Genomic DNA, 122,810 nt, shown 5'->3' with positions numbered 1-122,810 from the left:
AGGAGACCAACGAATTGGGCACGCAACTGAAAAAGCTAGAAAAATAACAAATTGAAAATCCTAATTAAATACCAAATGCAAATACTGAAAACTAAAGGAGAAATTAATAAAATTGAAATCGAGAAAACCATTGAACTAATAAATAAATCTAAGAGCTGGTTTTATGAAAAAACAATAAAATCGATAAACCTTTAATCAATTCGATTAAAAGAAAGAACAAAACCAAATTACCATTATAAAAAATGAAAAGGAGGAATTCACCTCCAAGGAAGAAGAAATTAAAACAATAATAAGGAATTATTTTGCCCAATTCACTAATCTTAGGGAACTGGATGAATATTTACAAAAAGATAAATTGCCCAGATTAACAGATGAGGAAGTAAAATACCTAAATAACCCCATTTCAGAAAAAGAAATTGAGCAAGTCATCAATGAACTCCCTAGGAAAAAATCTCCAGGGCCAGATGGATTCACATGTGAATTCTATCACACATTTAAAGAACAATTAATTCCCATACTTTATAGACTATTTGGGAAAATAGGTGAAGACGGAGTCCTACCAAATTCTTTTTTTATGATGCAAATATGGTATTGATACCTAAAACAGTAAGAGTCAAAACAGAGAAATAAAATTATAGGCCAATTTCCCTAATCAATATTGATGCAAAAATTTTAAATAAAATATTAGCAAAAAGAGTATAACAACTGATCATGAGAATAATACACTATGACCAGGTAGGATTTATTCCAGGAATGCAAGGCTGATTCAATATTAGGAAAACTATCAGCATAATTGATCATATCAACAACAAAGCTAGCAGAAACCATATGATTATCTCAATAGATTCAGAAAAAGCTTTTGACAAAATACAACACCCATTCTGATTAAAAATGCTAAGGAGCATAGGAATAAATGGAGTCCCCCTTAAAATCATAAGTAGCATCTACCTAAAACCATCAGCAAGAATTATATGTAATGGGGATAAACCAGATGCATTCCCAATAAGATCAGGGGTGAAACAAGGATGTCCATTATCACTCCTACTATTCAATTTGGTTCTAGAAACATTAGCTGTAGCAATAAGAGAAGAAAAAGAAATTGAAGGAATTAGAACAGGCAAAGAAGAAACTAAATTATCATTCCTTGCAGATGATATGATGATTTACTTACAGAATCAAGTAAAAAAACTACTTGAAATAATGCATAACTTTAGCAAAGTTGCAGGATATAAAATAAACCCACAAAATCCTAGGCATTCCTATATATTACTAACAAAGCCCAACAGCAAGAAATAGAAAGGGAAATTCCATTTAAAGTTATTGTAGACACTATAAAATATTTGGGAGTCTACCTGCCAAGACAAACCCAGGGCCTATATGAATACAATTACACAATACTTCTCACACAAATAAAGTCAGATCTAAATAAATGGAAAAACATCAGTTGCTCATGATAGGCTAAGCTAATATAACAAAAATGACAATTTTACCTAAATTACTTTACTTATTCAGTGCCATACCAATCAAACTACCGAAATTATTTTACAGAGCTGGATAAAATAATAACAAAATTAATCTGGAAGAACAAAAGGTCCAGAATATCAAAGGAATTAATTAAAAGAAATGCTAGGGAAGGTGGTCTAGCCATACCAGATATTAAGTTGTATTACAAAGCAACAGTCATCAAAACTACTTGTTACTGGCTAAGAAATAGAGTGGTGGATCAGTGGTACAGGTTAGGTATACAAGACACAGTAGTCAATGACTATAGCAATTTACTCTTTGATAAACCCAAAGAGTCCAGCTTCTGGCATAAGAACTCACTATTTCACAAAAACTGCTGGGAAAACTGGAAAATAGTATGGCAGAAACTGGACATAGGCCAATATCTTATACCATGTACCAAAATAAAGTCAAAATGGGTTCATGATTTATATATAAAAGCTGATACTATAAGCAATTTGGGAGAGCAAGGAATAATTTATCTGTCAGATTTATAGAGAAGGGAAGAATTTATGACCAAACAAGAGATAGAGAGCATTGCAAAATGCAAAATCGATAATTTTGATTATGTCAAATTGAAAAGTTTGCGTACAAACAAAGTGAATGCAACTAAGATTAGGAGGCAAACAGAAAATTGGGGAAGAATTTTTACAACCAGTGTCTCTGATAAAGTCCTCATCTCTAAAATATACAGGGAGCTGAGTCAAATTTATAGGAATACAAGTCATGCCCCAATTGAGAAATGGTCAAAGGATATGAACAGGCAGTTTTCAAAGGAAGAAATTAAAGTTATCTATAGTCATATGAAAAAATGCTCTAAATCACTATTGATTAGAGAAATGCAAATCCAAACAACTCCTAGGTACCACATCTTTCCTCTCAGATTGGCCAACATGACAAAACAAGAAAATCATAAATGCTGGAGAGGATTTGGGAAAATTGGAACACTGTTACGTTGTTGGTGGAGTTGTGAACTGATCCAGCCATTCTGGAGAGCAATTTGGAACTATGCCCAAAGGGCTATAAAGATGTGCATACCCTTTGACCCAGCAGTATTACTTCTAGGCTATATCCCAAAGAGATCAAAGAAGTTCGAGATGGACCCGTATGTACAAAAATATTTATAGCAGCTCTTTTTGTGGTGGCAAAGTATTGGAAATCAAGATTATGCCCATCAATTGGGGAATGGCTAAACAAGTTGTGATATATGAATGTAATGGAATACTATTGTGCTTCAAGAAATGAGGAGCAAATGAACTTCATAAAAACCCAGAAAGACCTACGTGATCTGATGCTAAGTGAGGGGAGCAGAACCAGGAGAACATTATACATGATTACAGACACATGGTATCTGTGATGACTAACTTCGATAGACTTTGCTCTTCTCAGCAGTACAAGGTTCAAAGACAGCTCCAAAAGATTCATGATGGAAGGCTATCCACGTCTAGAAAAAGAATTACAGAGTCTGAATGCAGATTGAGGCAAACTATTTGCTCTCTCTTTTTTCTCCTCTTTTTTCTTCTTTTTTGGTTTTGTTTCTTCTTTCTCATGATTAATTTCATTGGTTATAATTCTTCTTCACAACTTGACTATTGTGTAAATAAGTTTAACATGAAGGTATATATAAAACCTATATCAGGTTACATGCTGTCTGGGGGGTAGGTGGGAGGAGAGAGAGGGGAAGAAAATTTGGAATTCAAAACCTTGTGGAATTGAGTGTTGTAAACTGAAAATAAAAAATAAAATAATTAGCCATTCTAAAATAAGAAAAATATGATAACCAGTAGCTGTAGGCCATATTCAGAATATGTGCTAAATTGAAAATAAATGCAGTTATCTGCAAATTCTCAGATCAGTGTATCTGACATTATTAAATATTACTGCTGGCTCTGGCTTAGTGAATACAGAATAATTTCCTTACCAGTTTGCACTACTAGTTGACAAGATATAGAGCTGAAAGGGAGCTCAGAGATCAGAACATCTGGTCCAGCCTCTTCCCAGTGGAGCAGAGGCCGAGAGAGAGGAAATGACTTTTCTAAGACCAAAAAGGCAGTAAGTAGCAAAGCTGGGATTCAAACCTACGTTTTTTGACAGATCCACTTTAAGCTCTTTCCACTCTGCTATGTTGTTTTTCAGCATCATACTTTTAGGCTTTAGGAAGATGGAAGAGCTAATCTAGAGCTACAGGAATATTTGCAGATTTGGCTCCTCTGTGTCTCAAAATCATCACAAGGACAAGTACCTCCTAATAAATTTTGTTGTTTCATTTTCTTTTAAAGCCATATTGAAATTTGTTTGCATTAAATAGCTCTCAGTGGCTGTATTGTTGGGGCCCATAAGTCCATTTGCTGATAGACACCATTTCCCTTGCATGAGCATGATATAGTTATGTCTACACTCATTTCCAGATTTGAACTATTTGAGTTATTAGAATTAGGAAAGGCATTGTGTCTAATAGTGTTAAGTTAAAAAAATAAATCACTCCATTCTTATCTGATTTTCTGTATGGAACACATGATGATTAAGGAAAGATATGGAAAGTTATAAATAGCTGTAAATTACCATTAGCTCCTAGACCAGCTTCTTACTGAAAGTTGATCTTGTACCCAAGAAAGTAAGTGGGCAAATGTGCTAATTCCCACACAAGTATGTTTTCAGCAGTGTAAACCACCTGTCAGTAGGATTATTCCTTGAGCCAAAAGAGGTCGGTGGCTCTCTGAGCTCCTTTTAAAACTTAGAACATTGCACTGGTTTTGAAAGAAAACCATGAAGATTTCATGATCCTCATACCTTCCTCTGGTTTATAGCATAAAGTTGGGGGAGGGCAAGATTATTCTCATATCTTTTGTCCTTTATTTTGGAATGGGATCTTCTGTGGTATGTAATTTTCTAAATTCCTGAAACTGTAATACATACTGTATATGTATGTATGTATACACACACATACACACATAAATATAATGTTCTTTTTATAATAACAACCCAGGATATAAACGAAAATTTAGAGGCACCCAGAAAACAACGGCAAGAATACTTTATTAAAAGTTTCCTAGACCCTGGTATCTTCTACCTGCAGAATTCTGCACCTTTTTTTAGTGTTATTATCTGTCATCTCTTTGTTTGTGGAGCTCATGTCAATTCCTGATCACTCTGTGCTGGACTAGCTCACCCTTTTCTTTCTTAGGAAGGGAAGAAAAAAACATTTATTAAGTACCAGTCACTGTGATTAGTGCTTTGCAAATATCATCTCATTTGATTTTCATAACAACCCTGGGAGGTAGGTACTATTATTATTCTCATTTTGCGGCTGAGGAAACTGAGGCAGACAGAGATTAAGTGAATTTCCCAGAGTCAGGCAAACTAGGAAGTTTCTGAGTCTGGATTTGAACTCAGATCTTCCTGACTCCAGGTGCAGTGTTGTATCTACTGTAAGACCTAGCTGCCTATAGGTGTTTTTAGGAGCTCAATATGCACTAGCAATATAATAAGTAATACAGAAATAACACAGTAAGTGTGGTGAATTTTGCTAGAGAGGAGGTGGATGGAGGACTTTTTGACATTTCTCTGCCTCAAGCACTTATACTGTTTTAAAGTTTAGAAACAAATTGTTAAGCTAGAAACTATTGATCACAATCTGAAATGCTGCTACTGTTTCATTTTTCTTTTCGTATGCCTGGAATACAGTAGGTGCTTACTAAATGCTTGTTGATTGATAGAATTTTAAGGAAAATTTATACATATATATATGCATATATATATAAACATAAGTATACATCTATTTATCTCTCTATTTCCAACTTCTGTCTAGTGTTTTCTGTGAGACTGAATCTTTGAAGATGATCACTCTCTAAATATTCCTTTGTGCTTCTGCTCTTTGTGGTTTCTCTCTACAAAGATCAAAATGTGTGTGTGTGTGTGTGTGTGTGTATAGATAGATACAGATATTCATCTGCAAATCTTATGATTTTGAATTATCTAAATTGTTAGTTCACTTAGATTTGACTGGCCAGATAATAATAGCTTAAACTTTCACTTTTTTTGTGGGGTTAAAAGGGTATTATTGTTAAAACACATCTCCCCAATTGGTCCAGCAGTTAAGCCTTAGTAAATTTTAATATGATTCATATGAGATAGCAGTAATATATCAGAAAATCCAGTGGGACTGTAGCCAGCTCCACCAATTTGTAGCTGTACGAATCACTAAACATCTCCAAACTTCAGTTTCCTTATCTATAAAATGAGCAACTTGGGTGACTAAGATTAGGAACTCTTAACTTGGGTTCTGTGAATTTGGTTTTGATAAGCATGTATATACATAGAAGTTTATATGTACAAATCAGGTAAATGTTATAAACCTAACACAATTCTGTGCATAAATAACTCAAATATATACATATACACATATACATGCTATACACACATATAAATATACATACATACATATATATGGGGAGAAAATTTTGTTTGTAATTCCATATCTTTTTTTAAATGCATTTCAAAACATTATTCTGAGAAGGGGTCCTTGGACTTTACAGACTGCCAACTAAAGGGGTCTATGATAAATAAAGGGTTAAGAATGCCTGCACTAGATCATCTTTAAGGTTCCTGCCAAGGCTAAAACATTTGTGTCATTGTATAATTAGTCTCCACCAGTGAGGAGAGAGTTTCATACAATTAGCCTTTTAAGCCAAGGGTTAAGTATTCTATAGGGTACAAGATCTCAGGCTGGACCTAAGCCTGAGCATTTATTGAAAAATCAGAATAAGATAGTGAAGTCCATAAATTGATCTTTGCATAGTGATCAGTTGTACATTTTTTTTCAGAGTGAGATTTGGTTAATTACAAACCTGAATGCTAAATTACTGGAATTAAAAAAAAATACCTAAGTGAGAAGAGTAGGTGAGGCTGTTCTTACTGAAGTTCTAAGTCAAATATCAAGACACTGAAACTATTTTATGGAAGGGAGGAGAAGCAGTTTCATCAATCAATCAATCAGCGCATCTTTATTATGTATCAATAAGTATTTATTAATCCAGGCAGTCTGGTGATGTAACTGTAGTGGAGCTTATTACATTCTCATGGTGGAAACAACAAGGATGTATGTGTGTGTACGTATAAACACACATATATACACACAGATACAATGTATACGTATACATTGTATCTGTATGTATATACATATATTGTATCTCTATGTATATACACATATTGCGTGGGACAGCAACTTCACCTAAAATTAAACTCAGAGGTTTCTCAAGTAGAAAGTAGAAATGAATTTTATTATGATCCTGCAGGAATGGGCGGTCTCTGAATGATAGACAATCTAGACAATTGATAGGGAGAGGCGGCACCCAGAGGGCAGAACTCAGCTTTATACCCTAACCAAACAACCTCCGCCTCACCCCCTCATTGGTGGAGCTCAGGCTCACAATCTAAATGGGGAAATCTACTACCCCAGGTACAATTTAGCCAATGCCAACTCTTAAAAACACTTTTATCTTTATTTGACAAGGCTTGTGCTGGGGGTGGGTTCAGGCTGCTCTAAGTTTTGGATTCCTACAGGTGGTAGCTCAAAATTTAGGTCTAGCTGACAATCAGAAGCCCTGAGCCACGCTGAAAAGTCCTCACCCCCATTCATCCCACTCAACTCACAGAAAGGCAGAGATCCAGATTCCATGAGAGGGCTTCACCATCCCACTCAATATGTACATACAAACATATATACATAAATATAAAGAGAACAAAGTCAAATAAATACAAAGTTGTTAAATGCAAGGTAATTTGAAAGGGAGAACACTGGCAGTTGAAGGAATCAGGGAAAGCTTTGTGGAAAAGGTGGTTCTTGAGTGACTTTTTGAAGAAAGAGAGGGATTTAATGAGGCAAAGGTGAGAAAGGAGAACCTCCCAGGTATGGGGGACTGCCAGTGTGAAGGAAGGGAGAAGGGGAGTGGAGAAGGCCAAGTTACCTGGATGGCAAATGTGGGAGAAGAAAGTAACATGTAATGAGATAGAAAGATGGGTTGAGGCCAGGATGTAAAGGGCTTTAAAAACTAGACAGAGAAGTTTTGTATTTGACTCTAAGAACAATAGGCATCCACTAGAATTGGTTGAGTAAGGGAGTGACATGGTGAGATCTGCACTTAAGGAAAAATCACTTTGGTACCTGCATGGAGGATGAACTAAAAACTAAAGTCGGAAAAGACTTGAGATAGAGAGTCCAATTAGGAGGCTGTTGTCATAGTCTACTGGGGTGGGGAACCTGTGGCCTCAAAGCCACATATGGCCCTCTAGATCCTCAAGTGTGACCCTTTGACAGAATCCAAACTTCACAGCTTCAAGTGCAGCTTAATAAAAGGATTTGTTCTATGAAGTTTGGATTCTGTCAAAGCATCGAACTTGAGGATCTAGAGGGACTCATGTCTTCTCGAGGCTGAAGATCCTCCACCCCTGGCTAGACAGTAGGTCATGAGGACATAGGCTACCACTTAGGCGGTGGTTGGGTGAGTGGAGAAAAATCAAATGTGAGAGATACTGTGGAGATCGAAAAGGCATGTTTTGCAACTGGTTAGATGAAGGGGAGGGACAGTGTGAAATTAAGAGTAATGCCAAGGTTACAAACCTGGAAGACTGGAAGAATGGCAGTATCTTTGACAGTAATTGGAAATTCAGAAAGGGAGAGAGCTTTGGGGAAAAGATAATGAGCTGTCCTGAACCTGTTGCATTTGAGATGTCTTTAATACATCTGGTTTGAAATGTCCGACAGGGAACTAGTGATGTGGAATTGAAACAAAAGGGAGAGCCTAGGGTTTGGTATATAGCTCTGGGGGTCATATGCATAAGGATGATTATTAAACCCAGGGGAACTGCTCAGGTAAGGAAGAAAGAGTAGAGAGAACTAAGAAAGAGTAGAGGACAGTAGCTCTGGGGAATACCCATAATTAGGTGTCTTGATCTGGATGATGAATTTGCAAACGAGATTAAGAAGGAATAGCCAGACGGAGGAAAATGAGGAAAGAGTGGTGTCATGAAAACCCGGAAAAGAGAGAGTATCCAGGAGGAGAGGGTAGTCAACAATATCAAATACAGCAGGTAGTTTGAGAACAATGAAGACTGAAAAAAAGATCTTCGCATTTGGAAATTGAGATCATTCTTTGGTTTCTTTGAAGAGAGCTTTTTAGCTGAGTGATGAGATAAGGGTTGAGAGGTGACAGAAGTGGAAATAGAGGTAAGAAGAGTAGAAAGCTTTCTCTAGAGTCTGAGAAAAGGAGGAGTGGTATGGGATGATAGTGTGAGAGGATGGTGGAGTATAGTGAAGGTTTTTTAAGTTTGGAGGAAACTTGGAATGTTTGAAGGCAGAAGGGAAGGAACCAGTGGAAAGGCAGGAATTGAAGATTGGGAGGTGGAGGTGAATAAGTCTACAATCTGTCAGATGACATGGGAAAGGGTGGCCTTGGCAAAGACAGTGAAGGGTACCTCATTGTCAAAGACTGGGTGAAAGACAATAAAGGCAAGGATGAAGTCAAGGGATTTTGAGATGAGGAAAAGAGAAGAGGGATTACATGTCAAATGGTCTTAGTTTTCTCAGTCAAGTAAGAAGTGAGGTCTTCAGTGGAGGTGGGGGTGGGGAATGAATTATGGGAGACTTGAGGAGAGGAGAAAGTTTGGAAAAACTTTTGTGGGGGGTGAGATATAAGGAGGGATGCAATTTGGCAAGAATCAAAAAATAGTCTTGCCACCTTGCAGTTGAATTTGTATATAATATGAATTTATAATGGACCCGGTCCATACAGTTGGGTATCTTTCTTTAGCTCCTTTCTTTAGCAGCACATGAATTGAATAGGAGTGGAACCGGGGGGAGGGGGCAGTAATTGATTAGAATGTAAGTTTCTTGAGGGCAGGGACTATTTTTTTTTGTTTGTATCTCCAGTGTCCACATAGCACAATGACTAGCACATACTGTCTTTCCCCTTGTATAAGACACACCTGTTTCTGAAAAATCTGGGGTCTAAAAACTGGGTGGGTTTTATACAGTGGTTGTAGATTTTTTTTACTTGCATTTCCTGTTTTTTTTACTCTTGTTGTCTTTGCATTCATTGTTTTGCATTTGTTTCTGGTATATTAGGTTATGTTTTGTCATGTTCTGCCTAGAAATGGCTCAGGAATGATTTTCGTACAGTGCTGAATTCAAGTTAAAAGTGATCTAGTTTGCAAAAGTGAATGGAAATTGTGCTGCTAAATGTAATTTTGGTCCTCCTCCAACTGAGAAAACAATCCGAGATTGGCTACAGAAAGAAGAAACCCTACTGAAAATGCCATGGCAGAAGAAGGCCATGAGAGGCAAGTCAGCAAAATGGCCTGATTTAGAGAGGGAATTGAAGATATGGATTGAAGAGCAAAGGGCAATTGGAATTCCTGTGTCCACCAAGATGGTTCAGAATGAGGCAAAGAAGAATTGCTGATGAAAAAGAAATTACAGATTTCAAAGGAGGACACAACTGGTGCTTCAGGTTCATGAAACGGAATGGACTAAGCATGCGTACATGTGCCAGACTTGCCCAAAAGATGTCTGAAAGCTATGAGCAGATGAATAAAACTTGAGTTCAATAACTTTATGTAATACCTTTTTTTCAAATTTTGGGTCCCAAAATTAAGGTGCGTCTTATACATGGGGAATGATAGTATGCATTCAATACATGATTGTTGAACAAATGAAAACTTGCCTGAATGATGACTGTGCACTTTACAGGCTGATTGATGACTATGAACTTTCTGTCTTTTTTTTTTTAAGCTGCCTCAGCAGCTTATTTGCCCTTTTTCTTTACCTCAATCCCACCAAATCATTGTTTTAAGGCCCAGGGCAACCATCCTGTTTTTTATACTCCAGGGGCTGTTCTGTGGATAGAAGAGTGCTTTTTTTCATTTAAAAGAAAGAGCAGCATCCTGTGCTGCTAAAGTATACAGCTGTACCTTCCACATTAGTTCCCTTTATCTGCAAGACTGAAATTCTTAGATGGAGTCTGAGGCTAGATTGGAAAGAAAGAAAATCCCCAAGGAAGTTGAGAAGTTAAAGATGATGGAAGAAATTTGAGAGATTTGGAAGAGATCAGGCAACACCCTCTCAAACCCTCTCATTTCCTTCTATTCCATGGGCCAGGAATGAGGAGCTCCCCTTTGGGGACCTACAAAGCAACACTTCCTAATAGCATTGTGGGAGGTGGGAGTAATTTTGAGATTCCAGGCCATGCTCTCTCAACTTCAGATTCTTCACCTTCAGCGTGCCCCTTTATTTTTACCATCCTGTGTTTTTAGCAACAGCACATGGCATCTAGTCTCAAATGAAGCTCATGTCTTAGTGTCTAGAATAGTCTGTCCTGAAAGGACCTAAGGACACGGAAACTTTGCAATTTGTAAATGAGATGGAACAGGGCCAATCTTTAACAAAATTATGGCCTAGGCGAGATGCCCTTAAATTGCCTTAAATGCCTGTCTATTCTTATTTTTGAATGCCTCCTTTTAAAAAGTTTAATAATACAATCTCATAGCTATTATTATTTTTTAAATCTTAATTTTTTAAAATAAAATTTTATTGGCATCTTGTTTTTATATGACCTAAATTTCATCTATATTTCTCTTCCTCCCCCTCCCAGATAGTCATCCCTTAGAAAAAAAGGATCTTTTTAAGAAGAAAAAAGAGGAAAGAGAGAAATAAATCAACAAAACTGATGAAAAAAATTGAAAAAAATGTGAAATAGTGTTCCACAACCGTGGACTCCTTGCCTCTACAAAGGAAGAGGAGGAAGGTGCTTTCTCATATTCCTTTTTTGGGGCCAAGTTTGTTCTTTGTAATTTTGCAACATTCCCTTTTTTACTATTTTTGGCAGTCGTTCTTTCCACTCTCATTGTTGCAGTCGTTGCTTACATTGTTTTCTTGCCTCTATTCCCCTCGCACCACTCTTCTGATTTTCTTTCTTGGGTCTCTGGCCAGATCGTCACCCATCTGCCACCCAAGCCTCTCATCTTGGTCTTTACTTTTCTCCTTACATTCTCTTTCAGAGATCTCACGAGCTCCCACGGGCTCAATGATAAGCTCTGTGTGTTGTTGCTCAGGCATTTTCAGTCCTGTCTGACTCTTTGTGACTCCATTTGGGGTTTTCTTGGCAGAGATACTGGGGTGGTTTGCCATTTCCTTCTCCAGCTCATTTTATGGATGAAGAAACTGAAGCAAACAGGGTTAAGTGATTTGCCTAGGGTCACACAGCTAGTAAGTGTCCGAGGCTATATTTGAACTCAAATCTTCCTGACTCCAGGTCCAGTGCTCCATCTTCTACACTACCTAGTAGATGGCTCTCAGATCTATATATCCGGCACTAATCCCTACATTGAACTACAGTCCCACATTGCTATCTGTCATGGGCCTCTCCCCTGGATCAGCATCTCAACTGTAACATGTCCAAGAAGGAACTCATTATCTTCCTCTCCCGGCCCCTCCCCCATCTACCTTCTTTGACACTTCCTTATTTCTGTTGTGGGGCACTGCCATCCTTCTAATCATCCAGGTTTGTAAACCTTAAGGATCACCCTTGACCTTGTCCTCTTACTCTCCGTATCCAAATGTTGTAGATCCTACCTCCATAACCTCTTTCTTATCCATCCCTTTCTCTCCTTTATTCTCTCATCCTCCTGGCCCGGGCCCTCCTGACTTCTTCCTTTGACTCTTGTAATAGCCACCTTGACCTCATTGTTAAGTTTTTTCCACCTCCGACTCACCACACAAACTTTGAAGAATAATTACCCTGAGGCATAAGTCTGAAGGTTTGGTGCACAGTTCTTCATTGCTTCCTAGATAAAACTACAAACTCCTTATTTAAGAATGTATAATTTGGCATGATCTGACACCATCCCATTTTTCTAGACTTGCTCCATAGTATTGCCTTTGACTCATCCTACCTTACAGCCAAACTGGGCTCCTAGCTCTTCTCCAAACTCAACATTCTACTTGTGTCTCTGGGATATACCCTGCCATGGAGTGTAGTCTCTTCTTGTCTTAGCCTCTTGAAGTCTGTAATTTCTTTTACAGCTCCCCACAGGAGACATCTCCCACATGAAGGCTTTCTTCAGCTCCCCAATTTGGTGCCCACTCAGATTGCTTTATGTTTATATGTGGATGTGGTATATGTGAAATGTAAGCACCTTGAGGGCAGGTATCGTTTAACATTTGTCTTTGCATCTATAGTGCCTAGCACCTATGCCTTGATGTATCTTCTGATAACCGATCCGCCCCCCCCACCCCAAGCTGCTAGTTCCTCCTCCTCATCACCTTATATTTACTTTGCATATATTCTGTATATATTTATATGTGTACATGTTGTTCCACCTATTCAACCTAACATCCAGTGAGACAGAGATTATTTCAAGATGGGTTTATTTTTTCAGCATTGTATTTCTAGGGCCAACTGCAGTGTCTAACATGTAATAGGAATTTAACACACGAAGGAAGAGTTGGCTCAGTGAATAGAGCAATGGGCCTGGAGACAGGAAGACCTCAGTTCAAACTGGCTTCAGACACTTACTATCTGTGTGACCCTGGGCAGGTCCCTTAACCTCCGTTTGCCTTGATCCACTGGAGAAAGAAATGGCAAACCACTCCAATATCTTTGCCAAGAAAACCCCATGAACAGTATGATTGGGAGTCACATAGAGTCATACAAGACCGAACAACAGCAATATATGAAGGACTGACCTCACAAGGTTTATTACCTGAAATTTTCTCTTTGTTGCAGTAATACTTTCTTTTTTGGCGGGGGTGGGGGACAGGGCAATTGGGGTTAAGTGACTTACCCAAGGTCACACAGCTAGTACGTGTCAAGTGTCTGAGGCTGTATTTGAACTCAGGTCCTCCTGACTCGAGGGCCGGTGCTCTATTCACTGCGCCACCTAGCTGCCCCTTGCAGTAATACTTTCAAGGAACTTAGAAAATAGGAGAGATAAGAAATATAAATATATGTGTGTATATATGTAAATAAATGTAGTATAAATTAGAATATGATATATGTAAAAGAGAAATGCAAAGTATCATGAGCTTAGATGAAGGAGAGTTCAATTTGAGCTGAACCTTCTAGAAATGATTCCTGGATAAGGTGTCATTTCAGTTGGACCTTAAAAGATGGGCAGGATGTTAGTAGACATGAATGAAACAGAGGCTAGCTAGGTATAAAAAATAGTACAAGTAAAGATATAGAAGGTCCCATTAGGGACATGTTTAGATGTAGGAATCTGCTTTGTTTGTCTGGAACATGGTTCATGAGGAGGTGGAATGGGGAGCAGAGATGAAAAGGTAGATGTCTCCTTGATCATTTAGGACCTGAATGGTGGACTAAAGAGATTGAACTTTCTTGGTCAGGGGAAACATTAAAATAGGATTCTACTATATTATATAAACTGTTCCCTTCCTCCATGGAGGAGGGAATATGAGCTCCCTGTGGGCAGGGACTGTTTAACTTTTGTATTTTCATCTCCCAGCACCCATCATGGTGGTTGACCCACTTAATAATTGCTCATTGATTGCTCATTTGATGTATGGAACATGAAGCTATAACACTGCACATTGGTTCTTTAGGCAGAGCTCTAGGGCAGACCGTGGTGGTGGCTGAGTTTGGTTTTGCCTTGTAAAACCGGACAGAACAAATTCCCCAGCATCAGCCTAGTTTGTCACCAGCAAGCCTGAACAAGTAGGGTCCTGAGTATGTCAGATATCTATGCATTTTGACTTTTCAATCTTGGTCACCAGCCAAATTTAAATTGAACACTTGGAACTCCTCAGTCATTCATCATGCTTTAGCCACGCGCAGGGTTAGTGCCCAGTCTTTAAAAAGCACACAAAGAGCACTTTGAGTAGGAAAGCCCCACTAAGCTGAGCTGAAATCCACAACCCACATTGGTTTCATCTTACTGAACAGCTCCTTGGTTTGGAAGACACAGCTGTTGTTGGCATCTCTGAATACAGTCTGCTATTCTTCACCAGGGCTGGAACAGATGAGAAGAGTTAACTTGGGATGAATTAAAACAGTCCACTTCCCCCAATAATGAAACTGCTGTGAGCAAGATGCTAATTTCCTCTGAAGGATGTATGTCTTCCTGCACTGTGCAGAATTCCAACGCACAAATCCAGATGGAAGCTGTCCTGGCTCAGGCCAACAATAGGTTTTCTGCTTCAATCTTGGAAAGTCCCTGTGAAATCATTCTCCAGAGAATATTTTTAGTTGGTGGGAGTGTGAAAGTTTGGTCACTTAAATGGTCCCACTCTTATGTTTTAGAATAATAATAGCAAAGATAAAAGGTCTCTTTACTATGATGCTTTGCAATTTATAAAGCACTTTCCTCTCACCTATTCTGTGATGTAGGTAGTGAAATTATCATTGTGTCCATTTTCCACATTAGGGAACTGAGGCTAGGGAAGGAACGTGACTTGCTCAAGGTTATATGGCTAGTAAGTAGGGAGAAACAAGACTTAAACCTTTCCAGCTCCAAACCTTGTCTGCTTTCTAGTACACCGCACTATCTTTATCATAATGACAATATAGTTTATCTGTCTAGTGCTTTACAACTTAGGAAAAGCATTATATGTGTTGTATCCTTTGATTCTGTGGCATAGTAGAAAGAATACTGAAATGGATTTAGGGGAACTGAGTTCAAATGCTAGCTTTTCTACATATTAGTAGTGTAAATGAGTTGGGCGAGCCACTTAGTCTCTCACAGCCTTAGATTTTTTCATCTCTAAAATAGGAATAATAATGCCCACACTGCCTCCTCCACAGGGTGACTTTGAGGATCAAATGAGATTGTGCATCTAAAATACTTTTTAAACCATAAAGTGCTATGTAAGTTCCAGCAATTATTATTGTCCTACTAGTAACTCTGTGACCATGGTAATGAAGAGTTATCGTCATCATTTCACTGATGAGGCTATAGGGTAGGAGAGATGGAGGGACTTGCCATGCTCACATAGCAAGTAAGTGGCAGAGATGGAGCTGAAATCCATGCCGTCTAGAAGCCCGGAAGTTCTTTGAATCTTCCCAGGAGCTTTTCTTTTAGAGATTTACATTGACAAAAAGAGAGATATATATCAGGAACAAATCCAGAAACAGGTTTTCTATCCAAACAACCAAGGTCCGTGCCAATATTTCCGAACAGTTTTAGGTTTCATATTTGAAACAACAATGATGTATTCTTTCTTTTCTGCACCTTGCCACCTGGGTCAGTGGGATGCGAAACAGTGAAGACAAAGTCACTCTGATCTTTTTCTCTTTCTACAAATTGAGAGGATCATAGGATTTAGAACAGTAAGGAACTTTTATGGTCATTTAGTCCAATCCTCTCATTTTACAGTTGAGGAAACTGAAAAGTTTCTAAGAAGAAACTAAAGAAGTTGACTGACTTCTGCAAATTTACACAAGTAATAAATGTCCAAGCCAGAATTTGAACTTGGGTACTTTGAATTCTAAATTTAGCATTCTTTCCACTTTACTATATGGTGAGTCTACTGAGATCCCACAGTTTCACGAGTGGCTATTGAAAAGTCACCAAGCCTGGTGACAATTAATTGCCTAGATCACAGTCTTATTATCTGTGACTTCTCAGCATCTGATAATTTGGTATCTTTGACCTCAAGAAGCTGAATAAAGAAGTCATGACTAAGACCCTTCACTAAGCCCCTCCAGATGGATTCAGTCTGGGCAGCTCTGCCAGCGCCAGGTCAGCTGTGGTGGGTCTGACCCAGCTAGAAAGGCTTTGTGTAGGGACCCAGTGATGTGCAGGGACTAACTTTTGCCTGGCAGCTAGATCAAATCAAGAGGCTTGTCACCAGAATATTGGCCACCAGATAGGATCAATTATTTTGGCTATTGAAACTCAAGAAGGCAGTTTGCTAAGTCATGAAGGAGTTCCACATGATCTTTATTGGTGGAAGGAATACTCACAACGTTGAAAGTACAGATCTTTGGAAGCACTGAAATGTCTCTTAGCAATGTAGAGCAAAATAAAGTCAGGACTTAGCATACGAGTATTATTCTGAAATCCAGAGTTGTAACTAGGGCTAGGAAATCTAGGATTTTCCCCAGTGTGCCAAATTTAGAGGGTACCTTTGGAATCCTTCAGAAGCCTAGAAACAACAAGACTTATAATCTAATTAGCAAGAATAATAAGTTGAAACAAGAACTACTACAAGACATGTAAGAGTGAACTCCTCCTCCCAGTTCCTCGAATTGTACCAGTGTCCTAGAGTCTCCTGTCTTTCTCCCATGGCTTGGTGCCTGCCACCCTTCTTATGGAGTCTGCCCTAAGCAGGGTGCAGAGTCCTAGCTCTAGCACAAAAATTCTCATTTGTGCCTTTGCTCTAATCTTTTCAGGGACACTCTTGTCCTCCCCAAAGTAGTGAGATTCTTTTGAGGCAGATAGTGAATCATATTCATTTGCACCCCTCAACCCCAAAGACTGGAAAAGTGCTGAGCATATGACATATCCCCAGTGAGTATTTATTGATTTCCTGAACTGGCTTAGTGAAATCCCAAACAAAATGAATAAAATACATGTTTTTTTTCAAGAATGAATAAACATGTTAAAGCTGTTGGGGGACTAGAAATAAGCTAAGAAATCTGTTCTTTCAGCCCACTCTAATTTGAAGAATCCTAAAAGATGTCAACAATGTTCAACTGGGCTTGAGGGTATGACCTCAGGGAGTATTTTTATTAAGGATTTCTTGTGGCTGTGAACTCTAAGAGGAGCTTGAATTACCCCTAGTATAAAAATATAATTGTCTAAGATAAGATTATCAGCTGGATTTCCTTCTTTTTAAAAGCTGCCTTCAGCACTAACAATAGCCCTAAGCTATCCATCATAACTCTCTTACTCTTTCAAGGACATTGCTGTGTGACTGACCCAGCCATCATAATGAATGAATGAAGTATGAAGCCATGAAAAGAGGACTGGACTTGAGTCAGAGGGCTGGTGCTTAAGTCCCAGTCCTACTAATTACTACCATTGTGACCTTAAGCGAGTCACTTAGCCTCTTTGGTTTTCTTCTGGTTTATTCGGCTTATGAACCTCTTCTGGGCTTTTTGTTTTTGTTTTGTTTTTTGGGTTATTTTGGCTTATTTGGTTCATTTGCCTTTTTTGCAAATAGTATTTTTTTCCAATTACATGTAAAGATAGTTTTCAACATTTATTTTTTACAAATGTTCCAATTTTTTCTCCCTCCTCTCCCCTCTCCCCCAAGACAGCAAGCCATCCAATATAGGTTATTCAGGTGCAATCATCTTGAACATATTTCCACATTAGTCATGTTGTAAAAGACGAAACAGAACAAAAGGGAAAAAAAACCATGAAAATCCAAAATAAAAAAGTGAAAATAGTATGCTTTGACCTGCATTCAGACTCCATACTCTATATGTGGAGAGCATTTTCCAGCATGAATCTTTTGGAATTGTCTTGAATCATTGTAATACTGAGATGAGCTAAGTCTATCGTAGTTGGTTGTTGCACAATGTTGCTGTTACTGTATTCAGTGTTCTCCTGGTTCTGCTCACTTCACTCAGCATCAGTTCATGTAAGTCTTTCCAGGTTTTTCTGAGAGTATTTGGCTTGTTTCTCTGTAAAATGAGCAGATTAGAACTCATCTTTGAAGTCCCTTTTTGCTCTAAACATTATGATCCTATGAACTAGTGTGTTAGATTCTATTGTATCTTTGCTACCTAGTAATTAAAAGAAATAATCAATTCAGCAACAAACTTTGATTAAACAGGGTGCTGGGTGGTGGTGGTGGTATGGAGGAGAGATACAAGTCTTAGTTAAGACATGCTTCATGCCTTGATGGAACTAACATTCTGGTAGGGCAGAAAGACCTGTACCCTGATGAGAAGAGCGCACAGTATTACATGATAAGTTCATTAAATACATGCAAAAAAATGTAGCTCCTGAGCAAACCCCTTAATTTTAATGTAAGTTTCCTTATCAGAGCTACCCCGATTTCCTTTTTTTTAAAGCTACCCCAATTTCAAGACATTTGATAGGCTCACAGCTACTTAAAAGCTGTAGCTCAAGAGATGCCACTAATATGATTACATTTACTTATCAACTATAGGAGACAATTTATTCAAAGCAAAGAGATTTTACGAAATAGCATATTAATGGAAATAGCAATAAAACATTTCCCCCTCCTAACCTGGGAGACTCTTCTATAACCATAGACATCATCAGTGGGAAATTGACTCCTATAAGACCATGTGTGGGCAGCTAAGTGGTGCAGTGGATAGAGTGCTGGGTCTGGAGTTGAAAAGACCTGAGTTCAAATCTGACCTCAGACACTCTCAGGCTGTGTGATCCTGATCAAGTCACCTAACCCTGTTTGCCCCAGTTTCCTCATCTGTCCAATGAGCTGGAGAAGGAAATGGCAAACCACTTCAGTATCTTTGCTAAGAAAACTCCCAATGGTCTCATGAAATGAAATGACTGAACAACAAGACCATGCATAGTCAGAGAAGGAGCTTCTGTTGATGTAAGGCCACTGATTTCTTCTGGTGATGTTATCATATTACTGCCTGCCACCCTCACATGCCATACAGTCTCTGCTGGGTTTGTGGTTGTAGCATGTAGTCTCGGCCAAGCATTGTTCCCTGCTAGTCTCAGGTTGCCACTACTTTCTTCATTGGTCTAGTGGTTGCTACTTATTATTGTCAGATGCAACTCCTCTTGACATGCAGTTGTGAAGCTTCTCTTTGCTTCTAACTTCTGGCTCTAGTGAAAGTCTTCAGCTGAGATGCTACCTCCTTTCTAGGAAGAACCAGATATTCCATCTCACTTTTATCTTAAAATCCAGACATGGTCTGTTTGTTTGGGCTATAGCTATTTTAGAATGGCAGGGCCTGGGCAGGGGGTGGAGCCAAGATGGCAGCTGGAAAGCAGGGACTAGTGTGAGCTCCCCGCCGAGTCCCTCCAAAAACCTATAAAAATGGCTCTGAACTAATTCTAGAACTGCAGAACCCACAAAACAGCAGAGGGAAGCAGGGCTCCAGCCCAGGACAGCCTGGATGGTTTCTGGGTGAGGTCTATCCCACATGGAGCTGGGAGCTGGGAGTGGAGCGGAGCAGAGTCCAGCGTGAGCAGCTCGGACCAACCAGACCAGGAGTCGGGTGGAGTGGGCCCTAGCGCACTGAATCAGTGAGCTGCGGCAGTTACCAGACTTCTCAACCCACAAACACCAAAGACAACAGAGAAGGTTAGTGGGAAAAGCTGCAGGAGTGGAAGGAGTTCATGGTTCAGCCACCGCCCCCAGGGCAGCAGAGGTGGGGCAGCTACAGCTGCAGTTGCTTCCGGCCCCAGGTCCACCTGGTAGGAGGAATTAAGTGGCGGATCAGAGCAGGAGTGCACAGCTTGCTGAAGATATAAGCCCAGTCCGGGTTGGGGATTCTTGGGGAAGAAGGAGTGCTGGTGTGGCAGAGCAGGTGCATTCCCCCCAAACGTGGAACACACAACTCTTTAGTCTACAAGCAGTCATACCCCGCTGAAAAACTCAATGGTCAAGTTAGTTGGTTGGGAATATGGCCAGGAAGCGAAAATGCACCCAGATTCAGTCTCAGACTTTGGATTCTTTCTTTGGTGACAAAGAAGACCAAAAAATACAGCCTAAAGAAGTCAACAAAGTGCAAGAGCCTACACCAAAAGCCTCCAAGAAAAACATGAACTGGTCCCAGGCCATGGAAGAGCTCAAAAAGGATTTGGAAAAGCAATTTAGAGAAGTAGAGGAAAAATTGGGAAGAGAAATGAGAAGGATGCGAGAAAACTATGAAAAACAAGTCAATGACTTGCTAAAGGAGACCCAAAAAAATACTGAAAAGTACACTGAAGAAAACAACACCTTAAAAAATAGACTAACTCAAATGGCAAAAGAGCTCCAAAAAGCCAATGAGGAGAAGAGTACCTTGAAAGGCAGAATTAGCCAAATGGAAAAGGAGGTCCAACAGACCACTGAAGAAAATACTACCTTAAAAATGAGATTGGAGCAAGTGGAAGCTAGTGACTTTATGAGAAATCAAGATGTTATAAAACAGAACCAAAGGAATGAAAAAATGGAAAACAATGTGAAATATCTCATTGGAAAAACCACTGACCTGGAAAATAGATCCAGGAGAGATAATTTAAAAATTATTGGACTACCTGAAAGCCATGATCAAAAAAAGAGCCTAGAGATCATCTCTCAAGAAATTATCAAGGAGAACTGCCCTGATATTCTAGAGCCACAGGGCAAAATAGAAATTGAAAGAATCCATCGATCACCCCCTCAAATAGATCCCAAAAAGAAATCTCCTAGGAATATTGTCACCAAATTCCAGAGCTCCCATATCAAGGAGAAAATACTGCAAGCAACCAGAAAGAAACAGTTTGAGTATTGTGGAAACCCAATCAGAATAACCCAAGATCTGGCAACTTCTACATTAAGAGATCGAAGGGCTTAGAATACAATATTCCGGAGGTCAATGGAGCTAGGATTACCCACCCGGCAAAACTCAGTATCATGATCCAAGGCAAAATATGGATTTTCAATAAAGCAGAGGACTTTCAAGCTTTCTCGGTGAAAAGACCAGAGCTGAATAGAAAATTTGACTTTCAAACACAAGAATCAAGAGAAGCATGAAAAGGTAATCAAGAAAAAGAACAAGAAAAAGAAATTGCAAGGGACTTACTAAAGTTGAACTGTTTTGTTTACATTCCTACATGGAAAGATGACGTGTATGATTCATGAGACCTCAGTATTAGGGTAGCTGAAGGGAATATGCATATATATGTTTATGTATATATATATATATATACATAAGTGAATGTGTATGTATATATATATATATATATATATATATATATATATAGAGAGAGAGAGAGAGAGAGAGAGAGAGAGAGTGAGAGAGAGTGGACAGTGGACACAGGGTAAGTTAAAGATGAAGGGAAGATATCTAAAAGAAATAAAATCAAATTAAGGGATGAGAGAGGAATATATTGAGAGAGGGAGATAGAGATAAAATGGGGTGGATTATCTTGCATAAAGGTGGCAAAAGGAAGCAGTTCTGTGGGAGGAGGGGAGAGGGCAGGTGAGGGGGGAATGAGTGAATCTTGCTCTCATCAGATTTGGCCTGAGGAGGGAATACCGTACATACTCAATTGGGTATCTTACCCCACAGGAAAGAAGAGGGAAGAAGATAAAAAAAGGGGGGGATGATGGAGGGGAAGGCAGATGGGGGTGGAGGTAATCAAAAACAAACACTTTGGAAAGCAGTCAGGGTCAAGGGAGAAAACTCAATAACGGGGGATGGGTTGGGAAGGAGCAAAATATAGTTAGTCTTACACAACATGAGTATTGTAGAAGGGTTATGCATAATGATACACATGTGGCCTATGTTGAATTGCTTGACTTCTTAGGGAGGGTGGGTGGGAAGGGAAGAGGGGAGAGAATTTGGAACTCAAAGTTTTAAAAACAGATGTTCAAAAACAAAAAAAATGTTTTTGCATGCAACTAGAAAATAAGATACACAGGCAATGGGGTGTAGAAATTTATCTTGCCCTACAAGAAAGGAAGGGAAAAGGGAATGGGAGGGGAGTGGGATGACAGAAGGGAGGGCTGACTGGGGAACAGGGCAACCAGAATATATGCCATCTTGGAGTGGGGGGGAGGGTAGAAATGGGGAGAAAATTTGTAATTCAAACTCTTGTGAAAATCAATGCTGAAAACTAAATATGTTAAATAAATAAATTTAAAATAAAAAAAATTACACATCATAATGCTACTTCAAAAAAAAAAAAAGAATGGCAGGGCCTTCATACACTCAGTCATTGGAATAGAAGGGGAAATAAAATGTAACAGTTAGCATTGTTAGCTACTAACATGATTCTCTTTCCCCAAAAAACTTTCCTTGGAAAGTTCTATTATCACTCTCGTGGTCATGTATTCTACTCACTGAGAGAAGGAATGTTGGCAAAATACCCAATTTTCTTTGATTTTTATAGAATATAAAACTTTTTTTTTCCTCTTTGACTTCATCTCTGCCATTGCCTGGGTCTTTATTCTCATCTTGTTAGTCTGATGGATGTGGAAAATGTAAATTTAGCCTATTAGAATAGCTCAGAGCCCCCACCTACCAGAAATCCTTCTTGTCTTCACTTCTCCGTATTTCACTGAGACTTAGTCAAATAATCTTGGCATGTATAACAACAATGCTCCTTGCAGCTACTGTAGAGATGTAAGGCTAATAACACCAGCACACAGGGGGGCTGCTAGCACAGGTTCTTTGATCTGCTTTTCTAAGTAAAGAAACTTTAAGGGGTTTACAATCTCACTTTAATTAAACATACATTTATCATTCACTTAGTTCAGGGGAAAAAATCAGCACCCTGAACTTCAGAGAAAACACAAACAGAAATTACAAGCAGAAATTATATAAACAGAGCAAATAACACAAATCAGCAGACAGGGCTTCTAACTGTCTGCCCGTAGCAATACATACATAGTTATCAGAGAGAGAAGGACCAATATCTGGGTTTTCAAAGCTGGGGGCTTCTTAACAGCTACCCAGAGCCTTGTCTGGCCAAATCACACAAACACTCTTCCAATGAGTGAGCCCCAAAGCAAAATGCTAGCCTCAGAGTATATATACATTTCTTCAGGGTCAGAGGGTATCACAACCCTGTGACTCAAACCCATGAGACTTGGGCTTTCTTATGATTTAAACAGGTCATCAAAGACTCTTGATTCAGTCAGACACTCTTGATTGAAACAAAGGCAAGGCTCAATCAAAGATGCCTGATTGCCTTAGTGCTGAGAAGCATTCCAAAAGCAAAAACAAGTTGTACTTTGCTTGTCATGACAGTGTAATGGCCTGCCATGTAGCCAGACAGATAGACTCATCCACATATACTGTTTTATGCTTTTTGTATAGAATTAATAGAAAGGATAAGTAATAAATGACAGAACATTCATTATAGAGATACGTATATAGATACATATGTGTATAGTTATCTATGTAATGATATGAACTTGTAGCTTCTCTTATATCCAAGTTGCCTTCTAAATAGTACATCAGTGCTCTCCAAACTCAGAAGTTCCAGGAAAGATATAGTTCCAGTCTTTAATCCCCTCATAGTCATTGTCCCTGTGAGCAGGAAAAGGAGTGTAGGAAAGACAACACATGGCATCCATTGTGGCTAGTCATTAGATAAAAGACTGGGGAATTCTAGATCTAGGTCTTGGATTATCTTTACAATACAAGGCAAGACCTTGGGAAATACCCCTCATTGCAAACAGAAACTCCTATGGCTGATGCTTTTCTTTTTGTTCTGTTTGGGAGTTTTTCTGTGGTCCTGTGGTTGGTGGGGACTTATGATTGCTTCTTGCTGTGGCTGACTCATATCTCAGGTAACTAGGAAGATGGAATTCAAGGGCATACTCCAGGAAGGAGAGTCTGCCGCTGCCTTTCTGCCTTCTTATCTTTCTGACCTGGTGGGCAATGAGTTCAACACAGGTTCAACCCAGGCCTGAAATTGATTTAATCTGCTCAGGTTTCAGTGGAGACAGATTCTTCTGCTTAGATAGCCCAAGACTGGGAGTGGTCTGGTATGGTGGCTGGGTGGTCTGATAGAACAGGTATTGCCTCTGAAGATAGAATGATGGCAGGTGATATCAGCCCCTGTTGAAAAGGTATTATACCAAGATTAAGTGACCTAAGTCACGTACTCAAGACTTCATTTTAATATAACCCACCTCCCAGTGTGTGGACCAATCAGAGTTGATTGGCCCCCCCTTGGGAGCACCTACTCTTCGAAGGCCTATAAGCCTATACCCCCAACTGACCCCCTTAAGCGGACTTAGTTCTGGACTATAACTCCCATGCAATGCCTATTGCCAGCTTGTGAAAGAAATAAAAACGTGGACCCCACCTAATTGTTGGTCTCTTTCTTAGAACAACCCTGGTTTTGGGTTTTGGGTCAACAGTTGCTTCTTAGCTCCCCATTACCTAGTATAGAAAATTCATACTGGTTAGTGTGTAATTGAAAGTATCTACAATCTGTCCCTAGTTTGCTTTGTGGGCTTATTTCTTACCACCATACTTCATGAACATGATGTCCTGGCTGAATTGTATTCACCTTGCTTCCATCCTGTAGCTTAAATTCTTCCCTTCTTCTGAATCCCTGGGTCCCGCTTTCCCAATCCCACATACTGACATCCTATTCATCTTTCAAGTTGAAATCAAATTGTAATTCTTCCATGAAGCCTTCCATGAGCACTCTAACTAGATACAATCTCTATTTTGACTAAACTGCTGTAGTATTTATTTTATGTACCACTTATAATTCTGTGCTACTTTGTATTGTTGTTAATCATTTGCGTCTCTCATTTTGCCAAAGCATTGTAAGCTCCATGACAGCAGAGGCACTGTTACTCATCTTTGGATCACTCATATCATCCAGGACGTAGAGGAGAGGCTCAAATACTTGTTGAATGAATGAATGAGCAATCAAACATATGTTCATATGGTTGTTGCTGGAAATTTTCCTATAATCATCTGTAACTATTCAAATATTGGTGGGTTTCATTGCAAAAGACTTTTAATGATCATCTCAGTCCACCTTGAGAGCTTCTATCCTTTTGTGAGACAGAAAATCATTACTTCTACTCTGATAAAGGTTTTCTCCAAATAGGATGTTAATTCTGCATTGTGCTGATGTATGAACATTCAAAAGCAGGCACTTGCTCAAACCCAGTTTGCATTTCTAATCTTTTGGCAAACCATTGCTTTTTAAGTATTTTCCCCCTTGGCTTTTCTCTCTGGAGAACTTTGGTTTACAGGGAAAGGACAGAGCAGATAGAAATCGATAAGCTTTTGAAGACTTTGGAGAGGAAATGATGAATTTAATTGGTCTCCTGAGACCCTTCAATTCACTTTCAAGGTATCTACAGTAGCTGCTTTTTATCTCTCAGTGTCTATGCCCTTTGCTGTTTCTGGTGTGAAACCCAGATCACTTAAAAAAAAGGGGGGGCAGATAATCCTTTGCAAATATTACATTCTTTGTGCTGAAAGACACTTTTGAGTCTTCAAAGAAAACACTTTGATGCCTAATCTCCGTACAATGGAGATGATACCTGTTAAAATTGCCCATTATCCTATGAGCAAACAAAACCAAACAAAGCCAGGTAGGTAGGGACTGAACTTTGGGACAAGATGTTGATTGAGTGTTCCATTCAGGGGGTACAATCCCACCCTTCTTTTCTGGCTCTACTCACCCTGTCAAGCCTAATATTCCTGCCCTCTGCCCCCACGCTTCTCCCACTTTCTCTTCTAAATCTCTCTAAAATTGTGTTATTTTAGGCAAGACTCTACATTTCCTAAGAAGAACCTGGTGTTACATTGGAAAATATCATGATCTTAGAAGTAGACCTATTCCGTGCATGGTGTATATTGTTTATAGGTGAAGAGTTGAAGGAGGAGGAGGAGAATGAAAGAAAGGAGGGAGGAGAGAGGGATAGGAAGTGGAGGAGGCATCCTTCTAACAATCATAGTGATTTCTATTAATTCATTATATCTGATAATGCATTACAATATATCCCATGAAGTATTACAGGACAACTCTGTGAGGGAGTTAATACAAATATTAGCTTCCCTCATTCCCTTGGGCTAATATAGGTATAATGAGCTAATAGTCCAAGGAGACATGTCTGGGAAGTACCAGAGATTAGCAACTAGGTCCGCTGCTTTTTCTACCACACTAGACTATCATTAGCACATTAACCAGTATCAGAAATTAGTATTAGCTTTTCAAATGAACTAATTGTCATCTTGAGTCTCAGCACAGGTTGATTTAAGGAATGGTGGTGGTGGTAGAGACCATGTGATCATGTGTGTATGAGCTCATGCTCAGTTCTGTGGCAGAGAGATGGGGGGAGGGGAGAGCAACGATTACTGCAGCATGAAGGTAGTGGGCCAGAGAGGACAAGCTTAGAATGATGGGGAGGCTATAATAGTGTGAAAAATAAGGAAGGAAAAGGAAGCTATCTTTCAGACAAAGTAGAATGGTTAAACACTAGCTGTTCTTCACTTCACTCTCTCATACCTCTTTGTGCATTTGTACAGGTCGTCCCCTCTTCTCTTGCTGCTGAAATCCTTTCTGCTTTCAAGGCCCATCTAATGTGCTACTTCATTCATGAAGCCTTGAAGATCCCCTGTGTAAAAGTGATTTCTTCCTCCTTGAATTTCCTTTAGCCATTTGAATTGCTTTGCCCTTATATCCTACTACTTAGAATCAGGCCTCTTTGTGTTTATTTCTGTTGCAGCTATTGAAAGCCTTCTAATAAATGTCTGTTGAATTGATTAGAATTCAGTTGATGAGCTCAGTCTTTGTAGTTTTTCTTAAGACACTTCCTGAAACTAGTGATAGCAATGAAGAAGTTGCTTAGGAGTTCTGAAAGAAAAATGGTTCTACTTGGGGGGCCCAACAGCATATAAAAAAGCCCCTGATATTAGAGGGTGCAGCTTTCAATCTTCCCCTTGCTTCTCTCCTCTTTCCCAGTCCATCTCATCCCTAAGCTTAAATGACAATAGCTTGACAAGGGCAGGAAAAATGCTTGGGGGAGGAAGGAGTGAAGAAAGGTTGGTAGTTTGAAGGGGAAGCAGCTGCAGGATGCTCAGCCTGGCCTCAGATCCTTCTAGACACTTTGACATCACTATCCTTTTCAACATTGTTAAAAATACTTTTCTGGGTCAAATGGGAGAAAACACGGATTGATTCTCCTTCCTGGCTTGTGATGTCAGCTAAAGGGCCATGCCAGGATTTGAGTTCTTTTTAGGAGAAAGTACAGCCCAAATTCAGAGGTAGCCACGCACCAGAGGGCATATGAAAATATAATTGCTCACAACTTTTGGATGGAGAGGATGAATAAGCAGAGAAGTTTTATGAAGAATCTTCCCCATCAAATCAATATATACTTTGGTACTTGGTGGATTCAGTGGATAGGTTGGCACAGAGGAATATGTACAAACTATGTTGGACAGTTTAGGATCAAGAAATAAAAAATAATTGCAGACTACTTAGAAATCTTATATCTATATTTCACAAATACTTTGCTTAAGGGTTGGAGGGTATTGGAAGTGACAAACCAACAAACAACATAAAAAATGAAACTTGCAATATCTTTTAAAACCATTTTCTTTTTTTATTAAAAACTCAAACATGAACATCTCAATGTACAAAGACCCGAAAAGAGGATTAAATATACAGCTGTGAACTTCTGCTATATAGGTTTTATGTATTGTATCTAATGGTATGGTGGTTGTTGTTCATTGTTCTAGAAGAGGACCAAAATGACATCACTAAGCTTGAGTCAAGATTCAGTGTGTCCAGCTGTGGCTGACCAGGCCAATATGAGCTTGGAATGCTCTACCACAGGTCAGGCACAAACAGTCCATGTGAACATTTGGGGTGGATTCTCCAAATTTGCACATCCTGTGCTTCCTTTGAGCTCTTTCAATTCTGCTTTGCTCATAGAGCACATCACCTCCTCTGATGTGGGCATGCCATGCTGAGTGGTTCTGTGCCGGTGTCTCCCATGTCACACAATCAATTCCAAAGTTCTTGAGAGAGACCTTGAGAGTGTCCTTGTACCGCTTCTGGGGACTACCGTGTGAACGCTTGCTCTGTGTGATTTCTCACTCAAAAAAAAAAAAGACTATTGTATCTAATACAATAGTAACTAAATCGCCCTCCAGTGTTTTTATGTTTCATTGACTTCCTTTCATTTCCCTTTTTTTTTTGGCATCATTATCACTACTTACCAACTCCTTCCTCACCCCTACTAGAAGCTCTCCTTTATAATCAAGAAGTATAGTAAAACAAAACAAAACGCCACATTGGTCATGTCTGTAAATCTATGTCTATTTCTGTATCTTGACTCCATCACCTTCATTGTCAGTATTTCGAAGTTGTGATGAACTGCTGAATTGATTGGTGTTTTAAAAACTTTCAGGATTGTTTTCCTTGACATTATTGTAGTCACTGTAATTTCTTCTGGTCTGGAGCACCTCACTTCACATCAGTTCACAAAAGTCTCAGGTTTTTCAGAATCTGTTTTTATCTCTCAGTGTCTAAATAATAATAATTTCTTATGGTGCAATAACATTCCATTGTATTCATATTCATATATATCAAGGCTGTCTAAAATGCACAGCCCGCCTACAAGCATAGAAATTTACATAAATGCTTTAGTAAAGGAAGCCCAGCTACTGCAGAGCTCTCACTAAAATGCAAATCAAAATATATTGTCTATTGTTTCTATAAAAACCCAAGGTTGGACAGCCCTGATATATATCATAATGGGGTCAGCCATTCTCCAACCAGTGGCCCTTTCTTTGTTTTTAGTTCTGGGCTACAACAAAAAGCTATTATATTTTTGTATACATATGAGTCCTTTCCTTCTACTTTTGACCTCCTTAGGGTATATATCTAGCAGTAGTCTTGCTAAGACATTGCTAGAGTATACACAGTTTTAGTGACCTTTGGGGTACTGTTCCAAATTGCTTTCCACAACTCATATTTCCATCAATTATTCAGCAATGAAACTGTTCTCCCTTCCAATAATTGCTATTTTCTTCTTTTGTTTTTCCAATCTGATGGATCTGAGGTGAAACCTGAGAGTTGTTTTAATTTGCAATTCTCTCGTTAATGATTTTGAACATTTTTTCATATACTTGCTGATAGCTTACATTTCCTCCTTTGAAAACTGCCTATTCATATCTTTTAATCATTTGTCCTTTGGGTGATGGCTTTTGATCTTATATATTTGTATCAATTCACTAAACATTTTAAGTATCAGATCTTTATCAGAGAATTTTGCTATAAAGACTTTTTTTATGGGTTAACTATTTTTCTTCTAAAGTTAACTGCATTGATTTTTCTTGTGCAAAATCTTTTCAATTTTATGTAATTGAAATTGACCATTTATCTTTTATGATAATCTCTGTTTTTGGTTTTATAGTTAAGAATTTATCTCCTACACATAGTTGTGAAAGACATCTCCTTCCCTTTTCATTTGTTTATGATAGAACCTTTTGAAATTTAGGTTACGTAATCATTTGGAGCTTATTATATTTTATGGTGTGAGATATTAGTCTAAATCTGATTTCTTCCAGAATGTTTTCCAGTAACAGGTTTTGTCAGAGAATGAATTGTAACCTCAGAATTTGGCATACTCCTGGGCTTATTGAACACTATGCTATGTTTGATTGCATCTGGGTCTTGATTACTTAATTTGTTCCACCAATCAATTTTTCTGTTTTTTAACTAATATCATATAATTTTGATGATTACTGTCTTTTGTATAGTTTGAGAACTAGTACATTAGGCTCTCTTCATTCTACCTCTTTTATTGAATTTCTTCAAATGAATTTTATTATTATTTTTCTAAAATAATTTTTCAGTAGTTTGATTGGAATGGCACTAAATCTATAAATTAATTTACACAGCATTATATGTTAACAGATAGGAAAAGACTGATTACTAGCCTAGGAATAATTTAAGAATAAATTGGGTCATTGACTGAATAGAACAAGTCTATACTAAATTAGAAAAAAGATAAAGATTTGAAGAAGACATTGTATATGTGTACCTTGAGGTCCAAGGGGCCCAAGCAATAAGCTGTGGGCTTACAGAGGCAGGGGTTCAATTCTGGAGAAGGCTAACCCCAAATAGAGATTTTTCAGGGAAAACCCAAAACAAAGCTTAGTATGGCTCATATTTGGATTTCCTGAAGATACGGGTTACAGGATCCCTTTCAGAAAAGGTACTCAATGTACAATATGGCTCTCATATTGTTCACGATAATTTGATTATTTCCTCCACTACAGAAACTACACAAGATATATGAGATTCACAGATGTCCAAACTTTTTGTTTTGCTCAATTTTGTTTATATTTGTTGCAAGGATTTTGTTTTTCTTTTTTCCTTTCAATGGGGGAGAGGTGGGGAGATAGGATAGATTTTTATTCATTGAAAAAATTGACAAAACACAAAATTCACAGATGTGCATTAAAAATTTATATAAAACATTTTGAATAGTCACATATTCATTATGATTCTTCCAGAAAGTAGAGACAACATTGTGGGACATTGAACAGATATTTCTCATTTACCTCAGATCTGTATGAGTAACACATAAGGTAAAGATTTCCTGACCAGCTAAGGTATGTCTTTATTTAGGGCTTCAACTACAAGATCATCTTGACAGTGGTCATCTTCTCCTCTAGGAAGTGTGTTGTTAAGGAAATCTTCTGGGCAGCCAGCACCCAACATGGGAACTCTTGAACTCATGAGGTAACCACCAAAGCTAGAGATTTTCGTTTTTCAGGATTGCTGGTGGCTGACCTGTGCTCAAGGAATGAAACAGAAAGGCAGAAGATGGCACCTAGGGGCTGATTCTAGACCCACCAAGTCAAAGAGCATGTTCCTGCTTTTGTGTGTTTGTGCAGCAAGCTGCTGTTGCCAAATATCGCTGAAATCCAGGAGTGAAAAAGCATTGTACCAAATGCTTAGGAGTGAGGGGGAAGCATTTTCACAACTTTGATAGACCACAGAGAAAGGAGATTCCTCTAACAGAAGTAAGTCCCCTCTGACACTGTCACCAATAATTTTTTAAAAGTTTTTTTTTCATTTTCAATTCCAAATTCTCTTCCTCCCTTCTACCCCTCCCCTACTCATTGAAAAGGGAGGAAGTACAATACCCATTACACAATGAGGTCATGCAAAACATAGCCAATCATTTTCAATGCAACCCTAGCCACTGGGGACGAATCAGGACTTTAGCTGTTATCCCAGCAAGATGCACGTCCCTAATTAAGAAGCCACTTCATATTTCCAGATCCATGAGATCTGCCTAACAAATAAGTGGTTCTCCTCCTCACCCCTGTTGTGCATGATTATAGTTGTTCCAATACAATTGCTTAAACTAATGATCAACTTAGAAGAATGGGAAAAGATAAAAGTAAAAATATTGACTCCATCACCATCTCTTAAAGAAGTTAAATAATGCAACACACTTGTCTCAAAAAGGTTGAAGGACTACAGAAACTATCTTATCCCGCTAACACTTCTGTTCTTGCCAAGCAGAGACATGGCAACCAAGAACAATATTGGTTAAATGTATAAATTCATTTCAAAAATATTTGGGGGGAAGGATAATGGCACTTTATGAAAAGTATCATTTCACAAAATAGTGAAAAGCAGACAAGTGGAAAACCAGATTACTGAGAGGTTGGAGTGGAACTTAGTTGGTTCAGATCATCCCAGAACTTTTACTGTTGAAGCTTGAAGGAGGACAACAAATGTTCATGAAATAGAACTAATATCTGCAGATGTTACTAAAGTGGTCTTTTCTCATTGGTGACAATGGTGGCACATACTATTTTTCTTTCACTACGTTGGTACCCCAAGTACTCTTTGAGAAAGTGACAATTTCACTTAAGAAGATGATGTTGGGAAGTACAACCAAATTTAATCAATTTCATATGGAAGAAATCTATGCTGGTTGTGACATGGTTTTAAAGGCTCTTAAGAATCAATTTGCAATGTGTTTTAAGGAAGGGGAGATTTTAAAAGAAGGGAAGGTAAAAAGAATGCATCATTGTCCAGAAAAGAGTGAATGAGGGGATGTTAGCAACTACCTAGTCACATGTCTGATCTCCTATGTCTACAAAACCTTTATGGGAATGGCTTATGTAAGCATTGAGGATATCTGTAATGAAAACATGAAAAAGGAATAAGCAGACATTTGCAGACAATTTTCTGTAGCAGACGACATTCACAATCTTACCCCTTCCTTAAAAGGTATAGTGAATAAAAGATATTACTGTGGCTATAGCTTGTTGAATTTAAAAACATCATTTGACTTGGTATAATAAAGTGTAGGCTTTTGGTTCTTTTCCAAAAAAAGGTTTCTCCTATACACATGTCAAAATCATGTAAAACTATAACAGATATGGCCACAATGGGATATATTTGTTCAAACATCTGCTGAGTTTCAATATCAAGTGAGTTATAAAACAAGGAGACATATGTACTGATCCAAGATCATGCATCATGGAAAGTGCCCAGCATTGAGAATAAGTAGGCTCACTTTCAGTGACTGCAAACATTTTGCTGATGCCAGAGCCCATCTTTATAAAACTATTATTATTCTGGTGATGCTATCTGGTTTTAAATCATGGAATGTCCTGATTTTAGAAGAATCAAAGTTGTAGCCAATTTGAAGGGATATATAGTCGATAGTGGAAAAATAGTCGATAGTCAATAAACATTTATTAAGGGCCTCCTACATGCCAGTCACTGCTAAGCACTAGGGATTCAAATAAAGTCCTTGCCCTCAAGGAGCTTATAATCTAATGGGGAAAGACAGTACACAAAAGAAGCTTAAAAGGTGTGTGGGGGGAGAGAAAAGACACAACAGTGGGTATAATTAGATTACAGTACATGACCAGAAAAGAGGGGAGTGGCGCACACTGTAAATGTAGGGATCAGGGAAAGCTTTGTGGATGAAGTGGTCCCTGACCTGAGCCTTGAAGGATGAGTTACAGTGAAAGGCAGAAGGGAAAAAAGAGTGTATTACAGGTGGAGGGGAGGTGGGGTGAAGGGGGGAAGATGTCTGGATGAATGCATAGAGGTGGGAGATAGCATGTTAATTTTGGGTAACAACTAGTAGTAGACCAGAACCTAGGGTGTGTGAAGGAGAATAAGAGAAATGAGATAAATCCAGAAAGGTAATGAATCAAAAAGAGGGGACGTTGTAGAGTATCAAATCCAACTTATTGGTTTGGAGTTTACTCTTGAAGATAAAGCCAAATGAGGAGTCAGGTGACCTGAGATCTAATCCCAGCTCTGCTGTGACCCTGATGGATCTGCCATTCCACTCCTGGACCTCCGAGTCATTTGTAAAATGAAGATGTTGGATTAGATTCTCTCCAGGTCCTAAAATTCTATATTCTGTGTTCTAATGTCTCTTAAAGCTTGGGCATTCTGTGATTCCGTAGGAAAGACCCATCTTTTATCCCCTTTGATCATTCCCACAGTACTCAGTGGTCTGCATTCAATTGGTACTCACACTGTAGTGAGACATGACTTTGCAGAGTCACTTGCCCTCTGCAGGTGGCCATTACACTGGCTGAAGTGAGAGCATCCTATAGCTATGTTCATGGTGCTATGTGGGGGGTGGGGGGGAGTGGTAAAGGAGGAGGCAAATCCCCTCTTCCTTACATATTGATGAAGAAACTGAGGTGCAGAGAGATTGTGAGTTGGTCAAGGCAAGTAGCAGAGCTGGGGATCCAGGTATAAATAGTGTATTCTGGTTGTCTGTGTTTGTTTTAATCCCCTACTAGACTGGGAGCTCCGGGGGGCAGGAGGCAGGTTGATCTAAGCTTTTTATGCCCCACACTCTGAGCTCAGATAACAGTAAGTGCTTTATAAATCACAGAATCTCCAAATTGAAAGGTGTTATTGTTGTTGTTCAGTCTTTTTTAGTCATGCTGGACTTTTTGTGATGCCATTTGAGGTTTTCTTGGCAAGGATACTGGAGTAGTTCGCCATTTCCTTCTCTAGCTCATTTCATAGATGAGGAAACTGAGGCAAACGGGGTTAAGTGACTTGCCCAGGGTCACATAGCTGGTAAATGTCTCCAGTCAGATTTGAACTCAGGAAGATGATTCTTCCTAATTTCAAGCTCTATCCACTGCACCACCTGGTTGCCCTCTGAGAAGAGTTTTTGAAACCATTTACTTCAAACCATACCTAGCAAAGAATTCTTCCAACAATATCCCCAACAGAGGCCATCCACATCTACTTTAAAACCACCATTGACCTGGGGCACATTTTTAGATCTTTCTGGTCAGCTAGGTGGTGCAGCGGAAGGAGTGTCAGGAAGATTTTTCTAATTTGGCCTTGGACACTTACTAGCTGTGTGACTCTGGTCATGCCACTTAACTGCTTTATGCCTTAGTTTCCCCATTTGTAGAATGGGGATATTAATAGCACCTACCTCACAGGGCTGTTTTGAGGATCAAATGAAATAATATTTGCAAAGTGCTTTGCGAACTTTGAAGCACTATGGAAATGCTAGCTATGTAGCGCTAACTCCTCAGCAGTTTTTCCTTACCTAAAAGTCTTACTTTAGGAGACCTTTGCAACTTTCCCTGTTTGTGCTTTGTCCTTAGAGGCCAAGAAGAAAATGTCTAATAGTTTTCTGCCCGTATTAGAAGGTTTAATAAAATCTCCCTTGTGTCTCCTCATCTGGCTAACCATTTGAAGTTCCTTCCATAAAGCATGAACTCCAGTCCCCACACCATCCTGGTTACCTACCTCTGGACTTTCTCTGCTTGTCAATGTCTTTCCACAACGGGGCACTTACTCTAGCCATGGTCATTTGGACGTGGTCTGACAAGGGCTGGGTGCAGAACAACACTCATACAGGACTCTTGGGAAACAGTTAGCTTTTGTTAGGCTGCCACACCACACTGTTGTTGACTGACTTATTTTAAGCCTGCATTCCACTAAAAACCCCTAGTTCTTTTTCACATGAAGGGCGAAGCTTCTCTAATCCTGTAGTTTTGAAATAGGGTTGGAAAAAAAAATCCAAACACGAATGGAGAACTATATTTATCTTTATTAAATTTTATCTTATTCCATTTGATCCATCTTGGAGCATGTTGATTCTATCCTCCATTGTTAGGAGATTTTTCCCATCTTCGATCTGACAAACGTGCTTTCTATGCTCTCATTAGTTGGACTCTGGCACTTCACTAGAGACTTCCCCAAAAGTCGTCATCAAATACTCTTTGCATCTGGTCACTTAACTAGTTCTGGCTTCATCTAATTGCCCCATCTTTTACCTTTTGGTGTCTGTCCTTCCCTCCCCTCCTATCACACCTACCTGGACTCCGTCCATTGCAGCTCCTCCCTTCCAGGGCTCAATTTCCCCTACAGGAGGTCCGATACTGCTAAATTGAATCGGGGGTGGAGCATCACAGCTCTGGAAGGAAAGCAGCAGCAGGATTGGAAAAGCGGAGAGCAGGGGAGGAGGGGAAAAGCAGCCGCCTCAGTCAGAATGGATGTGGCTTTGTAAAGGCTTGGGAGAAGCCATGCTGGGGGTCTCGGGGAGAGACTGGCTTTGCTTTCTCTTCTTTTCACTGCCTGTCCTAGGGCTGCTGGCGGCTCAGGATTCGAGATGGAGAAGTAAGTGTGTGTGTGTGTGTGTGTGTGTGTGTGTGTGCGCGCGCGCGCCCACTGGGGCTGGGGCTTTGGAAGAAGAGGCTGGAGCGCTGACTGGGGGGAACTTGGAGAGATCTCTTTATTCCCCGAAATACGGGCAGAAGTGTGGGGGACTGGGTGGTGGCTTGGAGCAAGAACGGAAAATAACATCCTTCATTCTGCTCTCTGAATTGGGAACTTTTCTCTGGATGCCGGGGCTCGTCCTGTACGGGTGGCTCCTCCGTTAGATCCCCCGCTACGGGCTGGGCACAGCTCCGCTTTGTTCAGTTGGATACCTCTCCTGCAGAGGGACTGTACTGAGCTCAGGATACCGCCAGCCCAGAGCATCCATATCCTCACTTACCTTGGATTCTGTGCTGGAGGCTGATCCCTGGCTTTCCCAGCTTAGCCCCGGGGGCATCCTCAGCGCCCGGCACAGTGTTAGACTCACAGCAGGCACTGAGGCAGTCCTGGCAGACTGTACTTCCCTCGAGATCTCTTCGGAGACGAGCTATCTCCACTTTCAACCACTAACATCCCTCCTGGATACGCCCAATCTTCATTCGGCTCCTGAAATAATCATGCTCTAACGTTCCTCTCAGCTCTCTCATTTTATGATCTAGGGTTCCTTATAGTTCTAACATTTTCTGTTCCAGGGTTCTTTTAAACTCTGTCATTGTACGTTCTAAGATCTCTTCTAGCACCAAAAGACATTTTGTGCTTTAAGATTCTTTTTGTCCAGTATTCTGTGGTCTAAGGTCCTCTGTCATTCTGTGTTCTGGGTGAGTAACTCACTGCATTCATTCATTACAACCTTAAGAAATTATAGCCCCTCCCCGAGATTCCAAGGCTTGGCTGGCTTCCCCGACTTAAGATAATTGATAAGCTCCAAACCTTTCGCTGGAGAAGGGGTTGGGTGCAGGAACCTCGCTTTTTAAGGGAGGGTTGAGTTGATCTGAGCCGAGTCAAGCTGATACTGTCCTGGGAAGTCCACCCGAGAAGCTTTCGAAGGGAGCAGTCGAATCCGGTCTCGTGTTTACGGAGTGATTACAGTCCTGGAAACTGAACAGAGCATTCCAGGCAGGAGTTATGCCCTGGAGTAGCTGATAAATATAGAGTTGACAGACATAGGTCCTCTGCATTTTGAATTTTGTCTCTGTACTCCCTCCCCTTATCTGTCATCCTTCCCCACAACACATACACTTTTCCGTCCTGGAATGTCTGAGATAACAGGGTTATTATTATTATTTGGTGAGGGATACCTTGGGGAATGGAATCATGTTCCCCATCCTACAGAGGTTGGGTGGGCTTCTTGGAAATCATGGGGTGGGGTTGGGGGGATATTTGACTGACTGAATAGAAAACTACCCCTGCCTTGCTGAGCATTTATAATACAGAGAAGGAAAAACCCTTTACCTCCTTTAATAACCACTAAGTGAGGTTGTCTGGGACCCATAACCCTTTAAGACGATGTCTTTATAGTGAGCAATCCCATTCAATTCACTAAGTATTTCCTGCCTGGATAAAGTATAGGAATTGCATGAAGTAAAGTCAAGTGGAAAGCAAGGCACAATCCCTACTCTTTTGGAACATTCACTTTTATTGGTGAGTCAGCAAGACTCAGGTTCATAGAACAATAAAAGGTAGTTTTTGTGTGTGAGAAGGTAGCACCTCCAGTAAAAGAATGTAAGCTCCTTGAGGGCACAGACTGCTCCATTTTTGTCTTAACACTTAGCTCAGTCCCTTTAGATGCTTAATAGATGCTTACTTCATGGATTTATAGCCCAAAGAAGCCTCGGAAGTCATCTGTTTCAATCCCCCTCATTTTAAAGATGAGCAGACTAAGGCAGAGAGGGTTAAGTGACTTGTCTAAGGTCATACGCAGGTAAGTAAAAAAACCAACAGGTACTTGAATGGGCATTTTGTGTGGGCCCCTCTCCCTCCCCTGCCCGCCATAGTCTTCTGCACTGATGCTTCATCTTGGCCTAGATCCTATGGCAACAGAGCACTGGACCTGGAGGGATTTAACTGAGCTGAAAGAATGCCAAAACTGGCCCAAGGATTCGTTTGAATTTAATTGAAGAGATGGGCCTGGAAAGGACTGAAAGTACTTGTCCAGTTCAGAAAGACAATACCCTAAGACAGGGCTTCTTAAACTTTTTCCACTCCCTGGAAAAGCAGTCCCGAGTATATAGGAATATAACATAGGTATATCAAACATTTACGGATAATAAATCATAACGAAATTTATTTTAAAACAGTTCTTTGGCATACATATAATTTTACCATTTATTAAAGATGAAAGCTAATTTGCATACTAATGAGATGGATGTGCTTTTTTATTTTTACATAAAAAATTAAATCTTGATGGGATATTTGGTACTGCAGGACATAGAGCATCTTCAGCATTTTTCAGAGTGGATCAATATTTTGATTTTATAGTTGTTGATACTGAGAACACTGCTCTGCATAAGTATCTAGTACAAAACGGCAGAAATATGTTTAGGGCCATTTCATAAATTGTTGGAAATTCTGTCCTAATCCCAAGCCAAAATTCATTTAATGATTTTGTAGGTACAGCAAAAACATTGCAATTCATAACATACAATAGTCTCGAGTCTGAGCTGAGGTGTTTCCATCAGTGTTCATTGGTGTTTCATGGCTGATGGCATGTGCAAAGTGCGCATGTTGTGTGTTCAGAACCACAGTTGCGTCCAAGTTATGAAATGTAACACAGGCAAGCACTGCCAGAAACACCTTGGATTCATTATACATTTGATTTTGAATGAGTTTTTGGTCATTGTGCTTTCGGAAACCTTTTATTGTTGCCAAATTTTTTGTGACCCCCAGTTATTCAACCCCATATGAGGTGAAAGTGCTGCTCTAAGGGACTTGGAAGGGCAGCTGATGGCTAAAACACCATCTCCTTCATCTTGGGCTTACAGAGGTATATGCTGCTACACAAGATACTTTGAATCTATGCTGTCCACACAGGTGGAAGCATTGCCCTAATCATGTCACTGTCTTTATTGACTATGACTGTTACGAGGCCTGCCTGTGATTTTAAACCTAGTTCATGCTAAACTAGGTTTGAAATCTCCTTTAGCTTCTGCTCCTCAATAGTTTATGTTCTTTTAGGAAGGATAATTTGCTGCAAAAGTCATCAATAAATGAAAGCATTAGCCATGGTTGTCACAGAATCACAGATTTAGACCTAGAAGGGAACTTGGCAGTCATCTTGGCATCTCACAAGTAGTAAATGACAGAGCTGGGATTCAAACCCAGGTCCTACCATTGTGGCATGCTGCCTAGACCTACTGTGGAGGCCTAGACTTTCATTGGAGTTTATACCTTTTGTTCTGCAGGAGGAGAAAGTGAAGCAAATCCCTTGCCACAGCATGAATTGATAATACCTCAGTGGAGAACAGAGAGCCCAGATAGAGAGAAGGTAAGACTCAGAATTTTCTTTTTAATGGAATGGCCTCTGTTAACTGGATAATGAAGGCAGGCTGAGGAAGGCATGGTTTTACTTATCAAATCAGAAGAAATTAGCACACAACCACAAAGTTCTTCTCTGAGCAGTCCTAATTCCTCTTTCCTGGGTTGATCCCACCTCTCAGCTCACATAGGAATGCTAGTGCCCTCTGTTGTCAGATCTTGCCTACTAACATCTAGGAACTGGCAGCTGTTCAAGCATTGCTTTCTTTTTATGGTTAAGGGGCTTAATATGATCCCGGTACCCAATCTCTTTATTTTATAGATAAGAAAAATGAGGCTGGGGAAAATTTAAGTGACTTGTCCAGAGCTGGGATTTGAACCCAAGTTCTCTAACACCAAATATAGAACTCTTTCCGTTACGTACCATAGTACGAAGCCAAATTTGGAAAGAGGCACAACAGCTGTTTAATAATGTCCAGCAAGACTCTGAGCAGTGGTGGATTTGGGGGGGATTTTAGCTGCATGGCAGTCACGGGTGTGAAAATAAGGAGAGAGGGGCATTAAGGACTTGCTGTGCCTACACTCTTCCTAAAGGGTCCTCAGGTCCTTTTGGTCAGAATGTGAAACTGGAATAATCTTTGAGATCATCTGCAGCCTTGGGCGTGAAGGTAGAAGGCTTCAAAGCGGGCTCAGACCCTAGCTCCGAGTGACTCAGGGCAAGTCACTTAACTTTGTTGGCTTCAGTTTTCTCCCCTGTAAAAGGAAAAGCTTGGACCGGGAAATAATAATCGCTAGCGCTTGTCTATTTTGTGATACCAAGTGACATGGGTTACTGATCTTCTGTGCACAGCAATACATGGGGATTGCCCAGGGTACACAAATACCTTCTTTGGGCTTTGCTCTATTGGTATAATTTTCTCTCTTTGGAGAGTTCTGGATTGTTACTCTTGCCCTTAGTCAGGCATTTGCCTTACTTCCCTTTCTGAGGCAGGGTGGTGTTGGGGATGGAGAGCTGGACTTAAATGAAGTCCTAGTTTTGATTGTTTTTTTACTTTTATTTTTAGTTAACAAGCATTTATTTTCTCTCCCTCCCATCCTCCACTCTTAGGCACATTGTAAATGCTTAACAACTCTTTCCTTCCTTCCTTCCTTCCTTCCTTTCTTCCTTCCTTCCTTCCTTCCTTCCTTCCTTCCTTCCTTCCTTCCTTCCTTCCTTCCTTCCTCCTTTCCTTCCTTCTTTCCTTATCTCATAGGAAAATGAAAAAAAAAGAAACTTTTGTAACAAATATGCATAATAAAGCCAAGCAAATTCTCACATGGCCATGTCCAAAAATATATGTCTCATTCTGTATTTTGAGTCTATCACCTCTTTGTCAGGAGGTGTCAGTATGTCAGATACATCACCACTGGTCCCATGCTATAGTGGTTGGTCATTGTGTTGATCAGAGTTTTCAAGTCTTTTTAAAGTCGGTTGCCTTCATAGCGTTATTGCCATTGTATAAATTGTTCTTCTGGTGCTGTTCACTTCACTTTGCATCAGTTAATACAAGTCCCCCAAAGACCTGGGTTAGAATCTTTTTTCAGATATGTACTGAATGACTGTGGGACGGAGCTGGACTGGATGATGCCGTGTAAAGCCGTACATGGGATCCTTTGATCTGATTCTTACCTGGTTTGATGACCAGGCCTCTGTTGGCTGACATCTTGTCACTGCCATCCTTTCATCCTCCCTCTCCCTCCCCACTCCCAACTTTGGGATCAAAGTTTACTGCCTCATTCCTTTGAAGCTGCCATATACTACTCACTTCCATCCCCTACCCCACATTGAGTCTAAATCCTGGCCCTGTTTCTTCCTACCTTGAACATGAGCCTAGGTAAGACACTCCTCCTTCTCTGGGCTTTAGTCTCATGTGTTCAATGGACAGCTTAGACATGACATCTAACATCCCATCCAGCTCTAAATCCCTTGATCCCATCTGTATTTTTCCATTGGGGTTTTCTGGATACAACAGCTCCTGCGGGGTGTGTCTCTGTGTGTGTGTGTGTGTGTGTGTGTGTGTGTGTGTGTGTGTGTGTGTGGTTATCTAGACCTGTGATCTCCTTGACATATGGAACTTCCTGAATAGAAACTGGACCTAACAATGCAGATCAGCCTAGGGCACTCAGAGGTTAGGAGACCATGGTCACACAGCTATCATGTGTCAGAAGAACCCTTTGACACCAAGGACATTGCTTTATTTACTATACTACTGTCATCTCCCTGTAGGTATTGCCTATGTTTTACAGATAAGTAGGTTGACACTCACGGAGGTTCAGTGACTTAGCTGTGGTCATATAACTAGTGTCAGAGGTAAGATTCAAATCCAGATCCTGAGTTCTCAACAATGATACGAGGTGCAAGATCAGTTAATCTCTATCAAGCCAGAAGGCTTTGAATAAACATCCTAGTAATAAACCATCTCTGCTGCCCAGGATCAGCCTACGTATAGAGAGGCCCATTACCAGTAGGCTAATGTCGATGCAAAGGTAGCCTAAGGGGTAGATGGTGAAAATTATATTAGAACATATGTCCCAGGAATCAGAAACCAGAGACACCAAAGGCTTGTGATTATACTGAACAACACACGTTGTTGTTCAATCGTGTCTGACTCTTTGGGGCTTTCTTACAAAGATGCTGGAGTGGTTTGCTATTTCCTTCTCCAGCTCATTTTACAGATGAGGAAACTGAGGTAAACAGGGTTATGTGACTTGCCCAGGGTCACACAGCTAGTAAGTGTCTGAGGCCAGATTTGAAATCAGAAAGATGAGTCTTCCTGACTCCAGGCCTGGAACTCTATCCACTGAACCACCTAGCTGTCTTCCTGAAGCCTCATACCTACATACAATAACTTCCTCTGAGAGGTGCTGTATATAATGAACACCAAATTATGTAATAAAAGTGAAATTGATTGCCTTTTAATAGACAGGAAATGACTATTGTGTTGATATGGAAGGCATTTCTGAATCAGCTGCTTGCTATACAGTCAGATCAACAACATGCTGGAGCAAAGATCAAAATCAACACCGAAGTGGGAGAAAGATTAAAAACAAAGTCTCCTAGCAGTGGTGACTTCAGTTTGACTCGTTTAAATGAGCGAATGGTGCCCCCAAAGAGGAAACGGATAAAGCAACAACCATCGACACAAATGATCACAGTTTCTTAAGGAAAGTTAACTGATGTCAATCAGCTGTCAGGATAAGAAGAACAAAAGAAGTCAGACCCTGCTCCAGCCAGCAAACACGCAATCACCTCAACAAACTGAAAGGGAAGGCAGTGTAGTACAGTGGAAAGAGCCTCTGTCAAATAAGGGGGTTGACTTCTGAGGTCCCCTTTACCTCTAAGCCTGGGAGCCATAAAAATCTATGGGCAGCCGACAGAAATACTGGTTTAGAACACAAACTTGTTTGTAAAATATTATGGAGGGCAAGAATATGAATAGGCTTACTACATAAAGTGGTGGGGAGGAAAATGAGTCGACAGAAAGCTTGGTTAGAGAACCAACTAAGCAAAATTATCCCAAGGGTGTGAAGGATGAAATTGTAAGAAGGACGACAAAACAGACAGAAAATGGAAAAAAAGTCTATAAAGATTTGTATACCAAACTCTTTTCACAATAAATAAAGCACTTACTGAACTTTATTATGTGTCAGGTGCCATGCTAGGTACTACATATACAAACACCAAATGTTCACAGATAAGTAAATGTAGAAGATGTTAAAAATGGGCATTAAAAACAGGGGCAGTCAGTTGAAGGAGGTGGCACCTGGCCTGGACCCTGAAGGAAGCTAGAGTTCCAAGAAGTGGAGGTGAGGAGGGAGAGCATCCTGTATATCAGGGACAGCCTGCGCAGAAGCACTGAGTTAGGAGAGGGAATTTTGTATACAGCAAGTAGCTGATTTGGCTGGAGCATAAGAGTGTGTGAAGTAGAGTGATGTATAATCATTCCGGAGAGAGAGGCTGGAACCAAAAAGAGAAGGGCCTTAAATGTCCAACAGAGGTGTTTGAAAGTTATTGTAGAGGTAAGAGGGAGCCATTGGAGCTTCTTGAGGAGGAGAGTGGCAGGGTCCAACTATGCTTCAGAAATAACATTTTATGTCAGCTGTGAGGAGAATGAATTTGAGATGGTAGAGGCATTTACTAGGAAACTATTGCAGGTAGTTCAGGCAAGAGGCAGAGAGGTCCTGGACTAAGGTGGTTGTGAGTAGCAAGAAGGGGACAGATGGGAGAGGCTTTGAGGAGGTGGAACCAAGGAGACTTGGCAAGCCTTTGGCTACAAGGGGTGAAAGAGAATAATCAGGGATGACTCCTAAGTTGCAAACTTGGGTGACTGGAAGAGTTCTGGGGCCCTCAATGGAAATAGGGAAATCAAAAAGCAGGAGTGGGCTTGGTGAGAAAGAGAACTAGTTCTGCTTTGGATATGTTGAGCTTGAGATGCTTGTAGGAAATACAAGTGGATGTGTCTGGCAGACTGCTGAAGATGTGGGGACTGGAGTCCAGGAGAGAGATGAACATATATTTGGAAATCCATTACATAGAGCTGATATTTAAAGATATGGTTCTAACGAGGTCACCGATAAAGAGACAACATAAATAGAGGGAGGAGAGGGTCCAGGACAAAGCCCTGGGGTACACCCACACAAAGGGCATGGAACATGGATGAGGATCCTGCAAAGGGGACTGAGGAGTAAGAGGTAGGATGAGTCACAAAAACTCAGGGAGGAGAGAGTACCCAGAGGAAAGGGGTAGACATCAGTGTCAAACACTTCAGGAAGGTAAAGAAGGATGGGGACTAAGAAGAAGACCATTGGATTTAGAAATAAGGGATCATTGGTGACCTTACGGAGAGTGGTTTCTATAGAGTAGTGGAGATGGGAAACTAGGTTGTATCAGTAAAAGTACAGCTACTACATTTGAATTTTAACATTAGAATCCCAGAGGCACTACGTGAGGAGGTGGAAATAGCACTGAGGAAAGTATAAATAGCACAAAATTGGGAGTAGATGGACTAGACAAAGCATTCACAGAGGAGGTCCATGTTGGAGGTGACACCTTTGAGGGAATTGATGGATTGATTCTCAAGGTATCTGAGAGAATGATGACCAAGTCTTGGAAAAAATCTTGGCCTTTTTTTGACCATGAGAGTATCAGTAATTACTGACCCATATACTTAACTTCCAAACTGCAAAACTTTTATGAGAATCTATCTATCTACCTACCTACCTTTGTCTGTCTGTCTGTCTGTCTGTCTGTCTGTCTGTCTGTCTGTCTGTCTGTCTCTCTGTCTATGTATCTATCTATCTATCCTCCAAGGTCATCCATAGATTAATATGATAGCCTCCTAATTAGTCTCTTTGCCTCAAGTCTCTCCCCGTTCCATTCCATTCTCCTCAACTGTCAAAGTGATTTTCCTTAAGTCATGTTCCAACCATATCACTCTTCTGCTCAAAAAAGTCTAGTGGCTCCCTGTTGTCCCCGGTGTAAAATATAAACCCCTCTGTTTAGCTTTTGAAGTGCTTCAAAAATAAGCATAGCCCAGAAAACATTATACACAGTGATTACAACAATGTAAATGGAAAAAAGAACAATTTCATAATAATAAAATGAATGTTGCAAAGTTATAAAGAACAAGTTTGGTCCCAAAGAAGAGACACAAGGAGACACTTCTCTATTCTTCTTTGCAAAGGTGGAGGGAGTGGTTCATGGATATGGAACATTGCATATTATTGGCAGATTTTTTTTATATATTGATCGGTTTTACTGATTTTTTTCCTTTGCCTTTTATTCCTTCAAAAGTAAATTCTTTGATGTATGAGATGGCTCTCTGGAAGGGGGAATCAATATTATATCAATCAATTTATATCAATAAAATTTATTTAAAAGAATAAAGTGAGTCACAACGTATCTTTCCAGACTTGTTATACACTACTCCTCATCCCACACTCTATGATCTAACCAGACTGGCCTTTCTCTGTTCCTCACACACAGAATGTCTTCTCTTATTCTCTGTACTTTGGTCGTCTTCCCTTATTCTTGGAATGCACTCTCTTATCTCTGCCTCTGAGAATCCTCTTCCTTCAAGATTCAGATCAAGCCCCAGCTTCTATGTGAAGCCTTTCCTGATGTCCCCAACTTCTAGTGCCCTTCCTGCAAAAACTTTGTGTTTTATTGATATTTATTCTGTATATAGTTATAAGTCCACTTGTATTCTCCCCCAATAGAATGTAGACTCCTTGAGAGAAGCAGTTGTTTCACGCCTCTTATTTGTATCCTAGGGCTTAGCATAGTGCCTGGTACACTGCAGGCACTTAATTCTTTTTGATGAATTGATTTATCCTTGAAAAAGATATGATAAGGGAACAGTCCGACTTTTGCAAGTGATATTACATAGCAGATCTCATCTTTGCAGTAACACAACTGACTGAAAGGTGCAGAGAATATTTGATCCTCCCGTACTACTTGTTTTTGATTATAAAAAAGCCTTTGATTTAGGAGGACAAAATGCAACCAACACATTGATTTTGTTCTGGGCCCTCTTTTCTTCTCTTTTCATATTCTCTTGGTGACCTCATCAGCTGCCATGTCTAGAATTATTCCCTTTATGCAGATGATTCCAGCCCTAGTTTCTCTCTCAAGCACCACTTCCAAATTACCCGTCATTTATTAGGAATTTACTTCTAGCACTCCCATAGGCATCTCAAACACAATATATCCAAAGCAGTCCCTCTTCCTATCTTTCCTATTTTTTGGAAGACACCACCATCATTCCAGTCACTCAGGTGCTCAACTTCAAAGTCATTCTTGACTCTTCACCTTTGCTTACCACCTGCCCCCCCATCTAAATCTTGTTGATTCTACCTCTAGCGTATTTCTCGACTCTATCCCCTTCTCTCCACTTGTGCAGCAACCACTGTAGTTCGGACCCTCTCCTGGTCTCCTCCACCTAGACTGTTGTAACAGCCTCCAAACTGGTTTCCCTTGCCTTTATTCATCCACTCCATTCTCTAATCCTTGATCTGTACACCTGCCAGCAGGATATTCTTAAAGCACAGATCTGACCATATACTTACATTTATGTAGTGTTTTAAGGTTTGCAAAGCACTTTACATATATGGGATCCCCGACAACAACTCTGCAAGGTGGATACTACAAGTTTTATTATCTCCACTTTACAGACAAGATTCTCAGAGAGGGTAAATACCCTGCCCCTGGTCATGAACTAGTAATTTAGGTAGGTCTTCTGGAGGTGAAGTCCTACACTCTACATACTATACCTAATTTTTGTAATACACTGCCTGCTTTTCTTCCATGTACACACAGGTACAGTAGCCTATTCTGTCTTTCCTATTTTTAAAAATAACTTGCATTAATACCTTTTACTTTTATCCAAGTCACTCCCTGATATAAATCTGCCTCAATCAAAAAAGCCCTCTTTGTAACAAAGACAAAGAGTTCATCAAAGCCAACCCACACAGTGACTGTGTTTAACAGTATGTGCTACATCCTATAATTATAAGCCCCCTCCGGTTTTCTTCTGCAAAGAGGGGGCCACTTTTATACATTTTTTTCTCTGTTCAAGATTAGTCTGTACAATTGCTCAGCATTTGATTTCACTGTAAAGTTCTTTTGATTTCCATTGCAATAGTGATTGTACCTTCCCTGCCCCACCCCCCTAACCTGGTTTAAGCAGCTTATTCTTCTCCACCTTGTAACTCTCAATAACTCTGTGTGTGTGTGTGTGTGTGTGTGTGTGTGTCCACTTTGTGAATCATATGAGACAAATCGAAAAGTCCAGGATTGGCTTTCTTCTATCACATTGCAGACTTTTCAGCTATTTCTCAACACTGGCTCTTCAGCTGGCCAGCTAACTGTGTGATCATGGAGAGAATGACTTTGCTTTCCTGGGCCTCAGCTTCCTCCCCTGTAAATAAGGGATTAAGTTATCTTGTTGTGCTTCTATGTTGTGCTTCTGCACATACCTTCTAATATTAGCACAAGTCACATAAGATTAGGGAAGAATCTTAGGCTGTCCAAGTGTAAGTGGGCAATCTTTTAAGCACCTGCTGTGCACAAATTGTGGACTATGCTAAGAGCTAGAACCGCAAAGACAAACAATAAAGTAATTCCTGCCCTCAAGGAGCCTGCATTCTAGGGGGGAGGAGGGTAATGGCATGTGCACAATTTGTCTAATTCAGTGTAAAGGGAGATGGGTGCAAAGGAGAGACTCAGGCAAAGTGTTATAGGAAAACATGAGACAGGAGAAATGCTTTTAGTTGGGGGGGAAGGGCGGGTGTCAGGAAAAGTTTAATGAGAGAAATGGCACCTGAGCAGATCTTGAAGGAGGAGACAGATTTTAACAGGCAGAGATGGGGAAGGCACTTAGTCCCTGTCCCCAAGAACCTTGCTAGTCAGTAAATAGATGAAATTCATTATATATGAGATGGAGAAACTGAAAATAGTTTTAGAAAATATTATTATATTTATGGATGAGTACCAGATAGTCATCTTTTATTGAAGGAAGTTAGGAGTGCCCATTGAATGTCATAGGGAGGTCTTATTGCTATAGAATCTTCCTGAAGACCCACTGTGTGTTTCTGTGGTCAAATGGCTAGCAGAGTTACTAAGGATCATCAGAAAAGGAATTATAAACAAAACAGAAAGCGTCATTCCATCTTTCTACCAAATTGCAATGTGTCCAAATGAGGGACATTGTGTTCTGCAAGGGACAAAGAGTACAACTCGATAATGACTCTTCTTGGAGTCTTATGCTGTAAATAAGATCTTGTTACATCTAGTTCAACATGAGCTGAAAAAAGGCTTTTAAAGAAAAATACCTGAAGTCTTGGGACATACGTTCTTTGAAGACAGAGTATAAGTCTTTTCTATTTTTTTATATCCTCCACCGTACTTAGCAAAGGGTCTTGCACATACAGATATCAGTAAGTAATAATAATAGCTAACATTTAGATAGTACTTACAATGTGTGAAGCACTCCACATGGCCATTTACAATTATTTTCTTATTTGATACTCTCAACAGTCCTAGGAGGTAGGTGCTATCATTATCCCCCTTTTACAGATTGTGAAACTGAGGCAAATAAAGGTTAAAGCGACTTATGTGGGGTCATACCCCTAGTAAGTGTCTGAGTTCGGATTTGAACTCAAGTCTTCTTGACTCCAGGACTGACTGTTCTATCCACTGCACCACTTAAATGTTTGTTAACTGAATGAACCATCAGGTTTGCAGAGGGAGCCCAGCTCTTCTCTAGATCCTTCTTAATGCATCAATATGAGAAATAATGCTGGCTCGTCCCAATTTAGGGTAGGGTACAGTGGAAGGGGGGTTTAACCAGTGAAGACAGATGAAAAAGATGAAGAGAACATCGGAAAGTTGCTGAGTTGTTTTGTTTGAGGTATTCCCAGTATATTGGGAATGTCATATCTGAATTTAAGTATAAGGACATTTTTGAAAATCAGAGAGAATTGATTTTTAAATGAGATGCTTTCCTTTGGAAATTATCCACACCATCCCTCCAGGAGTGAGGATGCTCCCTTAACTGTTTATAACATTTCTTAACAGGTTAAGGCTAGGGCAGTTATCACTGCCCCGTTGCCACTCATCCATCAGCCCCATCCAACCTACTTTGTTGGCCCGAGACACCTTTAAGCGTCTTTAGAAAGTTCATACTGTGTGGATAGCTTAGAATTTGCCTGAGAGGTGATGGCAGAGGCAGCTTGGACTGGTAAATGCCTCTTCGCTTGGGGAGAGTTAAGCAATCACTTTTAGTAGCTTTCTTGTTTTCTAAGTGCGAAATTCTCCTCTTTGTGATTAGGTAACAGAAGAGTTTAAGCAATGTACCCTGTTGTCATTTCTCAAGAGTTGTAGGTTAGAACATTCAGATCTCAGGGGATGCCTGTCCTGGGGCTCTTAGGGAAGTGGAATTTGGGGGAAGTGGGATGGGGGTGGGAGTGGGTAGGGGGAAAAGTGAATGCCAGCTACACTGACAGCACAGTTGGAAATGAGAGCCAAATCAAGGGCAGCAAGGAGCTTCACTTGACTTCTTATCTGGCAGGAATCTCCTGGGGCTGCAAGGAACCTGGCAGATCACCTATTGGATGGTCCTGACTAAGCAAGATCATGCTATAAACATCCTGGACTCTCTTTGTTTTGTAGACTTTGAGAGATTTGGTGGTTCTATAATCCTCTGAGATGGGTATCTCTCTCACCTTTGTCCCCCTCACACGCTGTGTTATATTTATTTACATTTCACGTGTAGCCTTCTGGGCAGACTGTGAACTCCTGGAGGGCTGTTCATTTTTAGACCTTTGTTTTGGCAAAGCTTGCCACTGTGAGCTTCATATAGTAGGCGTGTAATGTTTATTGAATTGGAGATGACTTGTTCCAGTGTCTAACAATACTCTTGGTTAGGAAGTCTTGCCTTTTATCTAATTTAGGTCCCTCAAGCTCAGACCTGGTTCCTCTTGGGCAGAGATCGATAACAAGAAGACATCACTTAGTAAATTGTTCTTTGTTTGGTCATAATAGAAACAAAAATACCTTGCAATTATATGCTTTGTGGTTCACATTGCATTTGGTCATTGCCACAGGAAAAGTCCTTTGAATAATAGTCATAAAATGTCAGTCCTGGAGGGCCCCTTTTCCAATCCAAATCATTCATTTAACAAAGTAGAAAACTGGAGTTAAAAGAGGAAAAGCGACTTTCCTTGCTATACTGTAAGTTCCCCAAGTTCAGAGGGCCGTGCATTATTCAAATATTTTTGAGAGGTAGCTTGGATAGAACACTGTATTTGGTCAAGAGGATCAAATCCCACCTCAGCTGTGTGATCCTCAGCGAGTCATTTAACTTCTCTGGATTGAGAAGGCAAGAAAGAAGGGCAGTAAATACAAAAGTCTGACTGTAGAGGGAAAAGTGGTACAGAATAATAGCTTGAAGAAATCTCAAAGTCAAAGGAAGGTTGTTAAGGGTAGAAAATATAAGTACTGGACCAGGAACCAATAGATAGGATGAGGTGGAAGATTAGAGACAGGTAATAATGTAGAAAAGGGGCAAGCTTCTGGTAGGTAATGGGGGGTTATCGAGTCATGGATACAGGCAGAGGGATTGGTCTTGGCAAGGTGGAGGACTAATTCTTCAGAGGGTAATGCAAAATGATATAAAAGGATTTTGAAGTGCAAAATAAGGGAGGAATATAGTTTAGAATTCATGCCCTGGGTCTTCTCAGCAAAGTAGGAGTCAAAATTGTTGGCTGAAAAGGAAAAGGGTGTGGAGATGGAGAAATGGAGTGGCAGGGGAAGTCTGAGGAACAAGGAGAAGATTTAGAAGGGCCTCTGCAGGGAGTGTTAATAGAGAATTAATGTCTATGCAGCAATGAGGCCCTTGTTGAGATCAGGTAACATGAATTTGGAACAAAAATCTCTTTGGCATAGTTGTGTGACTTTTCCCAATGTGTTCAGCAACGTGGGAGCAGGAATACAGAGAATTAGTGGTAGGGGAAGTAGAGGTTTGTCAAGATATCTATTCAATGGTGGAGGAGAATGATTAGTTAAACCAATCACTTGTGTAGGGTCAAGACTGAATAGAGGAAAGGGAACTAGAGATGGAATAATGAATGAATGAACAAGAATGTCCTGGAAGTTTCAGTGAGGATGAAGAATAGATTTAAGAGGAATGAGTCATAGAAAGAGATAGAAGGACAGAAATTTGTGGTCTTTCAGGCATCACAACTACAGGTTATAGTGACAGCTAAGGTCTACTTCTTCCTGAGCCATCCTACTCCCTGAAGTAGGGTGAAGATTTAGGTCTTGGGAAGTGATGAACTTGGAGGCCAGGGTGTTTATGGGAACACCAGCATGTTCTGAAATATTAAGTGTTTTAGGGTGGAGTGGAAGACTGTGAACAAGGTACTGAACTCCTTTGGAAAGGAGGGAGAGTGAGCCAGGGGCCAGTAAGTTGGAGCAAAAGGTTTCTGGATAGGATGATATAGCTGAATGGAGGTGGCTGAAGGATAGGGCAGAGAGAAGGCCTGGAGGGTGGTAGTCAGGAGAATGAGTGGACCTTCCAGTTCACCTGGCCCAGTGGGCCAAGAGGTATGAGAGGAGCATCCTGTGATGGAGACAGTAACTGGGGTGAACTGTCTTCAGAAGGGAGCCAGGTTTCTGTGAGGATAAGAAGATGAATGGAGCTAGTCTAAGATGAAGTGGGAGTTTCAGAGGGCACAAATGAAATGAAAAGGTAGAATAGAATGGGTGTGTGTGTGCGTGTGTGTGTGTGTGCGTGCGTGTGTGCGTGTGTGTGTGTGTGTGTGAGAAAGAGAGAGAGAGAGAGAGAGAGAGAGAGAGAGAGAGAGAGAGAGAGGAAGAGAGAGAGGGAGAGAGGTGAGAGAGTAAAGTGTGCTAAAAGGGTTAGGTTTTCAGAATTATTATTATTAATATTAGAGAAGGAGGTGAGAGTTTTTTTGCCACTTGCAGGATAGAGGAAGTACGTTAGTTGATTGGGATCCAGAATTTCCAGGGTCCTGTGATGATGGATGTCTATTCCAGGGCAGTATCATTAGCCTGTTTTCTCTCCGAACACTGGGAAATTGAGGTGAAAGACAACAGGAGAATCATTGGTTTTCTAGGGCTGTGACTGAACTCACACTCAGCATTTGTTTCTTTTCTTCATCCTGAGATGGGTGGCCTCTGACACACCCAGGAGATACCCCACATATGTAAGGCCTCCTGGGTGAAGGGCCTCTAAACCCGGTCCTTGAGATGGGCTAGGCCTTGGGCTTCATGCTCCTTGGTCCAGTGATGTCTTAGGGTAGAATAAGTACTGGAGCAGTAGGTGCCTCCACCTACCCGGGCACCCAGTGGTTGTAGAGAGCTAAAGTGTTGCTAACAAATATGGTTTTAGGTCACACAGCCAGTGATTCGCAGAGCCTAGTTTTGACTCAGGGTTTCTGATTCCTAGTCCATTGCTCATGGATACCATACTGCCTGCCAGTATGAATTCATTTAATTTGACAAGCATTTATTAGGTACCTACTATCTATAAAGCATTTCCATCTGCTAGGCACTGGGAATACAAAGATGAGGAATGGTTGAATACTTGTCTTCAAGAAGCTTACAATATATTTGGGGAAGGGGGAGGTGTGCATGTATACAGATACAAATAAAATGTGTATAAAAAACTATCACTGCCAGGTAATAGGAAGAGACCCATGACTAGAATATGGTTCTACAAGGGTATTCCTTATTCCAGAGTGTCTTCCAAAGTGGCCTGCCAGGCGGTATGTTGTGCAAGCCTGCCTTATTCAAAACAAATAGAACAGAGAGGGTGTGGGTAAGGTTGTTTAAAGAGACAATGTGGATACATGGAGAATCTCAGGCAAACTTAATTTCTAACAAAAACATGTAAAGAAAACAGAACCAAGATCATGTAATGGAAGATGAATTAAAAAATATTATATGAGCCTGTGGAATAATAATGTCAGGAGTCTTACAGTTCAGTTGAAGCACAAAAGGAATGCTTAGAATAACAAATAGGATTGTGTGGTTTAAAAAAAACCCATTTATATTAGGGAAAAGAATATTTAAAAAAGAAGAAAAGCCTTCTGCTTGAGTTGGATGGGAAAATTCTTACAGATGACAGAAAAAAGATAGAATTACATGACTCTTGTTTTGCTTCTGTTTTCTCTACCAAGATGAATGATCTTTGTATTGGAAAGCACAGAGCAAAAAGTGGCTATTAGGGAGGTAAAACCTAGGATAAGTCAGGAGATAATAGAGCACATCTCGCTGCCTTGAATGAATTTGTGTCATCAGGCCCAGATGGCCTATATCCCACGGAACGCAATAGTTCTAGCAAAGATGATTGCTGAATCATTGAAAGTTCATGGGAGACAGGAGAGTTACAGTGGGGCTGGAGAAGAACAAATGATACCCTGACTTTCAAAAGAAAGAAGAGCAGAGTCAGCAAAGTTTAGCCAATGAGCCTGATGTCGGTTCCAGGGCAAACCTCTAGAATGTATTATTAAAGGCGTAGTTTGTGAACATCAAGAGAAAAAAAGAAAGAGTCAACATGGCGTTGTCCAGACTAGATCATGTCAACTAAACCTCATTTGTTTTTGATGGGGTTGTCATACTGGTAGATGAGGGGAATATGTGCATAGATACAGTTTATCTATCTTTCAGCAGTGTAACCTGACAAAGCTGGACCAAGATCATGGGGCTCAAGGGGAGGAAGGCAATTGCAGGATCATAGATTTAGGACTGGAAAGGACCTCAGTTTCCTAAAGGACAAGATTAAAAGATGGAGTGAACAATAGTACAGTTAAGAGGATTCAGAATTGGTTCAGAACTGGTCATTTATGGTTTTACATTTTTAAGACCATGAAGGGTCTTTAGTGGAGTGCCATCCTTGACTCTGTGATGTTGAACATTTTTTTTAATCCTGATTTGGATAAAGGCAAAAATGGCATGCATAAAGAATGTCAGATGGTCCAAAGTTGGGAGGGAAGGCCAACACACAGGGTGATAGAATCCAGATCCAACAAGATATTGACAGGCTAACATGATGGACTAAATCTAATAAGATTAAATTTAATTAGGTTAAACTTGTACTTGGGTTATAGAAGTCAGCTTCACAAATATAAAATGGGGAAGGGTCAACTAGATAGCAGGTTGTTTGGAAGAGATATGGGGGTTTTAATGGATTGCAAAGTCAGAACATCACAGCAGCACAGGATTTGACAGTTGACAGATCCCAGTGGCTCTCTGGTCCAACACTACACTGTGAGTCAGTGGTGTGACATGGCAGTCAAAACAAATAGGGTCCAAAATGAAGGAGGTGATAACCTCACTGTATCCTGCTCAATAAGTCATACCTGGAAGGACATAAATAAGCTAAAATATCCAGAAAAGGATAGCTATTACTATGAAGAGTCTCAAAATCCTATCATAGGAGGATCAGCTGAAGCTGGGAAGGTTTTGCCCAGATAAAAGAAGACTTAGACTGGAGGGTGGGGGTGGAGGAGAATGTAGTAGCTGTTTTCAAACTTGTGTATCTTTCTTGTGGATTACATTTTTTCTGTCTAGTCCCAGAAGGAAATTAGGAACAATTGGAGAGGCAGGTTGATTGGTGTATGGGAATGAGCCCTGAATCTGGGGACCAGTGCCCTGGGTACAAATCTCAGTTCTGTTGATTACTAGCTTTATAACCTTGGATGAGTTGCCTGACATTTCTGTGTCTCCACCCCCACATCCCTCATAAGGAGATTGGACTAGGTGATCTTTTGGGTCTTTTTATTTCAAGATCTTTGATCATGTCAGTATTTTAAGCTCAAGAGTAACAGGTTTGAGCTAGATGTCAGGAAAAACTTTCTAACAATTAGAGGTATCCCAAAGTGAAATGGGCTGCCTCAGAAAATGGTGAGTTTCACCTCAGTGGAGCATTTGCATCAAGCAAATGTGGCATGACCACTTGTTAGGGACGCAAAGATTGAATTAGATGGCTTTTGGGGTCCCTTCGAATTTTGAGATTCTGTAATTCTCATAAAATACAAGTAGATTTAGATGGAATCCAAGGGAAAGAAGACAAAGTGCTATGAGAAGTTTGAGAAGGGAGAGATTGCTTTCATCTAGGGTGGAGGAAACCATCAGGGAAGCTTCATGGAGGGGATGGCATATCTGAGTTGTGCCTTGAAGAAAAGGAGGGAATTCACCAGATGGAGATGGGGTAGTGTAGTGGTGTTGGTGGGGTTCCATTCCAAGCATGGGCTAGGGCATGAACCAAGGCATGGAGCTAAGGCAGGGCAGGAGGAGAAGAGAGGGCAGAAAGTGGTCCATAGAATATGTGAAGGGTAGTAGTATGAAATCAGGCTGGAAAGATCAGTTGGATCCAGATTGTGCAAGGCCTTGGACATCGGGGTCAGGCCTTTATTTATTAGACTGTGGGGAGACACACTGAGTAATATAATGACCTCATCAAAGTTGTTGTTAAGATGATTACTCAGGGGGTTGTATGGATTGGAGAGGGGATGGACAGAAGGAACAAGGCCAGAAAAGAGACTATTATAGTTATTTAGATGGAAAGACATGATTGCCTGAACTACGGCAGCTGCAGAGAGGGTAGACAAGTGACCCAAAAGGTCGGATTTGCCATAGTGGGCTGAGATAGTGGCACCAAGACACACTGATTGGAGGCACAATCATTCGTTATTCCACTTATTGCCTTGTATGTAAAATATGGCTTAATTTTCTTTCTGCAAAATTTGCCCGACTAACTGAATAAAATACATGGAGATATGGATATAAATTTATATCTAGAATAATATATGGTAAAAGGCTCCTCACCCCTTATTGTTCCTTGTATTCACAGTTTGAGGTATTTTCAGCTACTTCCTCTGAACTTGGCACAGTGGAAAGAGTGGTGGGTTTTGATTCAGTACCGGGTACTTGGACCGTCCAAACAGATTGCTAGCTCCAAACTATGCAGTTAAGCTCCTAGTTCTCCCCAGGTCTGCTCTTTCTGCCTTGCAACCTATACCTTTATACCCTTGCCAGAGTATTTCTTCTGATGCATAGATACTGCTTATGCCCTTCATCTGTTTAAAGATAGTAACTCCCTATCCCATTACCAAATAAAGTCCAAGCTCCTTTAGTTGGCATTCAACCCCCTGCCCCATAATACAATGCCATCAACCTGTCTCCTCTCCTATCTGTTATTTCTCCTCTTATAGTCTCTGAGCTCAAGCTAAACCTGACAGCTCTTCCCCTGCCAAAAAGCTCTGTGATCTCATGTCTGTGTTCTTTGCTTACATTGCTCCCTGGGCCTGGGTTGCTTTTCCTCTTCTTCCTTACCTGTTAAATTGCTGCCTAGCTTTTAAAACACAGCTTGAATATCATCTCCTCCAAGAAGCCTTTTCTGATCTTCTTCCCCATCTCCCCCACCCCTAGTTTGTTAATCACCCTCCTCCTTAGGCCTTGCAGAGGACTGTTTAGCAACTCTCAAATGCACTTATATCAATCACAGTGTGTGTTATATTCCTGTACTCCAGTTATCTCTGGCCAGCGACCAGTGCCTGTGGATGTTCTGGAGAGCAGTGTCTCTGGCACAGTGCTCTGCATACAGTAGGTGTTTAATAAGTATTTGTTGTACTATATTTTATCACCGGGATATTGTGAAGCTCACCTGATACAATGTAGGTGAGACTTTTTACAATCAAAAAGTATAAAATTAATGTGAGTTACTATTAATAATAATGTTTATAATTATTTATGAAAACTATTGCCGTAAAGTACCAAATCAACTATGAATACTATATTTATTTATAATTATTATTAGTTGCTAGCAATGATTACATAAAATATCAAATCAGTATTATCTAATAATATTTTATTTATATTATGATTAATAGTAACTGTCATTGATTGAAAATTTTATGGTTATAAAGAACCTCCATTATATCATGTAAGCCTTACAATAACCCCATGAGGAAGGTATGGTACAAGACTAACAGTGTGGCCCTGGCAAGTCACTCAACCCTGTTTGCCTCAGTTTCCTCATCTGTAAAGTGAGCTGAAGAAGGAAATGGCAAACCACTGCAGCAACTTTGTCAAGAAAACCCCAAAAGGGGTCAATAAAGAATCAGATGTGACTGCAAATGTCTTGAGAACAACAAGAAAAATTTTCCATAGTACTTAGAATAGAATTGCGGAATCCTAGAATTTTCAAGCCGATACTCATTAAATATCTATTGTATGTGAAGCGCGTGTGGTAGACATTAGTAGATATACAAAGTTTAGATAAGACATGATCCTATTTCTCTTTAGTGCTGAAGCCTCTGTCCTAACTATGGATTATTCCTAGTAATTATAGGAACAGTAATATTCAAGCTGAGTACAAAAATGTGTTGCAGCCAAATGAGGGATTTGGTCTGCTTCGTCCCTAGTGAGGCATGCTTGTCTTTGCCGTTCAGTACAATAAAACTTGTCTCTTTTCTAACATTTTCTCTCGACAGCGCTGGTTCCCCGTGCACCTCGACAGTGCTGTTTTCTGTTGGACTGAATTTCTTGTTTTATGTTTCCTTCGTCCTTCAGGAAAAGGTGGATAGAAGGCTTTGGTGGTTGCTTGTCTGGGATGCTTTATATTAAGGAAGTTTGGTCAGCTGTGGGGCCAACTGTCCCTTTCTTGCTCACTGTCACTTGCTGTTGAATCTCTGCGCTCGGCCCTGCCTTGAACATCTGTGGGACCCGGGGCCTTCTCTCAGGGAGCTGACATTTTTTCTTTATTGTTTTCAGCATCCCCTCAAAGCTGAACTCAGGATAACTGCAGAAGGGAAAGACCTCATCCTGGACCTGGAGAAGAATGAGTAAGTGGACCACCACAATGTCTAGGAAATGAACCAATTACCTTCCGTAACCCTGCGTGTCAAGTAGAGGAAGCAGGTGTTGGTGTTTTAGAGCGGAAATAGCTAGTCCACAGCAAGAGCTCACAGCTCCTCTGGGGAAGCAGGTTGCAGTGCTAAGACTGAGTTCCCAGTGCCTTGCTTCTAGGGCAGTGGAAGAGGCATTAACTTTTGAGTCAGAAGACCCGAGTTCCAGTTCTGCCTCTCATGCTTGTATATGCTGGTGACCTCCCAGTGAGTTCCTTATCTCTAAAATAAGAATATTCAGGGAGGCTTTGTGGCTCACTGGAAAGCACACTAGATTTGGAGTCAGAGGAACTGGGTTCAAATGCCACCTTTGCCACTTAATATCTGTGTGACCTTGGCAAGTTGCTTAACCAGGGTAGGCCTCAGTTTCCTGGGATTGGACTAGACAGCCTCTTCCAATTCTAAGTTTATGAGTGATGCACCTGTGAACTAGACCAGAGGTGTCAACTGGTGCCCTACGAGCTGTTATAAAATTTCTGAGTGCTGCAAGAACCAGATGAAAATGTAATTAGGAAATATTTAATGAAATACATATGAAATAAAAAACCACAATGAAAAAAATACAACATAATGTGATATTCTAAATCAATATGTGGCCAATCTGTTGCTCTTTGAGTTTGAGGCCACTGAACTAGATGATCCCCAAGACCCTAAATCTTATCATGCATGCTTAATGTACTGCTTAGGGAGTCACTGCTGGAATTTTAAAGTTTTTTTAGTTTTGGGATCCCCTGGAGTTCGCTATAGCCCCCTTGGAAGAGATCATTGTAGAGGAAATATTACAAAGCCACAGCAGCTGTATCACTGCCTCCAGCCAAGCTCCAACCCACCCTATAGCAGGAAGCAAAGGAGATTGTGGAAACCAGTAGAGCTGAGCAGAGGCCAGCAAGACATGTGCTGGGATGTGGATCCAGGGACCTTGGCTTCTCTGTGTTCTGTAACAGTATTCTCTCCCCAAACAAAGGGATTAGACTCTGCCGGTAGTGGCTGTCAGCAGTCTGGAGGTCACATCTGCTCTGCGCTCATCTGTCTACCTAACGCCATTGATTTTGGGTGGTGGTGTGGCTCGGGAATGTTTATGTATTGATTTCCCATCTGGCCTTAGAATATCTTGATTCAGGCTGTTGTGCTGGCGAGCAGAAATTCACTGCCTTGATATTCCCCAAGGACAGTAGGAGAGCAAGCCCTAACCAGGTGATGTCCCTTCTTCCTTCAGCAGGAAGTAATGAAGTACTTTGGTATAACTCTACCAAAGGAACCAGGCTTCATTGTGACATGTAAACATAGCTGATAAGGCTGCATGGCTTGGATCGCTGCCGGCTTCTTCTTGGCAGCTCCCTGAGCCCCCTGAAAGCAGATGAGTAATCAAATCAAATGCTTCCAAGAAAGGGATGGATGAGGACCTTGCCATATTCAGCATGATGAGAATTGTTGCTAGAGTCTAGTAGCAAGGGAGAAAATGAATTATTCCTAATTTGGACTTTTTTGTCCTTTTAAGAAGAAGGAGAAGAATGTCTGAGGCAAGGTAAAAAGTTATTCTGATGCAGTGGGCATGAATATAGTGGGGTGGGGGAGATTGTGGAGGCAGATGGGGGAGGGGGTGCATCATTGCACCACAGAATTCCAAAATTGAATGGGACCTCCGAGGTCATGCAGTCTGTGCTTCACCTGAGCAGAGATCACCTGCAGAACACAATTCACCATCATTGTTGCAATGGCTTCACTTGGTCTCCCGGTCCCAAGACGCTCTCCACTTCACACTGCCATCAAAGTGATCTTACTTTAGTGCAGATCTGCCCACATCACTCCCTTACTCAGTACATTTCGGTTGGCTCACTTTTGCCTCTAGGATAAAATACACATTTCTTTGTTGGGTTTTTTTAAAGCTCTCCATGACATTTTCCCAGCTTATCTTTACCAACTTCATTGGACATTACTACCTCTCCTATATGATATGATCCAGCCTAACTGGCTGTTCCTCACACATGAACTCATCTCCCATCTCTGTGCCCTTGCCCTGGCTGTTCCCCATGCCTAGAATGCACTCCCTCCTCACCTCTGCCTCATGGAATCTCTCCTCTGCCTTCAAGAAGCAGCTCAAGCTTCAGTACCTCTAATCTGACTTTGTTGATCTGTGATTTTAATTGTAAAGCATACCAATTTAATTCTAATCCCATGTTTGACAGAAATGCAAATCCTTTCATGGACATTTCTGAAAGGAAAAAGCCTTGTTTTAGCAATTTCGGCTGTAAAAATGGAAATGTTGTGTCATCGAAAGTACCTACTGCACAATGAAAAGAAAAAAAAGAAGCAGCTCAAACACCACCTTTTACATAAAACCTTTCCTGATCTCTTCTAGTGCCTTCCCTTGTAAACGTTTGTTGTTGCTGTTGTTCAGTCATGTCTGACCCTATTTGCAGTTTTCTTGGCAAAGATACTGGAGTGGTTTGTCATTACCTTCTCTGGCTCATTTTACAGACGAGGGAACTGAGGCAAACAGGGTTAAGTGACTTGCCCAGAGTCACACAGCTAGTGTCTAAGACTGGATTTGAACTCAGGTCTTCCTGATTCCGGGTCTGGCCCTCAATTCATGGTGCCACCTAGATGCCCTGTAAACTATCTTGTATTTAATGACTTTGAATTTAACGATATTCATTCTTCTTATATTTATTCTGTGTACGTTTACATGTACTTGTCTCCCCTATTAGAATAAAAACTCCTTGAGGGTGGGGATTGTTTCTATCTTTGCCTTTCTATCTCCAGTGCCTAGCACAGTGTCTTGAACACAGTAGGTTCTTAATAAATGCTTATGGATTGGTGAATTGATCTCATAAGATATCCAGTCCATTTGTGAACAGCTTGTAGGAAAGCTTTTCTTACATGGAGATGAGGTCTTCCTCTCTGTGACTGCCCATTGCCTCTAGTTCTGCTTTTTGAGGGCCAAATAGATGTAATTTCTCTTCCACATCAATCAATCAGTGAACAGTTATTAAGTGCCTACTATGCGTACTGGGCATGACAGATTTTTAAATGTATAAAGACATCTGTCGTGTCTAAGTCTTCTCTAGGTTAAACACCCCTTGTTCCTTCAGTTGATAGGTGTATGGCGTAGTCTCTAGTGCCCCTTACCACCCTAGTGGTCCTCTTCTGGACTTGTTCAAGTTTGTCAATATCCTTTCTAAAATGTGTTGTCCATAACTGAATTACCTCTTTCACTCTCTAAGCCTGGCCAACTGAATTGGCCCCAGGTGCCAGGATACTTAGGTACATCTGTGAACACATTCCTATGGATATGGCTTATTCTGTGTATTATGCCTCTTAATGCAGCCTAAGAATATAATTAGAGTGGTTTTTTTTTCTTGGCTTTCAATTCACGTTGTTGGTTCACTGAACTTGCAGACCACTCAGACTCTCAGATCGTCTCCAAATGAATTGTTAGCTAATCAGATGATCTTGTATTTATAAAGTGAATTTTTAGAAACCAAGTGAAGCAGTTTATGTTTATCTTTATTAAGTTTAATCTTATTAGATTTGACCCATTGTTTTGGCCTGTTGGAATCTGTTTGGATTGTGACTCAGTTACCAAATGTGTTAGTTATACCTGTCAGCTTTGTATCATCTTCAGATTTGATAAATAGGTGGTGCAGCGGATAGAGTGACAGCTCTGGAGTCCAGAGGACCTGAACTTAAATCTGGCCTCAGACACTTACTAACTGTATGACCTTGGGCAAGTTATTTAACCCTGTTTGCCTCAGTTTCCCCATCTGTAAAATGAGCTAGAAGAAGGAAATGGCATACTACGCCAGCATCTTTGCCAGGAAAACCCCAAATAGGGTCACGAAGAGTTGGACACAACTGAAAATAATTGAATAGAGAACATCCTTTTATCTAAATCATTGATAAAAATGTTGCACACAAGGCCAAGAACAGATCCTCAGCACCCCTCCACTAGAGAATTATTTTCTAAGTGGATGCTAATCTTTTAGAAAGTACTCTTTGTGTCTGGCCTTTTAAAGTTCTAAATTGGTCAATCAATTTCTCTTGTGTTTATCTGGATCTCTTTAGATAGCTCCCCATTTTCTTACACATTGTAATTATTTGTGTCATTAAATATTATTCTTGAGAGAGCTTTCCATTTCCATTGAGTAGACTTCTCCTTTAAAGTTTTAGGTCAGGGATCCTACTTATCCTTCCTCTCCACTCTGTGAAATTTGTCCTATCATAATCTAGGGTGTTTGTCAATCTGTGCCTGGCCTTCCTCTCCTCTGTCACTCATTGTAGGAAAGAATAATCATATCCTCCCTAAGTTCCAAGTATTCCTGCTTATTGGTCAGACTTAGGTCCAGAATAGCAGTTTCCTTTATTGCTTTGTCCAATTTGTTTTGAAGAATAAAATTACCGTAAGATTAATCAAGAATTGATCATCAGCTTTATTTTTGGTAAAAAGACACACACATACACACACACACACACACACACACACACAGAGGAAGGGGGAGGGGAGGGAGGGAAGAAGAGGGAAAGAAGCCTAGAAGGAGGGAGAGATAACTAGAAAGTAAAAGTCTCCCATTACTGCAATATCAGAACTCTGCCTGATTTCAAATCTATTTCCCAAATTCTCATCAATTTCTTTTTTTTGTCCAGGTTATGACGATATCATTTCTTTTGTTTCCTTCATTGATCCAAAGGTTCTTCATCAGCCCTCTCTTTTCTAATCTATGAATTTATTCACATTTGTATATATTCTTATTTTTTAAAATTCTTTTAAAATTATTATGAACTTGACAAACATCAATAAACATCATTTCCATATGCAAAGAAGCACTGTGGGGAATGTGAATAATAATGATAATAGAAATATAATAATAAAAATAATTAACATTTATCTAAAACTTTAAGGTTTGCAAAGCACTTTAAATGGGTTATCTCATTTCTCCAAGATTATACGGTTAGCAAGGAAAAGAATCTGCCAAGCTCTATTATATGTATTTTTAAAAAAATAGTAAGAAATTCAACATGATAGTTCTTGATAGAAAAGTTTTTGTACAAACAAAGCCAATGCAACAAAGATTAGGAGGGAAGCAGAAAATTGGGAAATCAGTGTCTCTGATAAAGGCCTCATCTCTAAAATATGCAGGGAACTGAGCCAAATTTATAGGAATACAAGTCATTCCCCAATGGAGAAATAGTCAAAGGATATGAACAGGCAGTTTTCAGAGGAAGAAATTAAAGATATCTATAGCCATATGAAAAAATGCTCTAAATCAAAATGACTCTTAGGTACCACATCTCTCCTATCACATTGGCTAACATGACAAAACAGGAAAATGGTAAATGCTGGGGAGGATGTGAGAAAATTGGACCATTGTTACATTGTTGGTAGAGTCGTGAACTGATCCAGCCATTCTGGAGAGCATTTTGGAACTATGCCCAAAGGGCTATAAAAATGTGCATACTCTTTTGACCCAGAAATACCACTTCTAGGGCTGTACCCCAAAGAGATCACATAAGTGGGAAATGGACCAGTATGTACAAAAATATTTAAAGCATATCTTTTTGTGGTGGCAGAGAATTGAAAATCAAGGGGATGCCCATCAGTTGGGGAATGGCTAAACAAATTGTGGTTTATGAATGTAATGGAATACTATTGTGCTATAAGAAAAGAAATGAGCAGACAGACTTCATTACAACCTGGAAAGACTTTATATGAACTGATGCTGAGTGAGGGGAGCAGAACCAGTAGATCATTATAGACAATTACAGATACACAGTATCTGTAAGGACTAACTTTGATAGACTTGGCTCCTCTCATCAATGCAAGGTTCAAAGACAGCTCCAGAAAACTCATGATGGAAAAATCTATGCACATCCAGAGAAAGAATTATGGAGTCTGAATGCAGATTGAGGCAAAGTATTTGTTCACTTTTTTTCCCCTTCTTTTTTGGTTTCATTTCTCCTTTCTCACGATTCATTCCATTGGTTATAATTCTTTACAACTGGACTATTATGTAAATAAGTTCATTGTGAAGGTATATGTAGACCTACATTGGATTACATGCCATCTTGGGAAGGAGAGAAAATTTGGAACCCCAAAGACTGTGGAACTGAGTGTTGCAAACTAAAAATAAAAAGTAAATTTATAAAATAAAATAAATAAAAATAATAAAAAATTAAAAAAATTCAATGTGATAGTTCCAAAACCGTCCCCCTATTCTATTTCTCCCTCCCAACTTTCTTCTATTCTCTTCTGTGAATTAAAAAAAATTTATTGACATTTCCCTCCCTGCCTTTTTTTGGTTTCATCTCTACCACCCTTCTCTCTGCCATAACTACCCCCACCCCCTCCCAAAGGAAAAAAAAAGTCTTGAGAAAAGCAATGTTATTTTGTGGCTCTTTTTATCTCTTCTATTTCTCATGAAAAGGGTGTTCTCTTCCAGAACCATTTTCTAGTCATGAGTCCCATTCCATCAAATCACAATGAAACCCACAGGGTCCAATTTGCCTCTTTCTCTTACTATTTCACCGTATTATACATAGCAGGTGCATTTGTGCATAGGAATCTGAGGCTATGTGTTATTTATGGCTGATTTTCTTAAATTTGGCTCCTGGATACTAATAGTCCTTTCTATGGATACCCTTCTTTTCTGTGCTGCACTGACTAATCTTGTTTCTGGCTTGTCAGATCATGGGGGTAGTTTCCTCTCTCTCCCTCTGTTTTTACTTTAAAGACCTCTTGATCAGATTTTCAAGACTCCAGTCAAATATGTATTTTATTGGACCTCATTAGCTGTGTTCTGTATCTGACAAGAGCTGCTCACTTCTATATTTTAATATGTGGTCCAGAAATCCAGATCTCACCCTTAGGCACCACTTCCTTAATCACTTTTTCATTTCTTGAATCTGCTTCTACCTTCCTCTATTCTGTCCCTCCCTTTTTCCTTCATTTAGTAGCAGTGATAAAAGTACCATTTGTACTCCTAAGGTCTTTAGTTTCTCCTCAGGATTTCATCATCCCTAACAATTCTTCCTAGATTCTTTCTAATGCTATGATTTTTTCCCATGGCCACTAGTAAGAATGTTTGCCACCACTGCTGATAAGTCTCAGCCGGTCTTGCCCATGCTTATGTCAAATTTGATTCATGGATGCCCTTATGCCCTTTGGCATATGAGTCAACAAGCACCACTATTCATCTCTACTTCCCCTAATATGATTATTTCCATGTGATCTGTCTAGTCATGGCATCTGTGCATCCATATCATCTTTCCTCCTGAGGCAGTCCACCTCTTCCATTCTGTAGAAAATGATTCACACACATTGTTATTCATTTGTTTTCAGTTATGTCCTATTCTTTGTGACCCCATTTGGGGTTTTCTTGACAAAGATACTGGTGAGTGGGACAATAATTTCCCCAAAATGAAATAACAATCAAAGGTCTCTCAAGGTAAAGACAGAGGTTTTATTTGCAAGTCTCGCCCGAGAACTGGGCATTGCCTACTCCAGGGCAGAATGAGGTAGGGGAGGCCAGTTATAGAGAGCAGAGACAGGCAGTTTATATACCCCAAATCACCTTACAAAACAATTCTAAGAAAAACCCCAAAGTCTGGACATCTATCTCCATTGGTGGGGATGATTGATCTCACATTCTTGAAACAAGGAAAGATTCTTAATCTAACACCTTAACCCCAAACTAAAAGACAGCAGTTATGGGCATGATGCAGGATGTGGGTTTATGTGGTATATGGGCAAGTTTAAACAGGGAGGGGGAGAGTTAACTTTAAACTTTATGATATAGCTCAGGCTTTATGGAGGCTAAAATATTAAGTATCCTTTTCCTTAAGTGAAAGACTTTCAGCCATTCCACTCACTGGTTTGCTATTTCCTTCTCCAACTTATTATACAGATGAAGAAACTGAAGCAAACAGAGATAAGTGACTTGTCCAAGATCACACAGCTAGTGTCTGAGGTTGGATTTGAACTCATAAAAATGAGTCTTCCTGATTCCAAGCTCACCTAGCTGCCCATCACACACATCCTACAACTCCAAATGTTCTGGGCATCTTCTTCCTCCCTTCCTTCTCTATGTTGCATTTTTCCTCCTCTCCCCATCTTTCCCAGGTAGGATTCTTCTCTGCTTCTTCATAATTTTTATTTTCCCTTTGCAGAACTTTCCCCAATCTTTCTAAGAACATTTCATCCTCCTTGATAACCCGGAGGTTCTCAAGAGCACTCTGCATTTGAGAGACTCCTTTCATTACCTGTCTCCTTTGTTCACACATATCTGTGACTTGACCCTAATGGCTATACTCTGCAGCTTGGTACACATTTCTCCTTTCCTTTCTACAATTGCTACAAGATCCTCAGTCCCCAGATGGTTTTTTGTTGGTAACTCTTGTGACTCACTGGAGAAGGAAATAGTGAATATTATCTGTACCAAATAAACCTTAAACCGGGTCATAGAAGACTTGGACGAAATGACTGACCGACAATTTGTGGCTAACTGGTGAACTAATAGGGCAAACTGTCTATTAGCCAGGCTGAGGGCTTCTTAGCAACTTAGTTTATTTGTAGAATACTTTTTCTCACCAAGGAAAACCAGCCTGGTTTCCTGCTCTTGTTCAGTAATTAGCAGTTTTTTTTCAAATCTCTAGTCCAAACATTGGCTAACCTGTATCCACTTTGCACCTGTCTTTACCTCTTTTCTCCTTTCTGATCAATGTCTCCATCTATTTTGCTGATTTTCTGCCTTAGCTTCCTTCCTGCCCCCCAAAGTCATTTTGTCCATTCGTTTGCCTCTAAGTAGGACAGCTCCCACTGTACCCCTTAGAAAGCTAGGGATCTCCCTCTTTTCATTACTAATCGACAGCCAGAACCTTTATAACCTCTAGGGCAAAACTTTCCTCATCTGCAAAGTGAGAGAGATGTTGTCAGATACATTAAACTGTTTTTTTTTACTTACTTGTTTTTTTCTGTTAAAAGGGATACTATAATACTGGGATGGGGGATATTCAGAAATGATTGTGATGGAAAATTTTTAGCGAAACATTAATTAAAAATTTTTAAAAGTTTCCTAAAGGGGCATGGGTGAGGAATGGATTAACTTACTTTTTCATCAGCTCTAGTCCTTTCTAGCTCTAAATCCTGGGATCCTTCACTCTCATGTTCCAGTGTGGGAAGCTCACTTTGAGATGTAGTCAACTCTTTTGACCGACACTTATCATCTGCCTATTCTATGTGGGGGGTTTGTTCTAAGCCCTGTGGAAAATGTGAATAGTAATAGTTGTAGTAGTAGAACTCATAATAACATTTGTATAGCACCTTCAGGTTTGGGAAGCACTTTGCATATATTATCTCATTTCATCCTTACAACTCTGGGAGGTAGGTGTTATTAGGATTCTTTTTTTATAGGCGAGGACCTGAGGCTGAGAGATTTTAAGTGAGTTGCCCAGAGTCACATAGCTTTCAAGTATCTGAGGCGGGATTTCAACTCGGGTCTTCTGGACTCCAAGTCCAGTGCTCCATCCATTACAGAAATTCTCTAAGAAGAAGACTGCTTAGTCCCTGCCCTCATAGGATTTAAATTCTAGTAAGAGATATAACAAAAGCTACAGTACAGGGTAGAATGTACAGGGGGAATGAGGGAATGTGGGAATGGGCTGTCTCAGTTCAGCCTGTGCTCCCTTGAGAAATACCTGGCCAGCACATTTTCTCTCATTTTTGATGGGCTCATCCTCCACTGAAGTCTTCTTCTGATTCCCCATCGTGGCATCGAGATCATTCTATACTTTATGCCTCCAAGCGTAAACATTAATGTCCTACCAGACTTAAAGAAGAAAGCTTCAAATACAGGCCCAGTGAGAGATTGCCTATCAGTCTTTTGAGGACCAGCCTAGCTAGGTTGGAGAGGCATATCACAAGAAGGTTGGCTACTAGGGTAAAACTTTCTTGTGTCATTGCAATTCATGAAGACCATTTCTTTAGTGGTGGAGGGGGCAGCCATATAAAATTCACCTGATGACATCGTGAAGGATTGTGAGAATACTGATAAACTTGATTTTCTGTCTGAGTGGGAGAAAGCAAAAAGTTTCTCATTGTCCCTCTGAGCAATTTTTTTCAGATTCCTTTTTCTCTTCTTTCTTTTTTAAAAATTGAATTGGTTTTGCATTTATAATTAGAAGGTTTCCTTCCTCAAGGTAGACTAGATAGATCTCTAGGATTCTGGGACGCTAAATAGAATTTCCAGGTTCTCAGACCATCATTCTTCCTTTCCCTCCTAGAAAAGTACTCAAAGATCACCCTGCAGACATGGGCGTGGGACTCATACTTTTTGGGGGCTGCTCTTATGATGGATACAAGAGACATTTATTAAGCACCTACTGTATGTAGAATTTTGTGCTGTGAATTAGTGAGATACAAAGTTTAGATAAGACACTGTCCCTCCTAGCTCAGAGCTTTAGCATTGGCTATAAACCCTCTGCCTGGGTTTTTTTAGGGGTTATATGACTTGTCCCCATGTATACAACGTTTAGAATCCTTAGTTCTGTTCCCATTCACTCCCTTCTCCTCGCCTCTGCTTTTTAGAATCTCTAGTTTCTTTTAAAACTAAGCTCGTGCTTCTATGTGATATCCTTACTGATCCCTTCTACCCCAGTTACTAGAGTCTTCACCCCCAAAATAAAACTGCATTTTTTAAAGCAGCTATAGACATGTTGTGTCTCCTGACAGAATGTAAACACTTCAAGGGAAGGAACTGTTCCACTTCTGTCTTGATATTCTCAGTGCCTGTGCACACAGTAGGTGCTCAATACATGCTTTTGGATCTATTATTGATTGATGGAGCTTACATTCTAGCAGGGGGGGTGAGACACAAACACAGAAACCTGCAGCACACAATTTTATATGGCATATGCATTACAGAAAAATGAAACAAAGAACAATGTTGAGCGTGTCTGGCGACTCCAAGTTGGCCAAAGTCAGGTTTCTTGACAGAAATGGAAGCAGCAGAGCTGAGCACCATGACTTCACCTGGTTCCCCCACGGGAATGGCTTTCTGCAATTTTGTTCTGAACTCGGCTTTTTAGCTTTTAACATGTGTTAGAGAGAGGAACTCACAACGCTTGTGAATATCCATTGTGCTTGTTTGCTAAAATGTTTCTCACTTGTGATGTGTACACATGCAGGTGAAATGACTTTCTGATTTAAAAATTCTTTTGTCACATTTTTACAGCTATTTTTAGAGATAAATAGACAATATCTCTCAATATCAAATTGTAATCTTTTCCATTGCCCAAATCAAAGAATTTCTTAGCTTTTTTTCCTATCCATTCTCCCTGTTCTCCCTGAGAATTACAGAATCTCAGAGTTGGAAGAGGCTTTAGAAGTCACTTCAGTTCCACTCACACCTGACCAAGAATTCTCTTTATAACATACCCAACAAATGGGCATCTAGACTTTGCTTGAAGACCTCTAGTGAGCAAAAACCAGCTCTATCCCATTTCACTTTTGCAAAGCTCTAATTTCATGATTTTTTTCCTTGTATCAAGCTGATCTCATTTTCTCTTCACCTTATCCCTAATTCTTTTAATTCTGACTTTAGGACAAGCGGAAACAAGACTAATTCTTCTTTCGTATGACAATACTTTAAATACCCAATGAAGGCTATTATCCTGCTCCTTCCCAAGGCTCCTTTCCACCAGGCTACATATCTCTACTTCCTTCAATGGATACATTTATACCATAGTCCCTTTGCCATTCTGGTTGTCTTCCAATGAACATGATTCCATTTGTCAATGGCCTTCCTTATATGTGGTGGCCAGACCTGAACACAATACTCCAAATATGGTCTGACCAGGACAGAATACAGAGTACATCCATCGTGGGGATACTATGCTTCTCTTAAAGATAACATAAAGTTACATTAGTGGTTTTGGCTGCCATATTATAAGTATGACTTATTTTGATTTTGTAGTCCACTAAAAAGCAGCAGAAATGATATTTGAACTCTGGTCTTTTGACTCTGAATCCATCACCCTTTTTTACTGTGTCACATAAGTTTTAAGGGCTGATGTTTTCCAATAATAAAGGGGAATATTAAATGGGAATAGGAGAAAAGTTACTCAAAATTAGGTGTTGGGAAATGCATAAGAGCATAATCAAATGAGATAATATTTGTAAAGCACTTAACACAGTGCCTGGCACATAGTAGGCTCTATATAATTACTTTTCCCTTCCTCCCCTAAACACAAACTAATCAAAATAATATTCCCATAATTTTTCCCATGATTTGCTTCCTACAGTCGGACTTGATGAGTCTCAGTGTATGGAGCTTCTTCTCTGACTTCTTTGTCCATAATCCCTGTGTTGTTTCGTCACTTCAGTTGTGTCTGACTCTTTATCACCGGGGTTTTCTTGGCAAAAATACTAGACTGGTTTGTCTTTTCTTCCTCTATTTCATTTTACAGATGAGGAAACTGAGGCAAACAGGGTTGAGTGACTTGCCCAGGGTCACATAGCTAGTAAGTATCTGAGGCCAACTTTGAACTCAGGTCTTCCTGTCTCCAAGCCTAGCACCTATCCACTGTACCACCTAGCTGCCCAATTCCCATACCTAATTCCTATTGCCACTTTGTAGGTTTCTTCTACCTACTACCAACTAGTGAATTGGAAGTGAGCTTAGAGATAACTTTCCAAGTGGAGTGAGGAGCAGAGCCAGGACTGAACCCAGATCCACTCTGACTCCAAATTCAGTGTACTTTTCATCCCACCATTCTGCCTTGTCTGTACTAAATTGTTAATTATTGAAGGCTGTGACTCTGTCTTAGGAAACTTTGTATGCCCCACCTCACCTAGTGCCATGCCTTGCACATAGCAGGCGACCAATAAATATTTGTTGAATGAAAGAAAATACATGAAGCTTTGTTGAATATCTGTTCTATTTTCTCCCCACATTCCTTACTTCTCCTGGGCCATGTGTTCTTATTCTCAGGCTGCATCACTATTTATATCTCCCTATGTGCAAATTCCATTAAAATGCTGTTCCCTTTCTATTCTGGTGACTCATTAATAATTGGTTTTTACTTGGTATTGTCGATCATAAGACCATAGACTTATAGTTGGAAAGGACGGGGGACTTGCCTCAGGTCATACAGTTGGTAAAGTAACATAGCCAAGATTCAAGCCTTTTGACTCCAAGTCGAGTATCCTTTCCACTGGCCTATGTGGCCCTTCTACAGTGAAAAGAGCCAGACTCTATATGATCATGTTTCCTCAGTTACCTTTTGCCTTGCCAGGGTCAAGAAGCCTTAGCCCCAACAAGTATGAGATTTGAACTTCATCCCAGGGTACTAACAGAGGAGTGGATGTGATTACTGGCTTGCAATCAGTTATCTTTGAAAGGTCAAGGGAGTGGCAGAAGTGCTGTGGACCTAGAAAAAGGGGGAGATGTCTTAAAAAGAGGGAAAAGGGTGGGCTCCCGCAACTGCAGTCTGGCGAGCTCCATTTTGCTTCTTGAAAAAATTCCAAGACATTATTAAAAGGGATGATTTCTTAGCATTCAGAAAGAGAAACAGTGATTACTAAAAGCCAGCATGGCCTCATCAAGGACAAATCTTGTAATTTAATCTCATTCTCTCTTTTGGATAGCATCACTAGTTGAGTAGATGAGGGACTATTGTAGATATCATGTATCTAGATTTCAACAAGCCACTGCACAAATTCTCTCATGACTTCCATTACTCACCCCACATCCATTCAGATGCCAAATCTTGCCTTTTCCAACTCACTGAATCTCTCTTATATGCCTCCTTTCCTCGGCTTACATGGACACCAACTTCGTTCAGGCCCCCATCACCTTTAAATTGGACTACTGCAATAACCTCCTAATTGGTCTCGCTGCCTCAATCCTCCATCTTCTAAGTGATTCTCCTAAAAAGCAAGTCTGGCCATGTCACTTCCTCATTCAGAAATTCCAGTGGCTTTGAGGATCAAAGAAGAAGTGTCTTTTTTTCATTTGGGTGGTAGCCCGTTTTGCAGAGAGGCAAACAGGGTCCCAGAGACTAAACGACTTAGATATTTTGCAGGTTGGAATTAGAGAATTTACCTTAGATTTCTTTAATCAAATCTCCTGATTTTACAGCTAAGGAAACCAAGGGCCAAAGAAATGAAGTGACTTATTCAAGGTCACACAGTTTTTAGCAGAGTCAAGATTTGAACCCAGGTCCTCTGCTTCCAAATCCAGTACCCATCTAGTGCCATGATATAGAAGGTTCAGAACTAGAGAGCTCAGGTCTTTCTTGAAGTCGCAACACACCCACCCGTGCACAGTGATAGCTCACATTTTACATAGGGCCTCACCACTACCCTATAAGGTATCCACTATGATTTTTATTATCTCCATTTTACAGATGGGCAAAGTGAGCCTCAGACAGGGTATGTGATTTGCCCCTAGTCACACAGCTGGTATCTGGGGCAGGACTTCTACAAAGGTCTTTGCTGACACTTAAGTTCAGTACTCTCTATCTGATACCACTCATCTCTCAGCAGTCTTTGTGTTGGAAGACAACACTTTCACAAGACGTCATCTTCCCTGTACAGTGTGACTAAAGGGGAAACATTTTTAGAAATATTCCACATATTTTGCAGTTGATCATCATTCATTCATATTGCTCAAGCACAAACAGAGTGCTCTCTGTGACTCCAAAAAGGCACTGTTCTTGCAAAGAGGCAACATGATATAGTGAAAAAGGATCATTTCAGTTCAGTTCAATTCAACTCAATAAATATTTAAGTGCCTACTATGTGCCATACATGGGCAGCTAGGTGCTACGATGGATAGAGTGCTGGGTCTGAAGTCAGCAGGACTCTTCTTCAGGAGTTCAAATCTGGCCTCAGACACTTACTAGCTGTGTTACCCTGGGCAAGTCACTTAACTCTGTTTGCCTCAGTTTCCTCAGCTATAAAATAAGCTAGAGAAGGAAATGGCAAACTACTCCAGTGTCTCTGCCAAAAAATTCCCAGATGGGGGTCATGAAGAGTCAGATAGGACTGAAAAATGAGCAACAGTGTGTCAGGTACTATGCTAAGTGTGGGGAAAACAAAAAGAGGCAAAAGACAATCCTGCCCTTAAGGAGCTTGCAATCTAATGATCTGGAGTCAAAGATTCTGGGTTCAAAGCCCACCTCTGATTCTTGCTCCCTATGTGACATTGGGTAAGTCACTTAACTTTCTTGCCTCTCAGTTTCCTCAAATGTAAAATGAGGAGATTTGATTGGAGAACCCCTAAAATCCCTTCCAGCTTAGGAACCATGATCTTTCTGGTAACTTCTGCTTATAACCTAGAGATTCAGAATCACCCCCAGAGACTCTGGAAGGAGCTAACAGGGCTCCCCGAGTGTGCCAGTGAGATGCTTCTCCCTTGCCTGTGAAGACTTAGGTGGTGTCTAGAACCCGTTTTAGCTCCAGATCCATGATTCTCTGACTTGCCAGTAGTTTTCAGATTCTTCCTTTGTTTGCCTCAGCTGTTTTTGGCCCTCCCTCTTTTCTTCTTTCCTTCACTCCACCCTTTCCTTTTCCCCTTCCTATATAGCTTCACATTTTGCTTGATCTTATAGCACTTAAAAGTGGAATCAGAGGGAAATCCCCTGAGCTGTTGCCAAATGTAATTAAGGATTGACCTGAAAACTCAGCGCCCCAGAGAGAATTCACTGTTGAGAAGACTGGACCGGCCCTCATGCCTTAAGTTGAGATGAGTACAGGCATCCAGCTTGGTAGAACTCCCAAACAGATGGGCATGGGATACCTCTTCCTTGTGCCTGAAATAACAAACAGCCCCTTCTTTACAAAATACTAAACTGTCTGATAAGGCATTAGGGGTTCATTTTTTGGTCACAGTTTCTAGCTTTATCTCATTTAGCAGGCTTGTAAAAGTTGGGGGAGGGGTGAGAAACCAAAGCCAGAGCTTGCTGTCCAGGCCTGAGCAGGAAGGATAGTCTAGATTTTCTTTTGTCCCATTGACATCAATCACTCCAGCCTGGGAATGGGGTGCCATGAAAGAATAATGGAAAGCGGACAACTTCCTGCAATGAACTTAGCCAGGTGCTTTGTACTGCAGGGTAAGCCTGATAGCCTTGAGAGTGGTCAGTGGATTTTGTTGAATTTGAATGGACCATCCATCAACTTTTGATGGGGAAGTTAGGTAGTGCAGTGGACAGAGTGCTGGAACTAGCATCAGCAAGGCTTAGATTCCTGAGTTCAAATCAGGCCTCAAACACTTACTAGCTGAATGATCCTGTACAAGTCACTTAACTCTGTTTGCCCCAGTTTCCTCATCTGTAAAATCAACTAGAAAAGGAAATGGCAAACCACTCCAGTATCTGCCAAGAAAACCCCAAATGGGTCTTTGAGCAAAAACTATTTTCCTCCTTAAGGCCCATGGTAATGGTGGTTCTCTCTATTCTATTTCCCCTTTGTCTTTGTGTGCCCAGGGCATAACATGGTGCCTGGCACATATTAGTCACTTAATAAATGCTCGTTGATTGATTGACTGTTCCTTGTACTGCAGACATTCATTCTCTCACTAGTCCTGAACTTGAAGCCTTTCCATTAGGAAGACCTTTCAGGCATTACATTTCACTAGCATGAATTTAATGACTTTGGGTTACCTCCACACTACAATGAGGCGCTGAAGGAGCATGGTCATGAAGTAAGAGTGATGGACTGTCCATGGGGTGTCCTACTAGTCAGCAAATACTAAAAGAACCAGATTGTTCTGGTGTTGGGTAGATCCTCTGGACTATTTGTGCAAAGGTATGAACAAGATTTACCCAGGATGGGAGGGAGTAGATGGATTGTAGTCTGAATAACCCTATGAATGAGATTGTGGATCTATTGAAATCTGGCAGAAGGTATATGGAGGGAGACAATGATTCCATTTTTTTGATTCATTTGATCAATGAAAATTCAGTACCTTCCCATGGTCCTAATAGAACCATGGACTTGTAAGAGCTGAAAGAGAGCTGTCATTAAACTTTAGAAAGCTCTGAGAGGATTACCTCATCGTGCCTGGAATCAGGTCTCTGCCTGCCTGCACTCCGCCTGTTACCATTTCCTCTCTCCTGAAATCTTGGATTCTACCCTTTTGTCTCCCAGCTCTGATTAAAAAAAGCTTTTGTCTTTTCTTGCCAGGAACCAAGCCACAATACCACTCTGTGGCCCTCTCTACAACATGCACATCTCCTCCCCTTTTCTAGTGCCACTTTATGTGTTGTCTCCTGCTATTGGAATATAAGCCCTGTGAAGGCAGGTACTGCCTTGATTGCTTGTTTTCCTTTCCCTTATGCTTAGCACGGTGCCTGGCACATAGTAGGTGCTTAATGAATGTTCTACCTATTTATCTATGCTAGCCCTCTTTTATAGAGAGGAGGACACTGAAGCCCATAGGATTCATGGGATCATAGAGTTAGCACTTGGTGATTGGTGCTCGTTTTTCTACTGGATGCACTGTCTTTTGTGGAGGCAAACTAGGCCATCTTTTGACTCATTTCTTACCTAGCCTTAATCACTCAGATATGCCTCAGAAAAACTGAGACCTGGGAAAGATCTTAGAGGTCATCTATGTCTTACCTCTGGACCCAGATGGCTCTGGAGCGAGGAGAGAGTGAGGCTGGTGACTTTGCACAGCCCTGCCTCATTTAAATCCAATTCACTTGCAAGTCAAGACATCACCTTCCTGATGTCATGGTCCTCTTCGAGAACAACAACAACAAATTTAGTGCTGGAATGGATCTTGGAGAATGGACCTTAATTACTTAGAGGTAATATAGTCCAACCCCTTCATTTTATGGAGGAGAAAATAAAGGCTGGTGATTTGCTCAAGCTCAGACAGTTAAGCTAGCGAGAACTGGGACTCAAACCCAATCTCTTGGCTACCAATTTAGTATTATTTTCCCTAATTCCATCGGATCCTGGGACATGCATCATGCTTCACGGCTTGTGCCACGTGAGCAAGGTTTGTGGCACAGTGGTGTTTCTTTCCATGTTACACCAGACTCCAGAAGGGCCACAAAGAGTGAATGCCTTCTAGCACCATGGAGTGGAGCAAGCTGGAGGAAATGGTATAGGAAAATTCTAGGCTGGACAAATTGAAGGATCTGAAAATTTACAGTTCTGAAAATTTACCCTCCCTGGGCTGCCTGTAGCCAGAGTGCTAAACCATATTTATACTTCCCTCAGAAGATATTTTGATTTTGAGAAAGTGAGATTTACGCTTTCTGGATTTAGAGTCAATGACTCATACAGCCTTTTGGAGACACCTTGAATCCTAAATGAGATGAATGAAGGCCAGAGCATGGAGGAGGAAACTTATAGCCCTTGTTCCTACTCAGCCAATGGTACACAAAAAGCAACTCATCTCCTGTGGACATAGTAGAAGCTTCTTGCTTTTCTCATTAAAACATTCTCTACAGTAGATTTGCATCTTTGGACAAGGAATCTGTGCTTGGGTAATTCATTGTGTTACCTTCCAGTCACATGGAAAGAATATGGCCCCTGGAGTTAGAAGATCCAGGTTTAAACCCTTTGTGACCTTGAGCAAATTGCTTAGGGCCTCCTTCCCTGGGCCTCAGTTTCTCCCACTATAGAATGAGGAGGTTGGATAATAAGGCTCCTGAGGTTCCATCCAGCTCTAGAGCTGTGGTCCTGCTCATCGATCGAATGAGTCTAATAAGTGGCTGCCCTGCTTCACCCCCCTTGCAGGGGTGATGTAAGACCTTCTCACTGTGCTAATGTATATGAACGTGCCATGAAGGACCAGGTCTCTTGCCCTCTAAACTAGTGTAATCTCCCCCTACAAGCTTGCCAAGAGCAAAAATCTGTCTTCACTCTTTAATTTGGGCCTCCTACGTAATCCTCATCTAAAATTTTAAACATTTGACCTCTACCCTCAAGTAACTGGAGGAGGGCTGTGGAACTCCCCTCCCCACTGCCCCACCCCCACCCCACCAACTAATTCTACCACGAGAGGCCTTTCACTGGGACCTTTCCCTGGGCTCTCCAGCTGCTCTTAAGATTCGGTTCTTGTTGAAAACAATGATATCATTGAGTGGGTGGAGCAGGGTCAAGATTACTGCAAGCCATTTTAAGGAGAAACAGGGTCTTTAGGACATCTTTACATCATGGCCTCTTTCCAGCCCTTCTCTCACCAGCTCTGATATGACCCCTCTCTTGCTGCCTCAAAGAAAATTGGCAGCCTTAGCCTTTTTCCCCTCATGTACCCCAGGCTCCTTGGAGGGCAGCTGAGTGGGGCTATGGGACTGTCAATGGCCACATTATATACCAGAGAGAGTTTCTTTTTTTTCCATTGTCCTCTTTCCACTGATGGGTAAGGGGAGTCATGAAAAAGGGTGGTGTCAAGAATGCCAAGGGCTGGGATGAGTTAAGGACAACAGAGGCCTGTGTAGACTTGAAGTATATTTTGGCTTTAGCTACTGATGTTCATTCTGTGAGTTTGGAGGTGGGAGGGCATGTGGGATGCTATAGCAAGGGTCAGATCGGCCTTTTACAGTTCTACATGGGTGGAGGGTGGAATATGAAAGGTGAAAGATGAGAGCTCCTTGGGCCCTGATCCCCAGTCCCCGTTACTCTTTGTCTTGTCTCTGCCCCAAGTCTGTGGAGAAAGCCTATTGTGATTGTGCTGGGGGTGGGGAAGGGTAGTGGTGATTACATACATGCTTTGCAACAATTCTGAGAAGGAAGGAAGGAGTGCTGTGCAACACTAGAAGGTCTATCTATTAAGCAAATCAGAACCATATCACTGATTAGATCAGAGAAACAAGGCAGCATTTTAAAAAAATGTGAACATTTTTATTTAAAGTTTTGAATTCCAAATTTTATCATTCCTTCCCTTCCTTCCCTTCCCCCTCTCTGAGACAGTAAGCAATCAGATTTAGGTTATACATGTGCAATTATACAAAACATTTCCATATTAGTCATTTTGTACAAGAAGACTTGAATAAAAGAAAAAAAGTGAAAGAAAGAAAGTGAATAAACAGCCTGTAGTTCAGTCTGTAGCCATTCAATATCAGTTCTTTCTCTGGAGGTGGACAGTGTGCTTCATTAGTCCTTTGCGATTGTCTTAAATCATTGTATTGCTGAGGATAGCTAAGTCATTCACAATTCTTCACCAAACAATACTGCTGTTACTGTGTACGATGTTCTCCTGATTCTATTCACTTCACTATGCATCAGTTCATGTAAGTCTTTCTAGGTTTTTCTGAAATCATCCTGCTTGTCATTTCTCACAGCACAATAATAAACAGCTTGTTTAGTCATTCCCTAATTGATCGGCAGCTCTTTGATTTCCAAATCTTAGCCAACACAAAAAGAGCTGCATAAATATTTTTGTATAAATATGTCCTTTTTTCCTTTTTATTTTTTGGATGTTTTTGGTATATAGACCTAGCAGTGATATAGCTGGGTCAAAGGGTATGCATGGTATACACTTTGGGCATAGTTCTAAATTGCTCTCCAGAATGGTTGGATCAGTTCACAAACTCTACCAACAGTGCATTAGTGTCCTAGTTTTCCCACATCCCTTTCAACATCCAACACCGTGTATGTGTGTGTGTGTGTAGGTTTTCATTGTCCTCAATCTTAGCTCTACAGTTAGGTGATATCCTGGCCACCCAGAAGAGTAGCTGGGTCTCTATTACCACTGCAGTCTCACCCCTTCCTGTGATGTGGCTTCTTCTGTGGGTACCACCAGGGCTTACGTGGGAAGAAGTCCAGTTAGCTTAACCCTCTGCTTCATTTCGCTCTCCAATTTTCCTCCTCTCTGGCTTTAGCATAGTTTGTTGATTTGTTTAATTTTTGTTGTTGTTTGCTTGTGTCTGACTCTTCATGATCCCATTTGGGATTTTCTTGGTAAAGATACTAGAGTGGTTTGTGATTTCCTTCTCCAGTTCATTTTACAAAAAGTGACTTGCCCAGGATCACACAGCTAGTGGATGTCTGAGGCCAGATTTGAACCCAGGAAGATAAATCTTCCTGACTTCAGGCCTGGCACTGTGTCCACTGCACTACCCAACTGCCCATTTTTAGCATATTTAGATTAACAAATTAACAAATTTATTATTTATAATAATATAATATAATAATAATTATATAATAAATTAATAAATTAAAAAATAAATGAATTAATAAAATTGAGGACAAGGGGATATGGTTTTGGTTGCATAATAGCCCAGACTCTGAGAAGCACTGGTCAAGGCCAGAAAGAGTAGAAAAAAACCTCTGAGAGAATCATATACTAAAAGGAGGACCTAGGCAAGGCAGAACTCTGGGGAAAGAATTGACTCTGGGGAGGAAATGAGTTAACAAATCAAGTTTGTGCCTAGTTCTTTTTTCTTGGATTTGGAAGTGATCTTAGAAACCATGTGGTGAAGCTCTTCCATCTTGAAGATGAGGAAAATGAGGCTACACTAACAACAGAGCCAGGACTCAAAGCTAGGTCCTTTGACTCCAAATCTAAAGGTCCTTCCTTGTGGGTGCCACCTCTTCTTTTGGGGCTACCTCTCTCACAGGTGCCCTTTCACTCTAAGTTCTGTTCTCAGTTGCTTTATGCTGTCTTCTTTCCCATTATTCAGGGCTTCCTACCTACCTTTCCTTCTACCTTTCTCCTCCCACCAACTACAGTCCATTTTTGCTTGTACCTGACTCATCCCCTCAGGGCACAAGGTGCCAGTTAACTTTTATTTTAATAGTGGTCTTCTGGAGACAGTTTGATTTTTATTGTCCAATTCAGAGCAGTGATTCAGGCTGCCTTAACATATTAGCATATTAGAGCTAGAAGGAATCTTAGATATCATCTAGTCTATTTTATAGAAGAAGAAACTGAAACCTGAAGAGGTAAAATGAATTATCCAGGTTGATAACTACTAGCAAGTAGAAGATCTGGGTTTTGAACCCAGGTTCTCTGACCTTAAGTCCAGGCACTTGTCACTGTGCCACACTGTCTAGTTGGAGAGACAATGAGACACTGAGAGCACTTTATAATCAGCCCTGATTTGGGTCTGTAAATAAGTTGCTTACCCTTTGTGCTGGTCAGTCCTTCAGCTCGAGGAATTGCCCACAAAGAGTCTGAGGTTAAATAAAGATCATACTGCTGATGGAGTAAACAGGATTAATGAAAACATCCTATGGTGTATAATGTAGAAACAAAACAAAGAAATCTAGGCTAACAGAAGAGGGGCAGAGGCCCTTGTAAGAGTTGAGGGCAGATATAATGGGAAATAGTTTGTGAAAAAAAAGTGTTGACTTAATGCATTGTTTGAAATTTCCTGTATAGAGAAGTTAAGGAAAACATACCTCCTAGGTTTGGCTCTCAGCCCGGCTTCTGGGTGGCGCCATTTTCTTTTTCATTATTATCTTTTCCAGCTCTGGTTCCCCTGAGGTAATGTGATTTTGGGAGACTGAAAAACCGAGCAATGATTTTATGTTTAAGAGTGAGGCCTTAGGAAGTTGGGACAAGATTAGCAATTAGAGCTGGGATTGCTCGTGTAACCTCAAAGTGATACTTGTCTGACTCAGGGCCCTTGGACTACTTTTGTTAGGGCCATAGGTTTGTTGGTTTGTGCTGATTCCTGAGAGGTCAGGAACTCCCAAATTCTGATCCCGGAATTTCTTTTTGGCCTTTCCCTATCTTTCTTCTTTCTCCTCCAGGATTACTCACAGTAAAGCTCCTTTTGGGGAGATTGAGAGGTTTGATGACCTTTCCCAAAACAGCTCTTTCACATTCCTAGGAGAGACAACCCTGAAGTGTATCTTTGGTATTCCTTCCCTGCCAGACTTTCAGTGTTTTCAAGGAACCCCCTACCCAGACTTCCCATTGTAGTAGTCACCTTTTCCTGACCTTTCCCGGCCAGAATTCAATCAATACCCTGGAGATTTACAACTAAAACTTGGGTATGAGTAGAGGATTACATTTCAAGCTTGAAGGGGCCTTTGAGATCCTTAAGTCATACCCCTTCCTTTGACAGACGAGAAGACTGAGGTCTGGTGAACTTTGGTGATTTGCCCAAGTCACACAGTAGTGGAGCCATGCGTTTAATTCAGGTCTTCTGATTCTGAATCTAGTCCTTTTCTTTTCACATCACAGTGTCTCTCAGGTGACATATTTGTATTACCCTTCCCAGATAATGCTGGGGCGCTTCTCAACCCATAGGAGTAAATACTGAGTTTCTGAGAGGAGATGTGATTTGCTTAAGGTCATAAAAGTAGTAAATTGCACACTTGAGATTTGATGTTTGGTCTTTTGACTCCAAAGCCAGTGCTTTGGGTCTTGACACCTTTTCTCATTGCTTATGGTGCTCTGCCCCTCTCTGGGCTTTCAAAAAATCCTTAATTAAGAGCCTACTTGGCCTATGCAGACCAAAATCATGAGATATGCTCTGCTTCCTACAACATCCTGACTTAAGAACAGGAAGATGTATAGAAGAGACTATGAGCTCTACAAGGATTCTTAACCTTTTTTATGTCATGGACTCCTTTGGCAGTCTGGTGAAACCTATGGACCCCTCCTCAGGATGATTACAAATGCCTAAAATAAAATACCTCCTGATTTCAAATCTGGCCTTAGACACTTACTAGCTGTGTGATCCCGGGCAAGTCACTTAACACTGTTTGCCTCAGTTTCCTCATCTGTAAAATGAACTAGAGAAGGAAATAGCAAAGTACTCCACTATTGTAACCAAGAAAACCCCAAATGGAGTGACAAAGAGTCGGACAGCACTGAAACAACTCTGCAACAACAAAAGACATAGGATCACAAAAGAAGTTAATTATCCTGAAATATAGTTATCAAATTTTCTTTTAAAAAGAAGTTCTGGGACCCCAGGTTAAGACTTTCTTCTCCTTGTTAAGATCATGATTGTAGTCAATCTGAGCCCAGATTTCCCCAAGAAGCCTATTTAAAGCAAAAACAAAAGCAAAAACAAATCTGTTAGCTTTTCTCTTCAGTACTAGGAATGACATAGGACCTTACCATTTGCCTTCTATACTCCTCAAAGCTCTTTGGCCCTGATCGCCTTTTACCCTCATAGAAGTCCTTGGGGAGTAAGGTGAAAGTTCCTTGAGAGACAGGGATGGGAAGAGGGAGAGGGGCAGATAATATTTGTCTTTGTATCCCCAGGGGCTGGCACACAAGCACTTAATAAATCCTTGGTAAATTGATTTGAAATAGAATGGAGAGGTAGGCAAAGCTAGGATTATCATTCCTCCATTGACAGAAGGTGAGAGCCAGGGAATGAATGGCACACAGGTGAGAGAGATAGGGCTTGAACCCAGGTCCCCTGGCCCCTAGACTAGCGTTGTTTCCAGCTGTAGCCTTTCTCCTTGTGGCTTTAGGGGTTATCCAAAGAAAGAGGTTAAAGTGATTAGGAATGCACAAAACATTGGACAGAAAGGACAGTTGTCCAGGGTTTACTAAAACCAGGGGGACATGCTGGAGAATTCCCCAGTGCAATCGATTAATCAAGCCAATAAGCATACATTAAACACCTACTATGTGGTAGGCACTGTGGCAGCTTCTAGGAATATAGAGTCAAAACTGAAAAAGTTCTTGGCCCCAAGGAGCTTACATTCTACCTAGGAAGAAGCAGGAAGCAGAAAGGAGGTGAGTTAGAAATCTGTGTCTATGGCCTGCGTACTGAAGCCTTCAGGCTTAGTTATCATAGAATAGGTTCTTAACCTAGGTGGTCGCTAATGGATTTTAGGAGGCCAGAAAGCTTGGATGGGAAAATTACATCTTTATTTTTCATTGACGTCTAACTGAAATTTGGCGTTTGCTTCAATTATTTTAAAATATTATTCCAAAAAGGGGTCCATGGGCTTACCTAGACTGCCAAATGGATCTTGAATACAAAGATCAAGAACTCTGATAAAAATGACTTCCAGGGTCTCCCAGAATCTCTTATGAATATAAAGATCCTTAGGGAGATAGTTACAGAAATCTTTCAAGATTCTATGATCTGGAAGGGACCTTAAAAATAATTCCTTTATTGTGAGAAAACTGAGGCCCAGGAAATTTTTTTTTTGTCCAAGAGCTGGAGTAAAAAGGAAGGCTTCCTGATTCCCCAAAGCAGGCTCATAATTAGAATGATAGTGACAGTGACTTTTATTTCTGTTGAGTCTGTCTGTGAAAAGTTTTTATCTTTTAGAACTGTTTCCAAGTGTTTATCAGCTTATCTCCAGGACTTATCACTTCTTCTTCTTTTGAGTTTATCAGCTCATCAGACTAAAAAAGGAGGGGGATGTGTGCTAAAAGAGGAAAAGGTGCAAATCTTTTAAGGTCCCAGCCTTGTAGTCCCATTAGGAAAAGGGGGCTTTGTAGATTAGATACTAAAAGAGGTAATAAATAGAGACTTCAAAGGGTCTACCGAAGAGCCTTACTATTTGATGTCCTGCGTCATGGAAACCAGGGGGCTGTTTTCAGACTGGCTTATGGTTGTGGTTCTTGTTGGCAAGAACTAACACTACTAACTTTGTGCTTAAAATTTGCCATCCCACTATGATTCACACTCTGTGCTTGAATAAAGAAGCATTTATTTAGCACTCCATGTGTGCCAGGCCCAGTGCTAAGTGCTAATATTTGGGGACTAGTTTATCCCAGCAAGATGCTTCTAGAGTAGAGACAATATTCTAAACATGTCCCAGGCAGATTCAGAGAAATAAGTAGTGAGTAAGCAGGAGGAACTAGTTAGAGAAAAACAAAGGGGAATCAGTTGACCACTGAGAGATATAGCAGGCCATTTCCTCCCTCATCCCTATTTCCTTTTTTATCATGTCAAATACTCCTAGGGAAAAAAAATGTATTTGTAGAGTGTGTGTGTGTGTGTGTGTGTGTGTGTGTGTGTGTGTGTGTGTAAGGTGGGGGTGGGGAGAGGAGGTAGAGTGATGGGAAGGGGTTGAGGTGAGGTGATTTTTCGGGACACACATTATTCAAGATTATTTCTTGAAAATTCTAATTCAGTTGCATGATGAAAGACTAGCTTCCTGTGGATTCCTGCTGAGCCAGCTAGTGTAAGGCAGGAGAGTAGAAAAAAGAGATGGTCTGAGAAGGGGAAGTGTTTCCTGACTGGTTCTGCATGCTATTTTCTCCTTGGAAGCACTGGTGTTGATGGCCGCCCTGCTACGCCTCGACCCCTGTCAGGAGCTTCTGAATGATGCATGTCTTTGAATCGTAGGATTCAGAGCTGGAAGGGATCATCTATTCTAAGGTCTTCATTTTACAGATGAAGAAGCTGAAGCCCAGAGACAGGAAATGAATGCCTTGCCTAAAGTCATACAGGTAGTCAGTAGAAAAGCTCAAATTAGAACTAAGGTCCCCTGGCTGCAGATGGGATCCTCTTTCCATTGTGCGGTGCAGCCTCCTTATGATTTGCATTTTACATCTGAGGAAACTGAGGTGCAGAGCGAGGAAGTGACTTGCTTTGGAGCACACAGATATTAGGTGGCAGAGTCCAAATTTGAATTTAGGTTATGAGGTCATTGGTCTTAAGCTGGAAGGAAATCTTAGCTTTAGGAGTCTATTTCAGAGTCTTTTTTTATATTGGAAGAGACTGAAGAAAGAGAATGGAAGTGACCTGGCTATGGTCTTTTTTGTTGTTGTTGTTGGGGGGGAGGGGTGTGATTTGTTTTTTTGAACCTGAGATTTCATTGGTTTAAGGAAGGAGCAAAGTCCTTCTAATTCCCATCACCATCTCCTCTATAATCATAGTCTTCGGAAGTTGCCTCAGGTATTGAGAAGTTCAGTAATTAGCCCAATCTCACAACCGGGATCTGTCATAAGAAAGACTTGGACCAAGTCTTCCTGACTGCCAGGCTGGTCCACCTAAGGCCCTAAATGTTGTGAAAGGAGGAGTGAAAGGCAAAGGCCCTGAAGGCAGAACCTGACTTACTTAACATCTGCACTCTGTAGTTTGTGGTAATCCTCCAGTGGCTATTTGGAGTACCCCCTCTGTCTCAGTCCCCTCTTGGGGGTGAGGGGTAAGGTGGTGGAGGAGCACAGTAGGGAGACATTGTAGAGGAGAGCGGGTTGGAGGAGCACAATAGGGAGACACTGTGGGGGAGTGGTGGCAGAATAGCACAGTAGGGAGACACTGTAGATGAGAGTGGTGGTGAAGGAGCACAGTAGGGAGACACTGTGGGGTTGTGGTGGTAGAATAGCACAGTAGGGAGACACTGTAGATGAGAGTGGTGATGAAGGAGCACAGTAGGGAGACACTGTGGGGGAGAGTGGTGGTGGGAAGCACAGTAGGGAGACATTGTGCAGCCATTATAATTCAAGGATCTATGTTACTTTGGATGGACCTCTGGTCTAGCTGAGAATCTAGGCAGCCTTGCAGTAAACTCCCTTTAGTGTCTAGGCTGCCTCAGTAGGGGTGAGGATGGGTTCCACTGGAGATGATTTATCTCAGTACCAATTCTCATTCCTGTAGTAGTCTGTGCCATTTCAGTGCTTTCTACCTTAGTATTGCTTGTTGCCAAGATCATAAGATCATAGGATCATTTTACAGATGAGGAAACTGAGGCTCAGAGAGGGTAAGTAACTTGCCTAAGGTCCTATAGATAGTAATGAATATTGCTTTGGCCTTTCCACTGTGTTCTTTCTTTCATATTTTCCAGTTTGCACCCTTGGCAACTTAAATCAATAATCAGTCAATTATCATTTATTTTGTGCTTAATAAGGGCTAGGGATACAAAGAAAAGCAAGACATGTCCCGCTTTCAAGAAGCATACATTCTAATGTGTGAGCAATGGATGATAACATGTAAATAACTAGGTACATAAATAAAAATAACAGTAAAAACAGATGCAGAGTTACTGTTGTTCAGACTTTTTTTTCGGTTGTATCTGACTCTATGTGACCCATTTGGGGTTTTCTTGGCAGAGATGCTAGAGTGGTTTGCCATTTCCTTCTTCAAGATGTAGAATAGATTACTGTAGTCTGAAAGGGGAAAGCCAGAGCAGCTGGGGGAACCAGGAAAGGCCTCCTGCAGGAGGTGAGATTCGATCTGAATCTTTTAGGAAGCCAGACAAACAGAGGAAGAGGATTGTAGGAACGGGACAGTGCAAAGGCATGTAGGTGGGCACTGAAAGTGGGGAAGGGTAGACCAATGAAGCTGGATCATTGAGTGCATGGAGGGGAGTGAGGTATGAGAATGCTGGTGGGCTAAGAAGCAGGTCAGGGGCTGATTCAGTCAAAGGGCTGCATTTGAGGGGAGGACACAGGTTCCCCACCCCTGGGCCAAGTTATAAAGAGCTTTAAATGCCAAACAGAGACATTTGATTCTGGAGGTAATCAGGAGCTACTGGAAATCATAGAGCAAGGAGGAGACGTGTCAGACCTATGCTTTTGATATGGCAGCTCAGTGGAGGATGGGTTGGAGTGAGGGAAAGATTTGAGGCAGTGAGGCCAGTTGGGAGTAGGTGGCGAGGAGACAAACATGAGAGATGTTTGAAGGTAGAAACAAGATTTGGCAATGGATTGGATATGTGGGGTGAGGGAGAATGTGGAGTTGAGCGGACACCAAGGTTAAGAGCCTGGGCAACTGGGAGCAAATATTTGTGGAGGAACAGTTTGGAGCCAGCCAGCCCTGGAGCAGATGTTGGGAATATGGGACTCTCCCTGGTTCTACTTGCTTGCCATGTTGTTAGCATCGGTTTTGGCTCCATTGATCCAGATAAGAACGGTATTTGCAGACTTGAAAAGAGATTAGATTGTAGTAGGGGGAAGATAGGAGCTTGAGGAATTGGGGGTGGTATTTGAGGGAGGAAGGGTGGTTCTCTCTGGATCATCTTAATTTCATCAAATGAATGTTTTTTTTCAGGGCCCTCAAGTTCACTTACATTTATATGGGTGTCATAGCTGACCAGAGCTTTCCTCAGAGCTTTCTTCCCCTGTGAAGTGGATAGTATAAATATTCCCATTTTATAGGTGATAGCACCGAGACTCAGAGAGATGAATTATGTAACTCCACAGTCTCACGGTTAGTAAATTTCAGTCTGAATTTGAACCCAGATCTCCTGATTCTAAATCTAAAATTCATTCCACTGCTATAAATTCTTGCAGAATAGCTGTTCTAAATGCTAGTATATTTATGTAACCAAGTGTACATTCCCTAAGGGACAGTTCATAGCTTTGTTGAAGGCCCTGGAGAAGGACCATTAATCTGTGAACTATGAACATGTTGTCCCGACTTTTATCTTGCCACTGGACTTCGCTGACTCTGGAAGAGAGAGTAAGGCTGACGACTGCAATTGTGCCTTACTTAAATCCAGTTCAGGTGCAAGTCAAGACATCAGCCCATGATGTCATTGGTCCTCTTTGAAAACAAAGGACAAAAAACAACAACTTATAATCTATTAAACAGTCTGGGCTCAACGGGGAACAGAGAAAAATATTGCTAAACTTGTGGAACTGAGTGCTGTAAACTAAAAATGAAAAAATAAATTAAAAAAAGAAGTGTGCTTATTGGCCCACATGCTCACTGCCCCGGGCCACCTCTCTTCTATGCTAGTCTGCCAAAGTAGCTTCTATATGATCTCCTCAATGTGGATTCTCTATCCACTGGTATGGATCACACATCTACACCTACTCATCATATGTAATTCTTGTCTATAATTCTGAAATGCATATGCCCAATGTGCCAGAGGCCTTCCTCTGTATCCTTTAGTATTTTGTGGGCATCTTCTTTTCCAGTTATATTCTTCCCTAATATATTGTCTCTTCCATTGCTCTTGGGTCTCAGTGATGGATATCATCCGCTGTCAAAGGACCAGCCTTGCTAGTACCGGGAGCCTTATCACCAGGAAGTTGGCCTGAAGGTGATGAATTCTCTGGCCATGGCAACCCATGAAACAAGAATAAGCTAGAGATCTCTAAGAGCTGAGAGGAAATTCACCAAAACATAAACTTGCCATGTGTTCGATGGGCACCTTCATTTGCTGTGCCTAATTGGGACTTGTTGAGGTAACTTGATGCCTGAGAAAAGGTGCTGCATTTGGCAACAGGAGACGTGGGTTTAAATTCTTTGACCATGGCCAAGTTATTTCTTTCCTCTGAGACTGTTTTCTCTTCTGTAAAATATAGGTACAACCTATCTCAGAGAGGCATCATAAAGGAAGCACTTTGTAAAACTTAAAGTAATATGTAAATGGGGATTAATTATTAGTATTAGAACTCTTTGGGGAGTGGTACTTCACCTACTGGACATTCCATTCGATTTAGGATGTATTTATGTTACTTCTGTGTACCAAGAACTGTGCTAGGAGGTAGTGATAAAAAGATAAAAATGAAAATAGTTCTGGTCTTCAAAAAGCTTACAGTCTACTGGTGTTGGGGAAGGAGGGAGGAAGAGAGGGATAGACAATATGGGCATGGTACATATAAGAAGATTCACAATATTTGCAAAGTAACATCATAGTAATTTGGGCAGTCGAGGGTGGAGTGGGACCTAGGAAATGGGACAATCATGGAGTCTTTTGTAGGATGTGGCACTTGACCTGAGCCTTGAATCAAGCTCAGGATTTAAAGAGGAAAGGGTGAAGGGGGAGAGTGTTCTGGCTATAGGTGTCTGTCTATGCAAAGGTACAGATCTGGAAGTTGGAATGGATACCAACAGGTCCATCATCCTGGACTCTTCATTATCTCTCACCTCCCCATAGCTAGTGTTGGCAAGGCCTGTCGATGTCATCTTTGCAACATCTCTCCAATGCCATCCCCCCTTCTCTCCTCTGACACTGCCAGCGCTGTGGTCCAGACCCTTGGCACCTCACACCTGGACTGTTGCAGTAGCTGCTGGCAGGTCTGCCTGCCTCAAGTCTCTCCCCACTCCAATCCTCCCTCCATTCATTCACTAAAATGATTTTCCTAAAGGGCAGGTCCTACCATGTCGCTCTCCCTACTCCCTGTCATCTCCAGGATCAAATACAAAAGGCTCTGTTTGGCATTCAAAGTTCTTCATAAACTAGCCTCCTCCTGTCTTTCCAGTCTTCTTACACCTTTACTCCCCAACACATACTCTTCTGTCCAGTGACACCGGCTTCCTGGCTGTTCCATGAACAAAAGACACTATCTCAGCTCTAGGCATTTTCTCTATCTGTCTGCCATGCCTGCAATGCTCCCCCTCCTATGCTCAGACTACTGACCATCTGGGCTTCCATCTTTTACAGGAAGCCTTCCCTAACCTTTCTTAAGTCCAGTGCCTTCTCTCTGTTAATCATTTCCCATTTATCTTATATATAGCTTGCCTTGTATTTATTCGTTTATATGGCTTTCTTGTCAGATTGTAAGCACCTTGAGGGAAGAGGCTGTCTTTTTCCTCTGTTTTGTATCCTCGGTGCTTAGTATAGTGCCTGACACATAGTAGGCCCTTCGATCAATGTGTGAAAGGGACGAGATGTGAGAAAATTCTGGAAGGAAAAGTTGGAGCTATATTGTGAAGGGCTTTAAATGCCAAACAGGGTTTTTATTTTATCCTTGAAGTAATAATAGGGAATCCTAGAAGGTTCTTCAGCAGGAGAATGATATGGTAAGACCTCTGATTTAGGAAAATCAGTCTGGTGACAGATGAGAGAGAGAGAGAGAGAGAGAGAGAGAGAGAGAGAGAGAGAGAGAGAGAGGGATGGAGGGAGAAACTGGAGGCAAGCAGGCCAGTTAGGAGGGTATTGCAATTGTCCATGCAAGAGATGATAATAGCCTGAACTATGACTATGACTATGACTATGTGGGTGGAGAAGATGGGGCAAGTGTAGAGGTGTTCTGAAAGAATAAATGATTGAAAAGCTAAGCACCTAGCATGTGTCAGTTACTATATAAAATGCTCTAGAGATAGAATTGACAAGACTTGGTCACTTCTGCATGTGAAGGGTACGGAGAGAAGGAAGAACTGAGTCTGACTCTGAGGTTTCAAGCCTGAAGAGACTGGAAGGACAGTAGGGTTTTCAAAGAAACATGGAAGGAAGAAGAAGGTGTAAGTTTAGGGGAAAAGAGAATGAGTTTGACTTTGAACATATTGAGTTTGAATTGCTTACGGGTCATCCAGGTGGAGATGCTCTGCAGGCAGTTAGCAATGCAGTACAGGAGCTTAGGAGAGAGATGAGGGCTGAATTTGTAAATATGGGGAGTCACCTGCAAGGACTTGGGAGAGGATTATAGATTCTGACATCATAGGAACCCTTTCCATTGAACCAAGAGCTTCTGCACACAAATGGTTCTTGTGTTTTGCTTTATATTTAATCTCCCTGCTGGCTCTTATTTTCTGGCCAAAGTCTGGAAGCAGAAGGGGGGGATGAACTGTGACAAGAGAGACCATTCTTAAGCATCTTGTTCCATATGGCCACAAAGAAGGGAATGGGGGTGGGAAGGGTGGGAGGGAGACCAGGAATCTTGGCTTGGAAATACTGTCTCTTTAGAAGCTCTGGTCACTGCTGTGGATTCCTGAGGCTCCCAAGCTGGGTCTAACATCCAGCTTCTCCTGGAATCCCCAGAGAAGAAGCCCTGGCCCTCCTAGTATGGCCTTACTGTAGTGTGAATGGGCTGGTGGGAATATATGTTTGCTATATGGGTCATCTTTGTGTCTTTTTTGCATTAGTGAGGACATTTTAGATTCTGTGAGGTTGGCAGTGCTATTTGTAATCTAGTTGTATTTCCTTTTCTCTCCCATGTTAGGAAGCTGTCTAGTGACTAAACAATCAATACACAAGCAGTTTTAAGTGCCTACTATGCGCTGGATACTTTGCCAGGTACTAGGGATACAAAGTCCCCACCATCAAGGAACTTATCAAGGGAGAAAACATATTTACAAATCAGCATATACAAAATAAATTTTTGGCAAGGAGGGCACTATCAACTGGAAGGATCAGAAAAGGCCTTGTTTATGTAAAGCAGCCTTTCTGGGCTCACTCACTTTTTCAAATCTCACTGGACTAACTGGCTAAGTCCCCTAGAATGCAATGATTGCTGTTCTCAGGGTTTCAGGGCTAACCCTGGGGAGGGGGGTTAGGGTTTCTTTTACTGTCATCCACAAGCCCTGATAACGTGCACTCCACAGTATTGATCAACCAGTTGACAACAGTTGATGATCAGTTGACAACCTTTAGCTCTTATAAAAGGATACTGAGTACTGAGTAGGTTTAGCAAGGATAGAAACACTTCCCAAACCAGAGGCTCCCTCTCCCCTCTTCACACGAATAGTAGCTGGAGAGAGCCGGTTCAGAGATAATGAGGCACGCATGGCGGGAACCCTTGGGGCAAGGGCTACCTTTTTTCCTTCATGGAGTTACCACCGCATTTGTTTTGGGGTGAGTTTTCAGCAGTAGACAGCTTGTTCCTCTTGCTCAGCTGGGCTGGCTCTCTTCAGTGTCCTGTCTGATGAGTCAGTCCACAGCTGGGCAGGGTCAGGTAGGTTGTTTGGCCGCAAAGCTGTTCCTCTTGGACTTGGTTGCTACTCCCGCTGCCAATAGTGCTGGTTGCTAGTTGGACCTCTGATGCCTTAATGAACCTCCTGGTTCACCATTCACCTGGATACTCTCATTTCAGAATACCCAAAATCAAGAAAGAATAAGCCCTAAAGAAACAGACTCTCTTGTGTTCACAGATACAGGGTATGTGGTTGGGAGATAGGGTACCACTGTCCCTCTCCAAACCCAGCAGTTCACAGCAATTCTTGCCTCACTAGATGCCAGGAAGAAAAGGCACAAAAATGAACTGAGAGGTGGGGATAGTGATCTTCAGGTAGTCAAATATGGATGGAGGAAAGGGAGAGAGCATCTTTGGTGGGCAAAACCCTTGTTATCTTCATGGCTCAAGAGAGAGATTACCTAGAGGGGCTCGTGAAGGTTAATCTAGACCTGTAAGGACTCTAATTAAACATTAGGTTAGAAAGTTTAAGTACCATAATAGGAATTAGAGTTGAAAAGGACCTTAGGGAACATCTAGTCCAACTTCCTAGACTTTTGTGGTGTGGAAAATGAGGCCCAGGGAGGCGCATAGTAGGCACTTAAATTATCGAATTGAATTAAAGGACTCATGACTTCCGAAATAGGTGGGTGGTACATTGGATGGAGTGCTAGACATGAAGTCAGGAAGACTTGAGTTGAAATCCTGCTTCAGATACCCGCTACCTTTCTAAGCCTCAACTTCCTCATTTGTAAAATGGTGCTAATAATAACACCTGCTTCATAGTGTGAGCTAATGTGTGCCAATGATGGCGTATAAATAACTCTGCCAACCTTAAAGTGCAACATACGTGTTAGCTATTATTTTTAATGCCCAAAGTTATGCTGACAGTAATTAGCACAGCCTGGATTTGGGCTCAGATCCTCTGATTCCCAATCCCCTGTATTTTTCCTTATACCACACTGCATCTAGGGTAGCCTTGTTTTATGTGCATTTAAGCCATTACCCTGGTTGACTGTTTCTGACTGGGTCATTCATTTCTTCCAATATTTAATCTACTTCCCAAGTGAAAGGAAATCTTGTTCTTTCTCCTCTAACGGTTTTGTCCCTCTGTCTTTTTTCTTTGACATTCATAGAAAGTACAAATTGCTGTTTTCTGCATGTCTCCTTCTGGCTTTGGGGAGCCTCTGCCACATCACACTCCAGCCATCCCTGGGAATGTAGAATTAGCACTCCTCTGTTTCCCTCCTCATTCCTCTGGCCCTTTGTGTCCAACAGGATCCTTGAAGGGAGCTGCGGTCTATCTGGGTCTAGTGTAGAGCATTTTTCAGTCAGAAAAGGGCAGAGAGGGCAACTTGTGCTTTTCAAGCCCTTTAGAAGTATCCTTGATGTTGCTGCTCCTTTCTAAACCCTTTTGAAATGTAATCTTAGAACTACCCTGATATGAGATAAGCCCCATCATGTTCTTTTTAAGTTTTGGCTTATTTCTACCACTGCTGAAGAATTGATACAAAAATTTAGTTCTGCTTAACAGAAATTTCCTGTTCCCTGTGTGGTAGAGCATGGTTAGGCCCTGAAGGTTTTCTTACTTAGTCCACTTTCCCTTGTATCAGAAGTATTTGGCAATTATAGAGAAAGGGAGAGGGAATAAGCATTTACATGGTGCCTACTCTGTGCCAGCTACTGTGCCAAGAACTTTATAAATATGATTTCATATGATCTTTACAACAACCCTGTGAGGTAGGTGCTATTATTATCACCTCCATTTTACAGATAAGGAAACTGAGGCAAACAGCAGTGAAGTGACTTGCCCAAGGTCACATAGCTAGTAAACATCTGAAGCCAGTTTTGAACTCAGGTCTTCCTGACTTCAGGTCCAATGCCCTATCCACAGTGTCACCTAGCTGCCTCTTTTCCTTTTTCTGATCATGTAAGTTCCTTTGGAGCTGGCCTGTGTTGTCTATCTCTTTGTCCCTGGGAGCTAACATAGCACGTTGCTTATAGCTTGCTGATTAAATGAATGAATGACACACCTAATATTATAATACTTTCCCCTCTAATTTTGAACACCCAGGGCATTCTTCAGAGGGAAGCCTACTTTGAGTATGCTCTGAGAATGTTTAAGATCAATTAATGATATTGCTGGGAAAATGGCATTCCTAGTCTAACAAAGCCTGGTTCTGCTTTTGTCATCTGCAGGTACCTCTTTGCTCCTGGCTTCACAGAAACACAGTACACACTAAGCGGAAGTCGTCAAGTCACGCCATTGAAAGCTGAAGTGAGTACTCTCCCCACCCCACCGCCACCCACCCTCCCCACCCAGATCTAGTCAGCTGCCAAATCTATTCATTCTACCTTCCCATTGTGTCTCAAGTCAAACACCTTCTCATTAATCAAATGGCCACTACCTTGGTTCAGATCTTCCACACCTCTCCTCTGTTATAGTATTTTCCCACTTGTCTCAAATTCTCTCCTCTCCAATTCATTCTCCCTGCAATCAGCAATTGCGAAAGTGTCCTCTGACCATATGATTCCCCTACTCAGTGAACTCCAATGGCTTTGTATTGTCTCTAGGGACAAAGGCAAATACCTCTGATATTTAAAGCCCTTCATAACTTGGCCCCTTCCTACCTTCCATTCCTCTGTATAAATGTTGCCCTTCCCACACCTTGTAGTCTGACCAGACTGTCTGCCAGCCTGTTCCTCACACATGATGCTCCAGTTTTTACCTCCACGCCTCCCTCTGCTCCAGCATTCTGGAATGAACTCCCTCTTCACCTCTGCCTCTTAGGATTCCTGGTTCCTTCTTCCCTACCTGTTAGTACCCTCCTTTCCCAAGCCATCTTTGATTTATTTTGTATGTGATCTGTCTGTACTTATGTGTGTTTATATGTTATATATGTATCTCTATCTATATGTCATCCATCTATCTATCTATCATCTATCTCTCTGTCTCTATCATCTATCTATCTATCATCTATCTATCTATCATCTGTCTATCTCTATCTATCTATCTATCATCTGTCTCTCTCTGTTTCTCTCTCTTTCTCTCTCTCTCTCTGCACGTCTCTATCATCTATCTATCATCTGTCTATCTCTATCATCTATCTATCCATCCATCCATCTATCTAACTATCTATCTATCTACATTGTCCTTTAATAGAATATAAGCTTCTTGAGGTCGGGGACTATTTCATCTTTGTGTTTGTATCCCTAGAACCTAGCATAGTACAGGACATACAATAGGTACTCAGTAAATGCTTGTTGATTGAATGCCCCACAGCTAATGAGAGTCAGAGTCAGGATTCAAACCCATGTTTTCTGATTCCAAGTCATAGACCATATCATAGATTTAGAGTAAGAAGGAACTTAGGGGCTGTCTCACCCAACACCCTCATTTTTTTACAGAGAGCTATGACACAGATGTGAAGTAATTTCTCCTAGGTCATACAGGTGGTAAGTGGTAGAGTTAGGCTTGAACCACATCCGTACCTCCTAAGGCAGTACTCTTCCTGCTGTGTGCGTCTGCCTCTAATATGCCATATGGCTTCCCCAGTGACTGGGGCTTGAGCTGTGTGGAGATCTAGGTAGGGCTGTCTGTGTGTTGTGATCTAGGGGTCACTAAGAAAGCCCTTAGCTGCTTACAGCCTGAAATTCCCCCACTGCTTATTCCTTAGAGTATTGAAAATGTTATTAACATAAAAATGGTATCTGGGAAGGGTAAAACATTAAGTCATATTAAAGACAGGAACACTGTGGTCAGGAGGCCCTCAGTAAATGTTGAATGAATGAATGAAGCCATTATCGACCTTTATCAACTCTTTAGTTTGGAATAGTTTCTCAAATTAGTTCTAGCATAGCAACCTTCCAGACAGGATTGGTAAGTTGGGTAGAAGAAAAAAGAAGTCCAGAGCTGGTTCAGTGGAGGCCTCCTGATTCCCAGGAAGGAAAGAGTATACAAAGGGGAGTGGAGGGACACTGAAGGTAAACTCTGTCCTTTCTACAGTTTTGCTGAGAACTACTCCTAGGTCTTCTTTTAAGAGGGCACATTCAAGAATAATACAATCTGTAGTGTTGTTCAGCTTCCCAGGAGGCTGTCCAGCTGTGACTAGAGTTCTAGGAATCTGCTCCTTCCTCTTGCCCTTCTGCTGGAACCTTTCACTTCAGGGTGAGCTCAGTTCCCAGCCTTTTGGGGAGGTCATGGGCTGGGCCAGATGGCTTCCATTCATTCACAAAGACTTTATGAAATTGCCTTCTCCTTTGTTGCCAGCCAAGTGCTTCTGCCACTGCTGCTCCACATAGATCAGAATGGGTCACAGTCTTAGAAACACAGATTGGCAAAAGTCGGTGAGCTCATCCTTTCTGGGGTAATTGGCTCCTCCAGGGATGAGGAGTAGGGATGGAATTCTGTGACTTCATAGACCCTAATGATTTGCTTGTTCTCTGTGCCCTTGGCATCTGCATTTGCAGGAGATGTCATGCAATTCCTCTGGAGACACAGACATCTCTCTTTTGCCCCTCCCCAACTCCCCAATATCCTTCTTTTGAGTCTTTGTCCAAGAGTGCTATTGAATAATACACAGTTGAGTGATGGGACTGGATTCAAGAGATAGTAGGGAGCCCACAAAAATACACACACCTACTGAGTTAGTGGTCTGGAAGGTACAATGTTGATCATCCTTTCCTCCAAACCCTATCATTTATGGTTCCTATAGATTCTTTCCCTCTTGCCTGTCACAGTGGATTCTTAAATTAATTCCTTTTTTTGAGAACCAAAGGGTAAAATGAATTTTTAATAATCCATTCTTCTTACCTTTAACTCCAACCTTAAAGATCCAAGGAATTCAGAGCTAGAAGGAACCTCAGAGGCCATATAAAAACTCATATCTGACTCATAATTCCTCTAAAACATCCCTGATGTTCATCCAGATTCCATGTAAAAAATCCTACTATGAGAGAACCCTTTGTCTCCTGCGTCTAGCAGCTATGATGACTTGTAAGTTTTTCCGTTCCCTGAGTTGACATCTGCCTCTCTAGTCTAGTTCTACCCTCTGGGATGATGAGAATAACCCCAATCCTTCTTCTTTGGAGAGCTGAAGACGGTTATCATGTGCTTTCACCTTCCCCAAGTGTACTTTTTTCCCTAGGCTAAACCCGTATGGTTCCTTCAGTTAATCTTTGTATAGAATGTTCTCTAGGACCCTCAACATTGAAGCCCTGTTCTTTGTGCCTGGAAGAGCCAATGTCTTCCTTACAATGTAGAATCTAGAGATACATACAGTACTTTCCCTGTGCTATGGCAGGGTGGAGTGCAGAATGACTATGAACTCTCTCATCCCAGGCATCCTCTTAGAGTAGACCAGGATCACATTAGGTTTTTTTGGATGCTGTAGGACCATAGAATTAGATCTTAGATGGACCTCATTTTTGGTTAGTGAAGCCCAGAGAGGGAAAACCAAGAAAGGGGAAAGGATCGGCCAAGCTCCATGTCATGCTGGTGCCTCATTTTGAACTTGTAGTTTACTAAAATCCTTAGATTTTTTTCATATGAATTCTTGTCTAAGTCTCTCTCATTCTATGCTTATGCCAATGATTTTTTAACCCAGGTATAGAACTTTATATTTATCCTTAATACATTCATCTCGTTAGGCTCCTTCTTGCTGCCTAAAAATATGCCCGTGTTCCCCACATCCTCAAGGAGCCTGCACTTTACCCTTCCATCTCTGCTAACTCTTATCCTGTATCTCTTCTGCCTTTCGTGGCTAAACTCCTTGAAAAGACTGTCTAAAATAGGTGTCTCCACTTCCTCTCCTCTCACTTTTTTCTTAACCCCTTATAATCTGGCTTCCAACCTCATCGTTCCACTGAATTGCTCTCTCCAAAGATACCAATTATCTCTGAGTTGTCAAATCCAATGACTTTGTCTCCTTGACCATACTGCAGCCTTTGACACTGTTGATCATTCTCTGCCTTGATGTTCTCTTTTCTCTAGATTTCTACTATCTCCTGATTCTTCTCCTATCTATCAGACCATTCCTTCTCAATCTTCTTTGCTGGATCTTCATCCATGTCATACCCTCTAACCCACAGGGTTCTGTCCCTGGATTCTCTTCTCTTCTCCTTCTATACTTCTTCACTTGGTGTTCTCATCAGCTCCCATGGATTTAATTATCATCTCTATGCTGATGATTCTTAACTTTACCTATTCTGCCCTAACCTTTCTGCTGACCTCCAATCTCAAATCTCCAACTGCCTTTCAGACATCTCAAACTGGATGTTCAGTAAACATCTTCAATTCAGCGTATTCAAAACTGGACTCATCTCTAACCCCGAACCCTCCAAACCTTCAAACTTGACTATTACTGTTGAGTCCAACACCATCTTCTTAGTCCCCCAGGCTCACAACCTAAGTATCATCTTTAATTCCTCACTATCTCTCATTCTCCATATCCAAGCTGTTGGTAAGGACTATTGAGTTCACCTTTCAATGTCTTTTATGTATGCCCCCTTTTGTCCTCTGAATTGAATTAATGAAGGAGATGTGTGTGGGAGTGGGGTGAGGTAGGAGCCAGAGGAGCTATATGCACAAGTAATTAGGATAGATAGAGAGTAAATTAAAGGCAAAAACATCGTGGTGGGTATTTCCCAAACACCACACCCAAGTACACAAGGTGAATGCTGCATCATCTAAGTTACGTGGATGAAGAAACTTCATGAAGTTCAGAGACAGATCTCTAGTCAGGCAGGATATTGTACTGACTCTAAATGACCCCTTCTATAGTCTTGCCTTGAAATAATTTCTCTTTCTTCTTTGGCTTGACTGGAGGCAATGTTCCTTTGGATTCAATGACCAAATATGGCCCATTGTCTCTATGTGCTTACCTGAGAAGGGACGTTAGGTCCTCTCTTGAGGGACAGAGATGGAGTTGGGAATGGAGAGAAGATGGAGTATTCTTTTCTTCTAGTCTAGTGTCATTGGCACAGAGAGCCTGAGCGACTGAGATTCAGTAGGTCAGTACAATGAACAGAGAAACTTATCAGGGAAATGAGGTAGAAGATAGTTCAGGTAATGTGCACAGGGTGAGCAGGGAATTGTTCCAAGAGGCTTCCGCACTGTTGGGGATACTGGAAGTAGCTGTCATGAAGTTGGTTAATTGCCTTGACATCTTCTTCCAGAGCTGTTCTAGGCAGAGTATTTAAGGAAAGCAAACAGTGGGAACAGGGATATGGTTTTCATTGCACAATTGGACATAATATTCTACGGGTTTCAGAGAATTTGTATAAGAAGCTAGAGCAAAGAAGGAACCAGGTGAGATTTGCAGGCACAGTTGGGCTTCTGGTTGTGCCCTTTGAGAGGGGAGAGACCAGAGCTTAGCACAGTGCCTGCCACATAGTAGGTGCTTTAAAATGTTTATTGACTGGTTATTGTTTGACCGAAGCAAGAAAGCTAACAGTATAGTTGAAAGCCCTTAAAAGCTCTGCCCAGATTCAGGGAACCTTTTGGGGAATCTATTAAAAAACACAGGTTATGAGCTATGATCTTATACTTCTTTAAAAAAAAACAACAGCAACATACCAAACCAGAGAACTCATTGCAAAAGACATTTAATTAACATAGACTATTAAGTTCTATAATGTGGGAAATCTCCCCTGCTCCCCTTCTGGGGTTTAGTGCCCGCTACAGCACCTTTCTGCCTCTAAAGCTACTTGCTGCTTCCCCGCAGAGCTGCTGATGTCGTTTGCAGGTTTGCTGATGTTGTCTCTTGCATCCTTTTTCTTCAGTGCAGTACCATCCATTGGTGATATACTGAACTCTAGTTGCTAAGTGGGCACTTTGGTGCAAGTGAATTCATAGGCTCATAAATCGCATACAGCTTTTTGGCTTGGACTCAGTCAAAATGTTGCACTCAAGGACCACATGTGGCCTCAAGGCTGCAGGTTCCCCACCCCTGCCTTAGACCTTTACTTAGCAAAACTGGAGGTGGGTGGTGGGGCTGACTCACCTTTTTCCTGTGTTCCTATAACTCTGTTTAAATTGCTGTTTGGCTGACACCCTTCTTGTCCAAGGCATGGTGGTCACTTTGTGGATGGAGATAAGGGGAAAAGTGAGAGAGGTTGTAGAGGTCACGATGATAAAGCTTGGCAGTTGATTGGATGGATGTAAGGGGTTAGAGAAAGAGAAGAATCCAGATGACTCTGAGGTTGCTGCCATATGTGCCTGGGAAGGATGACATTGTCTTAAGTAGAAATAACGAAATTTGGGAGGGGAGTGGGTTTATGGGACAATATAATGAGCACTATTTTAGACATGGTGAAATTATGATACCAATGGGATATCTAGGTGAAGATGGTAGTTGGCAATGAGAGACTGGAGATTAGGAGAGAAATTAAGGTTAGGTATATGGATTTGGGTGTCATTTACATAAACATGATAACAGAACCTATTGGAGCTGATGAGATCACTAAGAGAAATCATATAGAAGGGAGAGACTCTGGACAGAGTGTTGGAAGACACCTATACTTAGGAGGTAATTCAGCAAAGGAGGCTGAGGAAGAATAGTTTACACGGAGGAAGAGAGAGCAATGTTATGGAAGCCAAAGGAGGAGAGAGGGTACAGGAGGACTGGGTGGGTGGCTGGCATTGTCAAAAAACCCCAAGAGATCAAATAATGGGAACTGGAAGATAACCATCAAGTTTAGCTGTTAAGAGATCACTGGTAACCATGAAATAAGTGTATCAGTCAAGAGTGGGTTTAAAAGTCAAATTACTAAGGATTGAGAAATGAGTTGGAGGTGAGAAAGTGTAGGCAACAAATTTAGGCAGGTTTTTTCCAGCATTTTGATCATCAAAGGAAGAGGCGGCTATAGCATCATTGCTTGAAAAGATGTCAGGCATAAGTGAAGAATTTTAAAGAATAGGGGTGATTGTCCAGTGGGGAGGAATTTCCTTATGGACTTGGGGATAAGCCAAAGCTAGTCCTTCTCTTTTGAAGGCTAGTAATTGCTAGTCATGCCAAGATCAGCTGGGGGTGGGGGAGAGAGAGAGACAGAGAGAGAGAGAGAGAGAGAGAGAGACAGACAGAGAGACAGACAGAGAGACAGAGAGAAAGAGAGACAGAGAGAGACAGAGAAACAGAGAGACAGAGAGAGACAGAGAAAGAGAGACACAGAGAGAGAGACAGAGAGAGACAGACAGAGAGAGAGAATGATGTCTTTCCTTCCTGCTGTCTGCTAGAGTTCTGTGTATTGGAATGAAAACACATGAGTCCCAGATGTTGAAGAAATTTCACCACCAGCCAGCATCTTAAAATCCAGATGAAAATGAGGTTGCAGCTAAGATAACTATGCAACCTGGGAAAGTAATTTCCCACAAAGCTATAACTAGGGAAAGGAGGATGCTGAAATCTGGGGGTTACATTTTCTTGATAGTACTCCAGCTCACAACCCCTGACCCTTACTGACCCTTGATTGCCCCACTTCTGGGTGCTCCCAGGACTTACTTATCTTCATCACTGAATACCCTATCTTCTTTCTCCTTTTCCTGTTTTGTTTCCTGCTGATGAGTGAGGTGTTGGGGTTAGCAGTTAAGGGTCACAGACCATGCCTTGAAGACTGGAGCCTGACTCTTGGGAGGAATTGGATGTTACCTCTCCTACTGTAATTGTACCCAACTGTCACTCAACAAATTTGTTCCAGATACCAGAATTCCTAGTAATAGCTCTGCTGCCTTCATCCTCTATCTGTAGTTGGTTTCCTCAGTTGATTAGAAGATGTTATTTTTAAAAAGGCCAAACTTAAGAGTTCAATCCCCTTGTGGACCAGTTAGTTGTGTTCTGTCACTGAGCTGTGGTCTGCAGCTCAAACTCAGGGCTGGCTTTTATTCAACTGAGAGAGTCTTGGACTGCAATAATAAAAATGGCTAGTTAAGATGGTAATTTGAAGAGTTCTAAGCAGACCTAGGTCTCCTGAGGAACATCTATTACCACTGAATTAAAACTCCAATAGAATTTTAAAACAAAATAAAAAAGCCACTGAGTTTCTTCACCCTATAAATGACAAGGGGATGGCATCTAAAGCAAAGGCAGCTCCTGGGGTTGAGGACTCTCATGATGATGATGATGATGATGATGGTGACGATAGGAATTTATAACATGTTCAGGTTTATATACGTTATCTCATTTGATCCCCATAACAAACCAGTGAAGTAGGTGGTATTATTATCTCCATTTTACAGATGAGGAAACTGAAGCTATCAGAGGTAAACTGACCAGTCAAGGGTTGAGGAGCTAGCAAGTGTCTGAGGCAATATTTGAACTCAGGTCTTCTGACTAAGTCTGGCTCTCTATCCACTACTACACCAATGTCAGTAAGCTCAGACTATGGAGATGTCCTAAGAAATTAGCTTTAGTCCAGCCTCCTTTCCAATGGGGCATTTTCATCTCTAGTAGGTGATTGCTCAGGAAACTGAAAGATCAGTGCTCTCAGGTGAAAAAGCCCCAGAAGATAGAGAAATGCTATGGACCATGATAGTGGGTGGGGCTTGATATCAAAACTGGCCCTAAACCAGGACTGCAGTCATGCTTCAGAGGCAGGATCTGGCTCCAGATAGCTTCTGACCCACAGACCACAGGGCAGTGACCTCTGGGCTGTAGCAGAGACAGAACATAATATCCCACTCCAGAACTGGAGAGATAGGATTTGGGCTTGTCCATCCCATTCAACAGTGTAAAAAGGGGCAGGCCCTGGGCCTGGCACAGGTTCCCAATTAAGGACCTGAAGCTGTAGACATGAGCAAACAGAAAATTAAAAACAAACCTTTCCACAATAAGGAAATATTATGGGTTAAGGTAATCCCATAATAAAATCCCCAAGGAGGAAAATAATTGAAACAATTGCGTATATACTATGAATGGATATAACCATTCAGGAAAGCAATTTGGAATTATACACAAAAAGTTTCATGACCTTTGACTTACCTATACCACTGCTAGGCCTACATCCCACAAAGAGCAAAGAAATAGGAAAGGATAGTATATGTATAAAAATATTAATAGCAGCTCTTTTTGTGGTGGCAAAAAATCTAAAACTAAAGAGATGCCCTTGAGTTTTGGAATGGTTAAATAGTTACGGTATATGAATGTAATGGAATACTATTATTGTATGAGAAATGAGGGAATGGATGATTTCAAAGGGACATGAAAAGACTTATATGAATTAATGCAGAGTGAAATAATCAGAACCAAAAGAACAATTTATACTGTCAATATTACAAAAATCAACAATTTTGATGACTTTTATAAGCTGATGAAGAATGAAATAAGCAGAAACTGAAGAACAATATGACAATATTGCAGAGACATACAACTTTGAATGCTATATGAGCTGTGATCAATACAGTAACCATTCATGATTCTAGAGGGCTGATGATCTGATGATGTAGCATGCTTTCCATCTCCTGACAGAGAAGTGATGGATTTAGGTTGCATAACAAGACATCTATTTATCTATCAATCACTTCTCTCTCTCTCTCTCTCTCTCTCTCTCTCTCTCTCTGTCTCTCTCACTCTCTTACATGTATATATATATATATATATATATATATACATATAGTATACAGATGCTGGAATTTGTTTTCCTTGACTGCATATTTATTACAAGGAATATGCTTTTTATCTCTATTTTCGATGCAATTGGGGCAGGTCAGAGGAAGAGATAATAAATTTCTGTTAATTTTTTTTTAAATAGAGAGGTTAGGTGGCACAGTAGATAAAATGCCAGGCCTGGATTCAGGGAAGACTCATCTCCTTGAGTTCAAATCTGGCCTCAGACACTTAACTAGCTGTGTGACTCTGAGCAAGTCATTTCACCCTGTTTTCCTCAGTTTCCTCTTCTATAAAATAAGCTGGAGAAGGAAATGGCAAACCACTTCAGTATCTTTGCCAAGAAAACCCTAAATGGGGTCACGAAGAGTCAGATGTGACTGAAATGACTGAACCACTACAACAAAATATATTCAAAGAACAATTAACCCCAATATTGTATAAATTTTTTGAAAAATAGATGTGGAGGCAACCTACCAAATTTCTACTATGAAACAAATATGGTTCTAATTCCTAAAATTGAGCTGTAGATCAGAGAAAGCTATCAACTAGCATCTCTAATGAATATTGATGCTTAAATATTGATTAAAATGTTAACAATTAATAAAATTAATAAATTAGTAAAAAGAAAGTAAAGAAAATGTTAGCAAAATAAAACAACATATAGAAAAGATTATTCATCTCAATCAGATTGAATTTACGGAAAGGAAGGGTTGGTTCAACATTAGGAAAACTCGAAACAAATTGGCCATATAATATTTTTAAAACCAATAAAATAATGATTAGACCAGTGGATGCAGGGAATTTTTTTGACGAAATATATCTCTCACTTATGTTTAAGATACCAGAAAGTATTAGAATGAACAAATCCTTTGTTTAATGTTCAGATCTCTTCATAATCTGCCTGTCTCCTGCCTTTCCGGTCTTCTTACATCTTACTCACCCCCATGTACTCTGGGTTCTGTTGATACTGGCCTCCCTGCTGTTTCTCAAACAAGATACCCTATCTTCCAACTTTGCATTTTCACTGGCTGTCTCTTGGGCCTGGGATTCTCTCCTTTCTCTTCACCAACTCCTGGCTTCCTCCAAGTCCCAGCTAACTCGTACCTTCTATAAGACGCCTTTCCTTACCTCCCTTAATGCTAATGTCTTGATATTTCCAGTTTATTCTGTATACATTTTGTTTGTACATGGCTATTTGCATAGTTTGTGGATCTCTTTGAGGGAAAGGACTGCCTTTTGCCTTTCTTTGGATCCCTGTTGCTCAGCATAGTGCCTGGCACATTGTAGGCACTGAATAAATGCTTGTTGATCAAATGACTTTTCTTAGTATGGTAAACAATAACAGTGATGATGATGAGATGACAACAGCCCAAGGACTAGCATTGTCTGTAATGGAGAAACACCATAGTCTTTTCTAATTTCCCTTACATCTCCAATCCACAGTCATCATGGGCTGGAGATGTCAGGGAAATCTTAAGGAAGGAGTGTGGGACTTGTAGAATTACCTCTGGAATGAGAAGGGCACCTTGGATACCATTCCTATCTTTTGCCTGTCTTGACCAAGTTCTTTGACCCTTCCAGGATGACTGTTTTTACCATGGAAAAGTGAGAAGGGAAGAACAATCCAGTGTTACGCTCAGTACCTGCAGAGGCATCAGGTGAGTAGATCTGGACCCCTCACTCCTGCCTGCCCCATGGTGTGGTAAAGAATGGCAAACCCACTCCCACCAAGTAGCCTATTACTCCACAGAGGCCTCCCATTCTTCCTTTCTGCAAACTGGATTTTAAAAAAAGGCTTGTGATTCCTTTGGTTTGGTCACTTCCATGGAGGAAGCTCCCTCTATCAATACAGGGCAGAACCTGTTCTACACTTTAGATAGAGTCTTGGAGATTTGTCAGGATACTGAGGAGTGACTTGTCCAGGACCACACAGTCAGTCTGAGTCTGAGGTCTTAAACGCAGTCTTCATTTCTCTGAGACCAGCCCTCTATTGCCTCTCTTCAAATTAGGTAAGAGAAATATGGGCTGTCCTTTTTCACCATTTTTATTGCGGTAGGTAAACATTTGAGTGGTTTCTTCTTGGGACAGAGGCAGCCAGCCTGGAAAACCCACAGACCGACTTGAAAGGCTTGACCAGAGAGCACTTTTAGACTTAGCTTAGAAGCAGCTAGTGCTGTGATACAGAGGTTCCAAAATCACTCAGGGCTATGATGATCCAGAGTGCTGCTCCAACCAGATTGAAATGTAATTGGGAAATCTTTAACAAAATAAATTAAAATGCAATGCAACATAAATAATGTTTCTAACTCAATATACAGCCTGCAGGGGTCCATTTCTATTTGCGTTTGACAGCACTGTGAAGTACATAATACTGGACCTGGAGTGAGAGATACTTGAATACCATCTATCCTCAGACACTGTGTGATCCTGAGCTTGTCCCACTTATCCACTTACTGCCTCAGTTTCCTCATCTGTAAGATAGAGATAATAACACCTACCTGCCTGGATTGTTGTGAGGATATAGTGAGATAATATTTGTAAAGCACTTTGTAAACCTTAACGCGCTATATAAATGCTGCTATTGTTCAGTCATACCTGACTCTTCATGATTCTATGTGGGTTTGCTTGTTTTTGGCAGAGATACTGGAGTGGTTTGCTGTTTCCTTCTCCAGGTCATTTTACAGATGAGGAAACTGGGGCAAACAGGGTTAAGTGACTTGCCCAGGGTCATACAGCTAGTAAGTGTCTGAGGCTAGATTTGAACTCAGATCTCTCTGACTCCAGGCCCATCTACCGTGCTACCTAGCTGCCCCATGTAAATGCTAGTTGTTATGATTAGTCAGTTAGTCAATAAACATTTATTAAGCACATGCTGTATGCCAGACACTGTGCTAAGCACTGGGGATATAAAGAAAAGCAAAACACAATTCTTGTGTTTGAGGAATTCACAGTCTAATGGAGGAAACAGCATGAAAACAACTATGTACAAATGAACTATATACAGGATAAAATGGAAATGACCAACAGAGAGCAGGTCCTACAACTTAGAGGGATCAAGAAAAGGCTTGTAGAAGGGACCCAGGGAAGAGGAAATGAGGAGGAAGAGCATTCCAGGCGTGGAGGACAGCCAAGGAAAATGCCTGGAGCTGAGAGATGAAATGCCTCGTCTGAGGTTTAGCTGAGAGGCCAACGGATCAAAGAGTACATGGAGGGCAGCGAGGTGTAAGGAGACTGGAAAGGTGTTTGGGGGTAGGTTAGGAAGGACCTTGAATGTCAAACAGGATTTTGTATTTTATCTGGAGGTGATAGGGAGCTACTGGAGTTTTTTGAGTAAGTGGGTGATATGGTCAGGCCCGTGCTTTAGGAAAATAATTTTGGTGGCTAAGTAGAGGATGGACATCATCATCACCATCATCATCATCATCACCATCATCATCATCATCATCACCATCATCATCATCATCATCTATCTGCTGTCCCTGTTCCCAGAATTCCTTATTCTACCTTCTTCCTTAGCCCTCCCCCAACTCCTCCCCCAACTTTTTTTTAAGGAGTATGGCTCCTTGCCTATAGATGACCTTTCCATTATGGTAACTTGTCACCCATCAACCCAGTCTTGCTGCTATCCTATCTGCCTTGGTTTATCTGACTCAATATCCATGGTTCGTACTTCAGCCTGGAACACAGGAAGCACTTAATAAGTGCTTGTTGCTTTGCCTTGTCTTGCATATTCTGAAAGAGGAGACATATTCTTCATTCCCTACATTGTGGCCCCCACATGTTTGTTTATAAATAGGACACTGATTGTTTAGGGCTGTCTCCATCCTAATATTGTTTGGCAAAGCTCCCTAATGGGAATTCAAGCAGTCAGGAAACGAGGTTTGGCCGAGGGGCTGGAATGAAATGCTCCCCAGATCCCCTCAAGTGACTTGAGCCCATAAACTGGATCAGCATGTTGGCAAACCGAGGCTAAGCCACAGCCACCTGTGGTTCTCAAATAAATAAGATACTTCCCCAGAAGAAGGGAAGGTGCAGGTGTGACCTGGTTCTCTTTAGCCGTCCTCTGTCTACTCTGGCAGGAGCTGCAGGAATTTGGCTTGGGCTCCAAGGTCTTTTATAAATCATTCCAGGAGCCTTGACAATGTGTGCAAACCAGCTGAAGCGTCCATATGTTTTCACTTTGCCTTCCCAGCTCAGTGGGGGCCGCCGGTCTTACCTTCTTCCCCGCCCCCATGTTCTCTTCCAGCTCTTTCTTCTCCCCTCCCCAGGAACCCAGTGGTGCTTCCAGACCAGACACTATCCCTCTGAGGCTGATTTAAGAGCGAGTGGTCCAGGGCCAGATGGTTCTAAGCTAACCCCGGTGGAGGAGCAGGACTACAACAGCAGCAGCTCCCCAGCTCCCTGCACTAACCCATATAACATCACGGTTAGCCCCTGAGTCTTATTAAAGCAGCTTTGTAATGGAAAATCTCCATAGCAATTGTTTTTCCTCTACTAGAAACATGTTCCCTGTGATTTGGGGGAAATGGGACTGATTTATACCATAAGAAATCTTCAGGTCCTATGAAACAAGTGTGGAGGAATTCAGCCCTATTTCTTTTTGGGCCTGTTCTGCGACACAGAGGTTGTTGCTAGGCTCCCTTGAATCCTCCTTTTCCAGGGCTGTTTACAAGGCTCGAGGCAGATGAGTTGCAGGTACAGCACCAGGAAGAGGTGGGGGATGGGAAAAACACTTACAGAGGCGGTAGATTTGGGTTTGAGGCTCAGCAATGACACTAGCCATGTGACCATGGGCAAATTACTTCACCTTCCTAAAAAAAAAAAAAAAAGAATGTGTAATAAGATACTCCTTGCCCTGCCCACTCACGGGTTGTTGGGTTGGAATAGAAAATGGATGGGAAGATACCATGTAAACTGGAAAAGGCTACACAAATGGAAGGGGGTGTTATTATCATCTGCTTCTTGGCTCCTGGCCCTGAAAATACTGGCTGGCAGGATCTGGCTCCAAGCCCTGCTTTGCTGGGAGATTTTTATTAATGGTTTACTTGGGTCCCAGATCAGAATGAGTCCATGGTAGGACTGGATTTCTAGTTCTGGGCCCTGCTTAAGGTAGTAACACCTCTCACTCTTGGTGGGAGCCAGAATCCACATTCCTCACCCCTTTTGTCTGGTTCTGGTTTCAGAGACCAGGTGGAAGACAGGATTCTGGTCCTCAAAGAGCAGGGAACAGGAATGCCTGCCTTTTCTTTCCCTCCTTCCCCTCAAATCCCCAGGGTGGATGAGACAAACACTACCCACGAGCCTCACTCATTTCCCACCTTTCCTCTTTTTTTGAGCCCTTCCCTCTATGGGCACCATCGCTGAGTTTCACCTGCCTTCAGGAGGGGACGTTAACAACAATAAAGAATTGCTATGAGGGTGGGAAATAGTTAGAATGGCTAAACTGGAGCCTTTCCCAGGAAAACTATCAGTCCTTGATAAGCAGCTCTTTCCTTCTCCTGCTGTCTTGCCTTTAATCTTGTTCTTGTCAATAGCTTTTGTTTTGATATCACCTTTATTTCCAAATATAACCTTTTCCCCTCCCCTCCCAGTGAGCCATCCCTTATAACAAAGAACAAAAAAGAATAAGAAAAAAATGGTTCAGGAAAACCAACTGGTCATCTGCCATACTAACAGTATATGCAATATTCCATACCAATAATCTCCTGTCTCTGCAAAGAAGGGAAGCAGGGTACATTTTCTCAGCTTTTCCCTGGAACTAAACTTGGTCATTGTAATTATACAGCATTCACTCTTATTTTTTAAACAGCTCTCTTTCTGAGAAACATAGTTTAACTGAAGACTAGGAATAGAGTCTTCAGGAGGGACCAATTGACTCCTGGGCTAGGTAACCTATGGGAGAGGCAATTAGCTCCCCTTGTTGGCAGAAAGATCACCATCTATGGCTAAGCTCCTTCTATGGATGAGGCATTGCTATGCTAGATAAAGGAGAATGCAGAGAAGTGAGAAGATCACAGATTTTGAACTGGAACCAACCTTAGAGGACTTTTAGTCTATTCCCCTGAGATGATAAAACTGAGATTAAGTGACTTGTCCAAGGTCACACAGGCAGAAAGTAGCAGGTTACGAATTGAACTTAGGTCCTCTGTCTTTAAATCCTTCATTCTTTCCTCCAAAATACACTGTCTCCCAACAGCAGGGGTTCTGAATCTTTTTTGTGTGTGTATGTTGTGGGCCCTTTGGCAGCCTATCAAGAATGTTTTTAAATGAATAAAATTAGTAAGTATATAGGATGAATGAATGAATAAAATTAATAAGTATATAGGATTACAAAGGAAGCCAATTATATTAAAATGGTTATCAAACTATTTTTAAAAAGTTCATGGACCTTAAAATAAAAACCCTTGCCTTATAGGAAATATTTAAGATTTACCAATACCATGCTATTCAGCAAATATCGATTGAGTGCCTACTATGTGCTCCCTCTTGTCTCTTTCTCTACATCTCAAAATACCTTGACATCTCCACCCCTCTCCTTTTTTCCTCTATCTAGTCTCTAATAATGGGGTGGCCCTTCCTCTTGCCAAGTCCAATTCCTCTCTATATGACCTTACTCCCAACCTCTTCAGTCTCCAGCAGATTGGCCTTTCACAATTATACTTCCCTCCCTAATCTTCAGCCTCTTCCTATCTCTGGTTCTTTCCCTATTGTCTTCAAACATGCCCAAGTCTTGTCATACTGAAAAAAACCAAACCCTTTATTAGACCCTACCATGTCCTCAAGTTATTCTCTCTCTCTCTCTCTCTCTCTCTCTCTCTCTCTCTCTCTCTCTCTCTCTCTCTCTCTCTCTCTCTCCTTTCTGAAACCCCTAGAGAAGGTTGTCTACTCTGTCTACTTTCCCTTCCACTCCTTTCATTCACTCCTCAACCCTTTGCAATCTGGCTTACACCCTCATAATAAACTGAAGCTGCTCTCTCAAAGGTTTTCAACAATTTCCTTCTGTAAAAAAAATTTTTGCCTATCTTTTTTATATTACTTATATTTCACATCATATTTTTCCCTCACCTCCCAGAGAGCCATTCTTTATAATAAAGCATGAAAAAAGGAAGCAAGAAAAAGAAAGTTCAGCAGAATGAAACAATTCATCAAAAAAGCCTCTTTTATGCAGTATCCCACACTCATGGTCCCCTGCTTCTACAAAGGAGTGGTGGAGGTATCTTTTTATATACCTTCTTTGGGGCTAAGCTTGGTCATTATAATTCTATAACATTCCATTGCGGTTGTTTTAAGGAATGATTTCTTATCAAACTTGATGGTAACCCATCCCCTCAGTCCTCTTACTCTTGGCCTCTCTGATACATTTGACAAGACTGAACACCCTCTCTTCCTAAATTCTGTCTCCTCTCTGGGTTTTTTGTAGTACTACTCTCCCCTTGTTCTCCATTTATCTGTCTGAGCATTCTTTCTCAGCCCCTTTTCTGGTTTATCATCCATATTTCACCATCTAACTGTGGGTATGCCCCAAGGTTTTGACCTGTCCCTCTTCTCCCCTCCCCTCTCCCATCCCCTCCCCTTTCACTCTTCTCTTCCCCCCTTTTCTCTTCTGTTTATCTCTATACCCACCTCCCCTTTAGCCTTATCAACTCCCATGGGTTTAATTATTCTCTCTATGCAGATAACTCTCAGATGTATATAACCAGCCCTAGTCTTACCTGAACTCCCCAGGCCCACATCACCAACTATTTATTGGACATTTCAAATAAGGTGTCCCAGAGGCTTCTCAAACTCAGCATGTCCAAAAGACAACCCACAATCTTTCTCCCCTAACCCAACCAACCTTTTATAAAGCATCCCTATTTCTGTCGAGACCTTCTCACTTGTCTTTACATAAGAACACCTTCACCTTCTCTTTCCATATCTTTTGCTTGTCCACGTCTAAAATAGACCCCCTCCTCACTTACATCTCATGGAATCCCTTACTTCCTTCAAAGCTCAGTTCAGGTACCACCTTCTAACGAAGCCTCCCTTGATTTTCCCAGCTACTAGTGTGCTCATTCTCCTTATGTTAGAATGCATCATGTTTAATTGCCTTCTTTTTATTTTTTGTGTTTATTCCCCCTATGCTTATAGATGTACCTGGTGGCTCACCATACAGAATATAAGAATTTTGAGAACAGGGATTTTTTTATTTTCATTTGTATCCCTAGTACCTGGCACAGTGCTTGACTCATAGTAGGCATTTTATTAAAAACGTTGTTGATTTTATTGATTACAAGATACTACGCTTGGTGCTGGGGATAAAGAGAAGAGGCAAACAAGTCAAAGAATAAAGTACTAAATGAGTAGTATGGAATAAAAGTGTCTTGGGGTTTTCAGAGAGGAGAATGGTCACTAAGGGGTAGCTGGAGTGGTCAGGAAAGACCTATCCCTCTTTACCCTGGCCAGCTAGGTGGCACAGCAGATTGAGTGCTGGATCTGGACCCAGAAAGACCTGCATTCAAATCCTGCCTCAGAGACTTCCTTGCTGTGTGACCATTGGCAAATCATTCAACCTCTGTCTGCCTCAGTTTCCTTCTTTGTAAAAAACCCCACCTAAGGTTGTTGTGAGGACCTAGTAGAATAAATTGAGATAATATTTGTGAGATGCTTAGCAAACCTTGAAACGTATAATTGCTAGCTATTTTTCATTTGCAACACCTTTATTTACTCTGTAAACCATAAACTGACATTATCTATACACATGTAATATGTACACACACATATATGCATGATCTAGGATGAGCGATTGTTATTGTTAAAAAGAGCAAATGTTATTCTTAACACAAAGTTTTGACTAATTGCAAAAATTTAGTCATTGTGGTAGATGAGTGTGGAGGAGGGGCCCCCTAAAACACAGCAGATGAGCAGCTGTGTACTCCTTATAAGGACAATTACAATAAATCATATTTCTATAGTCTATTAAGGTTAACGAAGCAATTTCCTCCCATCAGACTTATGAGGTAGGTAGGCCAAGTATTATTAATCTCTGTTTCCCAGATAAATTGAAGTACAGAGTGGGTGAGCAATTTGCCCAGGGTCACACAGTTAATAAGTATCAGAACCAAGATTCATACTTGTGTCTTCCTCCTCGAACTCCAGCACTCCTTGCCCTATGCCAAGTTGTCTATTGTGACATTGGCATATTGTTTTATTAGGTTGGGTCCATCATGAACTAGATTGGCTCTTGAAGCTTTTGAGAACTTAGGGCAGTTAATGGCTCAGTGAGTAGAGTATAAGACCATAGTTCAAATTCAGCCTTAAACACTTCCTTAGCTGTGTGACCCTGGGTAAGACACTTAACTTTTCTTTGCCTCAGTTTCCTCATCTGTAAAATGGAGATAATCATAGCACCTTCTTCCCAGGGTTGTCATGAGGATCCAAAGGTATAGCAATGGTAAAGCCCCCTGGCCGAATGCCCGGCATACAGTAAGCCTTACATAAATATTAGTTATTACTACTATGTAGTAGTATTTTGAGAGAGATGTCTCCAGACATCTGGGGACAAAGCCCACAATCTGGGCTTTGCACATTTAGAGGCTATCTTCCGTTGAAGGTTGGTGTAGCGTGTGCTGCCCCCATACCTGGAACACATTCCCCTATCACCTCCAATTCTTAAAATTCCTGGTTTCCTTCAAAGCTCAGTTCAAAAACCATCACTTATGGGACGCTTTTTCTGGACCCCCTTTAAAGTGCTAGTGCCTCCCCTGCAAAATGACCCTGTGTTTGCTTTCTGTGTATGTTCTTAGATGTGTCTGTGTTATTTCTACTAATGATCAATAGCTAACATTTATATAGTGCATATTATATGACAGACACTGTGCTGAGCATTTTACAATTACTATCTCACTGAATCCTCACACTAACTTTGGTAAGTATATGTTATTATTATCCCCATTTTACAGATGTGGAAACTGAGGCAAAGAGAGGTTAAGTGACTTGCCAAAGGTCACACAGATGGTAAGTGTCCGAAACTGGATTTGAACTTAGGTCATCTTAATTATGGGCCTGGTGCTCTGTCTGTCCACTATGCCACCTGTCCACTCCAGTAATAATAATAATAATAATGTATAGTAATTAGCATTTATATTAATAATTAATATTATTAAACAATTCATAATAATTAGCATTTATAGTAATAATTAATATTATTAAATTAAATAATTAATAATAGCATTTATATTTAAGGTTTGTAATGTACTTTACACATATCATCTCATTTTTTCCCTCACAACAGTCCTGTGAAGTAGGTGCTATTCCTATCCTCATTTTACAGATGAGGAAACTGAGGCAGAGCTTAAGAGATTTGTCCGAGGTCACACAGCTAATAAGTAGGATGCATCCTCCACGGAGAAGAGGGACAGGGATTGTGTCATATTTCTTTTTGTATCCTTAGTGCCTAGTACAGTGCCTAGCATGCAATGAGATTTCATAAAATCTTGTTGATTGAAAGAGTGAGTGAGTCAGGGTAGAGATGGTGAAACAACAAAGTGGCTTTTGCAACTGGTGTTTAAAAAAAAAGGCTCGGTCTTATATTTATGCAATTCCGTAAGAAGCATCTTTCCTCATTCATAAGATAAGAGGACTTCCCTGTACACATGCGAGGATGCACATTGTCCTTTTGTGACTTCTGTTCTCCTTGAAGACTTCCCCAATACTGTTTTAACATAAGGTTACCTTTAAACCTATGGATGAGGTTAAGGATGTCCAGGGCATCTTGCTCCAGACCCTGTTCCCCTTAGGACTAACCCTGGTTTTGTTACTTATTCAGTCCTTGATGATAACCCCTCTGTGAAGACCTTTGAGAGAGCCCCCTGCAGGACTGACTGGACCTCAGCTGCAGGGAGATGCCCTCAGCCACACAGTGATTAAACATGAATAGCCTCACCAGCTCCCATGCATATGGTTTTCATGGCCCCATTTGGAGTCATTCTGCTGGATTTCATTTTCAGAGAACACTTAATGATGAAAGATGGTGTGCGAGGTCTCCCGCCTGCCCAGAGGCCTGGCTTCTCTCTCTCTCCCTCTCCCAGTCTTTGTCTGCCAGCACTAATATTTAGCAAATTAGATCAACTGAATCTCCTAATAGAATAAACAACTGGTTTGTATTCAGGGGGAAGAGTAGCTGAACTGAATGGGTACTAGCAGCAGTGAAGGGCTCTGGGAGGAAGATTCTGAAGAATTCTTCCAAGGTCAAAGCCACTGTTAGAGGGCCAATCCTGGGTCCTAACCCCAATATTTCTGTAATAACAAACATATCCAGGAGGACAGTTGTTGAGACAGAGAGGGGTGGCTGAGAGGGGACTCTAGACAGCGGTGTATGTCATAATAATCACGGGAGCTTCCAATTTCTAGTAGTGATTTACAGTTGCTTTTATTGCTGTTCAGTCATTCGAGTCATGTCCAACTCATTGTGACCCCATTTGGGATTTTCATGGCAACCAGTGGAATGGTTTGCCATTTTCTTCTCCAACTCCTTTTACAAATGAGGAAACTGAGGCAAATAAGGTCAAGTAACTTGCCCAGGGCCACACAGCCAGTAAAGGTCCGATGCCAGATTTGAACTCAGGAAGATGAATCTCCCTGATCCAGGCCTGGCATTCTATCCACAGTGCCACCTAGCTGCCCCTGCTTAACACTAGGATCAGTAATAGCACACTAGCACAACAGTAATAGTACAAAATAGTGTAATATAATATTACAGTGATGCTCATTACTGTGGCATCTTTAGCTTTGCAGAGAGTTGTCCCCACAGTAACCCTTGAGGTAGAGTCTAAGTGTTGTTTCGTACCTCCATTTTGCCACTGAGGCTGAGGCCTGAATAACTCAGTAATGCTTCCTTGCTGTACATACTGTTTTTCTCACAATAGCCTTGTGAGACAAGTGGCTCAAATCTTATTATCCTTGTTTTGCAGATGAGGAAATGGAGACCCAGAGGGGTAATGTGATGTGGCCTGGGTCATTCATGTAATAAATGTCATAGCTAGGACTCAAGCTTAGGTCTTCTGATTCCCAAAAATGTGGTGTTCTTTCTATCTTACTACATTATGGAGCTGGGAGTGGGTAGGTATGGAGAACTCAACAACCTCCATAATGCAAACTCAGTAAATTCCCAGGGATGTTGGGACCCGGGAAAGGTTCTTGGAACGGCAGATGCTACTGCCTACCTCGGTGCTGTGGTAGATAGAGCACTGGGCAGGGAGTCAGGAAGATCTGAGTTCAAATGTGGCCTCAGACGCTTGCTAACTGGGTGACCCTGCAACCCCTATTTGCCTTAGTTCCTCATCTGTAAAAATATGGGGACACACTAGGGAAGGCAATGGCAAACTACTCCATTATTTTTACCAAAAAAACCCCACAGACAGGAGTCCATGGGGTCACATAGAGGTGGACACGACTGAACAAGAACACCACCACCTATGCCATCATTATCGACATCAACAACACCAACCTCTTTTACTTCTTTTCTTATTCTCCCATCTCTGGGAAAAGTGCTTACTCCAGACTATGACTGACCCTTGGACACATGGTACAGTAGTAAGTTGGTCTCAGTGCCTTCAGCGTCCCCCTTACATGCCCCTTCCTCTTTTTTCCATTTACCAGACACCTGATACCTTTATCTCTGTAGTGTCCCCATCCTCTTCACTTCCTATCAAAACCTATTCTTTGAGAAGAATCTGGTAAATTCATTCCCATTAAGGAATAAATGACTAACAAGGTTTAATGTGTGATCTTCTTTCAGTTTCATTCCACACTAAAGTCTACGATAAGATCTCTGATCTGTTATAAATGCTTATCTCATCTACACTGCTGTTCTACTGACATGGTTTGGTCACCATGCCTTCCCCTTTCCTCTCCCCTCTCCCCACCCTGTATCAGTATGCCCTAGAAGCATCAATGGTTATTTACTCAGGCCCTTGCAGGGTGGTTCTATATTTCCAGTTTTCCAGGCAGCTAAGGGAAATTGAGGTACAGGAACTGGTGAGAACTGATTTGTCGCCCCGGCACTGTTTTGAGAGCAGGACCGGGAAGATTACTCAGACAACAGGATGCTCGGATCAGTTCCCCTCCCTCTGTTCTTTCCTGCTTTTTGGGTCTCCAGCCTGAGAAAACACCGTGGGGTTAATGATATAACCTTGGCTTTTGCCCTTGAGCTGGGAAAGAGAGAGCCCTGGGCTTTTGCGGTTATTGCTGCAGCAGGCTGGGTGAGGCAGACCTGGCTACCGGCCCACAATAATGATTAGGTTCCCTGGCACCAGAATGAAATTAGCCTGGGACAAGATCTGGGAAGAGCTGCTGCCTGACGGTCCTCGCTGGGAGGGTTGGGACTTCCCAAAGCCCTAGCTACTCTACAGGCTTCTTATGAAGTAAAGAGAGCTCTGTATTGATTGACATAAGCACTTTTGTGTCATGTCTTTCATTTGCTTCTCAGAGCAGTCCTGTGAGTTTGGAGGGGATACGGATTATCATTCCCATTTTTGGATGGGAAAACTGAGGCAGAGAAAGGCTAAGCAAGGTCCAAAGTTGTACAAGGTATCAATGGCAAAGTTGGGACCAGAAGCCAGCTCTCCGGTTTGCTAGTCCAGTGGTATCTTTTCCTGATTCCACGCTAATTATTTATGGTGTCAAAGGTGTGATCCAAGCTATGCCTCAGTTTACTTATCTCCGTAGGTTGCATATGCCCCTTTGGCATTTGGGAGGTTCTTTGGATTCTTGGATGGGCTGCTGATATGGTGTTAAGAATGTCAATCCCGGGTGCATTTCTCTTTGACTGAGGTTCTGTTGACTTCTCCTTTCAACAGAGGCCTGATTGTGGTGAGCAGCAACCTTAGTTATGTCATCGAACCCTTTCCAGATGGGCAGGGTCAGCATCTAATTTACAGATCAGAGCATCTCAAGCTGCCTGCTGGGAGTTGTGGTTATGAGCATTCCCAACCCAGTGCCATGGACTGGGTTCTGCAGTTCTCAAACCAAGCCAGGAAGCATCAACGAAGGGTGAGTTCTCCACAGTGGAATCTAGGATGCTGGACTCTTGCTGAAGTGTTGTTCTTTAGAATGGAAATGTGCCTTGGCCTGTCTTAAAACCCTTATCCTAGAGTAGGTGGCCTCCAACTAGAAAAGGAATCATGAAGAAATGGAAACGGAGAAGGAAGGAATACCTATAATGTCCTTTCTCTCTTTTCCCTCTCTGAAATTCCAACTTGATTTATTATATAGATAGAAATGTCTTATTCACTAAATGGGAGATTGAAGTGTTTGTTAATGGCTAAGCACGTGTAGATAGACTTTCACAAGCACGTGGTCATTTACACTTCCTGCCTTAAATCACAACATCTGCCTCAGGTTATTAATTCCCAGAGAGACCAAGTCTGCCTTGCTTAGAATGTTGAACTATGCACATAATCATTGGAATAAATGCTTTTGGTGGCAATGATTATAAGATCATAAAACTGGAACTGAAAGGCATCTTTGAGGCCTCTTGGAGAAAGCAGAGTCTCAGAGAGGTTAGTTAAATGACTTCCCCATGGTCATGTAGCTAGTAAGTATCAGAAGCAGGATTTGAATCCAGGTCTTTATGGCTCTTAGTCCAGCATTTGAACACTTGGGATCCAAGTGCAACTTACTGGGAATCCACAGCCTCTTCTGCATTTCACAGCTGAGCTCTGTGGGCTTCACATGCCCTGCCAGACCTGTTATGTGAATTCTGCCCCTTTCCTGTGATGCAACACTTGAAAGAAAACAGTTTACATGTACATGAGCTTCCCCTTTCCCACTAGGGAATGGCTAGGGGCAACAGAACTAACAGCTGGGTGGCAATTAGAGGGCCCTGAGAGACAGAAAGTTGGGAAGTAAGAGGGTAAACAAGAAATTCTATAGTCAGGAAAGAATTCACAGGGTAATCAAGGGTCTGGGGGAGCTTGAAATGGGAGCTTCAGGCAAAGGTCCAGATTTAGGACATGGGCATGGAATCAGGAAGAACACGCTGTAAAAGGAAGCATTGGCTGCTTGACCAACTGCATCCTCCATGTTTCAGACATTGTCCTTTTTCAGCAGTAGTTGCTTTCCTGGATCCCTCCTCATCCCACATGATCAACGTTACTATGGTTTTAACCTCTGTGGGTCTCAGCTCCTTCATTTCTAAATGGAACAGATGCTCTCTTGAGATTCTATGCATCCCCAGGAATTCTGATTCTGACCTTGAGAACACCACCAAGGAATATTTCTTTAGCTGAAGAGGCATATTGAGGTGGCCCTCAGGCCTTTGGAGTGGTTTCACTGTCACCTCTGATGAAAGTTAACCTTGCCTGATAGACATGTCCTTGGAAAGTTCCCAAGGACAGGAACAGAGAACTGTGGAATTAGAACTAAAAGGAACTTTAGAAGTTAAATATCTTCATTTTCCAAGATTAGGACTTGAGGCCCAGAGAAGTTAGATAACTGCTTGAGGTCACACATTTAAGTAGCTAAGATTTGAACCAAGCACTCTTCTCATCCATTTGTGTGGAGTCCAAAAGGCAAAGGTGCTATTTTCTCATTGGTGCTACTTATTTAATCATGGTGTGTTGGTGACAGTGGTGTTCACTCAGAGCTCATGCTTTTCCTGCTCTTTATAGCCTTATCTGATCAAAGAAATTAAGTCAATTCTTATATATTCTCTCTCTCTCATTTTTGAAGAAAGGGCATTTGAGGATTGGGAAAAGTTTAAGTTGTATTTACTTTAACACCCTTCCACTTAAAAGGGGTGGGAAGCCATGGTTTGGTGTCAAGAACACTTTTCAGGCAATGTTCTGCTACCCTGTGTGACCTCAGAGAAGACACTCAACCTTTCTGGACTTCTGTGCCTTCATTTGTAAAATGAAGTGGGTTGACTAGATGATCTCAAAGACCTCTTCTAGCCCCAAATCTTGTAGTCTTATTCATATCTGTGCCAATATCTCAGTGTGTTCCCTAACAGTAACCAAGGGGAAGGGGGAGATGGTAAGATGGTAAGATACCCAACTACAGTGAGCACAAAGGCCCGAACACTTCTTTTGAAATGATGCCAAGTTCCACCAAGACTCTAACCCATTCTGTTCCCCTTATAGGTTAGGAGGGAAGATTTAAAGTCTATGAAGTATGTGGAACTCTACCTGGTAGCAGACTATGCAGAGGTAAGAAGGAAAGGGGCTCTGACAATTATTTCTGTATTGAATCTTCCCCATTGTTGCTAAACAGAGGGAATTAAGTGACCTTTACTTTTATTTCTTTCATTGAGCATTCCAAATCTTATCTTCAAAGGGGTTTTTAAAAATCCCCTTTGCCACCTAGAACATGGTGAAAAAAAATGAGGGGAAGTCCCCGCTATAAACCTATACCCATAAAATCAATTATCCAGGCATAAAGAGTCTAACTTTATTTGAATTATCATAATAATATTTAGTTTTGTACAGTGACACAGGCAAATTAAAAAGTTTTATCACTCGATGGTCAACTTCATAGTAGAGTAGAATTGGATGAAAAGTGAGTATGTCTTGAGCCCTCATCTATAGGAGTTTAATTCCTGAAGAACTCCAGAAACCTCATTACATAATGGTCTCACTGCTATTGATGGACGGAGTCCTCAATTTTCTCAATTCCACTGACCTTCTCCATTCCCTTTAGCCACAAAAAGCCATAGTCAAATCTAGACCTTAACATCTCACAATTGCACCACCTCCAAGATCTGGAACTTTGAAATTACATCACGTAATAAGAAAGAATTCAGACTCCTACCCTTCCTTTTCACTTTTTCATGTTCATGAAGCCTATTCTTTAACTTTAATTTCTGTTCCTTTGAACTGACCCTACTCTTCCAGTCCATTTCCCCTGCTCTGACTTCAATTGGCTTCATTCCTAGCCTTGACTCCATGATCTAATGCTTTTTTAAAAAATTATTTTTTATTTTCAATATTCCTCTTTTTAGATTTTGAGTTCCAAATTCTCTCCCTTCCTCTGGTTCCTCCACCACCCACTGACAAGACAAGCAATATGGTATCAATTATATATGTGATATCATGCAAAAGGTATTTCCATCTTGGTCATGCTACCAAAAAAAGAAAGAAAGAAAGTGAAAAGATTATACTTCAGTTTGTACTCAGAGTTCATCAGCATTTTTCATCATAAATCCTTCTGAATTGTCTTGGATCATTGTATTGCTGAGAATTGCTAAGTCATTCATAGTTGATCATCATACAATATTGCTATTACTATGTACAATGTTCTCCTGGTTCTGCTCACTTCACTTTGCATCAGTTCATATAAGTCTTCCCAGGTTTTTCCTGAAACCATCCTGCTTGTCATTTCTTATAACACAATTGTATTTCATCGTAATGATGTACCACAATTTGTTCAGCCTGTCTGCTACTTTAATGTTTTACTAGATACTGTCCTAGGATCTCTTGCTTCCCTGACCTTCCTTATTCCTGGTTAACCTTCATCATACCATTTTTCTTCCACTGCAGAGCTGAATCTCCCAAGAGATGGTCACAAAATTTGGAAGATTTCATGGCTTACAACCTTGGCCTGGACCCTGCTTCTACTTATTGGCATTCTTTTTACTCTTTTCTTATCCATTCTCTATCTTATACTCTGTGTGATTATTACATATCATTTTCCTTCTCTTGCCTTCTCTGTATTTAAAGCACATTATCTAGCCTCCTGCTTCACTGAGAAGGCTGAGACCATCCAAAGAGAGATGGCTTAGCTCCCTTCCAGGAGTCCCCAAGACTTCTTAGCATCATCGCCCATTCCCCCCACCTTCCCTTTAACCGAAGAAGAGAAGGCATACATATTATTCTAGGACTAATATCTGAACCTGTGCCTGTGATCCTGTTCTCTCCTGCCTCCTCCAAGACTTTTCTCTGGCAGGCATCCCCTCTCTCTCAGCAATCTTCAATCTCTCTCTCTCTCAACACTGGTTCCTGCTCTACCAATAAACATGGTTCTCAATCTTAAAAAGTACTTGCTTTGACCCTTCTATCCAGCTACTGTCTGATCTCTCTCCTTCCATTTACTGTTAAACTTCTTTAATAAGTTGCATCCTTTCCTTACCACCCTCTCTCTTCTCAACGCTTTGTAAGGACTTCTGCCCCCATCAAGCTTTTTTCAAAGGTCGTCACTGACCTCCTAATCCCCAAACTAATGACCTTTTTTGGATCAGAATCATGTAGATTTAGAGATGGGAGGGACCATAGAGGTCTTTGAGTTCCATCCTCTCATTTTACAGATGAGGAAACTGAGGCACAGAAAAGTTGATGGTCTTGCCCAAGGTCATGTTGCAATAAGTGCCTGAGGAGGAATTCGAACCCAGATCTTCATGACTCCAAGTCCTAACCTCTCTCTCCTATGCCATGCTGCCTTATTCCACTCACTCTCTCTGACATACTATTGACCACCCCTTCCTTTTGCATCTTCTCTCTCCTATATACTTCAGAGAAGCCATTCTCTCCTGGTTCTCCTCCTATTTCATTAGAAATCCTCTGTTTCCATTGGCTCTTCATCTGCTTCCTGACCCCTTAATGTAGGCATTCCTCAAGCATTCGCCTTTGGCCTTCTCTTTTTTCTCTACGCTTTCTCCCTTGGCAGTTGTATTCACCCCCACCTGCTACTTCCATACAGATGGCTCCCAAGCTATATTTCCAGGCCTGACTCAGCTCCAAGTGTCCACAGGACAATCACACCTAAATGCCACAAGAAACCTCAGACACAATAGCTCTTATTATATTTCTCCTGCTCCTCTTTCTAACTTCACTATTTATTTCTGCCTGCGGCTTTACCGTATTTACCTTAGTATTTATTAGCCTTGATTTTTTCTTCTCCCTGGTCCTTCTAGCCAATCAGTTACCAAGTTGTATTGATGCTGCCTCTCTAACCTTTCTCACATCTGTCCCTTTTTGTCTATTCTGATGCCATGACCCTGGCTTTCATTCCACCTGTCTGAGCTGTTGCAATGACCCTCTGACAGATTTTTATGCCTCCTCTCTCCCACCTCCTTTCTTCATACTGATGCCAGAATAATCTTTCTTGTCCATCGATTTGATCACATTACTCCTTTGCTCAAAAATCTTCAGTGGCTTCCAGTTGCCTCTTGTGGAAAGTTCATCCTCCTTAGCCTGATTGTCGCCCTATTTTCCAACCTTATTTCCTTTCGTTGTTATTCATGAACTTTATCCCGCATCCCGAGCAATCCTACTCTCTGCTTCCTCGGACAGACCCTACACTACATGCTCCTACTTCTCTGTCTCCGCTCACATTTTCACTATGACAAAACCCAGCCGTTAACTTCGGGGGAACTTGAATGTATACAGCAGTAGTAAGTGCACTGGATTTTGAATCAGAGGACCCAGGTCTTAATGCTTAGTGCCTTTGTGACCTTAAAGTCACTTAACCTCTCTGGGTTTTCTCATTTTTGAAATGAAGAATAATATCTATTCTTTAATATCACTTAAAGGTTTGCAAAACACTTTACAAATAGTATCCTGTTTTATTCTCACACCAAGCCTTGGAGGCAAATGTTATTATTACTCCTATATTACAAGTGAAGAAACTGAGGCAGACCTAGGTTAAGTGACTTGCCTCAGGTTATAGCCAATGAGTGTTTGAGATTGCGTTTGAACTCAGATTGGTCTGACTGCAGGTCCGACGCTCTGTCATCTGTGCCACCTAGCTGCCTAAAAGGAATGGGTTGGGCTCAGTGATGTCTGTCCCTTCTAGTTTGAAATACTATGACCCTTTGAATTCTAGTCCTCCTTCTGCTTCTTACTCTGATCAATCCTTATTTATCCTTTAAAGATCACCTCAAATGCCACCTCCTCCATGAAGTCTTCCCTGATCCTCCTCTCCCCCACTGTTTCCCATTTCTCATGGGGGAAAACTTCTCACCTCACAAATGGCACTTTGTTTCACAATTCTGATGTCTTTATTAGATGATATTGTGCTGCTATTTGGTATCCTTACTAGATTCTAAGCTCCACAAGGG

At 41.2% G+C, this 122,810-nt stretch overlaps 1 protein-coding gene across 1 annotated transcript; it reads left to right on the top strand.

Annotated features, from left to right (window-relative positions):
• Window positions 1–35,705: 35,705 nt before the first annotated feature.
• ADAM19 (ADAM metallopeptidase domain 19) lies at window positions 35,706–118,965 on the top strand (the record flags this gene model as incomplete). Its single annotated transcript, XM_036749737.1, is given in 7 exon segments — window positions 35,706–35,799; window positions 39,180–39,262; window positions 57,593–57,663; window positions 93,375–93,453; window positions 104,360–104,436; window positions 116,617–116,809; window positions 118,900–118,965. Coding segments are annotated over 7 exon segments (663 nt in total), but the record flags the coding sequence as incomplete, so codon positions are not given.
• Window positions 118,966–122,810: the final 3,845 nt, after the last annotated feature.

Source organism: Trichosurus vulpecula, chromosome 3, assembly GCF_011100635.1.
Source record: "Trichosurus vulpecula isolate mTriVul1 chromosome 3, mTriVul1.pri, whole genome shotgun sequence".
Lineage (NCBI taxonomy): Eukaryota > Metazoa > Chordata > Mammalia > Diprotodontia > Phalangeridae > Trichosurus > Trichosurus vulpecula.
Note: the sequence above shows the minus strand (reverse complement) of the source record. Positions and strands in the feature narration are given on the sequence as shown.